This window comes from Podarcis bocagei (genome assembly GCF_964188305.1).
Source record: "Podarcis bocagei genome assembly, chromosome: 3".
Taxonomy (NCBI): Eukaryota; Metazoa; Chordata; class Lepidosauria; order Squamata; family Lacertidae; genus Podarcis; species Podarcis bocagei.
The window spans coordinates 3,732,768-3,876,946 of NC_138127.1; the positions used below are offsets into that span (position 1 = coordinate 3,732,768).

At 43.1% G+C, this 144,179-nt stretch overlaps 2 long non-coding RNA genes across 2 annotated transcripts; one reads left to right on the forward strand and one right to left on the reverse strand.

Moving 5' to 3' along the window:
- Positions 1-43,623: 43,623 nt before the first annotated feature.
- Positions 43,624-98,952, reverse strand: LOC308584515. Its single transcript, XR_014006873.1, has 3 exons — positions 98,545-98,952; positions 44,528-44,595; positions 43,624-43,822 (listed from the first exon to the last, which is right to left on the reverse strand). It is a non-coding gene; the product is annotated as an uncharacterized lncRNA (long non-coding RNA).
- On the forward strand, positions 88,701-90,315 carry LOC308584309. The gene is made up of 2 exons (XR_014006764.1): positions 88,701-88,913; positions 90,099-90,315. It is a non-coding gene; the product is annotated as an uncharacterized lncRNA (long non-coding RNA).
- Positions 98,953-144,179: the final 45,227 nt, after the last annotated feature.

The following is a 144,179-nucleotide window of genomic DNA, read 5'->3' on the forward strand; positions in this document are numbered from 1 at the left end:
GCAAGAGAGAGGGACCCATAAAGCAGCAAATCAACAAATAATTAAAAATAACAGAATTTAACATGGCAGGCTATACACCAATATAAGCAGCTGATGAACTTTTAACAGCTGCTGGAAACTAATCTTTGGGACCCGTTTCTTTGTTCTTTCATAATATTTGGGGCTTTACATCCGTTATTTTTTCAAATATTTTCACAGTTTTAACTTTCCTTTACTTGTTGAAAATAGCCACAGCTGCCTGATGCTCCCACCTCAAACTTGCAGGCTAAATTCTGAATAGGCGACATATCAGATGTAGTGGATGCATTTTAAACATGGCATGGATAAGCGTCAAGTTCACCAAAAAGTAGAGCTCAAGGGCATTTCATTGATTGATTGATTGATTGATTGATTGATTGTATTCCTGTGTCACTTTCCATTCAGATTAATCCCAAAGTGGCTTACAAACAATAAATATCAATAACGTATAGAACATCACAAGCACAGCACAACTCATATAATTAGCAAATCACCAGTAACACAATTACAATCTATGAAACACTATTAACAAGCCAGCAACTGAAAAATAACCTAAACATCACAATTACAGCATGTCATACGATTAACAAATCAACGAGGCATTTATCATCTGTAAAACAAATATTAGCAAAATAGCAACTAATAAATGAGTTGAACACTATTGACTTCAAACAAACACTCTTCCCCCTTCTAATGACTAATAATCTTATGCACTATTCAGTACAGTACTTTAAAATACACATACACATTATGATCTAACAGAAATACAACTTTAACCTATTAATTATTAAGTTAAACTGGTGGCAAGAAATGTTCAAGGCTGTTACCAGCAACAGCACAAATATAGCAATTTTTAAAAAAACCAAAAACCCTCCATGTCCTTGGGCTTCTTCAACTGGCCACGCTGAATGAAGAGAAGTAGAAAGTGAGCCAGAAGAGAAGGTGGATGCTGGAGGAGACCCTGGGCAGAATCAGGTCCTGCAGGTGGTGGGATTGGTTGGGAAGAGCATTTTGTAGCTGGCAAAGTCCAGGCAGGTCTGTGGGGGGCTGGAATTTGAGGGGTGTGGGGGACAATGAGGTTATGGGGTTCAAGGGTGGGTGCTGCAGCTAGCTGGGCTTTGGGGTGGGGGCTACCTGTATCATGAAAAAGTGCCCCACCATGACAGTGATAGGTAAAGGTAAAGGGACCCCTGACCATTAGGTCCAGTCGTGACCAACTCTGGGGTTGCAGCGCTCATCTCACTTTATTGGCTGAGGGAGCCGGCGTACAGCTTCCGGGTCATGTGGCCAGCATGACTAAGCCACTTCTGGTGAACCAGAGCAGCGCATGGAAACGCCGTTTACCTTCCCGCCAGAGCGGTACCTATTTATCTACTTACACTTTGACGTGCTTTCGAACTGCTAGGTTGGCAGAAGCAGGGACCGAGCAACAGGAGCTCACCCTGTCATGGGGATTTGAACCGCCGACCTTCTGATCAGCAACTCCTAGGCTCTGTGGTTTAACCCACAGCGCCACCCGCATCCCTTGACATTGATACTGAATATGAATTGATACTGAACATGAATAAAATATGGGGGGGCAGGTATGCCCTACACCACATAATCAATGACAGGATTACATAATCGATGACACACAGCATTTGAATAGCAATGCCCATCAACTTTGGGGGAAGGGAGGCCCCACAAATATTTTATTGGGACCTTGGCCCTAGGAGTTGGCTACTACGCTAGAAACCGAACAGTTGCTGTATGCCAGTCCCCAGTCCTTGGTTTATATTTATTTGTGGCCGTTCCAGATTTGAGGAGGCTCTCAGCACAGTTGTCTCTCATGGGCCCACTACTGCCCATCCCTGGGAGGCTTATGTGGTGGCATCCTGCCGCCATTTTGTTTCCCCACAGTGCTCTGACTTAGCATCGTTCCAGGACATTGTGAGAAATCAAAATGGCTGACAACAGGCCTGATGACAACGAACGTCAAAGCACTAAGAGGAAGTGAATGAGGACGGCACTGGAACAACCTGGCAACTATTTCCGAGCAGCAGAAATGGGGCCCATTTTGCGGCGGCCTGTGTGAACACTTCTGCCCACTCCTTCTTCCACTCTCTGTTTGCTCTGTAGTTATCTGAGCTGCTCTGGCTTGAGGAGGTGGGCGTACCATTTGCAGCTGTAGGATTGCATCTTGAGATTGCAAACAACAGCTGGAAAACCTGCCTCCAGTGCCTCCGAAAACCGAAACTAAAAATAACAGCACAGTTATTATTTTAATCTCATCACTGGGCAATGAGTCATGGTTTCTGGATGCTGATTGATGAGTAACTTTGCTGCTTTGAAAGTGAGCTTTGCAGATCCCCGTCAGAATAAAATGCAGGTTGCTGAGTCCCAACCTCTTATGGGTCGTCCTGGGGGCAACTTTCCTCACATATCTGCTATTCTGGGTGGCAGCAGTTGCCATGCTTCTTTAGGATACTAAGCACATGTACAGTGTTAGAATAAAGCTTACATTTATACATGAATATGGTACATAGGGATGGGATGGCGCTGTGGGTTAAACTACAGAGCCTAGGACTTGCTGATCAGAAGGTCGGCAGTTCGAATCCCCGCGACGGGGTGAGCTCCCGTTGCTCGGTCCCTGCTCCTGCCAACCTAGCAGTTCGAAAGCACGCCAGTGCAAGTAGATAAATAGGTACCGCTGTGGTGGGAAGTTAAATGGCATTTCCGTGTGCTCTGGCTTCTGTCGCAGTGTTCTGTTGCACCAGAAGCAGTTTATTCATGCTAAAGCAATATCTTTCATGTGAAGTGGCTTTTGACCCTTAAGAGTGCATGCTTTTGTGAGAGTCGTAGGCTACTCATCAATACTGGCTGGCCCACTGAAAATTGGCCAGAACTTCTGTTCTAAAATGTAAATCCATAGAGATCCTATAAATTTCCTTGAGCAGGTTATTTGTCTGGCAGGTGCAAGTTAAGAGCCTCAAGTAACTGCTAAGATCTATGGATTCATTGCTTTAAAATGCTGTTATTGAGCATGGCTCTGAATCAATCAATGTAAACAATAAATGCAACTGAAAGGGGTTGGATTAATCCTGGCAGATGGAGCTGAGTCTGTGTCTAAGCAGTAGGGATGGGGTTCCGTCTGTGACATATTGGGATAGCTACCAAACTGGTAAGGGTAGCATCCTAAAAGCCATTCAAACTTTCAGGAAGCCTAAAAAGTCGTGTAAGATTCCAGATTTCAATTCTCCCCTCCACAGCAATACTACATAAGGCTACACCAAGCTTTGAGAAACAGCTTGTTTCTGAATGAGTTAAAGTCCAGATTGCCAGTTAGCAAGCCATTGTTTTCCCACTCCTCTCTGTGTGAAAACAGAAATATTGTACATAAGAAGCCTATCGGGAGAAACGTGTTTTTTCCCCCAGCAGTGACCAGATGGCACACAGATTTTTGTGCATCATTTGTAAATTATTTCAAAGTATATTTGTCTATTCCGAGGAGATTGCTGGAATCTACATCTGCATTTTAATATAATTGTTTCCATGTCACATGTACGAGACATGGGAGGATTATGAAGGAATGATGAGCACCTATAATGTTGCAGGATCACAGCTGCATGAACTGAAGGGCAGCCCTTCTGCCTACTAATCCTACCCTGCCCCCCCCGCCCCCGCATCTTGCTGTTTTTGAAACATTTTTGCCACAAGGATCGAGGCCTTGTGGGCAGGTTATAACTTAAATTCACTTTCACCGACAAATTATGTGAGGAAAGTAAAAGTTTGAAGGCAAAACTTGGTAAATGAAAACAAAAACTGAGGGCTTCTCCAGACAATCTGCTTATTCAACATGAGTTCTGATTTCCTCGCATGAAGCTTATGTGATTGTTTACACTGGTATCTGGTCTTCACTTGTTTAAGTGGTTTTTATACGTCTTTCCAGTTAACTCTTTGTTCATCCTACACTTTCCAGTGCCTTTCGCTGTCAGCCGCAAATATATTTTATTTTAAGTGGATTTGGGTGAATGCAGGCTGTCCTTATTTCACAGGAGGGATTCAAGAGCACACTGGAACTTTAGGTTTATGCAATTAACGTGAGTAAAATGTCTCTGGTGCATCCACTAAAAAAAAGAAACTTTTTGTGGTCTGGAAAGTTACAGGGAACTGCATTGAAAAGTGTGAGATGTATGAACGGCTAACACCCACTAAGGAAGTCAGGATGAATGTTGAATAAGAACCGGATATAATCTAACCTCTGCATAAGCTTTGTACAAGCAAATCAGGATGAATGCTCAGTAAATAGGGCATCTGGAGATGGTGGCATAGCTAGGGGCCCCTGCTTGTCTTGCTACTTTCCCCCAGGAAAACTCTCACCTTACCACTGAATCGAATAGCAGTTGGGTTTTCCATGGAAGATGGCAGGTTGAGCGAAAATTACTTGGACCCATGCTTCCTAGGCACAGGCAGAAGTGTGGACAAGCTCTAAGGTAGTGCAAATGTTGTCCAAACACTGTGAGCAAGATGTGGCACATGTGCAAGATTGCTCGCTTCTGATGGAGTGCAGCTTACAATCAAATTTCAGAAATTTCGTCCATATCCAAGAAGACAGCCAAATGTGTTGGGGGGGGGGGGATGTTATTGTTGGGCTGTTCTTGTTTTTATTTTGATTACGTATTCTGTGTTTTTATATTGTGATTTTATCTGGTGAACTTCCCTGAGACCTGCGGGTTTAGGGTGGTGTAAAAAGGTAAAGTTAAAGGTAAAGGGACCCCTGACTGTTATGTCCAGTTGTGGACGACTCTGGGGTTGCTGCACTCATCTCACTTTACTGGCCGAGGGAGCCGGCATGTGTCCGCAGACAGCTATCGGGTCATGTGGCCAGCATTACTAAGCCACTTCTGGCGAACCAGAGTAGCTCACAGACTTAATAAATAATAATAAATAATTTTCATATTTACTTCATTATGTAAAAAAATAGCTATGCGTTAAGCAATATAGCCATTATAAACAGTGACTAATTATTTTATTAATCCCCACATGAATACTTTTGATTCTTTTTGATAACACGATAAATATAAAAAAAAATCATCTTTAAATGCACGAAGCTTCTTCAGTCATAATGATTTTAGTTCAAATCTACCATTGATTAATAAATTACATGAATGTCATTCCATGAGGGTGAAATATTAATTAAGACTGAACTAACCTGCTTTCCTGAAACAATAGTTGGGTAAATTTAATTCTCACTCTAAATCTGTGGTTCTAATTTAAATAGGTATAGATAGCAATAGATATAGAGGGAGGGGGAATATGATATATGGTTTATTCCCGGAGTTGTATTCCAAAACATCTGAAAAGCACTGGGATTGGGAAAGCTGACCCAAGCTATTTTGTTTCCTGCAATGAAAGGCAAAATAGTGCATTTCCCATTCCAAATTCTGAAGATGGCCAGACTGCTAGCAACACCAGGAAGAAGACAGCATCCTCCAGCACATTTGAGGGCAGTAAGCTTGCTTTGGGGGTCCACAGTGCCAACATTTTGGTCCCACTCTTCACCATCTGCCACTGACTGCTTGAAGCCGACCTCACTCTTCTCAATGGCAGGGCCAACCCATTGATCTCCATAGATTTTACTGTCTGTGAGCATACCAAGATCTTCCTGCTTCTCAATATTAAACATCACGTTGTGTCCATACTGCCTCTGAAGCAATGATGTGTCATGCCGCATGCCTTCTTTCCAAACGTTCTGGGTAAACTAGGTTAGACAACACACTGTGCTAAATTTCAACAGAAGAAATTGTCATTACTGCTCCTGCAGCCGGGTTCCACCCAACATAGTTGCAGGGTCTGAACAATTTGCTTTAATAGCTACACAAACTGCCTTATTTCGAGCTGTTTCCTGCATTCACTTTTTTCCCCATTTGGGACATGCTTGCAGCCCTGCACATTCACAGCCCTGCCCCTCTTTTCATTAGTGAAACGTTGAGGGAAATGAACTCCTCTCCTTGCCCTTCCTGCCTCCCTCCATCGCCCAGGCTTGAGCTACAAGGTTCCTTTTCCAGGCTGACTAGAAAGCTGGTTGCAATAACAACAGGCAAAAGTTTATAAGGCGCTAACACAGGCAAGAACATCAGAATATTTGCCACACGGCTTCAATTCGTGCCTCTGTCATGGGCACCCTGCTCCCACATAGTTTCCACACGGGGACACACAGTCTCCTGATGGCAAGCCGAAAACTCATTAAGAGAATCCCCATTGATTTCAGATGCTGTGCTTTATTTATATAGAAACCTATTAAAGTTTTAAAAGCTACTACTGTATTAACTCTTCCTGCGGTGATTGGATGCTAAAGGCAAATGCACATTTCTTCCATTAAGCGGAGACCCTGGGACTAAGGTTTGTAGGGCAGCAGTTGAAGAAGGAGCAAAAAGGGTTTTCTTGTGTGTGTGTGTTTCTTGTGGCTGATTAGCTGTTTTCCCTGTGTAAAGGTCAGAGGGGCAGGGTTTCTGTTGAGGCAGGGGATTAGCTGTGGGAGGAGCTTCTCAGAGTTTGTAGGGCAGCAGTTGAAGAAGGAGCAAAAAGGGTTTTCTTGTGTGTGTGTGTGTTTCTTGTGGCTGATTAGCTGTTTTCCCTGTGTAAAGGTCAGAGGGGGCAGGGTTTCTGTTGAGGCAGGGGATTAGCTGTGGGAGGAGCTTATCAGAGTTTGTAGGGCAGCAGTTGAAGAAGGAGCAAAAAGGGTTTTCTTGTGTGTGTGTGTTTCTTGTGGCTGATTAGCTGTTTTCCCTGTGTAAAGGTCAGAGGGGGCAGGGTTTCTGTTGAGGCAGGGGATTAGCTGTGGGAGGAGCTTCTTAGAGTTTGTAGGGCAGCGGCGCGCGCCTAGCGGCGCGCGCAGTTATATCCATCTTTTAGATTTAGGGGAGCTAGTCTCAAACGTTTGTTGGGTGAGACCTAGGTTTTTTTTTTGTGGGCGAAGTTATTTGTCCTGTCTTCAAGCTTTTTATGATGGAGGACCTCTGTAGCCACCCCCAACAACACGATCTCAAGATGGAAGGGGAGGGAACAGCTGCAGTCGCCTGTGATTCCTGCGCAATGTTTGCCATCTTGCCAAAGGTTGCAGGCAGCTTCACCTGCAGCAATTGCATGTTGATTGCCCTTTTAAAAGACAAAGTCCAGCAACTGGAGGAACGTGTAGCTACGCTCCAAAGAATTAGAGAGCTGGAGCTCTTCTTGGAAGCAACAGAGCACACCGTCCCCACCAAGGAGGAGACAGGGGACTCCCCTGAGAAGGAGGCTAGTTCATCAACACAGGAGCCAGATATATGGAGAAACGTGACTCAAAGAAGTAGGAGGCCCAGGGTTCACTCTGATTGTTTAGAAATACACAATCGCTTTGAGGTCCTCTCCCCTAGCATGGAAGACGAAGAGCAGACTCCATTTGAGGATCTCTCCCTCATTACAGTCGATCAGGTATATGAAGACGAGCAGCAAAGTCAGTCCTCAGGGAATGTGCAGGCGACCTTGGAACGGACAGCTCACGGAAGAACCCCGACCAAACCCAAGAGGAGGCGTGTAGTGGTGATAGGGGATTCCCTACTGAGGGGAACAGAAGCAGTGATCTGTGGGCCTGACAAGATGTCTCGGGAAGTGTGCTGTCTCCCCGGGGCTAAGATCCAAGATGTAACTGAACGACTGCAAGGAATCATAAAACCCACTGACAAATACCCCTTCCTCTTGGTTCATGTGGGAACCAATGACACTGCAAGCAATAGCCTCCAGAAGATCAAAAGAGACTACGAGGCTCTCGGCAGGAAATTGAAGCAACTAAATGCACAAATTGTCATCTCGTCTGTCCTCCCAGTTGAACGACGTGGCCCAGGGAGAGAGGGGAAAATAGTGGAAGTGAACAGCTGGCTTCGCAAATGGTGTAAACAGGAACGGTTTGGATTCTTAGATCACGGACTGCAGTTTCTTGAAGATGGACTTCTGGCAAGTGATGGGCTGCACCTCACAACGGTTGGGAGGAATGTTTTTGCCAAAAATCTCAGAAACCTCATCAGGAGGGCTTTAAACTGACTAATGTGGGGGAGGGAGACAGTGCTCCTGAAGGTAGGAGTCTATCAATTAATGAAGATGATCATCCAAATGTCATAGACCAAATGGAGCAAACAGCACGCGGACCTAGTGGTGGGAGGAAAAAATCCTTAAATAAGAGACACGGGGGAATGATTAATGGACTTCAATGTCTGTACACTAATGCGCAAAGCATGGGAAATAAACAAGATGAGCTTGAGCTCTTGGTACAGCAAACTAAATATGACATAATAGGCATCACTGAAACCTGGTGGGATAAGTCCCACGATTGGAATGTAATAATGGGGGGATACAATCTATTTCAGAGAAACAGACCAGACAAGAAAGGAGGAGGAGTGGCGTTATATGTCAGGGATGTGTATACCTGTGAAGAGATCCAAGATTTAGAACCTCAAAGCCAATGTGAGAGCATTTGGGTCAAAATTAAGGGAGAGAAGAATAACAGAGACCTCATTGTGGGAGTTTACTATAGACCCCCAAGCCAAACGGAGGACATAGATGATGCCTTCCTGGAACAGATGGCCAAGCATGCAAAAGGAAGGGAGATAGTAGTAATGGGGGACTTCAATTACCCGGATATTTGTTGGACGTCAAACTCAGCCAAGAGCATAAGGTCAAACAGATTCCTCACTGGCCTTGCAGACAACTTCATTGTCCAGAAAGTGGGAGAAGCAACAAGAGGAACAGCCATTTTAGATCTGGTCCTAACCAATGTTGATGACCTGGTTAGTGGGGTAGAAGTGGAAGGATCATTAGGCGCGAGTGATCATGCTCTTCTGAAGTTTACTATACAGCGGAAAGGAGCAGCCAAGCATACTAGGACTCAATTTCTTGACTTTAAGAAAGCCGACTTCATAAAACTTAGGGAAGTGCTGGGTGAGATCCCATGGACAGCAATACTAAAAGGAAAGGGAGTTCATGATGGCTGGGAGTTTGTTAAGAGGGAGATAGTAAAAGCACAACGTCAGGCAATACCAATGAGACGGAAACATGGAAGGTGCCTAAAGAAGCCAGGGTGGCTATCTAAAGAACTTTTAACTGAATTAAGATTAAAAAAGGATGTGTACAAAAAATGGAAAAGGGGGGAAACCACCAAAGAGGAATTCAAACAAATAGCCAGCACGTGTAGACACAAAGTCAGAAAAGCTAAAGCACAGAATGAACTCAGGCTTGCTAGAGAGGTTAAAAGCAACAAAAAAGGCTTTTATGGGTATGTTCGTAGCAAAAGGAAGAACAAAGAAACAGTGGGGTCACTCAGAGGAGAAGATGGTGAAATGCAAACAGGGGACACAGAAAGGGCTGAACTCCTCAATGCCTTCTTTGCCTCAGTCTTCTCCGATAAAGAAAACAATGCCCGACCTGAAGAATTTGGAGCAAATGATTCAGCAAAGGAAACACAGCCCAGAATAACTAAGGAGACAGTACAAGAATATTTGGCTAGTTTAGATGTATTCAAGTCTCCAGGGCCAGATGAACTGCATCCAAGAGTATTAAAAGAACTGGCAGATGTGATCTCAGAACCACTGGCAGTCATCTTCGAGAAATCCTGGAGAACAGGCGAAGTCCCGGCAGACTGGAGGAGGGCAAATGTTGTCCCTATTTTCAAAAAGGGGAAAAGAGAGGACCCAAATAATTACCGCCCAGTCAGTCTGACATCAATAGCAGGGAAGATTCTGGAGCAGATCATTAAGCAAACAGTCTGTGAGCACCTAGAAAGGAATGCTGTGATCACCAATAGTCAGCATGGATTTCTGAAAAATAAGTCATGTCAGACTAACCTGATCTCATTTTTTGACAGAATTACAAGCCTGGTAGATGAAGGGAACTCAGTGGATATAGCCTACCTTGATTTCAGTAAGGCATTTGACAAGGTGCCCCATGATATTCTTGTAAAGAAGCTGGTAAAATGCGGTCTTGACTCTGCTACCACTCAGTGGATTTGTAACTGGCTGACTGACCGAACCCAAAGGGTGCTCATCAATGGTTCCTCTTCATCCTGGAGAAGAGTGACTAGTGGGGTGCCACAGGGTTCTGTCTTGGGCCCGGTCTTATTTAACATCTTTATCAACGACTTGGATGATGGACTCAAGGGCATCCTGATCAAATTTGCAGATGACACCAAACTGGGAGGGGTGGCTAACACCCCAGAGGACAGGATCACACTTCAAAACGACCTTGACAGATTAGAGAACTGGGCAAAAACAAACAAAATGAATTTTAACAGGGAGAAATGTAAAGTATTGCACTTGGGCAAAAAAAATGAGAGGCACAAATACAAGATGGGTGACACCTGGCTTGAGAGCAGTACATGTGAAAAGGATCTAGGAGTCTTGGTTGACCACAAACTTGACATGAGCCAACAGTGTGACGCGGCAGCTAAAAAAGCCAATGCAATTCTGGGCTGCATCAATAGGAGTATAGCATCTAGATCAAGGGAAGTAATAGTGCCACTGTATTCTGCTCTGGTCAGACCACACCTGGAGTACTGTGTCCAGTTCTGGGCACCACAATTCAAGAAGGACACTGACAAACTGGAACGTGTCCAGAGGAGGGCAACCAAAATGGTCAAAGGTCTGGAAACGATGCCTTATGAGGAACGGCTAAGGGAGCTGGGCATGTTTAGCCTGGAGAAGAGGAGGTTAAGGGGTGATATGATAGCCATGTTCAAATATATAAAAGGATGTCACATAGAGGAGGGAGAAAGGTTGTTTTCTGCTGCTCCAGAGAAGCGAACACGGAGCAATGGATCCAAACTACAAGAAAGAAGATTCCACCTAAACATTAGGAAGAACTTCCTGACAGTAAGAGCTGTTCGACAGTGGAATTTGCTGCCAAGGAGTGTGGTGGAGTCTCCTTCTTTGGAGGTCTTTAAGCAGAGGCTTGACAACCATATGTCAGGAGTGCTCTGATGGTGTTTCCTGCTTGGCAGGGGGTTGGACTCGATGGCCCTTGTGGTCTCTTCCAACTCTATGATTCTATGATTCTATGATTCTATTCTAAGGTTTCAGATGGATAATATATTATTCCACCACTCTTTCAGGGCCTTCGTTTGCTACAGGCACATGACCATTAGTAATGGGAGAACCGTTTCTGGGGGTAATTTAATGGCTTGGATTTGCTTGTGAGAGAAAGAAAGAACATGTGGCCAACACAGAAGCCTATAATGTTGGTTTTCAAGGCTTGACTGCACTTGATGCATGGCTTTCTGCACAGTAGGACTGAGGGGTAGTTTAGAACTCTGCACGAACATACTAGCTGGCAGGAGAGTGGAGATTTAGTGTAGTCTTCTAAATAGCCTATTTGTATAGTGTTTTGTTTTTTAAGGAAGAGAGCAGAAAATGTTGGTCATGAAACAGGAACAGTTGAAGAGTTAGATGTCTGCAGAGTCCAAGACAATCAGATTAACCAAAACCAGTGCGGTCTGGGAAGTGAGGTGGATTTCAGCTCTCCCTTCTCCTGAGACAGCTGCCACCCGCATGCTGTGATCATGTAGCAAGGCCCCAAGAAAATTCCTCCCCCCCCCCCCGCCTCACTACGCACTCCTTGGGTATATGAACCTGACATGCGCACCAAGGCCCCATTGGCCAACATTCTCCCCACAGCTCCTTACAGACCCAATACACCACTCCAAATTTAGTTGGATATTTTCCAAAATCCACTCACCCAAACTGTTAAGTTGTGAGTGAACATATCAGGCAACACAGCGATTCTTCAAACAGCTTTTGTTTATTCACAGGCCAGAACAGAACTGAACTGAAGGGTTCAGCCAGCCTGCATATATAGAGCTCAGCTACAACGCAACTGTAACAACTTTCTATAGCTATCCAATCACTGAACGTCACTTTCAATCCTTTATTTGCATATGTGGACCTGAGTGAAAACTATCTACAGTATCCCCCTGCTGGCCCAGGGTGAGAACCTCAGTACAGAACACAAACCAAATGCCAATTAGCCAAATTCTAACAAAACACCACTCCAGTCACACAGACAAAACTCAACAGTGTGAAGTAGGTAAAAAATACATGACACAGGCCAATTTGTGTCGCCCCCAAAGATTCCGACTCAGCAGCCCCCTCCCTCAAAGAAGGCAACTAGCAGAGCCCACACTGGGAAAGGGGGGCAGGACAGTGGGTGTCTCAATGAGAAGGGGGCAGAGAGCAGAGTGGAGTGGGCTTAAATTGCCTGATCTCTATTTCTCCCCTATAGGGCAAATTGCCTCTTATGGTAGCCTTCATTACCACTGTGGGAGAGTATGTCTCCCCTTCTTGCAGGGGAGAAGGCTGTGGCCAATGCGTTCCTCCCCTATACGGGGAAAAGAACGGAATAGACAGCATCAGATAAGTAGATGGCTGCAATCCTGCGCACACTTTTCTAGATACAAACCCCACTGAATGCAGTGCAACATTCGTCCGAGTAAATATGCATATGATTGCACTGATGGTTTCTCTGGCCAGAAACCATGCAAGCCATTAAAACCAAACAGCAGCAGCTAGCCAGACGCAGCTGTGTTAGGGAATGCTGTACAGTACTGAATACATTTAAGGTAAATGAAATGTGTCTTTGATAGAAATCATATGTCAAGCCTGCATCAATGGCACAGTGCTATTTCCCATGGTTCGCGCTAATAAAAAGCACACCTTGCATCTTTTCAGGGAAACAGCGTTGTTCTTTTGCAGCAAAGTGGGTGTTTTTCCTCCACATTTTCAAGAATCTATAAAAACCTATCTCCACCTTTTATTCATTATGGCTGCAATCCAATACCGACTCAATTGGACTGACTTCTGAGTAGACATTGATCTGCAAAGAGGGCCCTTCCTCTCATTTATAGCTGACTGTATGCTTGCCGCTATTAAGCCTTCAAGGTACAGATACCACCTGCACCTCAGCAATATGGTGCCAGAGAGTATTTGCTAAGCAACTGAGTTTAGAACCAAACATTGTGTTCATCATTAACACACAAGACAGTCATAGGCAAGCCATTATTGGGGTGGGGGGGGCAAGACCTGCCCACCCCAAAAATAGGGGTAATAATACCAGCCTACATTAAAGGGATGTTTCAGAGCTGATTTTTTTAAAAAATTGCCATTTTCCATTGAAAACAAAATAATAAATAGGGCTGTTGTTTTTAAGTACTGTACCCTGAAAGCCCTGTACCCTAAAAAGCAGAGACATTACCTTGCCAACAAAGGTCCGTATAGTTAAAGCTATGGTTTTCCCAGTAGTGATGTATGGAAGTGAGAGCTGGACCATCAAGAAGACTGATCGCCGAAGAATTGATGCTTTTCAATTATGGTGCTAGAGGAGACTCTTGAGAGTCCCATGGGCTGCAAGAAGATCAAACCTATCCATTCTGAAGGAAATCAGCCCTGAGTGCTCACTGGAAGGACAGATCCTGAAGCTGAGGCTCCAATACTTTGGCCACCTCATGAGAAGAGTAGACTCCCTGGAAAAGACCCTGATGTTGGGAAAGATGGAGGGCACAAGGAGAAGGGGATGACAGAGGACGAGATGATTGCACAGCGTTTTCGAAGCTACCAGCATGAGTTTAACCAAACTGCGGGAGGCAGTGGAAGACAGGAGTGCCTGGCATGCTCTGGTCCATGGGGTCACGAAGAGTCGGACACAACTAAACGACTAAACACCCTGAAAGCCAGAAATGCAAATACCTTTATCTCTTTGAATGGTACGAAAAAGTATCTTAAAGAAAAAATGCGGCAGAAAATTAAAGGACGTCCTTGTCAGCTCTTTTGTGCAAAATTTGGCAGGTGATAATGTTTCATACCTTGCAACGGAGGGCTTCACCTGCTGGTTTCTGAACATTGCACAGGTTTTGAAGGTGCAAGGAAATATAAGGCTTATTTTTTTGCCTTATAGGTTAGCTGGCAACCCTAGTATCAGTCCTACTGAAAAGCGTGATTTTTCCCCCAAAGCACTTTGAGGACTAAAGTCAATAGCTTTCTTTTTTCTTAATAGACATGCCAAGCCACTATAACCTAGGGCCTGATGTTTGCAATCTTGAATTTGGAATAGGCAGGAACTGGTTGTTCAGTAGTATATTTGACCACTTGAATGATTTTACATGCTGTAATTCGGTTTTCTATGACCCCAGGCCCTGCACTATGGCAATGTCAAATAGAAAGTGGTTCTAAAGCATGTCCAAGAAAACATTTCATTTCACTTTTTATTTCTGTACTGCCTTTCTATATTATTATATTCAAGGCGTTTTGCAAGCTGAAGAAACCACAAAGATCCCACACCTTATTAACATTCTGATCCAATACAAAAATGTCATAATAGCCAGAAAGTGTTAAAGAAGGATAGAACGTTTTTTATGTATGCAACAACAGCAGCAAGAATACTCATCGCAAAGCACTGGAAGACACAAGATTTGCCCACACTGGAAGAATGGCAGACGCAATTGATGGACTATATGGAATTGGCCGAAATGACTGGCAGAATCCGAGACTTGGGAGAAGAGACAATGGAGGAGGACTGGGAAAAATTCAAGGACTATTTACAAAAACATTATAAGTTATATGAATGTTAAGAATTTGCATGATTTGGAAAATCTAGCTTCTGCAATAAGATTTGGGATATTGGAAACTAAGTTATAATTATGAAAGGACTAAAGTTTAAAATAACATTATATTTATTTTAGGGCAAAAGTAAACTAATTAATAAGTATTTTAAACCCAAAATATAATTATTTGAAAGTACAAATAACACATGAAACAAGGTATTAATTTGCTGATATTTTTATTGAAAAGAATGCAGGGTGAGGGAGACGTGGGGAAGTCCGGTTGGTCATGAAAAAATGTATTGGAAAGATGGATTTCTTTTGTTCTTCTTTTCTTCTTTCTTTTTTTGTTATTTCGTTTTATATCTGACTTTACATCTGTATCTGGAAAAAAAGTAATAAAAATATTTTTTAAAAAACAAAAATGTCATAATAAGAAACATAACTTTAATATCAAATAAAATAATATGCAATAATCCATTAGAATATAATCGTACACAATTGTACACAAAGCAAGGCTTTGCATGGGCTTCTCCTTACCTCATAAAGACTTGCCATTCCACTGGCAAGCTCCCTTCCTACCCAATGCCTCTTCTGTTTCTGCCGCCCGAGGCAACTGCTTCATCCCGCCTCATGGGTGGGCCAGCCCTGGTGTTTTGGTTCTCAAATTGTTCTGGAAAGTGGGAATCGGATAGATTCAGCTTTAAATGAAAATTGAATCAAATTTCTCCTCCATCCATAGTCAGGACCCCCGAATATGTCAGGGACTGAATTTGACCCCTTCTGCATGCCATGCAAATTGTCGTCTTCTGAGCTGTGGCCTTTCTCCCCCATGCAATGCCACCATTCCTATCACCTTCAAATCCTTTGCTCCCTTCAGATCTCCCATTCTGCAATGTCTTGAAGGAGATGAGGAACAGGATTGGAAGTATCAGGAAGTATCAGGACTCATGCCTGAAACCTATTATATATTCTATTGTAAACTGAAAAGATGACTGCAGATGTAAACATTCCTAATTTCTTGGTGCTGGACAAATTGGCGATAATAAAAAGTAAATAAAGAGATGGGCTGTAACTGCAGGTTGCCTTATGATCCATGTATGAACTGTTCAGAGCAGACTGATCACATGGGTCATCTTCCATTTACTACTCAACTGAGACTATCAAGCCCCCATTCATAAACTGAGAGACGAGAACATATTTGTATCCAAGCTTCTGTAACTTCCATTTCACATCACCAAGAGCTCCAGTGCAAATGTAAAGAATTATTCCCTGAGGATGTCCTCTTTTTTCCCCTTCCTTTTTAGGATATGGCTGTTTTAGATGTTTCAGTATTTTTCTTTTCTTGTTAAAGAGAAAAAAAACTAGACTCCCTTTTCTCAGGGAAACCAACTAGTTTATTACACTTTACACCCAGGTGTTTGCTGTAGAATTTGATACACAACTGTATCCCGGAAAACTATAAAGCAGTATAATTTATAGAAATGAACCGAGAATCATTATTTTTTATGGGTACCACTTAGTGTGCAGAAAATGCACGCTTTCCAAAAACATGGAATAAACGTTCTGTTAGCCTTATTGGGTCCAAATGTTAGAGTTTAAATTATTTTACTATGCAAACTTTCTTTCATATCTTGGCAGTGGTGATTTCCATTTTTATTCCTTCGGCATCCATAATCTTATTAGAATCAAAAACATATGCTTTGAGATCATTGGGCAGCTTCCCTGCTGCCCCGAACCCTCCCCAGCCTAAAAAGAAAAGAAAGAATGATCCCCAAGTCTGATATTGTAGTACCAAAAATAACAGGGCCAGTACAGGAGAAAATTATGTGGCTTGTCGGGGTTGAATGGGAAAGTGGTTCAAAAGGTGCAGTGAGTTTCATGCTTTTGATTTGCAAGTCATTAAGCCGCAAGAATCTCGGAGTCTCCTGCTGGCAGCTGTTCAAAATCCAGTTTTCCATCCATAACAGAAGAAGCTTGCACAAGGATCTCAGATTTATTATATAAAGAGAGCTCAGGGGATTTGGAGCTTTATAACCCTTAAGAGGATGTTACACTTCCTGAAACCCATACGCACCTATCAGGGGACTAATATGGAAGATCATTGCTGCAGCTTGATGGCTACCCCTTGCTATCATCAGAGCTTGGAGTAATTTCTCATCTCCTGAGCCCACCGGCTCAGTGGCATCTACAGGGATAGCGTCTCTCAGGCTAGGTGCAGATGATAGCTTTAAAGAGACCTGGAGGAGAAATGGGAGAGCCTGTCGTTGCCTGTGGTATGCACATTCATTTCGCGGCCCTATAATGGATCACTCTTCAAAGTGATTTTGCAGGTTCCTGAAGTGCTTCTAGCAAAATCTGAGAGGAGCTGGGAGTAGCTCCAACGAGTGTATTCTGCACTGCAGCATCAGATGTGTGAGTCTTTTGATGCGATTTCTGTAACCACATACTTGCTGTAACAAATAGCTCGTTCCGCTGCCTCCAATGCCCAGAATAGTTTAGAAACAATACACACTTGTAATGTGTGCTGAGCAGTAATTCTCATTCAGTTCAATGGGCCTTTTTCCCAGATAGGGATGGATTAACCTGTCAGCTTCTGGATCTCTCAATTTTATCGTTTTTCCAATCTTGGGTTCTGTTCTCAGCATCTGCAGCGATTTGCAATTGTTGGGGTGTTCGTTTGTTTTTTAAAAAATCCTTATGAAAATTCTTCAGTGAAGATTTCTCCTAATGAACACATTTGTATACACAGTTTTGACAAATATGCACATGTTTGCCAGCAATTCTCCCCAAATATAGTGTGCTTTTGTATGTAATGATAATCTGCATATGCACTCTTCATACACTGTCGCATGTGAGGTTTCAGTCATTTTCAACCTGTTTATGGTCATATCTTTTAGACTTGTATGTGAATGTGAGGTGAGAGAGACTTTGTGCTGGCCATCAGGCAATGGTGTTTTCTACCTGCCTTGTCCCACTGTCCAGCCCTAGGAGCCTTTCCCAGAAGGACTTTAGGAACAGCAAAAGCAACTGAGAAGAGGAGTTCAGGAATATTTTTGTTTAATAACATTAGAAGTTGCGTGTCTTTGCTTCTCAGTTTGTATTGTGTTATTTTATGCACTGTGAGTTGCTGTTATTTTTAATTGATTATAGCTCATAAATTATCTATTGTAACCGTTAAGAGTGAATTTATGTTTAATTATTATTTGCTGATATTTAATTTTATTGTGTACTATTACTATTACTCAGTCCACCCTTGAGAAACACAGCAGTGCTTTGAAATTTGCACTTATCTGAATTTAGTGATGCACTTTCCCACCCAAACAGTGTTACAAAAATTCATATATATGGGGATTGCTCACATCATTTCCCCCGGAACCTGCTTTCCATCCCATATAAACAGGCACATTTATTTTTACATGCATGGCATATATACACCCCCAATTTTTGGGGACTCCAATTAAGAAAACACCCCTCAGCACTGCCCATGTATAAGATGACCCCCAATTTTTAACCTGATTTTTTGGTAAAAAACAACAACCCTTGTCTTATATACGGGAAAATACGGTATATCTGCCATGCACATAACACTAAATGTGCCTAAGTTTAATGAGTGTAAGTTGTGGGCTTACTATTAGGAAAATTGCTTGCAGGAATGTATGAACTAGTCAAAGACTACATGTTTATTTAGAGTAATTTAGAAAAATGAGAAACTAAGAGAACTGAAAGTGACAGGTCCTTCCATCCCTACTCCTGGTTGAAATCCAGTAGAGCCACAAGCAGTCGGTTCAAACATTGCTGACCTAGATGGACCAATGGGTCCAAGGCAGCTTCTTAGGTGTTTTGGGAAATGTTAAAAAGGCCCACCCATCTCTGTTCCTTTTCCTCAAGTGAAAAGTAAAATTTCTTCCCAGTACCCCAATTGCTCCCAACTGATGCTTCCTCAGGTGCAGAACAGAACTTACCTGGGCTTTGGGCTCAGCTGGTAGACAATGAGACTCTTAATCTCAGGGTGGTTTGTTCAAGCTCCATTTTGGACAAAATATTCTTGAATTGTAGGGGGTTGGACTAGATCAGGCATGTTCAACCAGTTGATTGATATCCACTGGTCGATCGTGGGGAGTCCCTGGTGGATCCTGGCTGATCGCGTAGTCCTGATTGATTGCCCTAAAAAACAACAACCCCAAAAACCAACTTTGGGTCCTCCCCCCCAAAAAAAACTCAACAACTTTGGTGAAGACTCCCCACAAAAAGCTCAGCAACTTTGGTCAATCCAATTGGTAGATCACTGCCAGTTTTTTTATAGTGGGAGTAGATCGCAGTCTCTTGGGAGTTGGACATGCCTGGATTAGATCATCCTAGTCTTCCCTTCCAACTCTACAATTCTATGATTCTATGTTTCTAGAGGGGTTTTTTTTTTGGATTTGATATCCCGCTTTATCACTACCCAAAGGCGTCTCAAAGCGGCTAACAATCTCCTTTCCCTTCCTTCCCCACAACAAACACTCTGTGAGGTGAGTGGGGCTGAGAGACTTCAGAGAAGTGTGACTAGCCCAAGGTCACCCAGCAGCTGCATGTGGAGGAGTGGGGAATCGAACCCAGTTCACCAGATCACGAGCCCACCACTCTTAACCACTACACCACCCTGGCTCTCATCTACATCTTTATCTCTGATAATGGCAGCCCCTCTTGTGGCCTAGCCAACCTTGACAGCATCCGATCCACACGGCAGAATATAATGGCCTGTTGTGGTGGGCAGAATTGAGTGTCACAAGGGTATAAGAAAGGGACAGCACATTTTCCCAGTACAAATAAGACAACCCAGGGGTGTCAGAGCTGATAGAAGTCAGTTTAAGATTATGTAAATGTAGCTTTAAAAAACCTGAGGCATTATCTCCCTTAGGTGAGCCCATGTCATTGTGGCTGGCTTCTGCCTTTCATATACAGTAGTACCTCAGGTTACATACATTTCAGGTTACAGACTCTGCTAACCCAGAAATAGTGCTTCAGGTTAAGAACTTTGCTTCAGGATGAGAACAGAAATCGGGCTCCGGTGGCACAGCGGCAGTGGGAGGCTCCATTAGCTAAAGTGGTGCTTCAGGTTAAGAACAGTTTCAGGTTAAGAACGGACCTCCGGAACGAATTAAGTACTTAACCTGAGGTACCACTGTATACATTTATGGGTTCCACATATACAAATTTTCAATTCATCTCCCTGGAACAAAAGGGAGACACAATGTTTTAAATGTCGAATAACTGCTCCAGCAAAGGAGGGGGAACATTAGTGAAGTCGCCTGTTGTATCTTCACAGCTGTGATGAGCACAAAACCAGTTTTCTCTGAGCTCAGTCCAAAAGAGAAGATGGCAGTCTGAATAAAATGAACGCATTTCCTTTCACAGTGTGCTCAGTGCTGAAATTATGTGCATCTGCATTCACCCTTAGAATTGAAACAAGCACTTGCATATCATAGAAACAAAACATTTAGTGCTGAAGCACCCAGATTGGAATAGAACCAAGGGTAGGATGTGCATTCTGCAAACAATTATGGCTTTATATAAAGCATTTTTTGTATTATATACAGATCATAACACTATCACTTAAGGCTTTTGATTAAATCTTCTGATTCTCCAAGGAAAGGCTTGCTGTAGATTTTGGACATGGGCTGAGATGGTTGTTTGATATGATGAACTAGTCAACCCTTCACCATGTCAACCTCACTGTCAATATAAAGCACTCCAAAAATCTCCAGTGATAGATCAGTGGTATATCAAGCAGAGATTTGAGTCGTCAAGGCAAGAAAGTTGTGGTTTGAATTTGCAGTTATTTATTTATGTTGCCTTGGAAGTCTGAGAATCCCCCAAATATTAAGATTTATAAATGGATAGAGCTGTGTGCACACATACACCCTTGACCTAAAGATCTGAGCTAGTTCTGAACTTGGTCCCAAATCAGTTGGGATGTGGGTGTTTAATTAGGGCTTTTAATTTAATTTTAATATATGGTCAGGAGGGAGATAGGTGAAGGAGGAGCTGCGTCTCCCCTCTCCTAAGTGCTGGGTGCTGCTTCATCAGTGTGTTCCCTAAGGGAAACATGCGGGAGAAATAGATTCCGGCAGCAAACAGGACTGCACTCCCTATTCACCATCTGGTGAGTGGAGGGTTTGGTTCTGCTCAGTTTGCCTGCATGCTTGTGTATGTTCCCCTGCTGGGAACAAGTACACATGGTCAAAGTGTGTTGCAGAGCTGTTTAAAAGCCCTCTTGCAAACAGCTTGGGGCTGCCTGTCTCTCCTTCTTCCTGCTAAGCACTCCACCCTCTGACAACTCTGGATTCCTCCAGGCAGCTAGACCCAGGATGAAGTTGATCAAAGCCCAAACCTGCCCGAATCAGCTTGATTTGGTTTGGGCTTTGGCAAAATCCAGTGGATACCTCTGTTAGCTGCATGACAAATTTGATTGAAGTCACTGCAGTTTTGAATGGTTCAGCCCACTATCGTGATTCAAAATGGTGTCCAAATGTATCCAAATACAGACCAAAGCATCTCAGTTCCAGGAGCCATTGTGCCAGATTGGGTGATATTATCTTCAGAGGTGTCCAAATCACAGAATTACAGTGGCACCTCGGGTTACAGACGCTTCAGGTTACAGACTCCGCTAACCCAGAAATAGTGCTTCAGGTTAAGAACTTTGCTTCAGGATGAGAACAGAAATCGTGCTCTGGCGGTGCAGCAGCAGCGGAAGGCCCCATTAGTTAAAGTGGTACCTCAGGTTAAGAACAGTTTCAGGTTAAGAACGGACCTCCAGAACGAATTAAGTTCTTAACCTGAGGTACCACTGTACTTCACACAGTTCTGTGATTCTATGAATTACATCTCTGTTCAACAGGATGGGCAGTATTCCAAATCCCCGCAAAACTTGTATGGTCAGAAGAAACAATGGGATAAAAGAAAAAAGCGTGTTGAAAAAGGAGTGACACCACTTTCAGGCCCCATTTAGCTAAAACTGTTGTCCATCTGCAGCACTAGTGAAGAGAGTAGTAAGTTCATGGGCCCATTTTTCCAATGTAGCCTTCTTTTCAATAAAAGTCGGGAATTAAAAGCAAGTTGACCTAAAAACAAACAAACCTCAGGTGTACATAAAACCAGCAGTTAAAACTATACATTAAAAGGAAAATGGCCTATTAAAATGCTTGTCAATCTTATTTTTTTAAGAATCTGTTCTTTAAAATTTGCATACCTCTTTATTGTCAAAACCTTCTTATCCTTAGCCCTTTCCTCTCTTCTTCAAACGAATTTCCTTTGGAAGGTACCTTTCATAAGAGTCTGTATGCAATATATATATATCTGACAAGGTTAAGGTTTGCTGAAATAACCTCTAAGTTTTCTGCCATGGGTTGGTGTTGCTGTCAAAAAACAGTATCCCTTTAAAGAGTAGCAGATATGCTGGAAGGGCACCAAGGGAACATTATATAGTTCGGGTGAACAGCGTCTTTCAAAGCAGAAGCAAGGCTGCAACACTCACGGGAATCAGGAGAGCCATTTACTCTTCTGCAGCAAAAGCAACAACAACAAAAGAGCTCTTAATTCCTGCCTTTGCTGGAGTTACCAGCGGTCGTCGGTCGTTGTTGGTTGAAAACTAAAAATGTATACTTTTACATTCTTCACACTAGTGGAGGCTGCCAGCTGGCTAGGATGGCTTTGCGTTGCAACCTAGGGGGCTCGCAGGATCTCAACATCTGCAAAATTACACTTTGATTTCTGGCAACAGCAGCCCTCGAGGGACGGAAACTGAAGCAATCAACAGCCAGAACTCACATTTTGACATGTTAAGCAAGAGACTGCTCCTCAGTGTGTTTGCCATTTGGAGGAGAGGAGCAAGCAATATACTTGAAGAGAAGAAAAAGAAGAAAGGGGGGGCATGCGGGGAGAGAAATAGAGTAGCCGACACAGACATCAATGCTACAGTATTTCTGCTACCAGGGAAAGTGGCTATTGGAACCAGTGCAAAGGAACAAATTATGAGAGGGATGGGAATGGAAGGAAATTGGCAAGCGCCAACCCCTAATGCTTATTTTTCAGTTCCACCGTGTTCATTATGTTCATTGCAGAAGTCTAAAAAGTGTAATTACTTAATGTTTGGGCTGATGGAGAAAGAAAGAAAAATATGATGAATCCTACACTGGGGAAAACTGCCATTTCTTTTCCTTCTCCGAGTTTTTACTCAAGCAACCTGGGATCCTTTTGAAAGTTTTGATAGCTGTGTAAACAAACTAGCTAAAATCATCTCGATCCATATTAAATTAGACAAGCATATGCAGAATTGAAAGGGGTGGGGAGGCAGGTAATCTTGCTATGGGACTCGTTGCTTATCAAAGCTTGCAAAGGAAGAAGAAGAGCACAGCACAGGGCAGCCTTTCCCAACCTGGTGCCCTCCGGACACTGTTGGACTCCAAAGCCCATAAACTCCAGCCAGGATGGCCGGTGGGTCAGGGATGATGGGAGTTATAGTCCAACAACATCTGAAGGGCACCAGGTTAGCTAAGGTAGGCACTGCCGACATGCAGAGGGCTGGGAGGCCAGCTGGCAAGCCCAGCTCAGACGTCTCCATTCATCGGCCTCTGCTCCGACGTAAATCAGCTACCCGGACTTCAGAAGCCAGGGCACGCAATTAGCAGAGTGTACTGCACACACAGAAGTAGGCGTGAGACATGTGAAGTCATGCTACAGCTACAGATTTATTAAACATAAATCAGAACAAAGAAACATGTTGTCTCTCTCTCATGTCATCACGGAGAGAACAGAAAAAGCAAAAGCTATACACAAACGGAAGTTCCCAGAAAGCTGTGCTGGAATGTAAACAGACATGTGACATGCAACAATCTCATGCCTGTTCCTTAAGGTGGAATGGAAATGTCAACAGGCACAGGGAGATGTGCAACGCCATTTCTTCCTGTGCTGCTTGCCTTCAAGAACAAAACATTAATGATCATTTCACCTATTAAACAGGGGAAACCCTGGTTATCTGTCAAGGCAGTCAATATTAGCTCCCTGGCGAATGTACCTGCATGATAAAATGTATATGCAATGCTATATGTTGCTTCTGTTTTGACATGGGCACTGAAAAATGCAATGGGTGGGTTCTTCAATATGGGGTTATCAGTTGCCCTTCATTATAATTTATGGGGTGATGGATCTAAAGCCATTTTGATGGATCATCTTCCCCCAAACCCTGTGATATAGATGACCTGATGGATGCCTGAGGATGATCAGCTGATTCACTGCAATCAGTTTATTTTGGGCTCAACAACTGAGGAAACAGACACTGTTTACCACGGAGCCTTTCGTGGCCAGGATTGCTACCACAAGGTAGCACATATCCTGAAAGTGCTACTCTGTCAGATTCAGCACCTGCAGTTTTGCATGTAACCCTAACCATGGGCTGGATCTTCCCTAGTCCCAACACCTAATAATGGAATAGAGTTCACACAACCTCTTCTGGATTTGAGTTGCCCTTTGCTGCTGGCAGAACACCAATATGTTCTGAGCACATAGGAAGAACATCTATGTGTATACATGTGTAGGTTTGTGGAACTCCTACTCACATACCTGAACTTCAGGAGCCTGACCATGGGGTCCAGTGAGGGCAGACATTCAGTTCTCCCTTCCACACCTGCCTTCAATGCATGTGTGTGTGAACCCCTTTAAGCTCTCCTTGGATCAAGAGCTTGTCCACATTAAAGATCATGCCAAACTACCGTATTTTTCGCTCTATAACACGCACCCTACCATAACACGCACGTAGTTTTTAGAGGAGGAAAATCCGTAGGCATGCCACCCGTAGGCATTCCCTCCATAACACAGAGAGACATTTCCCCTTACTTTCTAGGAGGAAAAAAGTGAGTGTTATGGTGCAAAAAATACGGTATATTTAAAAGCCCACATTCCTTTTGGAGCCTGCAAACACACAGCACAGCTTCATGTTGCTCCACTTTTTGTTTCCCATCTGCACTGGGCTCAGCTTCCTCAGTTCCAAAATTCATTCCCTTCACTACGGTGCAACAGCCTCTTGAGGTGGCACAATGACTACAGCGGTGTGTGCCAAGGCCCCGCGACCCTCAGTTCCTCAGTAGAAAATAAACACACGTACACAAGTATTTTGGTTTATGAGTTCAAATAGGCCACAACTTTATTGGTTACAGATGTGAGTGGTTTGGCTTAGGCATTCGATGAAGCCAGGCTATATCTTGGCTCCTGCCCAACTACAGGGAGTCCAACTAAGGGTAAACCACCAATAGGGGGAGCCCTATGACTTACATCAAATAGGGGCACCCCGAGGGGACCCCACTGGGGTCGTGGCATGGCCCTAGCCCATGTCTGGACAATGGACAGAATCCTAGAAACCCTAACTAAAGAATGATGGCAAGAAAAATTGATGGACTATGCAGAACTGGCAAAACTGACATACAAGCTATGGGACAAGGATAACTGTGACTTTAAAGATGAATGGGAACCCTTTAAAAAGTATTTGAAGACGCAACAAAGCAAACTGGACTCCTTGGCTGGCTTTGAATAAACATTCACAAACTTTTTATTGATAATAATCAGCTAAATAGTTTGAGGATCAATACAATTTGTAACATGCAGAAAACAGCATTCTCAGAGAAATCAAAGACTGGAACTGAGGAAAGGTGGGGGTGGGGTGGGTGGGTTTTGTGTGGGAGGGTGGGGGGAGGGAGGAAAAATGGGGGGAAATAAGGATGATATGTTTCTGGATAATATGTTTTGTTTTAATTTTGAATATTTTTTTAAAAAAGACAATGGACAGAATCTACATGTGGAACAATGACCACAGTGGTGCTTGTGAATCCAGATGCAACAGTGAAGCAGCTGGCATTGGTTCAGAATTTTTTTAAAAAATACATTTGATGTCTGAACGGAGTCACACTGTTCATTTTGTGGTGCAAACACTAAGACTGAGCCACAACACTCTTTCTCTTTCACTGGAATAAGGTGGGGGGTGAAACTCACTATGTGGCTATGGTTCTTCTGCTGTTGCAGCCTTTGTCAGATAGCTGCAACCTCTTTCCTCTTGGAACATTGCTACTTGATAATGAGATGGCGGTCCTTTGCTATTCACAGCAGAAGAATGAGAGAGAGAGAGAGAGAGAGAGAGAGAGAGAGAGAGAGAGAGAGAGAGAGAGATGCATTCTTCTGTTGTGAATAGAAAAAGGACCACCATATCTCTCTCTCTCTCTCTCTCTCTCTCTCTCTCTCTCTCTCTCTCTCTCTTGTCTGAGTATCTATATAATGAATTTTCACAGACAAGACATGACCCAGTACAAAGCCACACACAGTGACAACAGCACACATCTGTATCTTGTTCTTCCTCCAGAGGGCTGAGCGTATTTTTATTTATTTCAAACAATTTATATACCACTTCACGCCTAAGTGGCGTACAGTAAGATTAAGAAGACACGGCAAAACTAAAACCAGTTCAAACTAGCCATAAAAATCAGAACATTTACTTAAAATGCCTGCTGAAAGAGAACGGTCTTAATAAGCCATTGGAAGTTTGACAGGGATAGGACTATTTGATCTCAGCAGAAAGAGAGAGTTCCACAGAGTTGGACCCACAATATTAAACACACAGCTCTCCGTGGATACAAGCCACACACCTGAGCTACAGGTGACCACTAACAGCTACTCATCTGAAGACTTCAATGATGGAGCAGTGATATGAAGAATCAAGCAGTCCTTAAGGCATCCTGAACCCAAGTTGTGAAGTGTGTTGTAAATTAATGTAAGAACCTTGAGCTTAGTCTGCCGGCATTTGCGTGTTGAGTCCCAAAATGCCACCTCCCCAAAATATTCACACATCACACATCAATTTTTGTTTAAGGTTTTTGGCATAATTTTGGCCACAACTTTATTCAAAATACAAAATATGTGAGTGGTTGCTTAGGCATTGGTTATGACTATCTGTCCTTGCCCCCAGGGACAGAACTGGCTTCTGGATTCCAACGGAAGCCAGCGTAGGAAACAAGTATTGGGTGAGAAAATGAAGCTGGGCATCAGTCCCTCACTTCTCACCCTCATGTTCCTGTGGGGCTTGCACGGCCCAAGTCCGATGCCAGGGACAAGGACAAAAAGAATGGCAAGCCCCTGGATTCCTTTAACGGAATTCCCTTTCCGCACCACCATTGGAGGGGTAGGCACTTACCCCTCCAACAACCAATTTTAACCAATGCCTAACCGCCAACCTTACAAGTTGTGACGATTTGCTACGCAGTAGGCAAAAACCAAATGGCACCAGCCAATCAGCCAGATGGCAAAATTCCTACCAGGCCCCTGCTCCAAGGCAGACGACCCCATGACAGGCACAGCAAGGTCAAGCGATCAAGAAACGCCCCCTATTAAAGGGAGGGTGGGTGGGTGATCCGGTGCAAAACGGCCAAGAGGACGCCCAGTGTCGGGTGTCCTGTATTTAAAGACTCTGACCCCTCCTCCAAATTGGCAACAATCAAAACTCCCCAGCAACCCAATTTTAACCACTTAGGGTTTGGGTTCGACCCCAATCTGCCCAGCAACAGCAGGGTGGCTTGTATCCCCCAAACGCAACATGTGCTCTCTGTTAGGGAGAACACGCTTTGTCCTTACAACAACTCTCTTAAGTAGGTTAGTCAAAAAATAACTTACAGCCCAGTGGCTATAACCATGTAGAGATCTGAACCTGACCTTCCTACATCCAACTGTATCTCTTATTCAGTGTTCAACACCACCTTCCTAACTCAGAGGTGGTGAACCTGTGGCCTTCCAGTTGTTGCTGGACTACTGCTCCCATCATCTCTGATCATGGGCCATGCTGAGCTGGGGCTGCTGGGAGTCTAACAAAGGCTGAAGAGCCACAGATTCCTCACTCCTGTCCTAAAATAGTTTCTCGAGGTATTTTCTCCTTAACTGGCCTTCAGCCTGTGGGAACAGAAGATCTGAACTCATGGCAGACAGCGAAGTACTCTGCATGAACACACCACAGCTCAAAGCCACAGTTTCCTGGCTCTGCTACTGGTTAAAAGACGGAGTTGTGAACATGGCCCAAATCTACATCTCTTCAGCTCTAGTCACAGTAGTTTTGCCAACTGTTCCCTTCATTCTATTATGTTCATTCTTTCCTCCAAGAATCATGTTTCCTCCACAGTTGAAAATTTATTTAGCTTCTCTACAAGAAGGCCAAGAACTTCTGCCTAGCAGCTGAGGCAAAAATCGAGGATTGCCATTTCAGATGAAGTTGTTCCAAGTTACGTTTTTTGTTTTGTTGCTACAGACATGCACAATATCAATATATATCATCCCTGACCAATGGTCATGCTGGTGGGGGCTGACAGGAATTCAAAATAGAGGAGGATGTCAGATTAGGGGAAGCTATTCTACAAAATATATGGAGGGAACCAGATTGGGGAAGGTTTTTCTACAGGAATCCTAGCATAACAAGCACAGCTGGTTTCAACTGGAGTGTCAGGAAGGCAGAAAAATATCATAACAGAGATTGATCCAAACTAATATGTTGAAGGTGCTTGCCCTAGTCTTTAAAAAGGTACCATATTTTTGTTCTTATTTACTCAGAAATAAGTCTCAGTGATATAATTTGGACTTACTACTAGGGCTGTACATGGACCCCCAATCCAATTTGTAAATCTGGATCAGACCCAATCCAATCTGAAACTTAATCCAGACTGTGTCAAATCTCCAGAAAATCCATCTTTTTGCATTAAAGAATGGAAACAGACATCATATTCTTGGATTTTTGCACAGGTCATGAAATCAGGAGACATGGTAGCCCCGACTCGTTATGAGTGTCCACAGTTGATCTTATGGATCTTCCAATGGGAAAGAGAAGAATTTAACATCTACCCATCATAAGTAGCATATGAAAACTCTGCCTGCTTCCTTTCAAAGAGTAACTTTAAAGTAGGAACACTGAAACATAAAAGCTAGCCCTCCAGTTGACACCCCCTTAGGGGATAGGCCAGGGATACAGGTTGGGAAAATAATACAACAAGCAGCATTAGCAGTGAATAATCAGACTTTTGCAATATGCATCTCCTCCTACAGAACAACCCTTAAGGCAATGGATGTAGCAAATGTGGCTGTATTAGAGGGAGCATATAGAAGTACAGTGGTGCCCCGCAAGACGAATGCCTCGCAAGATGGAAAACTCGCTAGACGAAAGGGTTTTCCGTTTTTGAGCTGCTTCGCAAGACGAATTTCCCTATGGGCTTGCTTCACAAGACGAAAACGTCTTGCAAGTTTGTTTCCTTTTTCTTAACACCGTTAATACAGTTGTGACTTGACTTCGAGGAGCAATTCATAGAACACAGTGTACATAGTAGCCTTTTTTGAGGTTTTTAAAGACTTTGGTGATTTTTGAAGCTTTTCCAAAACTTCTTTTACAGCCATTTGGTAAGTTAAGCTTTTAAAACTTTTTTTTGGGGGGTTGGATTTTGGGTTGGGGTGTTTTGAATTCAAGGACTTGGTGTTGGGAAGGGGTTTGCAAGAATCTGGAAGCTTGTGGGTTTTTTTCTGCATTTTTATGATTTTCTGTGACCATTGGGCCACTCTGCTGTTTTTTTAAAAAAATTCTGGGTTTGAATTTTGAAATGCTCTTTACAGCATGTGTGACTTTAAAGAGCACTTAATAAACTCTTGTTGTACCAAATTTGGCTTTGTTTGGACTTTTTTTTTTACCATAGGAATGCATTAATTGATTTTCAATGCATTCCTATGGGAAACCGTGCTTCGCAAGACGAAAAATTCGCTAGACGAAAAAATTCATGGAACGAATTAATTTCGTCTTGCGAGGCACCACTGTACAAATTCAGTAGGTATTGAATGATTGAGAAATCTTGGGTCAGACCAGCACCTGATTATTGCCCCTGAATGGAACAACAACTATACATGCATGCTAATGTCACTTACATAACCACGCTGGGAATGATTCAGACTTTGTTCACTCACCTATTTACTTTGGGGATTAAGAGAGAGCAACAAGATTTCAGGGAGGCAGTGGGTGGGGCAGAGAGCTATGGGGAACATTTACAGGTGCAACATTGTTTGTAATGCTAAGCTTAGGGAGTATGGACCCATAAGCAGGGAGGGGGGGATTGTGAGGACCCAGGGTAGTTTGCCCCCAACTCTCTGCATCCATGAGCAAAGCATTGCCATATTGCCAACACCCCACCACCACCCCATTCTGGGAATTTGGCAAAGCACAGGTCATTGTGGGGGCATAGCCAACAGATGCGTGACTCCCCACATGGTGAGCAGCCATTATGGGACTTTTTTAAGTGGACCCGTGCAGTAAGTGGGTTGTCTGTTTTCACTGCCTTCTAATTTAAGGTGAATCAAAAGGAACCAGATTAAAACTGCAAACATTTCAGCTAAGAATTCTGATTGAAGAGTTCCAGAGTTTGTAGTCCAGTGGAATGGGGCCAATGAGAGAGAAATATAAAGCTTTCATGCCCGTGATGTTAAATCCTCCCTTTCATTTATCTGGGGAAGCTTCCCCATTAATATTTTTGCCTGAAACCAGAACTGACTTTTTAACACCAGAAGAGTATGACAAATGTTGCTGGTTACATCTTGTCCCCAAACTCCCATTTACACGAGACTTCTCGGATAACACAGCAGTAAAGGCAAGAGGTCTATGAAGCCATGGTGTGAAGTGGAACGTTAGCTACAAATCACGCAAGTTGCTTATTCAAGATTAAAACTGATTGAGGTGACAGATACTTAAAAGAACAAAAAGAGAAGATGTTGGGATCAGTGAGAGATTTGAGAATATTATGTGGCCTCCATGTAGTTTCCAATGATGGCACATTTGAGGAAGGAAGTAATTCACCTGCAGGGAACTCACTTAAAAGACAACTACAAATACAGCAGTATTACAAACCCACCCTGAATTTAAAGTTATATTGTTCACAGCATCAGAACAGGTTCAGATATTTTGTGCAATGATAAGCTCCTGTTTAGGGAATGGTATGGACCTCAGGAATGCACACATTTACCACCCTGATGAAAATGTCATGAGCCACAGGTACAAATGTACTTCTCTCTTAGGGGATGGGCACATCGTGTAAATTGTGGCTCATATGATGCCATTCATACAGTGACTGGCATACCAGAAACCTATTCAGGAAGTTCAGAGGATTTGATGTTGAGTTCATTCACAGATACCTAACTATGGTCTAGCGGCCAGTGTGTTGGACCTAGATTTAAGAGACCAGGTCCTAAATTGCATTTCAACTATGAATTCTTTAGGGTGCCTTCATCCATTTGTTCATCAATCTTAATTCCCCCAATTTGCAAAATAACTTGCTTTGCAGGGTTGCTTTTTTAGGCAAGGTCAAAGAATACAGTGGTACCTTAGGTTAAGAACTTAATTCGTTCCGGAGGTCTGTTCTTAACCTGAAACTGTTCTTAACCTGAAGCACCACTTTAGCTAATGGGGCCTCCCACTGCCGCCGCGCCACCGGAGCACGATTTCTGTTCTCATGCTGAAGCAAAGTTCTCAACCCGAGGTACTATTTCTGGGTTAGTGGAGTCTGTAACCTGAAGCATCTGTAACCTGAAGCGTCTGTAACCTGAAGCGTCTGTAACCTGAGGTACCACTGTACAAGGATGGAAAAGCACTAAAGAGGTACCATAGAGTTAACTTGCAATAGGAATAAAGTCATATCTTTATTGTTCTGTCAACCATTTTGTGTTGGTTAAAAAAAAACTTGTACAATGATTGCTTTTTAAAGCTTAAAAGGCTTCTGTGCAAGGGAAGGCAAAAGATTCACAAGAAAGTATAAAAGGGTGGGGTTTTTTGTTTTTTGTTTTGCTCAGGACATTCTGCATAAGTGGGCTTATGGTTCATCTGAGGAACTTGGAGATGAAAGGGGTGAAAGAAAGCCAACCAAGCCTCCACTGTCCTTCAGACTTGTTAAAAAGTTGAAAGGGGTGGTGGTGAGAATATTGTATATAAATCAAGTTAGAAAATAGAGTAGTTAGTCAGGAGGTTGTGGAGTCAGAATCTTGAGCAGCTGAAGTTCAGGAGATGAAGTTGAAGAGCTGAAGGAGAGAGAAAGAGATGAAACACTGGGAAGAGTTCAAGGGCACAGTTGGGCACTGCAGTAAGAAGGAACCTGAAGAAGTCCACAAAATGTTCCAGAAGTTGAAATGAGCAATGCAAAGTGATAAGTATTGATTTGGTTAGGGAAAGAATCCAGAATAGATATACAGTGGTACCTCAGGTTACAGACGCTTCAGGTTTACAGACACTTCAGATTACAGACTCCGCTAACACAGAAATAGTACCTTGGGTTAAGAACTTTACCTCAGGATGAGAACAGAAATCGCACGGGGGCCATGTGGCGGCCGTGGGAGGCCTCATTAGCTAAAGTGGTACCTCAGGTTAAGAATAGTTTCAGGTTAAGAACGGACCTCCAGAACGAATTAAGTTCTTAACCCGAGGTACCACTGTAGCTGAATGTGTTTAACGTCTGATGTTGTTGTTGTCTCTCATAGGTTAGCTGCTCAAATTGCACAACTGGCATTTTTTAAAAAAATCATTTTTCTTAAAAATTGTTTAATTTGCTGCCTTACAAAAGCTTTAAGTATAATATCTTGGGGGGGGGGGGAGAGAGAGATTGTCAGAGGCCTTGTTGTTTACCCCATGTCTAGGTGCCACACTGCTCTAACCAGTATTGGGAATAAGTTGGGCTAGTTAAGGCTCAGGAGGTTGAAGGGCTCTTTAGTGGAGGCAGAGAAAAATAAAAAATATCCACTTGGTGGCAGTAGTGATGTCAACTAGAAGAGGCTAGTTTGCTGGTTTATTTGCCTCCCTTCCATCTTACCGTTATATATGCATTGTCTAATAAAGTAGCTATGTGGATACATATATAAACAGGTTTTGATTCATGAAGTCTTGAAAGCTTTGAACATTAGTGTTCAAAATGTCTACATTCAAGGAACCTTCCTTTCGTAGCAGTCAGACCCTCCAAATGTCCCTATTTTCCAGGGACAGTCCCAGATTTACAGAAACTATCCTGGTTTCTGTTTTGATCCTGGAATGTCCTGCCTTTTGATAGGACGTCCCTATTTTCATCTAAGAAATGTTGGAGGGTATGGAGTTATGTGACCCCTGAGAAGACCTCTGAAGGCAGCCTTGTATACGGAAGGTTTTTTAATGTTTAATGCTTTATTCTTCTTCTTATGTGTTGGAAGTCTCCCAGAGTGTCTGGGGCAACCCAGTCAAATGGGCGTGGTAGCAGTAATAAAATTGTTGTTGCTGTTGTTGTTGTTGTTAAATAGGACACCCCTAATTTTCACTGGAGAAATGTTGGAGGGTATGAGTGTCTGTCAGGAAACTTGGGCACACTACAGAGAATTCTGGGTAGGAGAAGTCCTAAGCTGTACACTCAGGCCATATGGAATAGTCAGGCTCATTAGATTTCACCCTACAATTCTACAAGAGAATGCATTCAATATTCCTCTGTGGCTGTGCATTGGGAGGATAGATCAGTGGTGAGTTGCAAGCTACCTTTTAGACAGCCCTGTTCATCATTCTCTTACCTTCTCAATGAGGAACCTCTGGTAAGCTCCCAAAAAACCACAGGGTTCTACAAACACTACTTACAAATCACAGCTTTAGGAGCAAGCACCAAAGGGACCTAAGAAGAATTCAAAATATCACATTAAAAAGAAACCCCAGATATGACACAATTAATGTAGAACTCATTTCATGCCAACAATGTGATAAGTTGTCAAGCTTTAGTTAGCCTGACATCATATATTAACAATGTTCTACAACCAGCAATTAAAATTCCATTTTTGCAAGACAGAGTGAAGACTACTTAGCCACGGTGACATTTCTTTAACCTCCACAGCAAGTCTCACACCTATTTCTTATCACTCACAATATGTCACTCTGTTATATGATCCCATAATAAAAGACAGCCTCCCTCCCGCTCCATCATAAAATGTAATATGCACAGTGGGGGTAGAATTAAGTTTACCAAGGGAGCCTTAAATTTGAATTTCCTGGCTCTTGTGAGTTTAAGCCTCAGACCGATCACTGTATTAACATAGTTCTAATTGAGAGAAAGTTGAAGAAGGAAACAAAGTGTGCATGAAATGTCTTTATTAGAGGATTGGATTTGCCAATGAACAGATTTTTTTTCCCCTGAGCACTTTTCATTCCACATTTCCTATGCAGTTCAGAACTAATCCTCCATTTCTCCCAAGAAGTTCCCTACACTTAAAAACTACTCATCTCTCTAGCCTGGTGGAACAATATCAGGGGTTAAGAAATGATAAAATGTTCAGCTGTACTGTGTAGAGCAGAATACCAATTCCTCTTAAACACCTGACCTTCCAAGAACAGGCTCAGGCTGTGTTCAGAACACATACACACATACACACACACCATTGTCCCAACCACATTTACTACTTTTCAGTAGCCATCATTCTAAAACCATTGTATCAGATAGTTACATTTTTACTCTTTTAAAATAATAGTTATGTTTCAAGTTTTTTTAAAAAAATAATAATAATGTTGGATACAATTTTGTTTGCGTATCAATAATTGGCTTCTTTATTATGATTGTAGATGACTGCTAAAGAAGGAACTCGTGTTCCAAAATTGCAGTGAACTGCAGTAAATCTCTTGACACTTCTGAGAACAAGTTTCCCCTTCTTGCATTCTTTCTGGTTTATGTGGCTCCTTCCTGGCTTGTGTACAGGCATGAGTTGTGAATCTGGAAGTTCCTGGTTAAAGTTTCACTTCAGCCTCAGGTGGCCATGTACCCTACTTTACTGAAGACAGTCCTCTGTTCGAAAGGCTGTTGTAAGTCCATGCCCAGCTTAAAGATAGAGAGCCATAAGAAGGGAAAGCACAAGGGACTTTGAAGATGCCCACCAACAGTTAAGAGCCACTGGACAGTACCAGTCACAGTCTTTCTCATTACGGTGAGATGTGTTGTGTTTCTGTTTAAATTTTAGCATTTTTGTTGAAATGTGTCTATACATTTTTTAAAAATAGTGTATGTAAATATACACCCTCTCTTGTTTGGGTTTTGTGTTTTTTAGGGGTGGGGTGGGAAGGGTGATGTATTTCCTGTTTTGTGAGAATATATCACCCTACTTTAGCCATAAAGTCACCAATTTAAGCAAGTCACAAATCTTTGTGGGGGTTTTTTTAAGTCATAATTTGGGGGGGATCATAATAACTCATAAAGAAAACAGTTTATAAGAAGTAAATAAGGAGGCCATGTACAGGATAAAGGAAGTCTTTTATTTTGTCATTTGTTTTATTTTATGTTATGTTCATGTCTAATGGTGGTGGGTTAATTTATTTGATTTGGGGTGGATTTATGTTGTAAATAAAATTAATAATAATAAAATTAATAATAATAATAATAATAATAATAATAATAATAATAATAATAATAATAATAATAATAAATGAGCAAGTCACAAATCTTTTAGCCACACCTCTCCACCCCACCCCTAGTTTCCCTCGGAAGGGGGACATAATACTGGGCCACTTTACAAATGTAGGAATGACTGGAAATACATCTGAAATATCTGCTATATTGGATGTGAGGAACTGTTTCCAGACAGCAAGTCACATCCTGGTTCTCCCATTGCCACCAGTCAGTCACCTGACATCACCATGATGTCAGGTGAGACATCTGTCCTTTGTAGCATGGCTAGAGTTCAAGGCATGCTTCAAAGGAAGATCCAAGCAGATTCAAACGATGCTTGAAGTCAGTCCTGATACAGCAGTGCTTTCAGCAGTGGTTGGTTGCATGAGAGAGATCCCAATGGGGAACTCCATTGTGCAGTGGATCCCAGTGGGCTTTCTGTCATCACCAATCAGCTGGTCAGCAGGGCTGAAGGCAGAAGCAGATCTCCATTGTCAATGAAGATGACCCTTTATTCAAGGAAACGAACGTACCTCGCCCTAGTAGTCTCAGCAACACTTCCCAGTAGATCTTGCACACATGGAGCAGTTTCTAGGACTGAAGGTCCCTGCCTTCCAAACCTCCTCTCTTGGATATTTCCCAAGCAGTCTTCAACCATGTCCATCTACCTCTGACCTGCTCTTCTCATTCCTCTGTGAGCTCTTGGAGACCAGGGGAGCTTGTTGCAGCAGGAGAGGAAGACTATGGATTCTTCAGCAGTCCTTTGACACACTGCCCCAGCTTCAGCTATCTTAAAATAGCTGAAAGACCATCTTGCAGAAGATGGAGATGAAGACTTGTTCTCTGCTGCTCTAGAGGGCAAGACTATAAGTAATGGGTGTGTTGTAAACAAAATCTGCCCTTCTTCCCTTATGGGGTATCCAAGAGCCCGTATAGAGTCCTTAAGTGGATTCCCTATCGGTAGGAGAAAATAACAGAGGCCGACCAGAGAATATTGAGAAGCAAAGCAGCTGGTAAGCCTGATCTTTATCAAAGCTGTTGCAATAGGGTACTCCCCTCACACGCAGGAGGATGGAGGAGGACCCAGAACAAAGGTGTGCCTGCCTTGGAGTCCAAGATCACCCTTCCATACATCATACATACATCACAGCAGGGGTGTAGCCCAAGAACACCCCCAGATACATCATACCTACATCACAGAAAAGGCGGTCTACAACAGAAATTTGAATGTTGTTGTTCCTGTCTGCCAGGTTATCTGATAATGCCTTATCTGATTGCCTTTCTGGCCATTCCTTTGAGATGGTGATTACCCAATTCCTGAGACAATGGGAAGGTTCCCTCACCCCCCTCCCTCCTTGCAGAGAAAACATTTGGTCAGTTTGGGAGTCAAAATGGTTTCAGGACGATCTTCCTGTGCTGCTCCAGACATTTGGTCCACATATCTATGTACGTGCTTGGTTGGTACATTTATGAACATTTATTATATATAGAAGACCTTATTTTTTTATTACAGGTGGAAATGGCAGTGGAGCAGATGTCGGTTAAATAACAGGAGAAACTTTCTGATGGTCAGAGCAATTAGATAGTGGGACAGTGGGTGGTCTTTCACTGGAGCTATTCAAGTAGAATGAAGAGTACCACCCGTTCGGGTTGCTCTCATGTCCTCCTGCACTGTAGATGCTTTATTCCCAAGGGGGTTGAACGAGTCAACCTCCAATGTCCCTATGATTCTATGATATTTAAGCATCTTTTGATTGTTGTTAGCCGCCCTGAGCCCAGCTTCGGCTGGGGAGGGCGGGATATAAATAAAATTTATTATTATTATTATTTATCTTCTTCACAGCCAGTATAGACAGAACACCCCACTTATTTTACAGGGGAGACATTACCCAGCTGGCCCTTTGACCCAGCTTTCAATGCTAGTTTTACAAAGCCAGGGGGATTAGAAGACTGAATACCACTTTTCATGCAATATGAATGAACGAAGCTTCACTGTTCAGATGCAAAGTCACTGCTGGCAAGCAGGTAAGGGCTCGAAGGACGACCGCTGTGTGTACTTTCAACTGCGAAATCAGTACATCACCCCTATTTGCGCAGAGATACGTACATCTCTCCCAACACAAACCCTATTGAGAAAGGAATAACCACAAAGTTTGTTGTTATTCATTAAAAGATTGGTGTGTTAAGTCTTTGGCAGTGGTGTAAACAAAGCCCTTTAACTATACTCCGCTGCACCGAGGAGGGGGAGCCAGCATGTCACCGAGAGGCTGAAAAGAAAAACAGTTTCAGTACAAGTCTATTTTATCTGATTATTTGGTTAAAGGATTAGAAACCGAACCGTTTACTTTTCCAGAGTCCCAGAAAAGTCACAGCTGCAAGACAAGGAAGCTTCCTCGTGCTGCCCTTCCTACGACCTCAGCGCTGACCTGCAAGGACCACCCTTATTAGAGGTGAGAGGTAATTCAGCCTCGACCCTCGCTTTGTCTGGGCCTCCCCTCAGCAGAAACCGTTGGCGTTTTATGAGGGGGATCGCATGTCAGGGAAGCACAGACCAGCGGCCTCCACATGAATTTTGACACAAAGATAGAAGGCCTGGATTTTCTCCTGTGCCACCCAAGCCCTCTGTTCCATGCCCTTTTATAGAGGGGAAAACTACCACAATTTCTCTTCACTTTCACCTGGGATCGGGAAAACCAGTGAAGAAAGAAGCAAACATTAGGGTTGCCATATTTCAAAAGTGGTTGAGCCTTTTCTTTTCTTTTTGGAGGGGGCAAAGTTGTTGAGTCATTTTTGGCAAAATCTCCCAAAAAGAAGATTTTTTTGAGCTATTTTAGAGGAAATTCACCCCAAAATCAACATGTCCGACAAAGGTTGCCATATGCCCGGGCATTTTTACCAACTTTCGGAAATTCCACCCAGACGCTATTTCTGACGGACGAATCTCGGTAATGTCCTGGAAATCCCAGACGTGTGGCAGCCCTAGTTTCTGTAAATTTACCACAACAATTTTGCTTTCACGGAATTTACCAGTGTGCCCATGCTGGCAGCCATCTTACCACACTTTTACCCACACGCCACCACTAAGTGTGGCCGCTTATGCATCATCGTGGCTGCACATGCAATTTGCAAATTTGCAAATATGTATATGTACAGCTGCAAATTTAGAGGGGGAAAAACACTAAAATTTAAATAAAATTGCATAGTGTGGAAGGCTGTGACCAGTTGGCTCATGTGCTTATTCGGTTAGCTGCCAATGGACAATTTCAATGTTCCTTGCTCATGTTTCTTATGACCCTTCAAACAGAGGGCTGTCCTTTGTAAAATAGGCCACCCTATCTGTACCAACCTACTACTACTACTATTACTACTACTACTACTACTAATAATAATAATAATTTATTTATACCCCGCCCACTCTGGGCGGCTTCCTACAGAATATTAAAAGCGCAATAAGACATCAAACATTAAAAACTTCCCTAAACAGGGTTGCCTTCAGATGTCTTCTAAAAGTCTGATAGTTATTTATTTCTTTGACATCTGATGGGAGGGCGTTCCATAGGGCAGGCACCACTACCAAGAAGGCCCCTCACTTCTCACAGGGAGGGAACCACCAGGAGGCCCTCAGAGGAGGACCTCAGTGTCTGGGTAGAACGATGGAGGTGGAGACGCTGCTTCAGGTATACTGGAACCGAGGCCGTTTAGGGCTTTAAAGGTCAACACCAACACTTTGAATTGTGCTCGGAAATGTACTGGGAGCCAATGTAGTTCTTTCAGGACCGGTGTTATATGGTCTCGGCAGCCACTCCCAGGCACCAGTCTAGCTGCCGCATTCTGGATTACATAATGAAATCCACCTGGGCAGGATGACACAGGTGACCAAGGATGAGGGGTTGTTTTTTTTACTCCTACAGTAGTATGGCGGTCTAGATGGGCTCAATGTATATATTTAAGGTTGCCTTTGATTTAATGCCTATTGCATGGTAGTCTGCACCTCAACAGCAAAATCCCTTCAGATATAGCATCAGCTCCTGCGCTCTTTGGAAAATCTAAGCCTTTTTAGGAGCTGGTTCGTTTTTAAGGTCTTAGAAAGTCCTGCAGGGTTGCTTTAAACAGCAATGAAAGGCTGATTCAAGCTGTTAAATTTTATGTTGTGTGTAACGTTGTAATTGATGTCAAGCCTTTTGCATATTCTTAACACTGGCACTAGGCAGCATCTAGAACTGAAGGCACTTGGTTTCAGGATTAGGTTGCAGAATCACAGGCCGGGTGGCAGAGTGGGAGTTTATTACCAAGATATGAAGTTAAAACACAGAATGATTAAGGAGTCGCCAAATATAGCCAATTTCCTTCCCATCCGTTTATTTTGGTGGCTTTCGGTATTTTGCTTCACACCGCTTCTCCCGTAAATGGATATAAAACTTTATTGCCCTTGTAAAAGGCAAGCTGTGTGAGTTCGGATGCTTCTGTGTGTTTGGGAGTACATAATTGTTCCTTTTTCGCAAAACTACACTCACCTGGGCCTTAGTAGAATGAGCAAAACAACTGCTCCACAAAAGGAGCCCGCCAGGGACGCATTGCGTGTTAACATAATGGAGCACTGTCAGAGCGTGTTGAATTTGTCAACTTTCAAATTCCAGAAAAATGAGCGGTGCTAAAAGTTGTAACATGACTTTGGAATTCAAATTTTTTTTTTACTCAAATTAATATAATTTAGCTTTTCTTGGTAAGTGAAATGTGTGTAAAACTACAGAGAAATCATTAAAAATGACTGTCAAGTACTTGAAATTATATTATATATGGATGTCGATATTATTGTTGTTACTATTACTATTATTTACTTCTGACATTTTCAGAGGGCAAAATTAAAATTCTTTGGTTTTCCAAAAGGAGTTTATGTGCTTTTTCATCAAATGTAGACTTACCGAGCTCGGATATAAGATCACCAGGTTAATGTGCCAGACTAATGGGATAAAAAGGAGTGACAATCCCGGGACCGGGGGAGGGGACGCTGGAAGAAGATTGGATTGTTTTTATTCTCTTTTTTATCATCAGAAATGTTTTATGAACGTTGCAAAAATGTTGAAATGAAATTACTTGGCTCTTGTAAGAATGTTTAAAGAACTAGGTAAAAAGGTAATGGTTATGAGAAGCTGGTAAAAATAAGATTTAAGTTTTAAGTTTTAAGGTTTTTTATAAGATAAGATGAAAATAGAGCAAGGTAATGTAATGACAGAATATTATGAATTATGGAAAGGATTTGCTGTGACAATTATTAATCACGATACAAGAGATGGGAGGAGGAGGTCATGGAAAGAAGGTAATGAAAGTGGAGAAATTGAAAATGATGGTTTTTTTTGTTGTTTTTTTCTGTTTTTGTCTTTTTTCTCTGTAATTTTGTCTTTTTTTTTCCTTTGTAATTTTAAAAAATTCTTTTTTCAATAAGTATCATTATAAAAATAAATGTTGTCCAATCAAAAAATAATCGCAGAATTGAGTTCCTCACACCCAAAGACGTATTTTTAAGACCCCTCGCTGAAGAAATTTGCAAAACCCCTAAAAAGACAAGCCCTAAATTGGAGCAGAAAACCCCCAAATTAACATAGGCCTCTCAGTTTCCCTTTCTCTAATAGACTGCCATTTGTTTATAAAGCAGCATCTATGCAAATGACGCTTTACAAAGCTTTGTATGTAGCTCTCCTCACCCCCTGTACAGACTTGTAAACATCTCAGGAATGAAATAATTTCCTAACTACGTTTACAAATGTAGTATTATTCTAACTACAGTATTTTGAAAGAGGCTCTTGCTCATTCTCTGGTCATTTCTCATCCAGACTACAGCAATTCCTCCTTGCCAGTCTCCCTTCCTGCTATTTCCCCCCTCTTCAGTTACATCAGAGTGAATCTAAGTTTGCAATCCTATCTGCACCCTTATTGGGGAACAAGCACCTTTGAACATAGCAGGATTTGTTTCGAAGTAAATATGCATAGGATTGCCCTGTAAAGGTGTAGCTACACATTACACATAAACACATGTCGTTGAGCCTCAGGCTAATGTTGCTGTTCCCAGCTTTCGAACTCCTTGCCCCTTGGAAAGGGCTGGTGCCCACATTTAGGCATCAGGTAGAATCACATTTTTTAAAAAAACAACAACAATTATTTATCATTTATTATTTATTTTAGAGCATTTCTAAACTGCTTAATATTTTTCCCCTTAAATCTCTACATGGTGTACCCTATCTCCAATATAAAAACGGTACCCATTAAAACTGAAATATACGTGTTTTTAAATTGTTTTTGTTGGTTTTTGCTTTGTTTTGTTAGTCCATGTAGCGTTTTTGTATTGTATTTGTATTTGTATTGTTTTTTTTCTTTTCTTTTTTGTTTGTAGTGTTGTGTTGAAAATGTTGAAAAAGTAATAAATATCATTTTTTTAAAAACAACAACACTGAAATATACGCTAAAACTAATATTTATAACAATATTTAAAACCCATTTAAAAAGGGTAAAGGACCCCTGACAGTTAAGTCCAGTTGTGAACGCTCATCTCGCTTTACTGGCCGAGGGAGCTGACGTTTGTCCACAGACAGTTTTTCTGGGTCATGTGGCCAGCATGACTAAGCCGCTTCTGGCGAAACCAGAGCAAGTAATTTCGTTGTCCCCGAGAGGGGGCAATGACAATAAAGATATTATTATTATTATTTCACAGAAATGGCATTTACCTTCCTGCTGGAGCGGTACCTATTTATCTACTTGCACTTTGATGTGCTTTCAAACTGCTAGGTTGACAGAAGCTGGGACAGAGCAAGGGGAGCTCACCCCATTGTGGGGATTCGAACCCCCGACCTTCTGATCAGCAAGCCCTAGGCTTTGTGGTTTAGACCACAGCACCACCCACATCCTATAATAGTATATAAAACCCATAGTAGTATATAAAAGCAAATAAAACAAAGGATTCACATGTAAGCTTCTGATGATTGCCAGTGCTACTGTGAGATGGTACATGTGTTATAGTTTTCAAGTATTTTTTATTAAGTGTAATTAGGCTCTTGTATATGCTCCCCCTCCTTCACTTAAAATTACCTTCAGTTCTAACATTCTTATACTGGCTCCTTGTCAATATCAATTTCATTAACTCTGTTCTGATTCAAATCATGCATTCACTGAATGCAGAGGTTGGTTGGAGGAGACCTCTTTCTGACCTCCATGTGCCCAGCTGAAGGTTAGTATAGAGTCTATCTATGCAGAACTGACCACATGACATATAGGGTTCCTAATTGTGTGGAGAGACCACAAAAAAACCCTGTCCCCAGTGAATGTGTGAAGAGGACGCTTGTCACTAATTTTAAGACTCTCTCCTTCTCGTCTATAAGTTTACAGCTTTTTCATTGGGTGAGTTGGAAGACTGAATGGCATGTGCTCCTTCAAACATTCCCTGCTGATCATTCCTTCCTTTCCAAATGAGCCACCACAAAGCTACTTTTTTCTCCTTCAGGGAAAAAGCAGCTTGGGGAAAACGATTTTGAGAGGAAAAAACAAGTGATAGGGAAAGAATTAAGCATCCCCTCTCCATCCACCTCCACTCCTCTCCTAACTGTAGTCTCCCAAAGCTGCCTTTCATTAAGAAAATGTAGAGAATTGCATGGAAAACCCAGCATAACATGTATTTTTAACACAAACTGCCACAGTCATAAATGAAGATACACTGGAAATTTTTGTTCTGCAAAAAAGAGACTTCTTGAGCAAGATGGTTTCTAAGAATGCAGTCCTATGGGAATAAGTTTCATTGACTAAAATAAAATAAAATAGGATGCATGTCTGAATAACTATACAGCTATAAGTGGTAACTCCAATGAACTTTCACATAGTATTGTTTTGTTGTTGTCACTCATTTTAAAAAATCTGGCAATTCCTTGTGGAGTGATCTGAGTGGCATTTCCGATTCTTTCATGCATTCTGGAGAATTACTAGCTTTGCATAGAAAAATGTAGTTCCCCTTGCCTGGGTCATAGCATCTTAAAATATCAAAAGCAGCAGGAGGGACGTCCCACTGCAAACTAAATTGCTATCACACACAGTGGGAAGTGTGAAAAATGGGGAGGAGAAGGCCATATGGATGAAAGCAATCAACTAATGTAGGATCAAAGATTTTTTTTTCTTTTTCAAATGGCAAAACTAGGAACAACAGAAATGTCACACAAAAATGTAACTATAGTTAAAAAAAACTTCATTGTATCAAGACCTTTAAAAAACAAACAAACCCCAGACCAGACCACACATAGGGCAATTGCATTCAAAATATGTGTCTCTTTTCCTATCCAAAGCACTATTGGGTTACCAAATCCATAACCTAGCGTTTTGTCCATGAAATACAGCATATAGTATCTTCAGTCTTATGATGTGAAGGTTGATCCAATCAAAGCTACTCCTGTGTATAAATATTTCTGAATTCTGCTCCTATCAGAATTCTATAAACCAGAAGTGGGGAATCCCTGACGGAAAACCATCGGGGGGCACATTTCACTAGCAGGAAAAGACAGATCCAAAAGTGGGTGGGGCCAGACCTACATAGAATCATACCCATGTACAGTATACACAATCAAATGTGTATTTACCATGTGCTCAGAAGCATAATTTAATTCTTAGAAATTCCAGTCAAGTTTCACCTTCCATTTTCTCCATAGATGACTTCTTCTTCTCTTACAAGTTGATGATGCTGAGGAACTCTCCAGCACTACTGTATCTTTCCTGACTGAGCAAAAAGCAGAATATAAAGAATGTCAACTGTCCAACAAGCCATTCAAAGCCTCAAATTTCAAAATGCAATCAAATTCCCTCCAAAATTGCATGCATGCAATTCCAAAAGTCACTAATATCAATAGAACATACTTGGAATCAAGTATTTATAGGACTGTAGCAACAGTCTTTGCAAAATATCAAGAGGATTTGAGTGTGTGCTGCAGGCTACAGAAATGGCCTTTGTCTTCACTTAATGAACAGAATCTGTGGTGTCCAGTTGCCTATTACCAGAACTGAAGAAATGCATAACCACAGAAGAGGACAAGATTTGAACAAAAATTGCATGGGCTGATTCATATGTACAGGTGCAAATTTAGAATTAATTATTATCATTTAAATACAAATACATCTCACTGTAGGGGGAAGACCAGGTGACCTATGTGTTTGCTCATTCGAGGTAGTAACTGTTGATGGGTAACTTCAAGGCCCCTGCTCTCCTTTCTTGTAAGTTCTTTCTCTTTAGTAGCCCCTCAAATACTTGACAGTCTTCGATAAAGAGGACACATAGCTATCTTAACAGAACCCCATTGTTTCAGGAAGACTTCCGTGCAATGTTGTGCTAGCTATTAAGTGAGGGGGTGAATAAATTGGATAAAATACTCTGAGCAACTGACAGGTCTTATTCTTCGTACCTAAGGTAGCCACATGTTCCACTTACTTTGGTTTTCTTGCGAATTCCTTCATGTAAACAAACTTTGTGTCCTTTTGCTGTATGCTTCAAAAGACCTGCAATTACAATTTTATAGCTCAGTGTTACAAGATGATGGTATCTCAAGAGAAGGTGACAGTAAGTTAACAGATAGGTCCCCAAGGGCGACTGGCCCAGACCTACAGACTCCCTTCTCCAAACAGAAAAGCAGGCACAATTAGCAACTTTCAAAATGATAAATTTCTTTGTTTCACCAACCCAGCCTAATGCAATTGGATGGAATCCCTTTGCATCCACATTTTGTGCTAATTAACTCCTAGTGTTAGGACTGGTCAGGTAAGAGCTGCCAGCTCATTTAGAGGGCATTCCCTACAACGGCATGTAATAGTGATAAGTATAAAGAATTCAAAAATGAACCTATTATGAAAGGAATAAGCTTGAAATTAAAACGCAAGACTGTTTTTTTAATCAAAAGTTTATTTCCTTCAGCAATGTCTGTTGATATTAACTAAATCCCAATAGCAAACAAAGCCATGTATTGTATACATTTGATTAAAAAAAATTGTACGCCTATTTCCTAAGCAAGGATAACTGGAATGTTTGGATAACAATACTGTATGAGAAAGGTGGCTCAATTAGTGTGAGAAAGGTAATCTATGAAAATAGAGCCCATTATATGCTTTTGTTTTCCATATACTTATGGTTTAGATGCACAGTAATTTTGCGAGGGTTCACATGATTCAATGCTTCCCCATTAAGGGGAAAAATTATGCACATAGAAACCTAGAACTTCAAGGAGAAGTTTAGTCTAGAACTCTTCCTTCTTGACACACTACCTTTCTGTTTGCAAGGAATCTTTTGGTATGGTGGAACATTCACTCATGTAGCCCAGACAGGGGTTTACCACTCTGTCTGCTATTAATGAGAACCAGGCCTTACAACCTTGACTGGTAGCAATTCAGGCTAAAAATAATTCTATGTAAATAGAATACAGGGAAGAGTTTGCTCTTCCAGAGTCCTTTGATGACATTCCAGTTGGGAGTTCTAAAATATGATTTGCCATCCCTTTTAACATTTTTTTAAAGGATGTTCTATTCATCTCCTTTCCCACAAGGTGCTAATTTTAATTTGAATAAACTTAAAATGCATACACGCCCTGTTTTAAGGAGTAACCATAGCCCTATTCACCTGAATGCAGGTGGGCTTAAAGTGTGGAGGGGGGAGGAACACACAGAGAAGCCCTACACTGAATTTCCTGGCACATGCTAGCTCTGCTTCAGATCTTCTCATCTTGAGAGGGAAGATTTGAATTCTAAACCCTTTCAGGTAAGCACCATTAGAATCCCAATTGCATTGGGGTCCCTGATACAGGCTCAGGTTCTTTATTATGAGGAGGATGCTGAACATATTCAGATGAAATAAAAAAATTCCTTCCAGTAGCACCTTAAAGACCAACTAAGTTAGTTCTTGGTATGAGCTTTCGTGTGCATGCACACTTCTTCAGATACACTGAAACAGAAGTTGCCAGATCCTTCTATATAGTGAGAAGGTGGGGAGGGGTATTACTCAGAAGGGTGGTGGGAATGGGAGATTGGCAGGTAGCTGAGATGAGCCTGTTGACGACTCTTAACAACTGTAATAGGTCTTACAGGAAAAGGCAAGGGGTGAGAAGGTGAGAAATGGCTTAGTCATGTATAATGAGATAAGAATCCAATGTCTTTGTTCAGACCAGGTCTCTCCATGGTTTTAAGTTTGGTAATGAGTTGCAATTCAGCAGCTTCTCTTTCCAGTCTATTTCTGAAATTCCTTTGTTTGAAATTCCTTTCTTTGAAGGGAGATGAATTAGCTCACAATCTCCCTTCAGGCCTCCCCTCTTAATTTAGGAAAGAATGGAGTTAGGCCAGCATATTCAGTGATACCGGGGGTGGGGTTTGCATGTAATAATAATAATAATAATAATAATAATAATAATAATAATAATAATAATTTATTTATGCCCCACCTACTCTGGGCGGCTCCCAACAGAATATTAAAAACACAATAAAACATCAAACATAAAAAACTTCCCTAAACAGAGCTGCCTTCAGATGACTTCTAAAAGTCAGATAGTTGTTTGTTTGAATGAATGAATGAATCTTTATTTGCATCAGCCATCGGCCATAGCAATAAAACAACAATACAATATACAAAGTATAGAACTAAAAAGGCAATTATATAAAATACATTTTAGGGTTTTGAATCAGTAGTCAAATAGTGGATCTTATTCCAATTGCCCCAGCTAAAAACCTGGCAACCTTTGCTGTCACCTGCTCATCTTGATCTGCCAAGAGAAAAGACACTGTGGCAGTGGTTGGGTGACCCGGAATGGACAATAAAAGAGGGGTGATAATCTCATTCCTCAAGTCTTTATAAAGAGTGCAAGCCAGAAGGGCATGTGCCACTGATTCAGTACTGCCATCTCCACAGGGGAATAAGCGTTTTTCGTGTGGAATCTGTTGGAATCATCCCTCAAGTACAGCCAAGGGCACTACATTCAATCTTGCAAGAGTAAAAGTGTATGTTTTAGAATTGCTAGGTTACGCAGATAGGGCGCCAGAGAGTCGAAATGGGAAGGTGGAAAATAGTCATAGCATGGGCAAAATTTCCCTATTGTGGCCAAGTTGTTCTGATGCTCGATATCATTGAGGCGCTGACAAATTAAACTGTTTGCTTTACCAAAACCCAAAGTGAGTAGCTGTTGTGATAAACCACAAGAGTGAAGTTTTTGATAGACAATTTTAGTCCAGGTGCTCTTGGGACAATCTTGCAGCACTAGGGATATTAGACTGGGGGGATTTGAGTTTAGGCGAAGCCAATAGTTAAGTGTCCTACGCCAGATCCGTAATTCTACCGATGGAAGATTAGCCTCTAGGCGCAATGATGCATTTGGGACACAGGGTGGTACAGAGAAAATTTGCCTTAAGAACTTTGATTGGACAGCTTCCATCGATCCAAGGTGAGTGCCTGTCCAAATCTGAGCCCCATATAATAACTGTGCTAGGGGCTTAGCTTGGAATCAGATAGTTGTTTAGTACCTTGACATCTGATGGGAGGGCATTCTACAGAGCGGGTGCCACTACCAAGGAGACCCTCTGCCTGATTTCCTGTAACCTCACTTCTCACAGTAAGGGAACCACCAGAAGGCCCTTGGAGCTGGACCTCAGTGTCCGGGCAGAACGATAGGGGTGGAGACGCTCCTTCAGGTATACTGCACCTGCCCTCTCTGCACATTTGGCAAAACACCAGAACAGGGCTAATGTCAAGTCAGCTTCAACATAAGACATGAATTGCATTCAGACATCACATTTCTGATCCTCCTACCCATGATCCTTCAACCCATTTCCTCCTTTCTTCGTGTACATGGAGAAGTTTGGGGTTTGATCAAACCATAATATCCTGTTACATCCATACTGGCAAGCTATGGTTTGAATAAGCCCTTCAGACTAAGATTGTAAACTACAGCTGAGTGCGGACTTGCAGCCCTGGCTTGGAAGACTCATCATCTTCTCCTCCAATACATGGTGGGAAGAGCACCATGCCAAGAGATAATAAGCCATAATGCATTGGCAAAGCTGCTTATCTTGTTTGCACACCACTTATGTTGACCCCATCCAAGAAGGATCTGTTGTGTTCCTTTGCAGTATACTACAGCAGGAAGTCTAGCTGAAGTAATGAGATGCCATTTGGCTGAAAAGCCAGACAAAATCAAGAAGGTTGGCAGCATGTGCCCAATTTACATTAAAGTTTTATTTTATTTTTTAAACCCAGAGAGAGCAAGAAAGAGCAGACCACCTTGTTTAGAAATTGGCCGAATGGCAACTCTAATTCTCCTTGATCACACTTTTTTTGCCTTTACTTAGTAACATAATGCTCTGTTTAGCAAATGTATATATATAGAAGAGGTAGCACATATGAAACAGAAAAATGTTCTACTGAATGCTTAAGTCACATTTTGACGAAGTAGTCACATTGAGTGAAAGTGAGCTGAAATTAAGTTTCAGAACAAGTCCTACTAATTCAGCATTGCACCACCGACTTCTCTCCAAAATGAAATTAGAGAACCCTAAAGTGAGACTGGTAGCTCTTGGTCGTAAAGAGATCATGCTTGGCCCATCTTACATTTGCAAAAGAGCAAGAAATAAGCACAAATTCAGTTTAAGGGGCACAGAATGTGGCAAGTAATAAATGCTACTTCAAATGAACACTGATGAGAACGGCATTGATAATGGCAACGTTTGTGATTTTTCCAGTTTTATTTTATTTTATTTTATTCCCCCCCCCAAATTTTTTTATTAAATTTTCCACAATTATAATGCTTATGACCAAACAAAGAACAAAAAGAAAGGACAAAAAAAGAAAACATATCAAATAAGAAAAAACAGTACAAAACATTACCAGAAAGACATAACCAGCACCAATCTAATCTCTCAGTATGGATTTCTTATCTTCCCTATTACATTTCAAACTCATAACCAATAGCTCTATCTTTTTCTACTTTGTAACACTTCGTATATTTCTCCTTACAAAACATCTTGTAGACCTACTAGCATAATTTGTTGATTACAGTTGCTCTTCAAATAATTCATATACTTATTCTAATCTTCTGTAAATCTCTGGTCCCGCAGGTTTCAAATCCTTCCTGTCATTTTGTCCAATTCTGCATAGTCCATTAATTTTGTCTGCCATTCTTCTTTCGTCAGAATTTCTTCTTGTTTCCATTTCTGGGCTAACAATACTCTTGCCGCAGTTGTTGCATATAAAAACAATTTAACATCTTGCTTATTAATGTCCTGAACTATAACACCAAGTAAAATGCTTCTGTTTTTTTTTTTAATGTATATTTCAACATTTTTATTTTTAGTTTGAAATATACATTGAAAAATTCCACACAAAATAATGTTGATGCAGTCATGTGATCATGCACCTAGGTGGCCAGATTTTTAAAAGAGATGGGCAAACCAAAAACTGCAGCATAATGTACTTGTTCGGCAGTTTGAATGAAACATGGAAATCAAAAGTAGGGGACTGGCAATTCACAAACTCCGGTCATTGGGAACCTGAAAATCTAGAGCCAAATGTGTACAGAGAGAATCTCATATGAATTCCTGTACATCAGGCTTCTCTCAAAGAATCCTGGGAACTGTAGGTTAGTGAGGATGCTGAGAATGAGAAATAATTGGTTCCCTTCAAAATATTTCAGTTCCCAAGGTTCCTGGGGCGGCGGGGGGGTGACTATTAAAACTGATTTAAATCTACATCCTTAAGGCATACAGTCCAACTTTATTCTCTTCACTCTAAGAAGAGGTCAAATGAAGCTGAAATTCATAGCATTTGCAGTTCTGTTACTGGCCTGTTTGTGACATTATAGCCTTAAGAATGCTTTCCTGAAAACCAATGATACAAAAATTCTCTTTTTCAGTCTGGAATTCAAAAATTATACTGGATTTTTATATAACACAATACACTATGTTCTCTATATTCTGCAGCTGTTAAAACTATGCAGAACTTACAGTCCTGCCGTAACTAAGGCAAAAATTCATCCACTTGAAGTTACAAGCTATGAAGTTATGAAAGCTGCTGACTCCTGTGAGTCTATTCTATATTTGAACTTGAACTCTTGACTCATTCTTAGCCCTTCTTCATCCACCCGAGTGACGATGACACCACTACCAGCACACAGAAGTCCTGACTGTGTAGATCTTGGTGATTTTCCAAATGACAAACTTGCACAAAAAGATGCATCTCAAAATAGTTAGTGCTCAGTCATTTAATACTAAATATTGAAGCTATGTATCTCCAAGTAAACATCTGCAAAGTATTTTCAATGGCCAGAATAAATTCTTATATGTTTCTGAGCCAATTAGTGATTTAAAAAAGCCAAAAGGGCCCCAGGAAGTTTTTGTAATAGTGATTTAAACAAACGCACACAAGGAAGCATGCATACACACCAGGATTGTGGTTGGGCATGAGAGAAAGAAATGAAGGGAGCAGTGAGACTCTACACCAGGGGTCAGCAACCTTTTTCAGCCATGGGGCAGTCCACCGTCCCTCAGACCATGTCGTGGTCCAGGCTATATTTTTTTTTGGGGGGGGGGAATGAACGAATTCCTATGCCCCACAAATAACCCAGACATGCATTTTAAATAAAAGGGCACATTCTATTCATGTAAAAACACGCTGATTCCCAGACCGTCCGCACGCCAGATTGAGAAGGCGATTGGGCCGCATCCAGCCCACGAGCCTTAGGTTGCCTACCCCTGCTCTACACCCTGAATCAGGAAAGAATCTGTCTGTGGAAATGTCTCACTTCTGGATTTTCTTGCACACCAGCAATAAGTTGTTTGGTTTTTAAAAGCTGTTGCTGATGAACTGTTGTTAGTCAAGGTTCAGGGTCTGGGTCTTTTTTCAGCTAATTGTTTCTAAATATTTACAGATTGCAGTTTCATAAAAATATAGTAACATACAAAATGACAATAAAAGTGCCATAAAAAAAATCAGTAAATAAATGAGGAAGGCCAATTTTGGCCGCAAGAGTGGTCTGTAAAATATGCCATACATAAAATAGCCAAATAACATATTCAGGGCCTACATTTAGGATAGTTTTACACACACAGTATCCTCAGATAGCTCCAGTACCGCAAAGCCACTCCCGATCTCGAGAGGGGGTGGGGTTGCGGGCTCACGACCCCATCAACAATCTCGCGGGGCTAGCGTCAGCCCGCGAGAAGCAGGGATTCCCCCAGCTCATCAATATTCACCGCCCACAGCTGCAGCCAATCGGGAATGCCATCACCTCCCCCAAAGATTGAAGGGTAGTTCGTTAAAGGACTCCGGGGGGCGTCGCCTCGTCCGAAACCTACGGAGGCTAGGGCCTAAAGCGCGCCCCCAAGCGGTGACCCCCTGGGGGGCGCCCAGGGATGTGCATCTCGGGGGCTCCCCCGGTTGGTGCTTAACCCTTCCCGGTTAGACCGGATAGTCTGGTAGGGCCAATGCCTAAAGCCAATTCCGCTCTTTCCTGTAATCAATAAAGTTGTGGCCATTTTCGCCCATTAACCTAAATTTGGTGTCCGGTGTCTTTATTTACTTCATCTTGGGGATGGGGTGGGAATTGCCACGCAAAAACAAACAAAGCTAAAACAGTAACACCTCCCTGATTGACAAAGCAATAGAAACTTCAGAGTGAAGTTTCACTGCATTGACTTGTGTGAAGAATATATCCTCTACATGGACTGCTGCTTCATTTTGAAACTGCAAAAGTACTGTAGGGCGCACGCAGAAATGTCCGCTGAAAATATTCGGAGAAGGACAGGGCAGCGTCAAGCTGTCCTTGAAGCACACGTGTGCACACAAGACAAGAGACGGGTGAAGGCTGGGTGCATTGTCAAAGCTGTTTTCTTAACCTCTGCAACTCAGGTCTCAGATATGCTTGCCTCTACCCTCACCCCTCCAACGTCTCCCAGTGTGCTGTGCAGTGTCAGCCAAAACACCCAAAAGCCTGAGTAAAAACAGCTCTCTGTTGAAGGAGGGAGCGGGGTGGGGCAGAGAATCTGGCTTCTATGCAATTTTTTCTTGTCGCATTCCAACAAAGTCAGTGACAACAGTTAGCGTGCGCAGCCAAGGAAACGTAATCCGAACCGTTGCTTATCAATTAAGATCTAAACCCCGAGTCCTGGATCCTTTGAAAGTTGTTACTGTTGGATGCTGTTATCTAGCTGTTCGGTGGCTTTGGGGAGACCAGTTGATGCCCTCCGTCTGGATCCTGACAGACAACAATGCAAGCTATCGCTCCATATGGTCTTAATTAGTTGTCTAAACAAAAGCGTATGTACAACATTGTTACGAGGGGCAGGCTCGCTTCTCAGGGTGCAATCCGCCTACAGTAAGGTCAATGAACATTTCGTCACTGAGTTTAATGGAAGGTGGATCCCACCCTCAGTATTCTGGCTTGCTCCTTTTATTCCTGGCCAGAATCATAAGATGACACAATGTCAAGTTTTTTTCTTGTGTTGGGCTAAATAAAGGGATTAGCTGCTAACCGGATGACAGGTTTGTTAATTTAGTTTCATCTCACCTTCATTGATGCTCTTATACAGGGGAGAAATAATAAAAATAATATAATAATCGTTTATTATTTATACCCCGCCCATCTGGCTGGGTTTCCCCAGCCACTCTGGGCGGCTCCCAACAGAATATTAAAAACACGATAAAACATCAAACATTAAAAACTTCCCTAAACAGGGCTGCCTTCAGATGTCTTCCAAAAGTCAGATAGTTGTTTATTTCCTTGACATCTGGTGGGAGGGTGTTCCACAGGGCAGGCACCACTACCGAGAAGGCCCTCTGCCTTAAATAAATAACACTTCCGTGTGATCACTAAAATCAAGCTAGCCAAGATCTAGTTCTCTTACCACTCAGATAACCCATTATTGTTGGATGGGTATGAAGGTAGCTTTGCTACAGGGAATGGGCTCAGATCATCTGCAGGTAACATAGCTGCTTGCTATGTTTCTTTCCTAAAGGTGAAGTACACTCCAGTGTTGGGAAATGGAGCATACATCTTAAATTTAAAGGGGGGGGGTTGTGAAATTATAGGTGGTTGCTGCAGCAGAGGGGAATTTACTGGTGAACTTTATTCCAAATTAGACAGATGATAGATAGATAGATAGATAGATAGATAGATAGATAGATAGATAGATAGATAGATGATATAGATGATAGATTAGACAGACAGACAGACAGACAGACAGACAGACAGACAGACAGACAGACAGATAGATGATAGATGAATGAGTCCTTGCTCAGTCATAAAAAATGTAAAATAAAAAGGTTAATTGAAAGACAGGTTTCATAATGTTGGGAAGCATTTATTAGTTGTCACCACTAGTGAAATGTTTCTAGGGAATGGCCCACAGTGTGGAGTGAAGGCACATGAGGTGACTACCTTGCTGAAGCTAAGCAGGTCTGGGTCTGGTTAGTCCTCGGATGGGTGACCACTTGGGAATCATATGTATGGTGCCTTGGGAAGAAAGGTGGAATATAAATGTAAGAAAATGTTCAAGACCCAGCCTATGTTTCATGATTGCATTTTCATGATTGTTTGTTTTTTAAACTGTCTTTAATGTTGTATTTTAAATTGCTGCAACCCACACTGGGTCAACAACAACAACAACAAACAACAACAACACATAACTACAAACTACAGTTGAGTGAGCTGTGAGAGTTTTGGCACGCTTCTCTTAGAAAATGTGGCTACCCACACATCCCAGCAAAAATATACAAATATGGGGAGTGTTGTTAACACACAACAATACTTTGTACCCACTTCAATTCCCCACATGAAAAATGCACCTTCTGGAACGTTCCTTATCACTTACTGAAACAATCTGAAGAAAAGAGTGAATTATAGCACTTGAGGCTCCTTACACATACAAGAGAGAGGAACAAAATTAATGGCATATTAAATATTTGCTTAGAAATGGAACCAATGTAATTTCCCCTCTCATTTTCACAGTACGTTTTGGAGTTCTCACATAGATAAATGGCTGCTGGAAGAAATCCCACGGCATAGAATCAATCTTCATTCTTAGGCTTTCTTTGGGTTGGCTGCTCTGATAGGAGCGGCAGCAAGATAAATGTTCCACTAAAACATTCTTGCCATAGGAACAATGTAGCACAAGCAATATCAAGTCCGTCAGCAGTAGTGAACTTGCCTTCCTGAATAGCCTGCGACGAGACAGTTCAGAGGAAGGAAAAATTCATTTCGACAGAGCAGTAGCTCTCTTCATATTTTCTTATAACTGCCATGTGAAATTAAGCTGTTACGGTGAGCAGGGGTGCAAAAGGGGGTTCTGGCTGCAGTACGCTACATGTATATCAGGCACTGTGCCCCATCCACAATAGAGGAAACAATTTTGCATAAAATCTACACATGTGAAATTTGTGGGTACAAATGTGTAAGTAATTTCTAAGCCAATTACCCCTTGGGGAATCTTAAAAGGCTTATAGTATTTATTAAGGAAAATCTTGTAATTATAATTAATGCAAAATAAGAATGGTTATGAATGTAATATTGCTTATCAGTGTGTAACAGGGAAAGGTGAAAGTTTCAGCTCTAGGCAAATCCTAATTATTAATTTGCATGAATCATAGAATCATAGAATCATAGAGTTGGAAGAGACCACAAGGGCCATCGAGTCCAACCCCCTGCCAAGCAGGAAACACCATCAGAGCACTCCTGACATATGGTTGTCAAGCCTCTGCTTAAAGACCTCCAAAGAAGGAGACTCCACCACACTCCTTGGCAGCAAATTCCACTGTCAAACAGCTCTTACTGTCAGGAAGTTCTTCCTAATGTTTAGGTGGAATCTTCTTTCTTGTAGTTTGGATCCATTGCTCCGTGTCCGCTTCTCTGGAGCAGCAGAAAACAACCTTTCTCCCTCCTCTATGTGACATCCTTTTATATATTTGAACATGGCTATCATATCACCCCTTAACCTCCTCTTCTCCAGGCTAAACATGCCCAGCTCCCTTAGCCGTTCCTCATAAGGCATCATTTCCAGGCCTTTGACCATTTTGGTTGCCCTCCTCTGGACACGTTCCAGTTTGTCAGTGTCCTTCTTGAATTGTGGTGCCCAGAACTGGACACAGTAGTTTGCTCATTGTCAGTTGAGTCTTAGTGGTTCACAGTTAGACCAATCAGTTTGTGTTCCAGAAAGGAGGATTCAAAAGGTCAAGTTTTGATAGGCTATTTAATGAATATTCTAGTGACTTTTATTATTCCATAGCTATAGGCCACTGGGCTGGCAGATATGGAGATAATTGAAAGTCATTGGTCAGAAGGGTTCTGAGAAACTGCATATAACTGCAGTCATAGCATTGTCAGTATGGTCTGGTGGTTAGCAGAGACAGCAGAAAAACAGCCTAGGAAGAAGCTGAAGAAGATCAGAATTGTGCAACGAACTCACATTTCATTAACTGTAAACCAGTTCTGTTGCTGCCTTTCATCAATTGTTCTTAAGCTGGCAATAGGACATTCAGGAAAAGGCTGGCAGTGATCCTTCAGAAGGGTGCGTGGAAAAAAAATCTAAGATTTACAATCACCAAGGCCCATGCTTAGATAAATTCAGAATTAAATTGTTGAAAGCAAGCACTGTATTCAGTGCTTATGTAAAGCCTGTATCGTTTATATCTCATAATAACTTTAGCAATTTTACCAAACAGGTCAAACAGCTATTCTTCCCCACTCACCTTTGGGGGGGGGGAGTGCAAAAGATTTTAGCCTTTGACATGGTTATACCGATTTAAGCCACCCACAAGAGACCTGCTATTTTTTCCCTCATGGGTACAAAAGCAATTAATTGACCCCTTTCCCCACAATATTGCCACAGGCAACAGCTCTCTAAATTGCATTTCCCTAAAAGAAAAAGAAAAAAGAAAAAGCCCAGTATGGATAGCAATATTGTACATGTACATCAGCCCTTAGGACAGTCAATAGTGGATGGTGACACTTTGCTAATCTCCTGGCAGGTGAGTCACTGCTGCTTATTGAGAGGGAGAGGGAGGGAGGCAAGGAAGTAGGAAGTTCAGCATTGTGCAAACGCACCAGTGGAGCTAATATGATGTTCCTGCCAGTGTGTTTACACTGCACCAACTTTCCTGCCTCCTTACACCTCCTGCTCACTTCTGGGAGGTCAGCCAAGAACTGCCGCCCCACAGTCCTGTACTGGACAAACTTTGAGTCACTCACTTATGACTTCTCTGCTGGGGATTATCGTTGTGGCAATCTTTATAAATTGGAAATTTGTAAGCATTTTTGTTAAAGAGTCCCAGTAGGCCCTCGATTCAATATTAAAGATATGTGCCCTGTTTATAGGAAGATTTCACACTGATTCATCTCTGAGTCATTTGGTCTTATTTCTGTCAGAATCCCCTGACTGATTGTATGTTTATATTTCGTGTTTATTGCTTAGAAAAGCCCCAAACACGCTTCTTCTTTTCCATTTCTGAGAACAAATTTCAGCAGCTATCAACGCATCAGGCACACTCCTGCCTTTTATAACGGGTCGAAGCTGTAGAACCCTATGACTCATTGGTTTTAATGGAGTGCATGTTTCAACATTGTAATCCAAATCCATACAAGGTCCTCTGGATTAATGTCAGCAAAATAAATCTTCCTACAAAGATTTATGCCAAATGTTCGCTTTCACTCAATAGTCCCTCAGGCTTGTTGGCCTGTCAAATGTGTGACCCTAGAAATATAATTGAGCGTTAAAGGTCCCATGTCAGTTCTGCTAGTACCATCTATAGGACAGAAACTGTCGCCCTCAGCACATTCAGAATAGGGCATGGAGCCATACATTCCAGGTATGGAAGCTCATGCCTTTAGTCTTAAGTGCACAAACAGAAAACCTTTGATAAGGGCATTGCATCAAGTGATCGCTTTCTGGCAGACAGATTGTAGAGCAATATTGCCAGACTAACAATCTGAGTCAGCACTGGCCTAATTGTTTCATTTGAGATCCAGTCATCATAGCTGCGTGGACACGGTTCAATAACGGAGGTGAATTGAGGGACATAAATGAATTTTCTTCAAAAAAATCCTCTAACATTATGTGCAACAAATTGAGATGAGCTGTTCCTACCCAGTAACCCAGTTAAGAATATCTAGGTTCCTCATTATTAGTGAGTGAGCTTTGCTTATGGTTTAGCCAAACTTATGGTTTAGCCATAAGTTTGGCTAAACCATAAGCAAGCATCTTTTTAAATTTATTTCCACTCTATGTTATTTTGCACCTTACATTAGTGAGAAGTGAGGCCTGGCCTAAGTGTGTAACAGCACAGTCCTGTAGTATTAGGATAACATACAATGCTTCAGGTTGAAGGAAGGAGGAGTGGGGATTGGGCGATAGTGTTGAATTTTTTAAAAAACAAACATACTACCAGTACCAAGAGGTTAGCCATATTAGTTGGCTGCCACAAAAAGAGCAGCGAGTCTTGTAGTATCTTAAAGGCTAACAATTTCAATGTGCCGTACGTTTTGGTGGGCCACAGTCCACTGCATCAGAAGCATGGTCTATCCTTAGTTAGGAGCAGGAGGAGAGGAGAAATTTGATTCCATTTGTGCATTTAAAGGCAATTCACACTTTCGGGGGGGGGGGGGAATATGCAAACCAAAACCCATCCTTCAAAATTCGCACATTTCTGAATTTTGCAATTTGTACATATGTTTTCTAGACAAGTAACATATACAGAAATGCATGTACCTGGGCAAAGGGGGCATAAAGATATGACTATTAGTGAAAATGACACAGGGAATTTATTTATTTATTTGTGTGCGTGTGTGTAGTTCATTAAATTTATATTTATTTATTTATTTATTTATTTGTTTGTTTGTTAAGTTTGCAGCATAAAAGCACAAAACAACATAGTAACAAACAAAACAATACACCCCACAAAGTTTAAAAGGCCATAGATTGTTTTGTCAAATATCTGGAAGAAGAGGAAAGTCTTCGCCTGCATCTAAATACCTGTAATGAAGGTGACAGGACAGCCTTTCCTTTGCAAAATGCATATATAATAGGCAAATGGCATACAAAAAATGTGTATATTATGAGAAATTCACACTGAAATGCTTGTATGCTATTTTCTTGAATAAAAAAGTTGACTTTACTTTGAGTTTCTGAGTCTCTGTTCTGACCTGCCTATGACCCAGCCCTGACACACACCATCCCACAGAAGCCTGTATGTGATGTCCTTTTTTGAGAGTAGTTCTGCAAATGCAAGCCACTTTTCAAATGAATTAGTTCTGGCTATTTAAATTGTAACAGGTAAAGCCAATATACAGAGTCTCAATTGCAAATAGTTTTAATGTCACATATAAAAACTATAATTAAATAGTAAATAGATTTATAATTTTAGATAACCAGATTGGTTTCTCTTCAACGCAGAGTTTTTAAAAGCTTCGAGCCTTTAAATCTAGCAATCTTAATGCAGAACATCAATTTTCAGGAACTGATAGGTAACACAATATTTTTCATATTTTCAGCAGAACAAAGACTGGTGAGATCCTGCTCTGAAGCGCTATTGTCTTTGCTTCATCACATGCCCTTAACTCTTATTGGCAAAGTTCTGTTTTTCTGGGCTTGCGATAAATTGACTATCTTTTCTCTCCTGTTCTGATAACATGATTTTTGATCTGAGCGAAACATTTGCTTTGATATTGTTGGACTAGCTGTTGGTTATAAAATAAAAATAACCAAAAGGCATATCTTTCTTGGAATGGTACTAGGATATTCGCTGGAGCGACTTCTTTTATGGAATCTTCTGCCATTGTTATCCCTCCTCTGAAATCAGTTCAGCAATAAAAAGTGATGATTAGCTGCACTAACCTTTGTATTCTCCTTCTCCCTGATGAGAGCTATAGATGTCTTTTTTTGGTTGATTTTTCTAACACCGCTTTGAAAGCACATTTGAGGCTACAATGTTAACAAGGAGGCTCTCAAGCCAATCTCATAAATCATGTGTTGCTGAACACCTGTGTGTGTGTGTGTGTGTGTGTGTGTGTGTGAAACCATGATTTAAAATACATTTCTCCTTCAACACCTCCCTCCCCAAATTATTCTATCAACATGACTGCCAAAACACACCTCTATTTTATAGCGATTCTACAATTATCACAGAGAAGGAGTTAAGAGTGTATTTTTTTTCCCAACAGCAACAGCTATATGGTCACCATGGACCAATGGAAGAACAGTGATTATTTTAGTTGTTCTGATGTCACCGAGGGCCTATGCAGGGGACGCAAGGCAGTTGAATGCTGGAAGAGACCAGAGATACCTTAGAACGTGTGGTGTAGTGGTTAAGAGCGATAGACTCGTAATCTGGTGAACCGGGTTCGCTTCCCCGCTCCTCCACATGCAGCTGCTGGGTGACCTTGAGCTAGTCACACTTCTTTGAAGTCTCTCAGCCCCACTCACCTCACAGAGTGTTTGTTGTGGGGGAGGAAGGGAAAGGAGGTTGTTAGCCGCTTTGAGACTCCTTTGGGTAGTGATAAAGCAGGATATCAAATCCAAACTCTTCTTCTTCTTTTTGTACCCTCCAAATGTTTTGGACTATGATTCCTATCGTCCATGACCATTTCTGCCTTAGGTTTGAAGATCTACGAACATTTGGTAAATGGAAATCTGCATATTGCTTGCAAGCCCTGATGTCTTTCAGGTTACAATTTGCTTAGCCAGTTACAGAGCCTTTTTGAGAAAAGCAGGTGGGGAGATTGAATTTACTGCTTTTTATGAGATTTCCTGGTTTCTCGTGACAATCGAGTTGTTTTATCATAGTTCTGTATTTTTAAATTTCTTGTAAAGTTTTTCACCCTAACATTTCATCACATTGAAATTCACAATCCAATGTCTCACTCTTCAGCTTGTTGGAGGGAAAATCCAGCCCCCCGCATTCTTGGGGTTCTCCTGGTCATCCAGAGTAAATTCAGGTGAGGTGTGGTGGGCACATGGAGGGAGGAAATAGAGCCCCATTGTGTGTCACCAGTGGGCATTCCAGAAGGATTTTTCATGTTTTTGCCCCAAAGTGATCTTAAGAGTTTCATGGTAAATATCAGAGTAATACCCCTATACAGGTTTGTCATTGTGTCTTCTAGTGACCTTTCTTTTGGAAACTCTTAAGATATTTATAAAAAGGCATTGGTGGAGGGGAGACATTTTCAGCTATTTTTGTGAAGATTGACCATTAATATAGCTTATAATGCGGTCTGCATTCGCAATCCCTACTATCAATGGGCCTCATTAAAGCAAAGAGTCTAATAGGCCAGCGCCTGAAAGACATTGAACGGCAAAACAACCTGACTATTTTAAAGAAAATGTGCCCATGGTATACTTACTTTCCCCCTTCCCACTTTGATTTCCCAGCTTCATATCTGTTTAAACTAACCATCCCAAAATACAGACGCGCCTTTACATTGGCTAGATGGGATGTTCTTCCCTCAGCTGCACTCGAAGGTCGTTACCAAAAGACTCCATTTGAAAAACGACTCTGCCCATGTAGAGATGGCAACACGGAAACAGTGTCCCACGTCCTCCTATCCTGCCCCCTTTATAAAGACCTAAGGAATGAGATTATTACTCCACTCATTCTCCCCAACCCCGGCCGTCCACAAGATATTATGCTGTTCTTTCTCTTATCTGATACGGATAGTCAGACAACAGAGAAGGTCGCAAGGTACATCGAGAGAGCTGTGAAACTGAGGGCCACCATCTGAGTGACAGACTTGTTCATCTGACGGACCTCCTTTTGTTTGTTTCTATCCCCTTTTCATGTTTATCCTATTTTATTTTTAATTCTTGTATAGCTGTGGCCTGTTGGCTTTGCTAATAAAGTTCTGATCTGATCTAGCTTATAATGAATGCAGTAGAAAATGTAGGGCCAATTACATGAGAGATGCATACATTAAATGAAGTATCCCCCTGGGGTCTTCTATAAGAAACAGAATATGTTCTCTTTTTGCTAGTTGCCAATCCTGCTCATCCATTTGACTTGCACTTGACCTGAAAACAGGCTATATTTCAACATGCAGCCGGAAATTGCTCCTTAATCACTCTGGGATCTTTCCTGATATTTAAGATTACATCAATAGCAGGTTATTCTGGTCTCCTCTTCCCCGGCTTCCTCTCTTTAGGACAATTGGTGATCATATTTGAGAATAATTAGGTATGTTGGCCTTTATGATTAAGCACCTTGGCCTGATTTCATACATTACATACACCCTGCAGCCGCATAACACTAATTTCAGATAAGAGGTCCAAAGAGATATCACAGAACCTCTTATGAACGATACATATAGGGAAAATTCCCAAGGAACATGGCATAACAAAGCTTCCTTGAATGCCTTGGCTATTGTTGCTGCCATCGTGAATCACTGCAATCCATTATTCCTGGTAGCCAGAGTAGATAGATAGATAAACTTTTTTTGCATTAGCCAACGGCCATAGCAACACAAAACAAGCAATATATACAATTAAAAAGACAACAATGGGTAACAAGGACAATCAGATGACAAAGATAATCGTTCAGATAGTGGCCTTTAATCTCACTGCACCCTCGATAAACAGGGCAACCTTTGCTGTCATTTTGATCTGATAAAAGAAAGAACAATGTGGCTGCAGATGGGCGGCCTGGGATGGTAAGTAAGAGTGATCTTATTCCTCAGATCTTTATAAAGGGGACAGGACAGGAGAACATGAGCCAATGTTTCCAGATTGCCATCTCCACATGGGCAGAGTCGTTTCTCAGTTGGAATCTTTTGGTATCTGCAGTCAAGTACGGCAGAGGGCATCACATCCAATCTGGCCAGTGTGAAGGCACGTCTGTATTTTGGGATAGTTAATTTATACAAATATGGTGCCAGGGAATCAAACTGAGAAGGGGGGGGGGGAGGCATACCAAGGACAGAGTTTCTTTATAATGGCCAGATTGTTCTGTTGCTCTAAGTCCTTCAGACGCTGTCCAATTGGTAGCCAGAGTAAGTGCACTAAAAACTCCAAGTAAGGGCACAAGTATCAGGACCAGCCAGAACATTTTACTACCCGAGGTAGAGCAAAAATGATGCTTCTCCTCCCCCTGACAACTCACAAGACCAAGTTATTTTGAATGCCTGAGGCAGGGAATCCCAAAATTGTCTCCATACCTACCTGGCAGTAGGGATGGATAATAAATTCATTCAGTCTGCATTTTAAAGCAAACTGGCCAAATCTGCCATCCTCAAACTTATATGCAAATGGAAACGCAGCTATCAAGTGGATTATAAATTTCCTCAAATTTTTCAATGCCATTTCAGTTCAAAAAATTTGCAGAGGAATCCATATTTTTTGGGGGAAATATGTACAAAAATAATATGGACAAAATGCATATTTTAGAGTCACAAACTTTTTTTAAGTTTCCCCTTTTAAAAAAAAATCCTCAAAAATGGGACAGAATGGACTCGTGGTGAATGAGTAAATGTGAAACTGGCATGGAACAGAAATAAATAAATGAAGTTAAATTATAAATTACATTTGCTTTCTTTTCATAACTCCTGCCTGCCTAAACATAGTAGAAGGTTTCATCACAATTTTTGATATGGTCTGCTCTCAATTTCCCAAACCTTTCTGTACGGTGGTCAGTAGAAATTCAAAGTAAGAAACCAAGAAAAGCAGAACAGCTACAAACCAATGGCATGCTATTATTCAAAAGGGGAACAAATGTAGGACTACTTGATAGATAATACTTGAGGTCAATGCAGAGCCGAGACAGTTCTAAAATTATGTACCCCGGAAAAAACCCAAAGACTTATAAGAATACAGAGCACACTGACAAAATCATGGTGTTTGGTTGAAAAATACTAGCTACAGTTGAACATTATTTTAACATTAGGATTACTAAGGGAGGGCAGAGAAACCAAAGAGGAAAAAATACAACGTTTACTGGCCTTGTTGGAAAGATTCCTATTCAGTTTCATAAAGCTCTAAGGTGATTGCAGACCATTTAGCAGAGATGGTTTTCTGCTCATTGCTTATATTGAACATTTTTTTAAAAGAGGCAGTATATTTTTATAACATATTCATATACAATTTTGTCGTCGTCTTCTTCTTCTTCTTCTTCTTCTTCTTCTTCTTCTTCTTCTTCTTCTTCTTCTTCTTCTTATCTCTTCTCACAAATGCTGGTGCTGATGTGACAACATATCTCCTAACTAATAAGCCAGGAATGAGACCTCAGACCAAACCCCATTTTTGCAATACAAGGTTCTCATATATCAGCTAAGACAAGTGATATATTATTGTTGGGTGGCTCTGACAGAGGATTAGACAAATTCATGGAGGACTCCATCAGGCTCTTCCTTGAAGACATTCCATGTTCCAAGAAGGGTTGCCTCACCCTCACCCTTCCAGATTCCATTCTAAGTCATCATTCTGACGTACGATTTTCCTCCATATGACCAAGCTTGTTCTGCTCCCAAACTGTCAAAGCTTCATAGATCCTTAGGGATGCTTCAGGAATTTGATCTTAGCACACTTCCAGGACAAACTGACTTGATTTTCATCTTCCAGGACAATCCACCAACTGAAATTCAGTTACCCACTGGGATTTATGGTGTTATGAGCCCCTGCGATCGGGACAAAAGAGTCAAGGGATCAAGAGGACCAGGTGTCAGAGCTGACTGCAGAAGACAGGGAGACCATTTTGCCTGAGGGGATTGGACAAGAACCAGAGCAACCTCCCAGACCAACAGTGCCCATAGCAGCAGAGCCTGAGCTACCATAGATACCTTTCCCTAAGCCTTGAGAACTAGATGCCTCTCACTCCACATCACCAGTCTGGGAGTGCTAGGAACTCACCAGGAGGGAGGCTAAGGAATGAAGGAGTGTCCATCTTCAGTTCTGTGTCCAGTTCTGGGCACCACAATTCAAGAAGGACACTGACAAACTGGAACGTGTCCAGAGGAGGGCAACCAAAATGGTCAAAGGCCTGGAAACGATGCCTTATGAGGAACGGCTAAGGGAGCTGGGCATGTTTAGCCTGGAGAAGAGGAGGTTAAGGGGTGATATGATAGCCATGTTCAAATATATAAAAGGATGTCACATAGAGGAGGGAGAAAGGTTGTTTTCTGCTGCTCCAGAGAAGCGGACACGGAGCAATGGATCCAAACTACAAGAAAGAAGATTCCACCTAAACATTAGGAAGAACTTCCTGACAGTAAGAGCTGTTCGACAGTGGAATTTGCTGCCAAGGAGTGTGGTGGCGTCTCCTTCTTTGGAGGTCTTTAAGCAGAGGCTTGACAACCATATGTCAGGAGTGCTCTGATGGTGTTTCCTGCTTGGCGGGGGGTTGGACTCGATGGCCCTTGTGGTCTCTTCCAACTCTATGATTCTATGATTCTATGATTCTAGGTCAGAGCTGTCCATGGTCCCACAGTCTTGCCACTTTCCCTGTGGGTTCTGGCATCAGACCAGAACACAACATGCACTTCCTGAATGTTTCAGCAGAATGATGGCTCAACATCCATTAAAAGAACTAAAAGGGGAAAACAATATTGAACAGCTTTTGAAGCATATTTTGAGAGAAAGTATGTTCAGATATCTATTTAAATGTCAATTGCCACGTGGAACTTTCTGATGCAGATTGATGTGGAAACAGGGCAGAATGGATTTATGGGTGAACATGTGCAAAAGTGACACAGGTTGAAAATAGAATGATTTGCCCATCCCATCCACCGACTTGGCATTTTTTCCAAGACAATTCAAGCAATGGCTGGACCAATTAAAATTTGAATCACTCCATGGACTGGTTGTTACAAATGAAACCCTGTTCAGGCTTCCCCATTGCTGGACATGGTTGGATTGGTCTTTGCCACATACAAGTCTATTGAGCACCATGGAAAATCTCCGTATCAGTGGCGCCACAGCACATGTCCCTGGTGACAGCTAGTGCTGGCGTGAAAATGTTCCCACACAATTGGGCTGACTCATATGGTATACCCAAAACAAATACACAAGCATTTTTAATAGACTCCATGTGGGGTGACTAATACTTGAATTGGCTCACAGCCTGGGTTGGTAATGTAAAAAGTGGAAGGATGAGCCAGGGAATTGCACACTGGCCTCTGTATCAGGGCAGATAGCTGAGCAAATAATAGATAGCAGAACAATTATAATAGACCAGCGAATGATCTTGAGGGAAATGATTTCTGGCCGCCAGCGTGTCTTTATTAGGAGTAAACCATCTCAGGCCAACTGCTCAGGCTTCTCCGTGAGTCTTTATCTAATCCCCACATGACTTTTTCTAAAAAGACTAATGAAACATGGTTCTTAGAACGAAAGAGCCATACTAGATCAGGGCCATAGACCTATCTAGTCCAGCAACCTGGTCTCACAGAATCCCTAAAGTGGCACTCTCAACCATCCCATCAGGGAAGATGGAAACTGTAGTATGGCAATAGCTGGAGGGCACAATCTTAGCCACAAATGACATAGAAGAGCAGGAAATAAATGTGATGAATTAATATTATAAAAAAAGAAAATGGTGGGGTACCCAAGACACTTAGGATTCCAGAAGAAGTGATGGAACACGTTGTTGTTGTTGTTGTTGTTGTTGTTGTTGTTGTTGTTGTTGTTGTTGTTGTTAAACAGGATGCCAAGGTGGCTCCAGAATATCCATTCTTAGAGAGTTTAAGGGAAGAAGTAGAACAAGCAATTACCTGGGATGTTTTAGGCATGAGACATCGTGCCTTAGGGTGGGCAATTGGACTAGATAATCTACTAGTACCTTTCAAATTCAAATAGTCTATGAACTCCCAGAACAGAAGGTCATTGCTCCTTGGAAGATTTCCAAGTAAAGCTATTTTGTATTTATAGGTAGGGAGAGGAGGCTAAACCAAAACCACACAGAACCAGAGTCAGCTGGAAAACACACAAAAGGAGCGGTGTGAGGCCCTACAAACCTGATTGATTGCCAGTTGGCCTAGGGAAACAATGTAAACCCAGGAGGACAATAATTTAAAGAAGGTATATAGCATATATTTACTCTCTATATAATATATAATAATACGAGACCGCCCAAAAGGCACAGCACTTAACATTAATCAAAGGCAAGGCTTTCTTTGCACCAAGAAATTGCCCCCTTTGTCATGAGATACTAAGGCCAGCAGTTTTATAGGCAAGCTTTAGGAAACTGGTTTATGATGTCTAACTACATGCGGGAATATAAGGTACAGAAGGTCTCTGCTATTTTAACACTCTGAATTTCGTCTCGTGGCTTTGTCTGCAGGATGCAACACACACACACACACACACACACACACCAGGTTCGCTCAGGACAAGAGACACACTGAAACATAAGATACTAATGAAAGTAGCTGTGGATGGAATTTATTTACACACCGGCAGAGACCTACCTGCTAAATTACCAGAGATCTGGTTGGACGTCAGCACCCAATGCTGTCGAGTAATTATTAGGGAAAGCAACATGCCACATTGGGAGAAGTGCCCCAAACAAATCCATTTTGGAGGGAATTAATGGATGACATCATCCTTGTGAGTATGACACAGTATCCAGCAATGTTAATCTGATTACCTCGCCTGTGTTGTGGACAGTCCACCCTGCACTCCACAATATTTTAGTTTGCCATAAATCTATGGGGAGAGAGAGATGAAAACAACCTTCCATCTGGTCTTGGTTCCTCTCCAACATCAGCTGGGCTGCTGCTTCTCTGCATTCTCTCCTGTCCCCATCCCACATATTCCTTTACATAAATTATTGCAAAGGGCCAGGTTTCAAAGTGAGGAGGGGGAGAAATATTCATTGAAGATTAGCGCCGATTATTAATGGCTTGGCTCGAAAAGTTCATTTTGAAATTTCAGCATGGAGGGTTCCCCTCCTCAGATCTGCTGGCAACGTATCAGGTTTGCGTTTGGTCCTTCGGATTCACATTGTATCACTTCCCCAGATTTGTATCCTGCAACAACAGCCATCTATGTTCATAATATCAACAAATCAAAATGTGCATTGATTAGCACATTTTTGTTTGCCAAGTTCTCCTTTGAGAAGTTCTCCTTCTGCAGGGGGTGGGGACTTTACTACATGCCAAATGAGCTCTTTTTGCCCAGTGAATGCCCATGAGAACTTCCTTTGCAGCTGCGGGGCACAGAAGGAGGGGACATTACATCTGGATTAGGGTCACTGGGAGGCAGGTTAAATCAACAGACACTAACTTCCTTTCATATTCAGTTCAATTCATGAAAGTGTGTTTGGCCATCTCCACACCATCTCCATTAAAAGGTTGCTCCTCACCCTTGACTGTGTGGAGACTTATCTAAATGCTCGACCATGCCTTTCAAAGTAGGGGAATAGAAGGCTATTCTTTCATGTAGTTTTTCAAACCTACTTAATTTTTGCTCTTTTGAAAAAAGGTTGAAACAAAAGGGTAGACAATGCTTTACCGAGTCATTCTTCTAGAAAATATTGAAACTGAGAGAAGTGAAATATTACTATGAAAGGTCAGTAAGTGGAGACCCAGTGGCCAAATCTGATCCAAGCAGAGACATCCCACTGGCCTTCTAGTTGGCAGCTGAATGGCAAATGAGATGTGAGGAAAAATAGCAGCTGTGGCAACAGAATTTGCTCACAGAACATGCCAGCCCTCCAGGAAAAGTATTTGTTTGTTTAGTATTTTCCATCTTTCCTACAAGGAGCCATTTCCCCATTTCCCCAAGTGATGCAGGTGGTGCTGTGGTCTAAGCCACCAAGCCTCTTGGGCTTGCCGATCATAAGGTTGGCAGATCGAATCTGCATGAAGGTGTGAGCTCCCTCACTCTGTCCCAGCTCCTGCCAACCTAGCAGTTCAAAAGCATACCAGTGCAAGTAGATAAATAGGTACCGCTGTGGTGGGAAGGTACCGCTCTGGCTTCTGTCACGGTGTTCCGTTGTGCCAGAAGTGGTTTAGTCATGCTGGCCACATGACCTTGAAAGCTGTCTGCAGACAAATGCCAGCTTCCTCAGCCTGAAAGCAAGATGAGCACCGCACCCCATAGCCAAGTTTGACTGGACTTAACTGTCCAGGGTTCCTTTCCCACCTTTCTTTCTTCACAGCACAGGAAGGTTAGGGCAGGAGATAAAGTAATGTTCTTCCCAACATTACCCAATGAGTTCTGTGGCTATGTGGGGCAGCTTTCTAAACCAAGTCTCCTCTTGTGTCCCACTTGGACTACTGCAATGCACTCTATGTGACTCAGAAACTACAACTGAAGGTGACTCAGAAACTGCAACTAACCCAGAATGCAGCAGTTAAACTGGTGACTGGGAGCAGCCACCAGGACCATATAACACTGTACCTAAATAACTACATTGGTTCCCTGTACGTTTCTGAGCACAATGCAGCTTCAGCCATGTATACCAGAAGGAGCACCTCCACCTCCATCGTCCAGCCCAGACACTGGGATTCAGCTCCGAGAGCCTTCTGGTGGTTCCCTCATTGTGCGAACTGAGGCTACAAGGGAACTAAGCAGAGGGCCTTTTTGGTAGTCGCACCTGCCCCATGGACCGCTCTCCCATCAGATGTCAAACAGTTAAACAGCTATGTGATTTTTAAAATACATCTGAAGGCAGAGAAGTTTTTAGTGTTTGCTGCTGCATTGTGTTTTTATCCAGAGTGGTTGGGGCAACTCAGTCAGATGAGCAGCATATAAATAATAAATTATGTTGTTGTTGTTGATGATGATAATGATTCAACACGTTAAACCTTGGTGCTCTTCAGTTATTCCTGTATAACTCCTATTATTTGGCCTTCTGTCATGGATCCTTAATTGAGATTCCTGCATTGAAGGAAGTTGGACTAAGTCCCTTCCTGCTCTACAGTTCAGTGATGCTATGATCCCTGATCCATGTCCATGCTGACTGGGACTGATGGGAGTTGGAGTCCATTAACATCTGGAAAGCACTGCCTGGGATACCCACAGTCCAACACAACAAACCAGGAAAGCAACTGTTAACCAGTGCGATTAAGTAAGTGCTTCAATAATTAGTGGACTCGACAGACATTTCTTTTCCATCTTTGTTTTTAATAGGGTCCATAGGCATCTGCCTAGAGAGTTCTTTTCAGGGCAGGGGCCATAAAAATGTGAAGCTAAAAAAAAGAGAGAGAGAAAGAAATATCATTGTTAGTCATCATCATTGTTATGACATGTTTTGGGGTTCTCTCATTGGGGAGAGTCCCTGAAAACAAAGCAACGAGGAGAAAACACAGAAGGTTAGGGATGTAACGAGACCTATGAAGTCATGTCATGTCTCCTTCTGCCAAAGCCCGTCTTGCTGCACAGAGCACACGTCGGAACCATTGGAAAGACGAGGAGATGGCAGCCAGTACAACAGCAGCAGATGTGACCCAGCCATCAAGACTCGGCAGTAGTAGAGATGGCTCCCAAGAGGAATCCCAGGCAGCAGCCCTTGCTGAAAAGAGAGCCTTGGAACCTCTGAGAACAGCAATTATTTATAAAGTAGATTACTATGTACTCTTTAGCTGATCTACAGTTTTACAGTATATTTATTTTGTCAGTCTCTTTCCCCCTTTGGGAGGAGCACTGTGGTGTTAGCTTGTTCCAGTTTCTGATACATATCTCCACTCCGGAGTGCATGCCCTCGCTCCAGCCGTCCATCTAGTCAAGAGACGCTCCTCAAGGATTCTGCACTCCAGCCTTTCAGCAGCCATTCCAGTGAACGGTGTAATATTTCACTAACCGCTAAAGATCAACTCCCCTGAACTTCAACGGGACTGTTCAGATATCAACAGGTCCCTCCACACAGCTGTGATTGGAGAGTGGTAGCCTATGTCACTCTGTTTAGCACCAGACCTGAAGAGAAACACATTGCAGTAAACTGCTGGTGAGTCACCATTTTGTGTCTTATAGGAGAACCGCACCTTTGGCATGCCTGCCACAGGCACATTTGTATTCCTCTTTGCCCATGAGTCAAAGGAACAGCCTGCTTGCCTCAGACTTGCAAGCAGCTTTGCAGCTGGTGTAAGGAAAATGTGGTGTTCGGCCTCCAACATTTCTCGGATGAAAAGAGGGACATTCTATTCTACAACAGGAAGCTTCTCCCAGGTTTGATCTCACCAGACACATATACGTCATATACACCTATACACCTATAGCTACCATCCCAAACATACCAAACAGTCCATTGTATATAGCCAGGCACTACGTTACAGCCGCATCTGTTCCAATTCTACAGACAAAGACTCTCACCTAAGAGATCTACAGCAAACCTTCTCAGAACTAAAATACCCAGCAGATGAAGTTAGACAACAGATCAACAGAGCCAGACTGATACCCAGAGAGAACTTGCTGCAAGACAGACCCAAAAAAGAAAATAACAGAACACCTCTAGTCATCACATACAGCTCCCCAGTTAAAACAGTACAACGCATCATCAGAGATCTACAACCTCTCCTGGACAATGACAGTTCTCTTTCTCAAGCTCTGGGAGGAAGACCTTTCATTGCGTACAGACAGCCACCCAATCTTAAACAACTCCTAACCCACAATAATACTACAACCAGACTTAACACGGACACTGGCACCAGAGCCTGCAACAAACCCAGATGCCAACTTTGCTGCCACATACACCCGGACAACACCATTACTGGCCCCAACAACATCACACATACCATCTCGGGACTATTTAATTGCTCATCGTCTAACATTGTGTATGCCATCAAATGCCAACAGTGTCCTTCAGCTCTCTATATTGGACAAACAGGCCAAACCTTACGCCAAAGAATAAATGGACATAAATCTGACATCAAGAATCACAAAACAGAGAAACCAGTAGGAGAACACTTCAATCTCCCAGGACATTCTATACAAGATCTCAAAGTAGCTGTTTTACTACAAAGGAATTTCAGAAATAGACTGGAAAGAGAAGCTGCTGAATTGCAACTCATTACCAAACTTAAAACCATGGAGAGACCTGGTCTGAACAAAGACATTGGATTCTTATCTCATTATACATGACTAAGCCATTTCTCACCTTCTCACCCCTTGCCTTTTCCTGTAAGACCTATTACAGTCGTTAAGAGTCGTCAACAGGCTCATCTCAGCTATCTGCTAATCTCCCATTCCCACCATCCTTCTGAGTAATACCCCTCCCCACCTTCTCACTATATAGAAGGGTCCAGCAACTTCTGTTTCAGTGTATCTGAAGAAGTGTGCATGCACACGAAAGCTCATACCAAGAACTAACTTAGTTGGTCTTTAAGGTGCTACAGGAAGGAATTTTTTTATTTTACCTATACATCTGTCACCTTGAGTGAATTACAACCTCACTGTCAGGGACTGGGCAGAGGAGGAATGGTGGAGACTGCTTCCCCAGCCTGACCCTTCCAGAGAAGAAGAAGACAGTTCAGAAGTACAACAGGGGTTTGAGGGAAGTCACAGCTCAGAAGTAGATGAGGGGGAAAGCTGGGAAATAATGGGAGAGGAGGAGGAGGAGGAGGAGGAGGAGGAGGAGGAGGAGGAAGAAGAAGAAGAAGAAGAAGAAGAAGAAGAAGAAGAAGAAGAGGCAGCAGCAGCAGCAGCTGATGGACACAGTGTCCTTAGAAAGCATTCCAGACACCCCCTCCCAGAACCCGGCGAGCCTTGAAAGTAGTAGAGCAAAGAGCTCAGAGGTAGAGGGCACTTCTCAGCACTTGTGGTGATGACACATAATGGGGGAGAGGGAGGGGGTGGAGATTGACTCGGGGCAACGCCATTAATCCCAGAGGCTGCATTTCCAAGCCACTGTCTGTGAATACTGAATAAAAAGCAGTTGGTAAGAACGTTTCCTTGTCTTATCCAATCCTGGCGTCCTGCCATGGGGGGGTTGGATCCTCGGTAGTCTGACACTCACGTACCTCACAGGATTGTTGTAAAGAAGAAAAAAGTGTGAGGGAAGGGATCATGTGCAACACCTTCAACATATAAATGGAATGAAATAAGCTGCCTTGAGTCCTTGACAGGGAAAAAGCTGGGATATAACAACAACATGTATTACTGTATTTTAATATTTGGTTGGAAGCCGCCCAGAGTGGCTGAGGAAGCCCAGCCAGATGGGCGGGGTATAAATAATTTATTATTATTATTATTATTATTATTATTATTATTATTATTATTATTATTACAACAACAACAACAGAAATTGTGAGAATGATCAGGAACATACCAGAGAGTAATTCCTATTGAATTCAGTGGGACTTAGTTCTGAATAAAAATGCTTTGGTTCCCCACTGTCTCTTTCTACAAAAGCCCAGAACTTAACATAGAGCTAAACTAGACATGAAACTAAATACATCCCATACTGCTGCTATTTTTAACTGTTAACAGCCACCAAAGGTTTTTCACAAGTTTCACTTGGGACACATGTAAGTTTTTTCCTGGTCCCAGTGAAAATCACCTGCTGCCCAGCTAAACTGCTCATAGCAATGCTTTTTATATATGTATACACACTTTACTATAACAAACAAGTAACATTTTAAGTTTTATATTTTGGGATCATGCCTGAAGGTGATTTTTACATCAAGAAACATAAGCCAGGTAGTACCAGAAAGACACACTCTGTCTACTCTCCACACCTGAAAGAGAATCTGATGGGCATGGCATGACAGAGCGTCAGACCCTGGGGATCTCTAAATAATCACCTTAAAAATCAAGATATCCAAGGAATAGCAGAGATACTCACAGGACCAAGGGGAAATTAGGGCAAGAAAAGTTGGGATCTTTTAAAATATGCAGAAGCTACTGCTGGGTGATACAGCTCTAGGAGGACTGCATGAAACATTCATACATGAAATATGTACTCCAGTTTTCTTCAGAAACATGTGCATAACACAGTCACTTATGTAGCATCATACTTGCAAGGGTATAAATATGCAGGGGAAACCCACATGGGTGACTTAAAGACCTGCTGTGCAATCATATGAATGTTAACTGCACAGTAAGTCCCCCTGTAGGGACGTGGGTGGCACTGTCTGTTAAACCACAAAGCCTAGGACTTGCCGATCAGAAGGTTGGTGGTTCGAATCCCTGCAACGGGGTGAGCTCCCATTGCTTGGTCCCTGCTCCTGCCAACCTAGCAGTTCGAAAGTACGTCAAAGTGCAAGTAGATAAATAGGTACCGCTCCGGCGGGAAGGTAAACGGCCTTTCCATGCACTTCTCTGGTTCGCCAGAAGCGGCTTAGTCATGCTGGCCACATGACCCAGAAGCTGTACGCCGGCTCCCTCGGCCAATAAAGCGAGATGAGCGCCGCAACCCAGAGCCGGTCACGACTGGACCTAATGGTCAGGGGTCCCTTTACCTTTACCTTTAAGTCTCCCTGTGTTCCATGGCGCTTGCCACTTTGGATTAGTCTTAGCCTCCAATCCTATAGACATGCTCCTGAGAGTAAAGGCCACTGAATACAGTGAAAAATACACCTCTGAAAACTTGTGTACCATGGCATCGTTAGCTACTTATTTAAGCACAAAGTTATTTCCTTAAGCTGGAAGGAGAGATTCGTGCTTGACGTATGTACAGAAAGACAGTATAACCATTAAGGAAGCTATTTTTGTGGTAAAAGGACATTATTATGGTGTCCGTTCACCATTTCTGTACATTCATCGTTTCTGTGATTTCTAGTCACCTGTGCAAAGTCAGTTGTGAGTCATTTACTTCCTTGATAGAATGGAGGCCCCAAGAGCTACAGAGAGCCAGCATGTTAACTGAGGCAATTTTCTACTATCTGTTTGAAAATATTGCACTTTGCACTGACTATGCTTGTAGGGTTACAAGAAGTTTTGTAAGCAGAACTATATGAAATGTTACAGGAAACATTGGCCGAGGGAGCCGGTGTACAGCTTCTGGGTCATGTGGTCAGAATAACTAAGGCACTTCTGGCGAACCAGAGCAGTGCACAGAAACGCCATTTACCTTCCCGCCGGAGCGGTACCTATTTATCTACTTGCACTTTGACGTGCTTTTGACCTGCTAGGTTGGCAGGAGCAGGGACCGAGCAACAGGAGCTCACCCCATCGCGGGGATTCGAACCACCGACCTTCTGATTGGCAAGTCCTAGGCTCTGTGGTTTAACCCATATCCCGACTAACCCGAGGTACCACTGTATTAAGTTGTGAACTATTTGGTGCTGAAATCTTGTCCACACAGAAATAAGCGACAGTCACTCCTGTGATTATAGGAGACCGGTTTTTATCCACTAAACAAAGGAAGATGAATCACCAAAAAAATGCTGTTTTGCAAAAATTGTTGGAAGTTGATTGTACTTTTCACCTGGTCCCTAATCTCTATTAGAAACTGCTTCCAGGAGGAAGCAATATTTTAACTATTATATATTGTAATAAAAAGGCATAACTCAAGAGTCTTAAAAAGCATGCATTTTTCTTCTTTCTTTCACACAACCTCCCTAAGCTGCTGGCTTATTTGCTCTTGGCTCCAAGTTTTCGCTGTCTTATCTCTTACAATCCTGGCACACAACAGAGTCCAGTGGGATTTTTTTAAAGAACTGGAACTAACCATGTTTTCTTTTCCTAACAATGTACTTAGGGAGGAGACGGGAGCTAAGACAATGATGGTGTTGCCTTCTTGGGCAAGTTATCTCTATGGATCAGAGTGACCCCCCCCCCAGACATGCAGGGGCTAATGGCAGTGGTGTAGCGTGGGGGTGCAGGGGGGGCCGGCCACACCGGGCGCAACATCTGGGGGTTAGGGGGTTCAAATCCACGGGTTAGGGGGCGCAAATCCACAGGTTAGGGGCGCAAATTACTTGCCTTGCCCCGGGTGCTGACAACCCACACTATGCCACTGGCTAATGGGAACTGAAATTCAACATCACCTGGGGGGTTGTAGGTTGCACAGCCTTGCTATAGATTTATTTATTTTTAAATCCTACATGTTCGCCCAATACAGTGGTACCTTGGGTTACATACACTTCAGGTTTCATACGCTTCAGGTTACAGACTCCGCTAACCCAGAAATAGTACCTCGGGTTAAGAACTTTGCTTCAGGATGAGAACAGAAATCGTGCTCCGGCGGCACAGCGGCAGCGGGAGGTCCCGTTAGCTAAAGTGGTGCTTCAGGTTAAGAACAGTTTCAGGTTAAGAATGGACCTCCAGAACGAATTAAGAACTTAACCCGAGGTACCACTGTACAGGACTGGATTCAGTGCTGAAAAATGTATCCCACCTTGCTACCTGCCGCCATTGCAAGAGGAGCCCCATGGCTCTGTCTTCTACATGGGTGAAATTTTGTATTTAATCGTATGTAGCCAGCCAACATATTTAAAGGAGGCTTCAGTGACTGCAGCTGTTTTGTGCAGTTTGGCAAGAAAACAATATATTTGTTTAAGAAAAGTAACATCCAGGACCTCTTTGGGATATTTAAACCATTTTAGAAATGGCACAGGCTCCAGTTTGTTTTAAAAGTTTTGCAACCAGCAAATAAAAAATAATTTTATTACAGCTGTTGCTTAAATTATAGCCTTTCAGAATGACACACCAGAGGAGAAGAAAAGCACAAGAGAGTGAGGAGATCTTACGTGAGCACATGGTAACTGAAAGAAACATTTTGACCCAAACGTGATTATAAAGTATACTTTTCTGTTCCCCTCTGTGAACTTGGCTGCAGGGCGAGCTATACCCTCCTGGTGAGAAAGGCACAGTAAAATGTTTCTCTATGTCAAAAGTAATATGCATATTAACTAGTGACCAATTCTATTTATCCTTCAGACTCAGGGGTTGTTCTTAGCGCTGCTCCCTCTTCCCAACCTCCATCTTATGTCAGTTTATTAACAATTCAACTATGCAAAACATGTGGTAGGTACAATAGGAATACTTCCAAGACTAAGGTACTTGGACTCATAGGGAGGAATTTGATATTGTGTTTTTATGATCATTCTATTACTGCAAGAATTTCTGATCTCCTTTTTCTTCCTGATGTGCTGTTCTGGGTGTTCTCCTGGACCCTCCTGAGATAATTGGGTGGGGGGGTGCCATGGAGGCAAAGCAGGGGAAAGACCCACTGTGTTAGCATACCCAGTGGCGTAGCGTGGGTTGTCAGCACCCGGGGCAAGGCAAGTAATTTGCGCACCCTAACCCGTGGATTTGCGCACCCTAACCCTAACCCCCAGATGTTGCGCCCGGTGCGGCTGGCCCCCCCTGCACCCCCCACGCTACGCCACTGAGCATACCACCCAACATTTCTCTGTTGAAAATAGGGGCACCCTATTCCATATCCTCCAACTTTTCTCTGATGAAAATAGGGACATCCTACCATACCCTCTGAGGGACGTGGGTGGCGCTGTGGGTTAAACCACAGAGCCTAGGACTTGTCAATCAGAAGGTCGCAGTTTGAATCCCCGCGATGGGGTGAGCTCCCTTTACCTTTACCTTTACCATACCCTCTAACATTTCTCCGATGAAAAATGTTGTTGTTGTTTAGTAGTTTAGTCACGCCCAACTCTTCATGGCCCCATGGACCAGAGCACGCCAGGCACTCCTGTCTTCCCGATGCCCTAAGGGAAAGCAGGACAGTCTGGGATCAAATCAGAAACTGGGACGACTTCTGTAAATCCGGGACTGTCCCTGGAAAATAGGGACACTTGGAGGGTCTGTGTCAGTAGGACTGATTGTGCTGGCTCCTGGATGGATCTGGTCTATGGTGTTCCATGGTGTCAGGAGTGTGTGCAGGAGCCAGGCCCTGTGACCAGTAGGGCTTTGCAGGACTGGGGCCTTCCTCAGTTTGTTCTGGAGAGGCAAGGCACGGCTGCACAGGTGAGGCTGCTTGGTAACTCACAGCACCTGGTGGCAAGAGCCGGGAAGGGATATAAGGTCAGCATTTTGCTTCAGCTCTTTGCCACAGCAACATGTTTCCTGCCTTGCTGCGTGTGACTTTTTGCTTCCTGATCCTCGGGCCTCAGCTTCCTGACTCCCTGCTTCTTGATCCTTGGACCCTTGACTTTGTGACTCCTTGCTTCTTGACCCTTGGACCCCTGACTTCTGGACTCTCATTCCTGCTCCCACCCTGCCATCTTGCCCCTGGTCCCGATGTCAGTGACGTATCGTGGGTTGTCAGCACCCGGGGCAAGGCAAGTAATTTGCGCCCCCTAACCCGTGGATTTGTGCCCCCTAACCCTAACCCCCAGATGTTGCGCCCGGTGCGGCTGGCCCCCCTGCACCCCCCACTCTACGCCACTGCCCGATGTCCTCAGCCGGGATGTCGATCGCCCGTAGACCGGGCCGTGATACATGGTGTGAACACAATTGAGCAAGAGCCACAGGGGAAAAGAGCAACCACAGTCCCTGTATCTTTCTGCAGGAAGATACAAATCTACAGACACTCAGTCATTCAAATTAAGTAGCCACACGTCCACAGGCTACTGAACAAATTAAAGTATTATATTTCATGTGCCATATCACATTAATCATACGCACAAAACAGAGCAAACAGAATAAAAGCGAGAAAGCGTCCCTGCTCCAATAAAAGCATTGGCATGCAGAAGGATTTCACCCACCCATCACCCCTGGCCTGGGAGGAAGAGAACAAAGTGAAGAAAGACCAGAGAGATTTCAAAAAGTTGGGCTGATACAAAATTGCTCAGAAAACAATTTCCTGACAATTTTTGATATTCTTCATTTCTTTCTTTCTTTTTTCTGGCTCTGCCTGAACTGTTGGAAGAATTTCATTCTTCCCCCCAGAGAAGATTTGGCAAAATGGTCCTGTCAATGTCACCAACTTTGGCTGGCATTCAACTGGGTTTTATACAAAGAAGTTCCATTAAAATTAATGAGCATGACTAAGTTAGGTCCATTAATTTCAGGTAGTTTACGCTGAGTAAAAATTTAGTGCAACCAATAGAGACCTTTGTATTGAAACGTATTTGGATTATGTTGGAATTTGACCTAGTAAGGATTTACTATTGGGGTACTTGGAGATACGCTAATGGTTTCACTGTAATTTTTTTTTTAATCTGCAATTTTTTCATACTTTATTTTTCCTTGACCCTGTTTCTGGTTGTGCGAATTTTGGGAAGTGCATTATCTTTTTTCTTTTGAATATTTGTTGAATTTTATAACAATTAATGATACAGATCTCATTCATCATGTTATTTACAAATAACTTGGGAAGTGCATTATCCAGTAGTCCTAAATAAAAGCACGCCAAAGCTTGTCTGTTGAACCTTCCCACCCCCGCTTTTCTTCTGGCTTGGTTGGATGTTCTCCCCCAGCCCCAGAGGTAGCAGAAATAGGTTTACACGTCACGGGTCATAACCTAGGTGGGGTTCTTGCTTGTTTATTTCTTCGCAAGCAAGTTTCATGGGAGTTGGCTACGAAGGAGGAAGAAAAACTGTTTTAAGCTGCAACGGTGGCTCCCACAATCCCATAGTTAATTATGGCATTTGAGTGCAAGTCGGGTGGGGTAAAAGCAAGTGTTGAAGGATTATGCAGCAGCGGGGAATTGGCTAGATCCCTTAACTGCTCATTTGCAGACATTTTCGCATGAATCTGCTTGCAGATGTATAGTAAACCTTGGTGAAGAAAACTTACTTTATTGTCACGGAAAGGATGAAGAAGGGAACAAAGTTGTTCTAAAGTTCCCGTTAAAATACATGTTTTGTAGAAGGGCGAACATTATTTGTGAAGGCTCAAAGCAAGAAATAGGAAGCGTTTATTTCATGTTGGGGCAGATGACTGTTGTTTCTGATTGTATAAATGCTGCCGTGGGTCATTTTCTCCTCAAGCCCAAGCCTCATTACTCAACCCCCACCATCCGGTCTCTAGAAGAATAGCTCTCTTGGTGACGGATTTATTCCAGCCAAAAATGTATATAAACACAAACTTGCTTTACAAGTGTTCTGCAGTCATGTTTGGTACATTTTCCATCCTCTGCATGACAGAAAAACCTTCCACTATCATATTTGGCTGAAATATTATATTGCAATTTTTTTTGTTTCATGACCTCCAAAGCCTACAGACATTTGGATGTTTAAATACTTAATTGGTGCTGCCTCTACTAGAGTCGCTTACTGAATGCAACCACATACTCCATTTGTTAAGTCATAGACAACTACAAGAAGGGTTGTTAAATAATAGCTTGGATGAGAGCAAACTTGAAATCAAGCTCCCTTTGGATTTCATCCTGACATAAGATGACATACAAATCAAAACCATTTATAGACACATCATAAAGCTTGTTCTTCTTGACATTCAGGTCAAACACTTTGTATGCACTTCATTTTTAAGAAAGTACTTGTAGAGGCCCAACCAACAGAAGTTTTAATCAGCTTTTCAGAATTCCTTGTATAGTATATTGTTATAGATTGGGGGGGAACCCCCAAGCCTAGAAATTAATAAATGATAGGATTTTTATTATTTGGGATGTGAAGGCAGAAATGCAAACTGAAGAAGAATTCCTGGGCTAGCCTATGCAAAACGACCTGGCCAAGCTAGGACCATTAAGAAACAATACAGGAGCCACTGAGAACCATTTTTAATGCAAGAGAACTATCCTCCCTGCTTACCCTGGGGTATTACCAGAGACTGGGGGTTTGGAAGGTTGCCAGGGGAACTGGATGTGAGGTTACAAGAAAAGAGAGTTTTTAGCAACGTGTTCTGGAAGGCAGAAGGGGTTGAAGAAAGTGGGATCCATCTTGGGCTGGCTGGCTGAAGGCTGGCTGGGAGAGATGCCTTGGACTCCAGAACTGCACTGCTATGGGGAACAAACCCTTCTTAAAATGTCCATGCTGCAAGAGCTGAACTCTCTCCATGCAGACTAAATATGTAAATAGGTGAATAAACCATATTTCTTAAAGCTACAACAGTCGCCGCCATGTCTCAATTCTTCAAAGGACCACAGACTCCATGGGCTCTTGCCACCGCTCAGTAGAGAGAGGGGGAGACACCAGAATTTTGCAACAATATTTATATACTGTGGTGAAGCACATGTTAAGAGTACAGTGGTACCTCGGGTTACAAATGCTTCAGGTTACAGACTCCACTAACCCAGAAATAGTACCTCGGGTTAAGAACTTTTCTTCAGGATGAGAACAGAAATCGTGCTCCGGCGGCGTGGCAGCAGCGGGAGGCCCATTAGCTAAAGTGGTACTTCAGGTTAAGAACAGTTTCAGGTTAAGAACGGACCTCCGGAACGAATTAAGTTCTTAACCTGAGGTACCACTGTAGTTCTATGACCCTTTACCATTAAAACACCATTATGGAGAGCAGCTACACGTGGCTTCGTATTGCTCAGAATATAGTGGAAAAAGTAAGAAACGGCTATTTAAGCCAGCCATTTCTCCTGCTCAAAATCACCCTTCACCCATTGACTCATCTCCTAATAAATGAAACATAAAACAAGTAATGTTTTGCGTGAAACTAACATTAGTAAGTCAAACTCGAAGGGAATGTGATCCCCTAAGGTGAGAGCTTTCATTCCATTGTCCAGACACCAAATGGAGGAATCTGACCCCAATCAAGACTTATCAATGCACACTAGCTGAAGATATCACTCCAGACAATCGCTGAGTTGTACTTCCATCTAGGATTGTGATTTTACGTGAAAAACCGCAGTGCGCAAGCAGTACAGAGAGAGAATCCAAGAACAAAGCAGAATCCCACATCAACCAACATTCACGCAGCAAAGAAGTGCAGACGTCAAGAAATGTTGGAGAAATATTTCCTCACCCAGCCCATTCCCAACGTGCTCATTCTTAACTGAGGGGGATGACCCTATGAGAACTGTCTTCTTGGAATGTTTTGGTTTGTAGCCTGATTGAATCTTGGACAAGATACCCCGCGAAAAATAGCAGCTTACCAATCATAGTTGTTGATTTCAGATTTATCACCACCCTCCGAAAAGGAATATTCCCCGATGTTGTAGCTTCCCAGCCTAAGAAAAGCAGCCAGAGGTGAAGTAATATGAAGCATGATTGGGCCCTGGGAGCCCATCTGCTCTCTTCTCTTCATTTCCCGCGTACGAATATGTCAGTGGCGGATAATAGTATCTCTTCTTACATTTTCTCGCACTCATCAACTTATACCTGCTTAGAGACATGACATTTAAAACGCTGGAGCCATGCTGTTCACGGAATGACAGACCTTAAATCAAACTTTATCTGAGCGCATGTCTTTCTGTCAATGTTAAGCGGTAGTAGCTATTCCAGTTAGCGAGAACCAGAAGCTGTGTTTTACTTGTTGCCCAAATTCTCGCTCGCTTCGATAGATGCATCCCTAATTTTGGGATTGCGAGAGCTACAGGCTGCCGCCTTCAGTTTCAACATCTGGGAGGGAAATAACGGTGTGAGGACCCTTAATATTTGATCCCTAAATGTTTTAAAGGGTCTGATTCCAAGGCTCATTGCAATAAAGTAAGCACTGCACGTGAAACTTAAGCCAACTGGAATAACCGCTTCTGGTGTGGCAGCCGCTGTGGTAGTTGTCTGGCTGCCAGTGGCACACACACAGAGAGCGGGCAAATAGATTGGTTTACTCCACGTTGCAGCAAGACTCAAAGAGCCACCAGAGGGGGTTATATGACTCAATCTCTCACATGCTCTTTTTACCACCTCTCACAGCAGCCATTAAAACACACTGCAGGAAAACTCCCCGAGTCCACCTTGGCTGCATACCGTGGTTCCCCCACCTCCCTCTAGCATCGCCGGTGCTAGAGGATTAATCACAAGCTACTGTTTCAAAAGAAGAAGAAAACGGGCAGCTGGCTGCCAAATTTCTCCTTAAACCAGAGCTTTTGTTTTTGCAGTCACACCTTCTCACTAGGCCATCGGCAAAGGCGAGAGCAGCTCTCCCCGTGCCAAGTGAGGTAAACAAAAATAGAAATGCGCACAGAATTATGAGGCCGATTGACTGTGGCAGGTGGGGTTTGGCAGTCTGGTTCCGATTTTCAAGCAGGGGATTAAAGCCAAAACCAAGGCATTGCCACAGTAAATTAACCATATTCCAACAGTTATGTGGCTCATTTCTTTTCACTTCTACTTTCATTTTACATTAGCGACATTTGGCACGTCTGACTTTAAAAGCCATCATTTCTATTTCAGAAGCAATGCAGAGAAAGGTTTATTCCCCTGTGTTATGCTACAGCCCCTTTTGGTTTGAGCAACAATTTTCTGGGGACGGAGTGAAAAACGAGCATGCTCATTGTCCTATACAAAATGTTGTAAACTGACCAGGACATGCCTGGAGGGGTAATAGGTTTGCAGATCACATCAGCCAAAAATATCTCATATCTTCTCCCCCTTCCCCTCATCATGTGCTTGCTAGCTTGATATATTTAACCAAATTCCTGGAAATCTATGGATTTTAAATTGTAAACCTTCCAGAATTATATTATTAGTAGTAGTAGTATTAGTATTATTAATAATAATAATTTCAAATTTCAGACCTATCTTCCTCTACAGAGAGAGCCCAGGCTGGCTCACAATAGTACAATGACATTTGTACAATGACACACCCAACAATCGGAGATTGTTTTTTAAAATTGTGTTTTAATGTTGTAGCCTGCCCTGGGACCTTCAGCTCAAGGGTGGGCTATTCAACATCATCATCAATTTAAAACAAGCTGATAACATACTGCAGGTAGCAGATGAAACCAGCAGTGTAAAAACGTCATAAAACAATTGGCCCAAAAGCTGGATAAGTAAGGAAGTCTTCACATGTTTATTCATGCATGTAAAGAGGAGAACAGTCTGATTTCTCTTGAGAGGGAGTAATATAGCCAGGGTGCCACCACTGAGAAAGTCCTATCTGTGCTTTTTGGTGTGGTGAAGGGAACTGTTGACACGGAAATAATTCCCTTGGGAATAGGTAAAGACCTACGCTGTGAATTCTGTTTAGATTCAACAATCATTCAATGAAAGCTTACACTATGTTTGAAGAAGAAAGATAAAGGATGCTGCAATGTTTAGGCAAATGGTCAGATTAGTGCTAATTTCCATGCTATTTCCTTCCAGTTATTCTACCTTTCCCCCTTTAATTATTACAGAACTTGAAAGCTCAGTTTTTTTGCCAAATTTTCATTTATTTCCCCTCCCATTCTGTTGCTGCTGGGTTTTGAGTCCTTCCCCAATATTTCACATGGCATATTCTCACAAATACAGTTGCATATGTCGTTTGTTCTTTTTGTTGGGAGGCATTTTGTGTGTGTTTATTAATAAAAACACAGCAATACCTATTTGTACTTCTGAATTTTTACCCACCATGTTATTAATCTGCAGCCAACTCTTTTGCCTCTGCGCATCCACTAGATACAGAAATGACTTCCAACCTTTATCCTATACTTTCCAGTATTTATACTCTAAGCAGAGACAGGTTTAGGGGAGCGTGACTGGTTTGCTGCAGGAGGAGCTTCGACAATGACTTAGGGGAGAGGCGGTGGCGTTGCAGGGGGTGCTGCTGAAATTTGAAACCCCAAGGTCCCCCACTGCTCTAGGTTTTTCTTATTGCTATGGGCTACCTTACCTTCAGGGATGCTGTTGGCGCTGTGGGTTAAACCACAGAGCATAGGGCTTGCCAATCAGAAGGTTGGTGGTTCGAATCCCCGCAACGGGGTGAGCTCCCGTTGCTCGGTCCCTGCTCCTGCCAACCTAGCAGTTCGAAAGCATGTCAAAGTGCAAGTAGATCAATACGTACCGCTCTGGTGGGAAGGTAACCAGCATTTCCGTGCGCTGCTCTGGTTTGCCAGAAGCGGCTTAGTCATGCTGGCCACATGACCTGGAAGCTGTATGCCGGCTCCCTCGGCCAATAAAGCGAGATGAGCGCCGCAACCCCAGAGTCGGTCACGACTGGACCTAATGGTCAGGGGTCCCTTTACCTTTACACCTTACCTTCATAAGTAGCTTATTGGCATGCATGGGGGCGCTGCATTGGGGAGAAGATGCAGGAAATCCCCCTTGCATTGTCGCATGTTGAGTGTGCTGGATACAACATCAGCAGTTTAAAGGTACAGGATATAGTTCTCTTACTGAAGAGAACTTGTCTACAATTCTAAACTGCCTGAATGGGAGAATGCCTTGGGGATTGTTACAGAAATTAAAGGAGGGGGGGCACATCTTTAAAGTTGTTAAATGTTACAAATATTATGCATAAATGTATCCTTTCGACTTGACAACTCAGGGAAGTTACCTAGCTTTAACAATAGTATAAAATCAACTCCTTTGCCAGTTTCCTCCATTTCAAAACTATTTTGCCCTTGGAAAAATGACTCTTTTTCCTGCCACCTCCCCAAGCGTGAGGACAGGTATACACACCTCCTACCCCAGGAAGTGCCCAGAGGTGACAATTGCTGAGCTGATTGTTGGCCAAGGAAAGCCTAATCCCATCACCAGACTTGCCAAGGGGTCCAGACATGCAAAGGAAGTTCTGTTGTACTTTGGGTGGTGGGACTTCAGAGGTGTTTGCCTATGCTAATGTTATACCTGGCTCTTGCCCTGAGATGTCTGCTTATGCTAGGTAAAGGTAAAGGTAAAGGTAAAGGTAAAGGTAAAGGGACCCCTGACCATTAGGTCCAGTCGTGGCCAACTCTGGGGTTGAGGTGCTCATCTCGCTTTATTGGCTGAGGGAGCCGGTGTACAGCTTCCGTGTCATGTGGCCAGCATGACTAAGCCACTTCTGGCAAACCAGAGCAGCACACAGAAACGCCGTTTACCTTCCTGCTGGAGCGGTACCTATTTATCTACTTGCACTTTGACGTGCTTTCAAACTGCTAGGTGGGCAGGAGCTGGGACCGAGCAACGGGAGCTCACCCCGTCGCGGGGATTCGAACCGCCAACCTTCTGATTGGCAAGTCCTAGGCTCTGTGGTCTTGTACCAAAGACTCGTCTGGACATGTTTGCCAAGGTTAAACTAGTGTAACCCCTGTCTACCCCTCCCCTTTTGTGACATGTCAGTGATGTATCAATGATGCTGTACGAACTGTATTCTGGGATATGGTAGGAAAGTTTTAAAAGTTGGTAGGCTGTATGAATTGTGTATTGATTTGTAATGATTTGTTGAGTCTCTGGACCGTAGTAAAGATATATATATTAAAAGTCATTGTCACCCCATCCTCGGGTTCAAAATTCCTCTTTGAACCTGTTGCTCAATAAACTTTAGTCTACAGCTATTTGCTCCGGTTGGTGGCTGGACTTCTTCCTTTATTCCGTGGGGACTCGCGGGCTCTGCCTGACGAGCTGGGTGACTGAGCAGCCTCGCACCTAGATTTTTCCATAACAGGGACCATATGGAGGAACTTAAATGCTTTGGTGGAAGAACAGGATAGAAGGCAAAGAATATACACTGCGTTGAGCAACGCTGCATTTCTTTGCTATGAAAGCTGCACAATGGTATCTTTAAATACAGTACATCCAGTTCTCGTTTTTCCTCAATTCAGCCAAACCAACTGAAATTAGAATATTATTTTCTAGGCCACAATTTACAGCAGTAATTAATCCATTGCATATAAATTTATGTCCCATGTAATATGTTTAAACCAGGCTCCTAGCAAAACAAAATAATTTATACTTAAAAGCTATGGTTTTTATGGAAATTTGAATCCCAGTTATTAACAGCCATTGATCAAGAAACTAATAATAACAACAAAAGCGGATGTATTCTAAGCTGGTATAAATCAGCTGGGTAATAAGACTAGCATTATATAATTAAAAATAAAGCCCTGCTATTCCATTTGCAGCCCTACCTATAAAATATAAAGATCTGAAAGAGTTAATGGGCTTCAATAGCTCATATAATAAGCCAAGCTATTTTAGTGGAAACAATGAACTTTGTTCACCTGCAATTTGATTTTTAAAAATGGAAAGAAAAAAAGTCAATGCCTAAATTTAAATCCCGTCTACAGTCTGGAAAGATTGTTTTGTGAGACCAGTACATTTGTGTCCTTTTTTAAAAAAAAAAAAACATTTCCTGAAGATGACTTTGAGTGAGTGCTGCTGAATTTGCATCCTTAATATAATCAGCCTTTAGGGAGTTCAAGGAATGATTTTAATATCCATAAAGAAATTGAGTATTATTCAGCTATCTGTTAAAAGTGCACTTCAAGAGCATTTCCTTCTGTATGGGATGGTCCTACACAGTGCTATTTTTCTAGAAAAAGAGGTGCCAGAACTCACCCTGAACACCTCCCTTGTTCTCTTAAAATGGCAATAGCACACACTTGCTTGCCAGAATTGAGTTTCAGTGAGTTTTGGCTGAAAAAAGCTCTGGTCCTACACACTCTGACCAAGCACCAATAATGTTATGTCCCAGAGATAGGAAGCCTATGGCTTTCCAGCTATTGTTGGACTACAGATCGCATCACACACACACACACACACACACGCCAGTCAACCTCATTTCTGTGGAGCAGAAACAACTGGATGCAAAACTACTATGTGTGATAGTTCACTTTTCGAAGAATGCTGGCTACATTGCATAGCAACCAGCTTCCAGAACCAACTGGCATTTTCTTATTGGTAGTAGTAATTTTAGCTATACCCTGCCCATCTGGACGGGCTGCCCAGGTTTCTTTGGGTGGCTTCTAACACAGGAAAACGGAAAGAAAATTTAAAGATTTATTGCAATATATCTCCTTTTACTGAAGAATAGACATTAGAATTGTGTTGAATATACAGTACCCAAGAAAATGTAAAAATGCTTGGACACAGCATTTTGTATCTAATAATAATAATAATAATAATAATAATAATAATAATAATAATTTCAACATACAGATGTTCTATGTTTAATTATAAGAACATTTCAAATCCTGAACAGTTATGACAATGAAAAAAATGGTTCATCTTATGCACCTCTTTGTCTTTAAACTTTTTCTATCTTCTTTCAAGCATATTCAACTTTGGTTGTGCCTCCCTGACCCACATATAACTTGTTCATTTCTTCATCATCATCATCATTTATTGTATGAAATAAAAATTGTTTGTTTTCTCTGCTTATAAACACATTTCATGTAGGCGAATAGACGTGCCTTGAAAACCCTTATTTTTGTGAAATTTTGGCTGGCTTTTATTTGTGACACTTCAGTTGGCCTGGTAAAAGTATTACCCTACTTTGGATTTTGGACGTTTTTTAGGAGGCAGCACAGCTACCTTTAATTCTTCGTGTAACCTGGAAATATATTTTAAGATGAAGAGCAAGTAGTAACCTCTACTATCCCATTAATAATTTTTTACTATCCTTGACCATTAAAGTGACATATTGACAACATAAGGGTGCCTCCAGTCAGTCAGTATTTTGCATTTACCCAAAATGGCACTATCAACACACAAGAAGACAGAAGACTTGCAGGGCCCCCAAAGTTGGCAGAAGTACAAAAAAATTTTTTTAGGGGAAATACCCTAAGGCGGGGGGACCCCAAAACAGCCTTCTGGAATCTGCTCAGTGGTTCCATGGGATGTTTGCTGACAGATGTAATGCAACAACTGGAATCCTGACTGGGTGCTACTCCACACTGTCACATTTTGTTGCAGGCCCCACTTGTCCAATGTGTTAAAGGTAAAGATAAAGGGACCCCTGACCATTAGGTCCAGTCGTGACCGACTCTGGGGTTGCAGCGCTCATCTCGCTTTATTGGCCGAGGGAGCCTGCGTACAGCTTCCGGGTCATGTGGACAGCATGACTAAGCTGCTTCTGGCGAACCAGAGCAGCGCACGGAAATGCCGTTTACCTTCCCGCTGGAGCGGTACCTATTGATCTACTTGCACTTTGACATGCTTTCAAACTGCTAGGTTGGCAGGAGCAGGGACCGAGCAATGGGAGCTCACCCCATTGCAGGAATTTGAACCACCAACCTTCTGATTGGCAAGCCCTATGCTCTGTGGTTTAACCCACAGCGCCACCCACGTCCCTTGCTGTTCTTTAGGACCTCCCTATTTTAAATGTTCACTAAGACTGTCATGGAGCATTAGCAGCACAGAATGCAGATGCTAATGAGAAAGTCTACTTACATCTACATCCACTTTCTCTCTCACTTGCTGAATGATCAAACCAAAGGAGATGGCTATGCCTCTAGAGCCCTAGTGACCAAGGAGCCAGCAGAGGGAGGTGTCACAATGAAGGGCGTGTCACAAGGACCTCCGCAACCTAGCAACCACCAGCACTGAACTGACACTACTCTCAACTGACACTCCTAAGTTTGCTTATCTGGCTTTTAATCCATGTTCAGCCCCAACACATTTTAAAAGGGAATGGGATGTAAATCAGATCACCCAAAGGCCTGGTTAAAAAGGAATTCTTTTGCCTGGTGCCTAAAAGTGTATAATGAAGGTGCCAGGCAAACTTTCCTGGGAAGAGCATTCAAAAGATGGGGAGTCACTGCAGAGAAGGCCCATCGAAAGGTGAGAAATGGGACTCACAGTACTAGGCTCTGTGGTTTAACACACAGCGCCACCCACATCCAGTGTGTTATACGGTGTTAAATACCATTGGTCTAATCATTTAATACAGTTCCATCTTGCTGAAAGGTAGCAGGCTGGGGGCTGGGCTGGTCAGTGCTTGAATGGGAGGTTGTACAGTGCGTTGGGTTCAGTGTTGAGAGAGAGGATGTAAATGTACTAAATTCAGTGGGAAATCAAGTGGCTCACTTTTATTCTTCAGAGCATGCAAACTTACAATTCCATCCACTTTGTATGAAAAGCAAGCAATTATTGTTGTTTTCATGTGGCTATTGCCTTGCTATTCATCATCCTGGCCAGTGGTTAGCATCCTCTCTATTTGAGTGGGAACAGATTTCTTTCAGCACATTTTCCTCAGTTTTCAAGCTCTGCAGCATGGAGTCAAATGCAAAGCAGGTAAGCTCCCACTCAGCATCAGTTCTAGCAGAAACCTACCTACACACACACACACACACACACACACACACACACCATACCAGCATAATACAGGACTGTGGCGATCACACAGGGTCCCCGGATGTTTGACGGTCTATTGATCCCTGTGCCACCACTATGATCGCTTCCCCGCTGCCACCAACCCGTTTCTCTCAGGTACACACTGAGTCAGTTGTTAACATTAAACCAAATAAACAAGTTTATTTTATAATTAACAAGTTTATGGTTTCAGATAATTTTTCATGTCAGTTTCTTAACCTTAGTTTCTTTACCAGCCTGTACCTTCCTAATACCTTCTAACTGATTATCCCAACTGTTTAACTGACTCCTCTTAACAGAGTCTCTTACTCTCTCACATCAAACTAGCCCAACCCACAGACTTATCCTCCTCCTTCTCTAACTCCAGACTCACTTCTTAACAACTCTAATTCTAACTCTAACTCCTCCCCTTGGGTTCCTATTGGTTAAACATTTTACACTTAGTTAACCCTTTCCTTATAACCCAGTATGATGTCACACACCTAGGGGGGCAAACACCACAAGGACATTTCAAGAGCACAGAGGGTTGGGTTGAGGGGCTGGTGATCCACTAGATCCTGAGCTGGGTCTCACTGCTTTCTTGAGACAACATTGGATCCAGTCAATGTAACAGCCCAGGGTTGGTGCAATTATTGGCCTGGATTGATCCCTAAAATCCTGCCCCATTTTTACCATGGCAGGGCTGCAGATGGGGTAAGGCAGGGAAGCTAAGATTGTGCCCTAAACTGGCAAAAGCTAGTGCCTCTGTTAGCATGCTGGGTTTCTGCTGCGGAGACCTGGATTCACATCCCTGTTCAACTGAGAAGTTTAAGAGTCCTTCACTGTCTGAACCCTGCCTTCCTCACCTGGTTATCTTTACGAGGATAAAGTGAGGTGTGTCACAGTCATGTATATCATCTTCAGTTCAGGCACTCCATTAGATGACATATTTGTTCCTTGATGATGCACCTCCCAAGAATCTCCCTCTGTTACATCACTGCCTACCCTGCTCTTGTAACCTCAGCTTTTCTGTTTCCCGTCAAAACTTTACATGAGTCAGGGAAACACACAACAACAACAACCATGGCCGGTTTTCAAACTCAGATTAAGTACTTATTTTTATCACAGGCTTGAGCTAATTTCCTTAAACCATCGTCACAAAATCACAGTGCCCAGGGGGATACTGTCTTGAACGCAGTCCTTTCTGACAGATGGAAGATTCCTTCCTTACAGCTTGTAAGCTCAAGGCTGACAAGAGACCTTTGGGGAACAATACTATTTCTTTCTAAGGCAGTACCAGCTACAGGTCAATTGTCATACTAACTAAAAACAAACAAAGAAAACAGCCATATTCCTGTTGCCTTGTCTGGGCTGCTTCATTTTCATCCGAAGGGAGCATACAAGCAATACCGCAAATTAGGAAAACTGCGTGTTATTTTTGCAGATGAGCATTTTGACCTCATTCGCCGTTGTCCGGCCTTCCTTTGATAGAAATATTTGTGTTCCTTGCTCTCGGCCATTTCCCCTCCTCCCTCAGAGCTCTTAACCATGCATTAAAGAAGAAAACTGGTAACCTTCAGTGATGCAGCTACTTACCTCCTAAACCACAATAATTAATCCCCAGTGGGTAACAAATACTACACAATTTATTCTTATTTGGCTGCAGCTCGAAGGGACCTGGACTCTGAATTAGCAAACGCTTTGCGTTCAATCTGGAAAGCATATGTTTCCCTTCCATCATTCAATCCATCAAAATGCCAACCAGCTCTGGCTGCCGGCCCCCCTCCCCATCCAAAAGAGGGGAAAAAGAAAAGAAAAGAAAGAAAAGGTCTGGGAATGGCACTTTTTGATATTACTCATTAACATTAATGTCCTGGTATAAAGATATGTTTTATTTGCAGGTAACCAACAGCCTCATGGGCATCTGGGAACACTTTGAATGATTGCCAAAAGTCAGGGAGGAGGAGGGAAGAAAGAAAGAAACGTGGGTCAACTAATGATCAACATCCCCTTTTAATCAGATGAAGCTGCTGCAATGTGTCAATCCTCTAGGGGAACAAGGACCTTTCACCTCACCAAAGCCTGCAGTAGCATTTACCTATCCTTTTGCTTTGTGAGAAGACCAGTGGGTGAGGGCACGTTCGGGCATGCATATGATGCATTGCATGTAGCTGTTGAATCTGATGAGTTTAGACAAAGGGTGTCAGAGTCCAGCACAGGGGGTTGCAAAACTCATCACAGCAAACATGATTTACAGTATTTTTTGCTCTACAGTCATACCTCGGGTTACATACGCTTCAGGTTACATACGCTTCAGGTTACAGACTCCGGTAACCCAGAAATAGTACCTTGGGTTAAGAACTTTGCTTCAGGATGAGAACAGAAATCATGCTCCAGCGCGGCGGCAGCAGGAGGCCCCATCAGCTAAAGTGGTGCTTCAGGTTAAGAACAGTTTCAGGTTAAGAACGGACCTCCAGAACGAATTAAGTACTTAACCCGAGGTACCACTGTATAAGTCTCACTTTTCCCCTCCTAAAAAGTAAGGGGAAATGTGTGTACGTCTTATGGAGCGAATGCAAGCTGCGCAGCTATCCCAGAAGCCAGAACAGCAAGAGGGATTGCTGCTTTCACTGCGCAGCGATCCCTCTGGTTCTGGCTTCTGGGATACAGAATATTTTTTTTCTTGTTTTCCTCCTTCAAAAACTAGGTGCGTCTTATGGTCTGGCACATCTTATAAAGCGAAAAATACGGTAGTTTTAAACCAGGGCTGAGTCACACATGAAGGTGCATGCCCGAGTCATCGTCTCCTGGTGACAAAGATGTGAACTGGCTCCTGGTATAGTTCAGCATATGTTCAGAAGTTCCAAAACTTTGCACAAGAGCATAGAGAGGAATTAGGATCGTGGCAGCAAGCCTAACCTCAGATTCCATCTCTTGGGAGGCTGTATGCACTGTCTGCAGGGTATCATATTGTGCAAAGAGAGACTTCACGTGTGCCGGTTGTACAGGCCAAACGTAGCCTCTCCGCGTGCTGAACTCATCAATGCATGGAGGTCGGGGCCAAAGGCCCAAAGCGTTTTATATTTTGTTTTGTTTTGTTTATATACTGATTAATTTATAAGATGGTTTCTAAGAGGTTTGCAAGCATAAAACCAATTACAAAAAACGAAACACCCACAATTCAAACACACAATTGCACAATTTCATAAAAAATGTTAAAAATAAACATCCACAAATGAAAGGTATAATAAAACAAGTGGCATTTAAAAAAAAACAGAACAGCAATGAAAACAATTAAAAGAGGGAGCTCTGCTTCTTGGCCTCTCTCCTCTCCAGCCTCTGCTTCTGCCTCTGATTCCGGACTGCTCTCTGTCACAGCTACTTCTTGCTCACCAGACCCTTCTAAACTCAGCTTCTTCTTTTTTTTTGGTAAGAATTTTTATTAAATTTTTCCTTTTACAAATTCACCATCTCAAACAATATTCACAAATTTCAACTTTTTGGACTTCCACCAGCTTCTCCACCAATCATCCATATTTTCTATTTTTACATATTCTCTATATTTAATTTTTTTTGGGGGGGGGGGAGAAAAACACTCACACGCATTATAAATGCTTCCTATGGCACACGGAGCACAAACAACATACAGAGCTTTTGTGGGGCATTGCCCAGAGTTTTTGGGGAAGTTGCCAAGACTTGCAGAGCTTTTTTGGGGGGGGGCTTGGGCACAGTTGTTTTTTTGAGGGGGAGAAAAACACACACACACACATTATAAACTCTTCCTATGGCACGTGGAGCAGAGCAACACATAGTCTCAAGGATCGCAGGCAGCAACCAATCAACGAAAACCCTTGACAAAGTCACCAATCACACAAACTACAGCCTGCTGGCTGCAAAAAAAAAATCCCACCAATCGCCGGGGGCGTGGGGAGGCAGGAATACAGCTGCTTTGCAGAGATAAACTGCCTAAAAGCTGCTGCTAGAGGGGTGGAAGTGGTTTACTCACAAGGAGGCGTGGGGGGAAGCTGCTGCCCAATTTGAAAACCCCAAACAACGGCACTGCTGGTGTGATGGCACGTGCCAACAGAGAGGGCTCTGCATGCCCACTCTGGCACCCACTCTGGCACACTGAGGTCCAGCACCGAGGGCCTTCTGGCGGTTCCCTCACTGCGAGAAGCCAAGTTACAGGGAACCAGGCAGAGGGCCTTCTCGGTAGTGGCGCCCTCCCTGTGGAACGCCCTCCCACCAGATGTCAAAGAGAACAACAACTACCAGACTTTTAGAAGTCATCTGAAGGCAGCCCTGTTTAGGGAAGCTTTTAATGTTTGATGTATCATAGTATTTTAATATTCTTTTGGAAGCCGCCCAGAATGGCTGGGGAAACCCAGCCAGATGGGCGGGGTATAAATAATAAATTATTATTATTATTATTATTATTATTATTATTATTATTATTATTATTATGGCACCCGTGCCATAGGTTCGCCGCCACTGGACTAGGCCTTCACCCCCTTGTCATTGTCTTTGTTCAGCAGCTGTATTTTATCAGTTCTCCATGTGGAAGCCACTAACACTCCTATGTCCTTCACCAGTGCCTTGCACGTTGCCAGAATGAATTGATGTTAAACAGCATCAGTGATGCACTCCTCAAACCCTGAAGATACAAGGCAAATATATTTTCAGATACGTGCCGATATTTCTGAACTGAGGTTCATTTGGTCACCCACAGAATGCCAGCTCATAATAATAATAATAATAATAATAATAATAATAATAATAATAATAATAATTTATTATTTATATCCCGCCCATCTGGCTGGGCTTCCCCAGCCACTCTGGGCGGCTTCCAAAAAATATATATTAAAATACTGTACTATACTAAAATACAGATAGACATTTACAATGGTGAGGGGAGAAGGGGGAAAGGATGTTTCTGAGCAAAGTCTGTTTTAAAGCTCAGGCAGTCCTATGCTAATGACTATGGTCTTTCTGCTGAGCCTGTGGCAACTAAGTAGAGGAAATAATAATGGAGATTGAAAGGCATGCTGAAGTTGACCTTTCATAACCCATCCATTCTTTAGTAGAACATGATAGGTAATGGACACATCTGCTCTCAATACCAAATGCTAACAAGGAACCTGTGACTTTAACGTCTGCAAGGGAAAGCAAGATTTGAAGAAAGGCCAAAAATGAACAGGTATTCACAGAACAGCATCAGGGCATCATTATGAAATGTTAAACAAACACGCATAATCAAGCAATGGGTCCACTATTGACCCTCCTGAATGACGGCAAATTCTGGATTTTGTACAGGTGCAGTACCTCTGGGAGACTATGTTTGCCCTGAAAGGCTGCTTCAAAGGTGCAGGCATGGGGGGGGGGGTGTAAGAAGAATGAGAAGCTGTTGTTTCCTTCCATTTGCAGAAGGGCAAGCTAGATCTATTCCATAGGATATGGACTTCTCTCAGTACATAATGTAAGAGGTACACTTGATGTGTGCATGGAGTGTAAGTGGTAGATTCCATAACAGTCCTTTCCCAATTCATCCACCCTGCTCCCCCACATCACATTCTTCAGCCCTATTTTGCTTTTGTCCACGGATCCTGTCTATCTCCTTTATGTGTTCCTCCCAACCCCACCCCACTCCATCCTCCAGAAACACGACTCCTGTTTTTTGTGTTGTGTTTTGGGGTATCATTAGATAACCATTTTCATGGGTCATGAGATGAGGGCCAGAAAGTGGATAATTGAAACAAGGAAACTGTAGAATATGAGGCCATCGCTTCGCCAAAGCTAAGTGGGTCTGTGTCTTTTCATCACCTGGGCAGAAGACCTTCTGGGAACAAAGGCTGGTGACATGTTGGGTCAGCCCTAACATTATCATGTGGCTATGAAATAGCAGTTAGAGGTGAAGGAGAAATTCAATTCACATTTTAATGTGAACCTGCTTAACTCCAAGTTCCCAAAGCAATGCACAATACACTATCCTTTGAAATTCACTTTTCTCCAAGTTCTGTGATTGAGTTCCCAAACCAGACTTTGTGTGCAAAACTGCATATATTAAGAGAAAGCTTTATTATCCATTGGCAATTCACAAAATCTTACCCCTAATCTATAAAGAACCAGTATTCCTCTTTGCTGCATCTGGAATTGAATTGGCCGGATCCTGCAAAAGCGAGGAGGATCCTCGACGGTGCAGGTGACAAAATTTTGGGAATTGCTTTGTCTGAAAAACTAACCCAATATAGAAGAGTGGTCAGGATACAGAGAAGCATGAGAAGTTAGATTTAGCATTGTTTCCCTTTCTCAGCTATGTATGTGGAAAGGTATGCTTCTCTTTCTCCCTCTGTTTGCCCCTGGGTCTCTTTATGGAGGGCGAATATATAGAGGCACACTCATTTGGATAGCTTTTATTTGGGAACTCTTTATGACAGTGCTGCAACAGTACTGTTTATACTCCACACTTTGTTGTAACTTTCAGGTGATGTTCCTTTTCCTGAAACCATCGAAACTTTATTTTAAATGTAGATTACAGGAAATTTCTTGGGGGAAAAGATCTGTAAATAAGAGTGCAAACTTGGAGAAACGTGCCCTAAACTGCTGAAGAATTTTCGTGAGGATTAAAAACAGACATGCAAAGTGATTTTAGGAATGTGGAGAACTGAACGTAAGACTGGAAAAATAAGAAAGTGAGATGAAAATGAAATTGACAGATTTGTCCGTTCCTATTCTAAGTCTCCCGGATCAGACAGCTCCAGCGTGGTTGTTGAGGTCTCTCCAAACCACTAGCCTGTGGTTCCTCAGCACCAAGCCCAAGTTCACTTACATGAACTCAGGCTTTGTTGGACAACAAAATGATCAGTACACAAAGATCAAGTACCCCAGATCTATTCCAACTGCCTGGCTGGCTCTAGCTAAAAATGTTGAAAACTGTAGCTGAACTGTTGTTGTTTAGTCATTTAGTCGTGTCCGACTCTTCGTGACCCCATGGACCAGAGCATGCCAGGCACTCCTGTCTTCCACTGCCTCCCGCAGTTTGGTCACTCATGTTTGTAGCTTTGAGAACACTGTCCAACCATCTCGTCCTCTGTCGTCCCCTTCTCCTTGTGCCCTCCATCTTTCCCAACATCAGGGTCTTTTCCAGAGAGTCTTCTCTCCTCATGAGGTGGCCAAAGTATTGGAGCCTCAGCTTCACGATCTGTCCTTCCAGTGAGCACTCAGGGCTGATTTCCTTCAGAATGGATAGGTTTGTTCTTCTTGCAGTCCATGGGACTCCCAAGAGTCTCCTCCAGCACCATAATTCAAAAGCAGCTGAACTAGAAACACTCAAAACTGTGACTTAACTGCACAAGGATCCTGGAGAAGAAGAAGGAATTCTTATGGGCTTCTGCAACTCTCATTCCCAAGCATCAAGCTCATGTTGATGCAGCTCTGAGAACCCAGGTGGACACAGGTAAGAGAAGACAACTCCTGCCACACCATCAACAACAACAAAATCTCTTATTTATCTGGTGGGAAAACATGGGTGGAGGAGAGTTCATCTCCCTTGCCATCTCTGAACTTTGAATTGCACCCCTTCATGACGCTTTATAACAGTTCAGAAGTAGACTCTGCATACAAGGCTGTCTGCATAGATAGTTTTGGGCTAGATTAGTCTTCTCCAATCTGGTGCCTTCCAGCTGCTGTTGAATTCCCAACTTCCATCTGGCTATCATGGCCAATAGATGGTAGGAGTTGTAGTCTGACGTATCGGATGGACACCATGTTGGGGAAGTTTGGGTTAAATGGATTCATGGCATGAATCAGTAGTCTACACTGCTCTATATGTTTCTACACCTTCCACCTCTCCCCATGTAGTTTCAATCTTGTCCAATCTGTAGCAGGCACCGTGAACTATTTGTTCCCCCTTTTCTGTTTGACATCCTCTTAAATATTTGAACACTGTCAGTGTTCCCAGTGGTGGTGTGGAAGAGAGTATTAGTTTCCATTATATGGCACAGGACCGAATCTATGCCTCATGTAAGTACCAGCTATTTGTTTTGCTGTAAATGACCATTTAATGAAGAAATATGGCGTTTCACATTTAGCTAACTATAAACAGCAGCCTGCCGGTAACTTAAAACTTTCAAAAGGACAAAGCTGGGAAAGGAAAAAACAGTCTTCAGAAAGTATTTCCTGTGTACCTTCGAGAGTCTTATCAGACCTGCATCTTTCACTCATATTTACTTTTTGTCTTCTTTAAGAACACTTGTGGAACTGACAAAGCCATCAATAAGAGCACACATGAAAGGAGGGATGAAAAATAAGCTGTCTAAAGAGCACTACACGGCAGGAAACTTATTAGCATTTATTGCATGGTTTCAGGTTACAAGTGGCTGCTTTGAAAGAATAGGATTTATATGAGTGGTGTATGTCAGAGCACTACAGAAGTTAGGCTAGGGATATCTGCTGAGAGTACCTTCTGCAAAAATCTTCTGGATAGCTAGAAAGGTAGTATAACCTTGCTAAACTATATCACTTTTAAGAAGAGTTCTATCACCTTTCTAAAAGCTGTTTTTAATACTCCGGTGCAAGGAAACACCATGAAATCTGTGCGATACACATTGAGAGGAATGCTGGTCTTTATCCCATCTGTAGATGGGTGCAGCGATGCACCCTATATCCCACTTCTTGCAAAAAACAACAAAAAACACAGCAGCAGCAGCAACAACAACAACAACAACAACCACAGAACACCCCTACATCTCACGAAGAGGGCCACAGCTTTCCAAAAGTGTCTCGGCACAACTGGAAGGGTTCTGAGCTAGGTTGCTGGCCAAGTCACAAACCTCACTCCCACATCAATAGAATCAGATTGCTACTAGAAGGGGGAAATTAGTGAACATCTTCTTTGTTTCCCCACTTGCAGTTCCAAAAAGACATGGGTTTGCTGCAGCTCCTAAGCAAAGCGTTCAATTAACTGAGGTTGAATTGGCAGGTTTTTCATTCTCTCTGGATATATACAAGGTCATCACCTAAGCTTCAGTGAAACACTACAGGCCACCCCATAATTTGTTTGTAATTACTTCATACTCCTTGTGTATATCGCTCCATAACGTATGCAAAGCATTTGCTGCTAAAAGGTTAGCTTGGCTCACAGGGAGTCTTATATGTGCTTGCATATGAAACGTTAAACATTTAAAAACTTCCCTATAGAGGGCTGCCTTCAGATGTCTTCTAAAGGTTGTCCAGTTACTTATCTCCTTGGCTTGGAGGTCGCATAACTCCATACCCTCCAGCATTTCTCTAATGAAAATAAGGAAGTCCTAAGGAAAAGCAGGACATTCCGGGATCACATCAGAAACTGGGACAGCTTCTGTAAATCCAGGGCTGTCCCTGGAAAATAGGGACACTTGGAGGGTCTGCTGTGATGCTTAGTCCTAGTAAACTCTGACCAAGGAGATCTGCCCTTTTAAAATCTGGTTGGGCCCATAGCTTGTGGGGTCCGGAGCCAAAATGCCCCCTGAAATTGATCTCTCCCGGGGCTCACCTGCCCCCTAACCCCCTCAAAACAACACCCCACCGTTTCTTCTACCTCTTTATGTTGAAAGCCAGCATGTGTTGTATAGCACTTCATCCCGAGGCCTGTCTTGTTCTTTAATCCTCAAAGACATGGATTACAAGCCATATAAGCAAACTTGGTAGTGTCAGTTGAGAGTAGTGTCAGTTGAGTGCTGGTGGTTGCTAGGTTGCGGAGGTCCTTGTGACACGCCCTTCATTGTGACACCTCCCTCTGCTGGCTCCTTGGTCGCTAGAGCTCTAGAGGCATAGCCATCTCCTTTGGTTTGATCATTCAGCGAGTGAGAGAGAAAGTGGATGGAGATGTAAGTAGACTTTCTCATCAGCATCTGTATTCTGTGCTGGTAATGCTCCCTGGCAGTCTTAGGGAACATTTAAAATAGGGAGGTCCTCATGAGAAGAGAAGACTCCCTGGAAAAGACCCTGATGTTGGAAAAGATTGAGGGCACAAGGAGAAGGGGATGACACAGGACGAGATGGTTTGACAGTGTTCTCGAAGCTACCACAGTGGCGTAGCGTAGGTTGTCAGCACCCGGGGCAAGGCAAGTAATTTGCGCCCCCTAACCCGTGGATTTGCGCCCCCTAACCCGTGGATTTGCGCCCCCTAACCCTAACCCCCAGATGTTGCGCCCGGTGCGGCCCGCCCCCCTGCACCCCCCACACTACGCCACTGAGCTACCATCATGAGTTTGACCCAACTGTGGGAGGCAGTGGAAGACAGGAGTGCCTGGCGTGCTCTGGTCCATGGGGTCACGAAGAGTCGGACACGACTAAACTACTAAACAACAACAACAAGGAAAAGCAGGACATTCTGGGATCAAATCAGACACTGGGACAGCTTCTGTAAATCTGGGACTGTCCCTGAGAAATAGGGACACATAGAGGCATTTGGAGATAGGGGGATTTGGAGGGCCTGCAGAAGTGTAAGAGTATACAAACATTATGTATGGAAAGTGTGCGATCATGTAGTTTTGTCCACTCAGACTGAAGCCTTTTGCTCTGTTGTGACTGATAGAAATGTACCAAAGAAAGGTCAATGGCCTGGGGGGGGGGAGTTATTTTCCAAAGCCACTGGGATACTTCCTGTCAGTTTGCCTAATTAAGTATTACAGTATTTAAGTTACAAAACTGTAGATTATTTTTACAGGTGCCATTTTAAATAGAATATGAAATTTCTTGACATTACATCAGCCAAACCCGCAAAGCCCAGCTGCACTCGGTCTTGCACATGTGATGCACATGGCTGAAATCTTGTACTATGACATCATGGGCTACAAAAGCACACATAATATAAATAGACGATGTAATAGTCGAGAAAGCGCTGCAGAACTGGCTTCTCCTTAAAGCTGCCCATGAGAGATCTAACAGGAACATGGAAATGTAAACTCTTAAAAGAGTTCAGATGGAGAATCCAAAGAAAGGTCATTCATAAGAGCAGGTGGAGGTCATATGAGCAGTGCTATATTGCCCTCCAGTGGGCAATGACTGTCTATATAACTAGTGATCAATGCAAAACAGTTGTGAAGCTAAACTACTCCGACAGCTGTAGAGAGGGGGGGGTGAATTGTTCACAATGGCAATATGCTAAAGACGTCAGATCAATTAAGTAGCACCTCTCTTTTAATATTAGATTGGTGTTCTCTGTGCAAATCAGCAAAACATCCTTTAAAGTGGTGACTTTTGGAAGAGTTTTTAAAGCATAATATTATTCAGTTATTTCATTGTTATGGTTTTCCAACAGATAGTGGCCACATTATTGCTGTTGCAAAGACACGGACAACTATTAGAAACTATTTTTAAAAGCACCTTTGGGTCAGTTGTGCATTCCTTGAACTAAGAGACTTGTTTTGATGCTGGTTTTTCAGTGCAAATTCCTTTCCTTTTCGCATTTAAACATGTCTAACCTCCAGATTCTGGAAGAGGGGGAAATGTCAAGGAATATGGAAATCCAAACTGTCTGGAATTATTAGGTTCAGGACTATTCGTTTCACAATTTGGAACCTCTAACAGGCAACAACACCATGTGTCTGGAACCGAAGTCTCCAAATGTTGGCGGTTCCACTGCATAATTTCTGAAATCTCAAAAATAGGTTGAAATATGTAATTGAGTGGTTAATGCACCAGCTTTCTTCATTTGATTCTTGTAGAATGTGCAGCTGTCTAAGGGAAACACTTGATCCTTCAGAACTAGCAGTGTAGGTTTAAAATATGGAAAATGTAACTCATGTGTAAACAATTAAAAACATAACTTTGTGCTAACAAGGGGGTAAGGCTTGGTGACCAAAGCACTACAACTGAGTGACCTGCACTCCGGAGTCATAGACTGTAACTACACACATAAGCCACTCTCCCAAGGTCAGTCCCGTGTCTCTAAGTAAACTGTAGGCATCACAAACATGGAGCTTCAGCTAGGTTATTCTCTCCCCCCCCACACACACACGGTAGAATTCTAAGCTGTCACCATCCTTCTTTCGTTTCGTCTTTACAAGTGTTTTGCCACTGTCAGAGGAAATAAAAAGGGCAAAGGGGTTTAGTGGCTATGGGGCTCAATGCAGTCTTTACAAAAACACACAAATAATGGATAGAATTCACTGCCGCAAGATGTGGCAATGGCTGGCTTAGATGGCATTTAAAGACAGATAACTTTGTGGAGGGACGTGGGTGGCGCTGTGGGTTAAACCACAGAGCCTAGGACTTGCTGATCAGAAGGTTGGCAGTTCGAATCCCCACGACGGGGTGAGCTCCTGTTGCTCGGTCCCTGCTCCTGCCAACCCAGCAGTTCGAAAGCGCGTCAAAGTGCAAGCAGATAAATAGGTACCGCTCTGGCGGGAAGGTAAACGGCGTTTCCGTGCACTGCTCTGGTTCGCCAGAAGCAGCTTAGTCATGCTGGCTACATGACCCGGAAGCTGTACACCGGCTCCCTCGGCCAATAAAGTGAGATGAGCGCCACAACCCCAGAGTCGGTCACGACTGGACCTAATGGTCAGGGGTCCCTTTACCTTTAACTCTGTGGAGGTTAGATGCATCATTGGCTATTTGTAATGATGGCTGCCTGTCTCCTTCAGAGGCATTATTCCCTGAAGGCTGCTTTGTGTTGTTGTTGTTTAGTCGTGTCCGACTCTTCGTGACCCCATGGACCAGCGCATGCCAGGCACTTCTGTCTTCCACTGCCTCACGCAGTTTGCTTCGTGTTACACACACATATATGTACACATGATAATACCAGGCTGAGCATTTCCTCTGCATCAACCCTCCTCCCCATTTTCTCATCAATTAACAACCAGAGAGAGAACAATTTGGGGAAATTCTTATGATGGGGTGTGTTTCTCTTCTGTGTGTACATTACTTTCAAGGTGACTGAGGGATTATGGCAGTGCCTTGTCTTTTACTATACAAATCATTTTTCTAGTGGTCTGCTTTCTGCAGCCTTCTCAGATGCGTGAAAGCCTCGTGACATCTCCGGCTGGGCTTTCCTATGAGTGAGGGGAAGTGGGGAATTTATCTAAGTTTTTTAAAAAAAGGTAAACGACCCCTGGACCAGTTGGTTCTTTGGCATGACCAGGTAATTGTTATAGGTAAAGGTAAAGGCCCCCTGGATGGTTATGTCCAGTCAAAGGCGACTATGGGGTTGTGGCACTCATCTCGCTTTCAGGCTGAGGGAGCCAGCGTTTGTCCATAGACAGCTTTCCGGGTCATGCGGCCAGCATGACTAAACCGCTTCAGGCACAACGGAGCACCGTGACAGAAGCCGGAGCGCACGGAAACGCCATTTACCTTCCCGCCACAGTGGTACCTATTTATCTACTTGCACTGGCATGCTTTCAAACTGCTAGGTGGGCAGGAACTGAGACAGAGCAATGGAAGCTCACTCCGTCATAGGGATTAGAACTGCCGACCTTCTGATCGGCAAGCCCAAGAAGCTCAGTGGTTTGGACCACAGTGCCACCCGCGTCCCTAGAGAAGTTATCTACTGTTCTCATGACAGAAGTTTATTGGTTGTCCCCATGAACTGTTTGTTTGTTTGTTTGTTAAGGAAAAGGAGGAGCTTCCCTTAAAAACAAAATCAGCCAGTGCACCAATCTCAGGTGTATGGTAGCTGGGGTCATCCAGAGCCATAGCGTGGGGCAGCACGGGGGCCAGAGCCCTGGGCACAAAAAAATTAGAGGGCTTATCCAGGTGCCCCCATGAAGGGATCCCTGTCCTGCCTTGCTTGCTACCGGGGGTCTCTGAACCCCAGAGCATGGCCTGGCTTTACCCCTATGGCCCCAGCTCCCTCACTGAATGGCTGCCTGCAGTGTCGGGGAGATTTGCCCTCCAACAGCTTGGCACCAGTGCTGAGCTCCATGAACCCTCAACACTATGTGCAGCTGGCAGCATTGATGGCAAAGGCTGGCATGGTGGGTTGTGTTGTCCCCTGCCCAGTATGCACACAAACCCTGGGCACTAAAAAAGGATGCAATACCCTGGTGCCACCAGCTTCTTGCACTTCTGTTAAAGCCCTGGGGGAAGAGGTGATGGCGTTTCCAAACCAGGAAGTGCAGCCAGCCAGCGAAGCAGCAGAGCACTGGAGAAATATTAATGGAAACCCACCACCCTTTGCCACCTCACAATGATTAGCTTCTGTCCCAACTTCATATTTAGCTGAATGTGGCTTTAGTGCTGTAAATGATTTGCTACTGAAGAAAATAAATCAACTGGATATCACTAAACAAGGAGACTTGAGACTGAAGCTGACTAAGTTGGTACCTAATACAAAATCTCTCTGCAGCAGGCATGAAGCACAAGGATCTACTTTAATCTACTTATCTTGAGGTGAGCTCGAATTGTATTCTGAATTTGTTAGGTACCTTTATTTTATTATATAGCAATTAAAATGACCAAAGTAGGAATATTTGCATCCCAAAACGAAGTCGGAACCAGTTGAGATGTAAGCCTGCAAAGAAGGCGTTAGTTCCTATTTTATCACTAGTACAAACCTTTTGACCCCCGTGCTCTCAACTTTTTCCCATGTACAACTAAAAACATACCTGTTTATCTGAGCCTTTAGAAAGAGGTGGCCGGGGCCACTGTTATATTACTTCTGCTTACTGGAATGTACCGGTTTTGTTGTTTTATTGCAGATTTAATACGAGTGTTATAAACATTTTATTCTGTTATTATGTTGGAATTCTATGCGTGTCGCCCTGGGCTCCTTGGGGAAGGGCGGGGTAAAAATGCAACTTACCAATGAATACGTATAATAAATGTTTTGCAGCCTCGTTTAGCTGCACCACGCAAGGTGGTGTCTCTTAGTTTTGTCTCTTAGCATCCTTGCAGGTAAGTTGTGGTGTCTCATCCTCGCTCTGTAAACATGTGGGTATCCTAAGTGACCTATCAAGTCGCTTTGCACAGTCCTTTCGGCCACGCTGAGAAAGGAACGTGTTGAAAATCTGCTCTTTCTACAGGATTTCACTCCAGGGACGACTTCTTTTTTTTTTTTTTAATAACTTCAAATCAGAAAAATCAAAGCTTTAACAAACGAAAATAAAATGCTGGGGATATGACCCCCACCGTGGCCTGAAACCAAAGCAAATGTTTGCAGGAACTCCTGAGAAATGAAACTGCTGAGCTCACAACATTCTAATTATAACATTCGAAATTTTTTTTTGGGGGGGGGAAGGTTCATAAAAGGGGTAGAAGTTGTGGAAGTGAACACACACAAAGGCTTTGCCTTAGGAAAGCTGACTGAGAAAGGAATGCCGAATGCCCCCGAGGAATTTGGACTAGAATTCTACAACGTAAAAGAAATCTACTTGCGGGGTTGGGGGGGGTGGAGTGGGAGCTACTTAAAAGCCAGATGGAGAGATCATAACTGAAATTCATTCTGGTTAAATATAAACAAGCCGGGGGGGGGGGGTTGGGGGGCAGCAGCAGAGGCTGGTGTGGTCACACAGGGACGTAAAAGCCTCATATATAGTGTATGCAATAAGCCGAAAAGAGAGCTTTTAAAATATAACTAGGACTGGGAATTGCATTTTTTTAAAAAAAAATAGGCAGTAGCTAGTTAAAATGAGTAATTAGAGGGGCAAAGGGAAGTAATGAACATTAAACGTCAGCTGACCATAGAATGGCGACAGGGATATATAGAGAAAACTAGCTACTTAAAAAGAATGTTTCTTAGAATGATGAAGTTGGGGAAATAGCTCAAATCTAGTTATCGCGAATACCAAGGGAAATATTCCTGATCCATCCCGCCCCAGTATAAGGATCTGGCCCATATGATTGTTCCCTTATAAATAGCTATTTTCAGAGCTCAAGGATGTTTCCTTACTTAAAAAAAAAAAAATGAAGGCAACCACCAAAATGATGGTAAGCAAAAAATTATTATTATTATTTTGTCACACTCTTTCGACTTTCCCTGAATGATGAGAAGATGAGAGAGAAAACACTATAGGGTTTGGTTACCTTTAGATGATGGCATTTCATGATTCTAAATGTATATTGTACCAGTGTTTTATGTGTTTGATTTCAATTCCACCTTAGAATCTTAAGGGAAGTTACGTGCAAAATTCGTAAAATGTGCATTGAATATATAAAACTTCCATTGAGACTGCTGAGATGTCATCAACAGCCATCAACTATAGCAGGGCTTGTTACCTTGACCTGCACAATTACAGGAGTCCTGTGAGTCCAATTTATCCAGTTTATTAGATTATCCCCATATTGTGTAAATTCGAATTTACAGGGGCATAGCATCAAGGCTGGTGTTATTTGCAGGTCACGTCATATGGACTACAGAGATTTGATGGGAATGCAAGCAGCTGCAAACACGCAGTAAAGACCTGTGTGGAGAATCCCAAAGTCACTTGGGAGCTGGTGGTGGGTGGAGCTAGTGGTGGGTGGGGCCATAACCCAAGGTGGGTGGAGTTTGCAACACTGTAGAAAGGTAAAAGGTAAAGGACTGCTGGATGGTTAAGTCGAGTCAAAGGCGACTATGGGTTGCAGCGCTCATCTCGCTTTCAGGCTGAGGGAGCAGGCATTTGTCCACAGACAACTTTCCAGATCATGTGGCCAGCATGACTCAACTGCTTCTGGCACAACAGAACACCATGACGGAAACCAGAGCCCACGGAAACACCATTTACCTTCCCGTCACAGTGATACCTATTGATCTACTTGCACTGATGTGCTTTTGAACTGCTAGGTTGGCAGGAGCTGGGACAGAGCAATGGGACCTCACCCCATAGGGGGGATTCGATCCACCGACCTTCTGATCACCAAGTCTAAGAGGCTCAGTGGTTTAGGGTGTGAGTGGTGGTCCTGAAAGAGAAAGAAAGAGATCCTAAGAGCAAGGCAGAGAGTAGAAGGTAGAAAGAGAGAGAGGGAGGGGGAGAGAGAGGGAGGGTATTCTGCTCTACATTTTTCCCTACTCTCCCCATTTCTATCTCTATGCACACACCCCAACACATCAGCTGGGTAGCTCCAATGGTTAGAGCATGGTGCTGATAAGCTTGCAGGTTCAATCCCAGCTGCATATTCCTGCATTGCAGGGGTTGGACTAGATGACCCTCCGGGTCCCTTCTACCTCTCGGATTCTATGAACACATACCTCCTTCACTGCCAAGTATTCCTTTTTTAAGGGACAAAGGAGGAGTGTTTGAGAGAAGCAACAGAGGGTCCTCCTTTGCTCTCTCAGAAGCAGCTTCTGAGGTGCCATTTCATTTCCTTTGACGTCCTTTTCTTCCTCAGCTCTGCCCCAGTATTTTCCATATCACCCACCCCCTTGAGAGTGACACATGTCCATCACATTCCCATCACTCCCAGGGAAACCAGTTATATTTGCACCCAAAGCACACACAGGGAAGGAGCCCCACGCACAAGCTGTGGGTGGCCGGATAACCTATAGTGGTACCTCAGGTTAAGTACTTAATTTGTTCCGGAGGTCCGTTCTTAACCTGAAACTGTTCTTAACCTGAAGCACCACTTTAGCTAATGGGGCCTCCTGCAGCTGCCGCGCCGCTGCGCAATTTCTGTTCTCATCCTGAAGCAAAGTTCTTAACCCGAGGTACTATTTCTGGGTTAGCGGAGTCTGTAACCTGAAGCATCTGTAACCTGAAGCGTCTGTAACCCGAGGTACCACTGTATGTTTAAAAGTTTAAATATCTATATTAGGGGTACAGAGGCAGTTCTGCAGCCCTCAGACTGGTTCATAAAGGGATCTGCAGGACAGTGAATTCTGAAGCAGAATCATGACTCTATCCAGGTCAGGGGTCAGGAACGAATCCTGTTAGTGAGGAGTGTTTACTGGCCTCTCCAGCAAAAAGAGCTGTGAAAGAATCTATACAGGCATTTTGTTGTTTAGTCATTTAGTCATGTCCAACTCTTCGTGACCGCATGCACCAGAGCACTCCAGGCACTCCTGTCTTCCACTGCTTCCCGCACTTTGGTCAAACTCTTGTTGGTAGCTTTGAGAACACTGTCCAACCATCTCGTCCTCTGTCATCCCCTTCTCCTTGTGCCCTCCATCTTTCCCAACATCAGAGTCTTTTGTAGGGAGTCTTCTCTTCTCATGAGGACCTCCCTATTTTAAATGTTCCCTAAAACTGTCAGAGAGCATTATCAGCACAAAATGCAGATGCTGATGAGAAAGTCTACTTACATCTCCATCCACTTCTCTCTCACTCGCTGAATGATCAAACCAAAGGAGATGGCTATGCCTCTAGAGCCCTAGTGACCAAGGAGGCAGCAGAGGGAGGTGTCACAATGAAGGGCGTGTCACAAGGACCTCCGCAACCTAGCAACCACCAGCACTGAACTGACACTACTCTCAACTGACACTACTAAGTTTGCTTATATGGCTTTTAATCCACGTTCAGCTTTTTACAAGTATGTAAAATGAAATTTATCCCTTTATATTCAAGCTTCCATTGTTCTTGCACCTACTGAGCATTAGCTATCTAATCTACCTCTCTGCCTCTTTCGTCCTATATTGCTGAACAGTGGAAAACCAGAAATTTTATCCCTCTCCTTCACTAGCAGGACCAGGGCAAGTTACAGCCATCTAAAATTGTTGTTGTTGTTAATTAAATATGTATACCACGCTATACCCACTGGTTTCAGGGCAGTTCACAGGATAAGATCACAATATAAAAATACAAAATACATAATAAAAACAAAAACATCCCAATAACCCCCCCCCCAATGCAAAAGGGCATTGGGTGTCAACAGGTCCTCTGTTGTCCCCTTCTCATTTTGCCCTCATTTTTTCCCAACATCAGGATCTTTTCCAGGGAGTCTTCTCTTCCCATGAGGTGGCCAAAGTTTTGGAACCTCAGCTTCATGATCTGTCCTTCCAGTGAGCACTCAGGGCTGATTCCCTTAAGAATGGAGAGGTTTGATCTTCTTGCAGTCCATGCGACTCTCAAGAGTCTCCTCCAGCACCATAATTCAAAAGCATCAATTTTTCGGTGATCAGCCTTCTTTATGGTCCAGCTCTCACTTCCATACATTACTACAGGGAAAACCATAGCTTTAACTATACAGACCTTTGTTGGCAAGGTGATGTCTCTGCTTTTTAAGATGCTGCCTAGGTTTGTCATCGCTTTTCTCCCAAGCAGCAGACGTCTTTTAATTTCATTACTGCTGTCACCATCTGCAGTGATCATATCTACAATATTTGCTTGGCGACGAAGAATGGTGTTAGCATTAAAATGCAACATTTTTCCCCCAGATATTTAGAACACAAAATCAACAACCGATAAAATAATTAAATGCAATGTGAAAAAGTGTCCATAGCATCATAATAAAATACCCTCGACACTAAAAAAAAAATATCATTTCTTAGTCCTCTAGCTGCTGTAATTAAGAAATGAGTCCACAGGTTGCCCACTTGTGAAGGGGAGGCAAGGAGGACGCAAGCATTCTATAAATAGAGACTCAACTACAAAGTTCCTGAGAGCACAAATTCTCAAACAACTGAGTTCCCCAGCTACAATATCCAGCAGAATAAAATTCTCTTTGTAAAACCAGCCTTTTCAACCTGCAAGCCTTGTCCTGTTACGTTCTGGAATTGCAGTTGTATGAGAAACTTTTTAAGAAGTTTTTTAAGGTGCTTCACACAATTATTTTTTTAACTGGTATTTAAAAAGATTGCTTAAAACAGTCATTAATCAGGGCTATGGCTAAAACATCTCAGAAATGGAATATCACTTAACAAGCCAGCAATTAGCAGATTAACAGTTCTGTTGCTTTTGAATGTTTTCCCATTCTATGACCTAAGAAAATACCAAGGCGCTCTCAGAAAAACACTCGGCTGCTCAAGAAAGAGGATTGTGGACTTTCGCAGCAAAATCAAGCTCTGCTAGAAGTCACAGTGCATTTAGCAGCACGGAGCTAAAATGCATTTGATGTTCTGTCCCTATCAATTTGGAAGGAATGCTATGGCAAGGGTTCCCTATCGATGGAGACAGCAGATGAGAAGACACGAGGCTGGAAAAGCTCCAGTGTTTAAGCACAGTATATAGTACTTAAGCAACTGGTACCTGGATACAGCAGAACAAAGGAAATACAATGTCAATCTTATGCAAACCTTTCCCCCCACTTTGGTTTAAAACAAGAGTGAAACCGGTGGAATGTACAGGTGCCATTGTCCAACCAGCTCCAAAACACTTCAAGACCTCAATATTTTCATTCTGTTTAATTCGTTGGTGTGTTCCCCCCCCCCTTAACTACCACTGAAAATGAGAGGGGAAGTGTGATCAGCCATAATAAAAAGTTGGGCAAGAATGGTCAAAGGTCAAATGCAATATATTGGTCACTTGTCTCCTTCAATCACAATCAGCAGTGCCTCTTCTCAGCCCAAATTCTTCCCATCATTAGAAGGAGAGCACAAGGATATTGAAATAATAATGAAAAAAGCTGTACAGCTATTGTCTTCATCCTTTCCAATGTAAATGGAAATTGTCCGTAAAATTGTTTTCTTCTTTTATCCAAAAAGCTGACTTGATGGTCTAGGCATCATGTCTGAATATCTTTTATAGCTGTAATGTAACCTCGCAAAAACGAGGTTTCTTAGAATTCATTCTCTGCAAAACATTGCATTAATAAGTGGGGTTTTTTTTAAGGTCTACTTTTAAGAATGTTTTTTTTTTAATGTTCACTTTTCAAATCCAAATATGTAACCTCAAAATCCTGAATGTAAATTAACTGGATACAGCCAGCACACAAAAAAGAAAGGAAAAGGAAAAGTCTACTTTAGTTGATGAACTTATTTTGGTTATGAGAAATGCAGCCAGAAAAAACTAACAAGGGGAAATTAGCTTAGAGTTCTTCCATCTTGGTAATTTTCAGGTGAGAACGTTTGCTGACCCAAAGTCTACTTCGCTCAAAGCAAATGAAGATACTGTGAAGTGGGAGGCGCGGGGTTTTGTTTTGATCATGAATCAAATCTTTGCCTTCTTTCTTGCTAGAAATTCCCCATGAGTTTGAGTCCAAAGGACATCAGTCCCAGACTGTGTATACACTAGACCAGGGTTCAGCAACCTTTTTCAGCCGTGAGCCGGTCCACCGTCCCTCAAACCATGTGGTGGGCCAGACTATATTTTGAAGAAAAAAATGAACGAATTCTTATGCCCCACAAATAACCCAGAGATGCATTTTAAATAAAAGCACACGTTCTACTCATGTAAAAACACCAGGCAGGCCCCACAAATAACCCAGAGATGCATTTTAAATAAAAGGACGCATTCTACTCATGTAAAAACATGCTGATTCCCGGACCATCCATGGGCCGGATTGAGAAGGCAACTGGGCCGCATCCTGCCCACGGACCTTACTTAGGTTGCCTACCCCTGCACTAAACCTTTAAAGCACATTCTTTCCCTCAAAGAATTCTGGGCACTGTAGATTGCTAAGTTGCTGTGAATTGCAACTCTGTGAGGGGTAAGCTACAGTGCCCAGAATTCTTTGAGGGAAAGGAAGAAACCCATTTTCAAAAGTTTCTCATACAACTACAATTCCAGCATTTCTAACAAATACAGTGGTGCCTCGCAAGACGAAAAGAATCCGTTCCGCGAGTCTCTTCGTCTTGCGGTTTTTTCGTCTTGCGAAGCAAGCGCATTAGCGGCTTAGCGGATTAGCGCTATTAGCGGCTTAGCGGGCTTAGCGGATCAGCTGATAAGCGGCTTAGCGGCTTAGCGGATCAGCTGATAAGCGGCTTAGCGGCTTAGCAGATCAGCTGTTAAGCGGCTTAGCGGATCAGCTGATAAGCAGCTTAGCGGATCAGCTGTTAAGCTGCTTAGCGGCTTAGCGGATCAGCTGTTAAGCGGCTTAGGGGATCAGCTGATAAGCGTCTTAGCGGATCAGCTGTTAAGCGGCTTAGCGGCTTAGGATCAGCTGATAAGCGGCTTAGCGGCTTGGGAAAAAGGGGGGGGAGGAAAAAAACCCTGCAGGAACTCGCAAGACATTTTCGTCTTGCGAAGCAAGCCCATAGGAAATTCGTTTTGCGAAGCACCTCCAAAACGGAAAACCCTTTCGTCTAGCGGGTTTTCCGTCTTACGGAAAACCCTTTCGTCTAGCGGGTTTTCCGTCTTGCGAGGCATTCGTCTTGCGGGGCACCACTGTAATGTTTTTGGAACATAACAGGACAAGCCCTGCAGGTTGAAAGGTTGGCTTTAGAATGAGAAGTTCATTCTGTTGGATAATTGTAGTCAAGGAACTCAATTGTTTTTGAATTTGTGCTATACTTTGTTTAAATACTGAAGACCAAGCAAGCTTCTTTCTTTTGTCTGTATTCCATGAGAAACTCTGAATATTCAAATGGGTAAAAAATTCTGTGGTCTTTTATTTTTAGTTTTTTTAAAAAAAATGGTCCACACACAAACAAACACATACGTTCCAGCTTGTTCATATGAATAGTTATTTATAAAAAGTCAATTGGCATATACAGATTAGAGAACTAATCATGAAAGGCTTTCCTGGGACGGGGGCTTTCAAAGTGCCCTTGAAAGCACAATGGGAGAGAGAGGCCATGCCAAACGTCTCCGGTGATGGGATTCCATAGCCATGGTGCCACTGCAGAAAAGACCCTGCCCGTGGTGCTTGGGTAATAGGTCTGGTTTGAAGAGAAAGCAGAAAACAGAGCCTTAGTGGAGCAATGCTGACTTTTGACACTAGATGCCACTGTTTGTTGTTCGTGTTTGTGTTGTGCTCTGTAATGCTCTGTCTCAGCCAGAAGCTCCTTGTTTTGCCATTGAGAGAGGTGAAGCTGGACCTGCAACATAACATTGCCATGGGACATTCTTCTCTTGTTCAGAGTCTTAACCAGCTAGCCATGCCTTGAAAGATACTCTATTCCATCCCATCCCCTCTAGCTTTCCAGTTGTCCCCTACCCAAAAAACCTGTGCAAACATTCCTAATCCACAGACCTCACATTGCATTTTGGGGTCCGCTCCCTTCATATTATATTTTGGAGTTTCCCTGTCCCTGCTGATAACCTCTCTCTTGCCCACAGATGGTGCTGTTTGGGCTACATAAGAATCCACAATATCAGCATAAATGATACTTTGATGCTTGAAACTTAAAAAAACAACAACCAGGATTCTGAATCTACTTCTCCCACAATTCAGGCAACCAATCACTGAAAGATAAGCAAACACTCACCCTGTCACTACTGCCTGAAAGTTATGACTAGGAAGGGCCAAATGAGATTTCAGTGGCAGATTGGAACATGGGAACACTGGTAAACAGAGGCAGGGGTCAGAAGAAGGTGCTTAAACTTTTCAGATACATGCCCGCCTGCCAGTCATTGAGCTCAGTCTTAAAATGAGGATCACAAAGGAGGTCTGGATTATAATCTCCATACAACCATAACCAGGCAGAAGGCCTTCCCTCTGTTTAGGGAAGTTTCAGTGACTGATGTTTTAATGTATTTTTAATTGTTTGTTGGAAGCTGCCCAGAGTGGCTGGGGAAACCCAGCCAGATGGGCAGGGTATAAATAATAAATTATTATTAGTAGTAGTGGTGGTGGTGGTGCCCACCCTGTAGAAAACCCTCCCATCAGATGTCAAGGAAATAAACAACTATCTGACATCTGAAGGCAGCCCGGTATCGGGAAGTTTTTAATGTTTGATGTTTTATTGTGTTTTTAATATTCTGTTCGGAGCCGCCTAGAGTGGCTGGGGAAACCCAGCCAGATGGGCTAGGTATAAATATGTTGTTGTTGTTGTTGTTGTTGTTGTTGTTGTTGTTGTTGTTGTTGTTGTTGTTGTTGTTGTTGTATTAGCTGTGATTTCTGCACTGGACTAGTTGACCCTTGGTGTCCCTTCCAACCCTACAATTCTGTGACCCGTGTGCAATAGACAAAATGAGGATTCACAAGACACATATGTTAGTCCAAAGAACAGGACAACCTGAAGTTGGAAGTGTTCAAGTGAACATTGTTGTAAATTTCCTTAGACAATTATGTGCTGTGGCATGCATCTCACATTTGAACCTCTTTTTAAAAAATTGCATCCAATATAATATCCAAAATGTCATATTTTTTTGGAAGCAATCAGCTTTCAAATTTCAGAATACTGGAGCGATTGCGAGCAAAATGTTTAGGGAAGAAAGATAGTCTGACAGTTTTCGAATATTTATTATCTCAAAGAAAGAGGGAGCCAATTGCCTGACTTTTCAAATGGATGACGTGGAGGTTTATCCGCAGAAAGATGTCATGTCCTTCCTACAGCAAACCTAAAAATAGAAGCAGTACTTATTGTATAATCCTTTCTTGGAAGTGTGTTGTGCTGCTATTGCCTTTTTAAAAGCCTTGATAGGCAAGAATATATTTCATCTGAGCCGTCCTGCTTCAGGAAAGGAAGCTCAAACAGATTTGGGAATCCTTTCTATTCTTGTACTGTATTGTTATTCTATGGCTCTGTTCTCAAAAGAGCGCTGATGAAATACGATTATTGCTTGAATGCACGAGAGTGCCATTGCAGATAAAATATGGCAGGTGAGAAATTTCACAGCATCTTGGCCACAATACTAGGGTTGCTGTATTTCAAGAAGTGAATATCAGGACATAAAAGTTGTTGAGCTTTCCCCCCCCCCCAAGCTATTTTTAACTAAATTCAGACATTTCTGTGATTTCCTCCCAGACACTGCTTATGTGAAGGTACATTCTTTCACCTTTGGTGGACATGCCCAAGGATTAAGGCTTTCTGGGAAATGATTTATAATGAAATGAAAAGGGTGTTTAAATATACCTTTCTGAAGAAACCAGAGGCCTTTCTCCTGGGCACGGTCGGCCAAATGGTGCCAAAGAAGGACAGAACTTTTTTTATGTACGCCACAACAGCAGCAAGAATACTTATTGCAAAGTATTGGAAGACACAAGATCTACCCACTCTGGAAGAATGGCAGATGAAGGTGATGGACTACATGGAATTGGCGGAAATGACTGGCAGAATCCGAGACCAGGGAGAAGAGTCAGTGGAAGAAGATTGGAAGAAATTTAAAGACTCTTTACAGAAATATTGCAAAATTAATGAATGTTAGAATGATGTCAGAATGAAGTTAAGTGGTCTAAGCAGCAATGTTATAAAGGTGTATGTAAAAATGGACTGTTAACAGGTGAGAATCCAAAGTTATAATATATTATGTTAAAGGACTAAGATAAAAACAAAGAGGGAAAGAAATTGCTGAATTAATTAACTGAATTGGAATACAAAAAAGGGAGGCGTGAGGAGGTCAGGGAAACAAGGAAATGAATGTAAGATATGGAAAGACTGATGTATTTTTTAAAGTGTTTTTTTATCTTTTTTTGTATTTTGCATTTTCTCATTTATTTTTATTTTTGTCTTTCTTTTTCTTCTTTTTTTTAATTCATGTAATTTTTTTTTCTTTGAAACCTTAGGAGCAGAGGCAAGGGCAAGGGAGGAAACAGAGAGCGAGGGGGAGGAGGCAGAAGAAAAGATGAGTGATGACGACGACCCGAGATCTCCGAGTCTTTCCAGTGAATCGGAAGATTCACAGAAAGGAGCACCAGTGGCCAGGGCAAGGGGGGAGCCTAGGGGGACACCCCAGCAAGATAGAGCCAGAGGGGACTCAGAGGAGAGCAGTTGGAAATCGGGACCAGCGTCACCGCCAGAGAGCAGGGAAGAGGAAGGGAGCCAGGGATTAAGCGCTGGCAGCTCACAACAGGGGGGAGGGCATGAGTCAGGAGTGGCCACACCTCCATCGGGGAGCGAAGAAATGGTCAGACGGAAAGTGGAAGGTTGGGCGCGCGCGCCAAGTTCAAATGCACAGGAAAGTGACGCAGTAGGCAGCCCTGAAAGAGAGCCAGGTCCTAAAGCCCGGCGCAAGGAGACAGGGAGTTCCGGGGGGTCGGCGTCAGAAGAATCCCGGAAGGAAGAGACCCCGGGGGGCAGAGGGACCCAGAGGAGAGCAGTCAGGCGGAAAAGGTGGAGCAGGGCTAGGATATTAAGTTGGTGCACAAAGGGCGGAGACTCAGACGGAGCTTCGCCGATCTAGCCACTAGACGTAGAGTTGCACGCAGTAGCTTGAGAATGGAAACTGTAACTCAATAAAGACTTTTACTTAATGATCGCTGGCTAGCGTGATCCTCTGTGAGCTAGGATCTGGAAGCAACTCTGACAAATATCATTTAAAAAAAGATTTCCTCCCAGACACTGCTTATGACTGCAGTATTCCAGACGTGTGGAAACCCTACACAATACTGTTGCACACATCACAAGGGCGAGAGACTCCAGGCATTCCGGCTGTCACTCAGGGTTCTGTTTCCATGCCCAGTAATACTTTCAATGAGTGGAAGTGCCCACTTCATGCATTATTTCAACCAGAGGTTTAGGAGTTCTCCTCTGACTGTATCAACCTCTAACACAGCAGTTCTCAACCTGTGGGTCCCCAGATGTTGTTGCACTACAATTCCCATCATCCCTGAGCTCTGGCCTTGCTAGCTAGGGGTGATGGGAGTTGTAGTTCAACAACATCTGGGGACCCACAAGTTGAGAAAGGCTGCTCTAAGACATGGGTAGGCAAACTAAGGCCCAGGGGCCGGATCCAGCCCAATCACCTCCTCAATCCGGCCTGTGGTCGGTCCAGGAATCAGCATGTTTTTACATGAGTAGAATGTGTGCTTTTATTTAAAATGCATCTCTGGGTTATTTGTCGGGCATAGGAATTCATTCATTACTATTTTTTCAAAATATAGTCCTGCCCCCCACAAGGTTTGAGGGACAGTGGACCGGCCCCCTGCTGAAAAAGTTTGCTGACCCCTGCTCTAAGAGTTCCTATCCACAAGCATCGTAAACAGTGGGTGTGGCAAGACCATTACCCTCTTCAGGCTTCCCTGGAGGAGAATAACCCCAGCAATATATTTGTCTACAAATACCCAAATACAGACAGTCATTCACCCTTGCTAGATTCAACATGCTGCCATCTGCCTTATTGCAGGGCAGATTCAAGGGTAAACCACACGCGGAACGAGTCTGTCCCTGCGGCTTGATGGAGGTAGAAACTGTCTCTCATGCCTTGTTATGCTGCTGCTTCTACGGGGATTTATGCTCGGCATTAATCACCCCTGCTATGCAAAAATCTTCAAATGGGTCCGAACTCCAATGTTTAAAATCTCTGGTAGAGGGAAAAGATTCAGAGATCACGTTAAAGGTGGCCAAATTCTGTGTGATTGCCATAAAACTTAGGGCACAAGCTGTGATATCATCATGATTAAGGTTTTAAATGACACTTCAGGTTATATTTTAGTGAGTAAAGATCTAATTCATATATTTCAACGGCTGCTATATCTGTACTGTCCCTGTTACACCCAACTGCTAATTTAAATGTATCCCTATTGTGTTTCATGAATTCCCTGATTTTGTATGTGAGCTGCAACTGGTCTGTGACCAAAATAATAAATTCATCCTAAACAGGGAGTGTGGCAAGAGGGGTGGACCACCACCTTCTTCAGGTTTCCCTGGAGAAGAATAAAGGAAAGATGTCACAATACCATTCCTACAATAGCCCATCCTTAGCAGGTACAATCCCATCTGCTTCTCACTTGCCTAGGATTTCTAAAAATGAAGATGCACTCACGCACGTGATCTCCCACTGATGACCTACATTGTTACCTAATTTGACCGAATACCAGCCTCCTGTGTCATTCTTGTGACCCTAACTTCAGCCGCCATGGCCATTATGCACCTGTACCGCCAATTGGCCGTTGAGCATGATACTTGTTAAATTTGGCAGGCCTACTCATTGTCAAATGCCTTCCCAGGGCCCCCTCCAAGCATTCTCTTTATCAACCCTTCCTGGTGATTTGTGCTCATGGTGGGTAGTTATACACAACCACACTTTAAACACTGTTTGTGCCTGCAAAAGCTTTGGGGTAGATGTTCCTCTTTGCTTTCCATCAGTGAATGCCTGTAAACTTCCTGCTAAAATCAAGCAACCTTTTATATCCTTTTTTGTTGTGCTGGTGACAGCAGTCATGAAATTAAAAGACACCTGCTTCTTGGGAGAAAGGCAATGACAAACCTAGACAGCATCTTAAAAAGCAAAGACATCACCTTGCCAACAAAGGTCCGTATAGTTAAAGCTATGGTTTTCGCAGTAGTGATGTATGGAAGTGAGAGCTGGACCATAAAGAAGGCTGATCATTGAAGAATTGATGCTTTTTAATTATGGTGCTGGAGGAGACTCTTGAAAGTCCCATGGACTGCAAGAAGATCAAACCGATCCATTCTGAGGGAAATCAGCCCTGAGTGCTCTTTGGAAGCACAGATCCTGAAGCTGAGGCTCCAATACTTTGGCCACCTCATGAGAAGAGAAGACTCCCTGGGAAAGACCCTGATGCTGGGAAAGATTGAGGGCACAAGGAGAAGGCGACGACAGACAAGATGGTTGGACAGTGTTCTCGAAGTTATTAACATGAGCTTGACCAAACTGCGGGAGGCAGTGGAAGACAGGAGTGCCTGGCATGTTCTGGTCCATGAGGTCATGAATAGTCAGACACAACTAAACGACTAAACAACAACAAATAATAATAACAATAACAATAATTTTATTATTTATACCCCATCCATCTGGCTGGGTTTCCCTTGCCTCTCTGGGAGGCTTACAAAATATCTAAAACATCAAAAAGCACCAAACATTAACTTCCCGATAAAGGGCTGCCTTCAGATGTTTTGTAAAAGTTGTATGGTTCACTATCTCCTTGACATCCACAGGGTGGGTGCCACTACCGAGTAGGCCCTCTGCCTGGTTCCCTGTAACCTCACTTCTCGCAGTGAGGGAACCGCCAGAAGGCCCTCAGAGGAAGACCTCGGTGTCTGGGCTGGATGATGGGGGTGAAGATGCTCCTTCAGGTATACAGGCCGAGGCCGTTTAGGGCTTTAAAGGTCAGCACCTGCAGTGCAAGAGTGCCCCTCCAGAGTGCAATAATGTGGTAATGTTGAAGAAGCATTGCAGAATAACTAGCAAAGTGGAATTATGTGTGGACAGCCCAGTATAAATGCAACATGTATCAACAGCATGTTGCAGAATACACCTGCAAAAAACACCGGGCTCTTTAATTTGTTACATACATCAGAATAATTCTGGAAATACTTGTTTGACAAAATAATATGTTTTTCTGCACTAAGCATGGTGCAGAAAACATTCATTATTCCTGATCATGTACTGCACTCCCAATTACTACTGGTAAGTTTCAGCTACATTCATGAAACTGAACCTCACAAGTGCTCCACGCTCTTTCATAAAAGCAATGAAGTACCTCTTCCTTTTCCTCACTCCAGACTGTGAAACAGGCCCCTTTCCCATACGAGAAATATTAGAAATTGTGCACAGAGGCCAGGGGAATCTATAACATAGTGATGTTTTTAAAAGCGAGAGAGCAAGCAAGCAAGCAAGAAATCTTGATGTATTTTATGCAAGGTGAATTATCTTGATCTGGAACTCTGCAACTCTAACTGATTACTAATTGGGAAGGAGTTGAAAGTAAAACATAAAGAGTTCAAGGTGAAGATGAAATATTCCTTCTGGACCTTTCCATTTGTCAAAGGAAATGCCTACCAGCAAAACCTAAACTCTGGAGGCTGATTAGTATCTGTTTTAGTAATTCGTGCTGCAGCCGTGTGCCGACATTCTGTTATTCGTGGCTTAAGGGAGGGGGAAAAGCAGGCCTCTTTGATTGCAGTTGATCTCCGTACACAGGTAACTTGCAACTTGCAGGGGCAATGTTCCTGGCCATCACATATATAAGCAAAACTGCAGAAAGCCGGAACAGACCCACCAAGAAAACTGTAGTAGTAGTAGTAGTAGTAGTAGTAGTAGTAGTAGTAGTAGTAATAAATTTTATTTATACCCCGCCCTCACCAGCCAGGACCAGGCTCAGAGCTGCTGACACCAGGTATAAAAACGATTGAAATACAACTTAAAAACAAGATTAAAATATGACATTAAAACATTAAAATGCAGCCGCATTTCAGTAGGAACTCAAATCAAAAACTTTTGGGGGGTGAAAACATCAAGTCTTCACTAAGGCCAACTATCTAGACTGGTCCTATATGGGCCAGAAAAAAGCCAGGGAAGTCCCCAAATAGGAGTTCCATCACGGAAAGAGGGGGAGGGGATCAAGTTGATTCCAAGCCAAAGGCCAGGCGGAACAACTCTGTCTTACAGGCCCTGTGGAAAGAAATCAGATCTGCAGGGCCCTGGTCTCATGAGGCAGAGCGATCCACCAGGCTAGAGCCATCACTGAGAAGACCCTGGCTCTGGTTGAGGCTAATCTGACTTCCTAAAAAAAAAACCTCAGAAAATTGTAAAATAAATAAGTTAATGCACAATGTCCTCCACCTCAGCACAATGCTTAGAAATCCCATGAAATCAAGCACACATTCCTTCTTACAAACGTCCCGCCAGCATACATTCACTGTTTCACCCATGGTTGGTTGCACCCAGTGCCTGTTTGATGTCGGTGATGCAATGAGCAATGCTGAAAGACTTCCAGCATGCCGTGAGGTCAAGAACTGGATGGGAATCCATCGTGTTGATAAGTCGGGAGAAGGTGAGTTTCAGGTGTGCAACCTTGAAGCAGCGAATCACACCTTGATCCAGAGGATGGATGAGGGAGGTTGTATTGCGGGAGAGGAAGACAACCTCAACCTCGCCGTGTACAAAGGAGTCACTTGGGATGCCCAGGAGCATAGGTACGAACTCTGGGGGGCCTTGAGGGTCCAAGCACATCTGCGGCCACAGTAGGCCCCAACAGATGCCCTGAAGCAGAGGCAGGGGTCCCAGCCCAGTTGCCACTGCCACGGTGCCAGAGAGCCAGCAGAGGCAAGGTAGCAGGTGACAATATGGCATCATGACACGTCATATACAAGTAATGGCGCAAGTGATGTCATGATGTCATGTCACTCACGCGCCGCTGGGCACTCACAATATGGGGCCCAAGTCAGCACCACAGCCCGGGAGTATTGTCTATAAGAGGAACTTAGGCCTTTCATACTGTGGGCCTAATTCTGATAAAATTATCATTAACAACAGTGTGCTCGATGAGAGAAGAGAAGGCTTCCATCTAGCTATAGCTCATCCATCATAGACCAAGAGCCTTTGGGCTCTGTTGGTTCTCCCTCCCATATTTCCAGCAAGACTATTTTCTCTGGCTCACATCCATAAAACGAAAATATAACAAAGGATAGAGTCAAGGATGAATAATAGCTCTGAGAAGATTTAATGACAAACACATTAGCATTTTCTTTTTTATTTTACATTTCTGATTTTACCCATTTCATGTCTGCACTGCGCTAGGAGACACAATTGATTTTATATGGAGCAATAGCCCAAACCAATGACGTCTTCTGAAAACACACGCAACATCCCCAAAGGTGCATCTTTTCAACAAACAACCCTGGTGGACTGGCTGTTTGTAAATTTTCAGAAGAGATCTAACCTTGAAGCAATCTTCTCTAACTACCTCTATTTTATTTCATTTTATTTTTAATTCTCATTTGCTCTGGCAAACCAGGAAAAAAGTTATCAGAAATACTGGCTCCTATGGGTACTCGTTGCTTTTTCCCTTGGGCAGGAGAAATTTTGATCTGGGAAATGGAGCAGGAAAATGAGATTAATATCCGACTCTCCCAGGGCTGTGGCTCAGATCTGATTTGAGGGCCCCTGTATTCACTTTTAAACTTATTTAGATCTCTTGCTATCTTATCTAGTTCCATCCTTAGGTTTTTCAGCCTAGGAAATCATGCAAGACTACAGACGGAAAACTTTGTTTTCTTTCCGTGTCGAACCAGGAAGAGGACAAGCAGAATACTAAGAGCCCAAAGTGGCTTTGGCTAAATTCTGAAGGATATCAAGATCAGATGTGTGTTTGCAGGGCGAAGAGATATTGTCCCAGTTCTCACCCAAGCTGGGATAGATTAAAGGGAGCTTTCAATCAACCTCGAATTCCCAGGAGTTTATTAGTTTGAGGTCGGGGTGACAAGTGTTAAGCAATTTCCTCTCAGATTAATTATTCCATAATTTCCTATTTATATTCTTTCACATTCCAGTGAAACATACAATCCCACCTACTCCCAACGACATGACACAGTATTTGTGTATCTTAGAAAGGGCTAAGTGGCTGAGATGTTTTGCCGCAGTTGCGAATTTGTCCTGGGCCCTTTGCTTTCTAGGTTGCGCGCGCGCTCTCTCTCTCTCTCTCTCTCTATATATATATATATATATATTCTGGTGGTGCTGAAATCATGCTGAAAAGATCTTACATGGTTTCAACGCTAGGAGATTATAACGTAAACCATTGCTACATACCATGTCTGGCAACACTTTAATATAATAGCCCAGTTAATTAATGATTAACTACAGAGAATGTTCTTATACAAGCAGAGATGACAGTCTCATTAATGCCAAGTGAGTTCATCATGATTAGTGCTATTACAATAAACACTAGAAAAGGGGCTACCTGAGATCAAATAAACTCAGAGCTCCACAATTATGTTCTTTCTCGTGCAAGAAAATCTGCTTTGGAAGTACAAATAGACCTTAAACAGATAGGGTCTGGAAAAGCAAAGTAGAATATCATTTCCTCATATACTGCTTATGCTCATATTTGCATTTAGCCACTCTGCTGCATGTCTCAGTAACTACTTAGTATGAATACTTGATGACCAGGTAGGTATGACCAGGACTATACCACAGACATTTGACACACCAAGAAATTAACTCGTAATTCAAGTTGCTTCACAATGTTATTGAGCATTCTGCAGCATTAGTTTTGGTTCACATAATGGTGATGGCAGAGGTGCAACCCAGAATGCTCTGCAGTGTTGCAAGTGAGCCTGGAATCCCCACTGACCTTCTCTCATCACTGGGTCATCTGCATATTTGACAGCTCTGAATTGTGAAAGCTCCAATGGAAATGACTAGGCCTTTGGCAGGGAAGAGCCATGTGTTTAGGTAAGGTATCGAACAGGCATACTGTGAAGAAGAAGAAGAAGAAGAAGAAGAAGAAGAAGAAGAAGAAGAAGAAGAAGAAGAAGAAGAAGAAGAAGAAGAAGAAGAAGAAGAATTTATTATTTATACCCTGCCCATCTGGCTGGGTTTCCCCAGCCATTCTGGGCGGCTTCCAACAGAATATTAAAATACAATAGTCTATTAAACATTAAAAGCTTCCCTAAACAGGGCTGCCTTCAGATGTCTTCTAAAAGTCTGATAGTTGTTTTTCTCTTTGACATCTGGTGAGAGGGTGTTCCACAGGGCAGGTGCCACTACCGAGAAGGCCCTCTGCCTGGTTCTGTGTAACTTGGCTTCTCACAGCGAGGGAACCACCAGAAGGCCCTCAGAGCTGGACCTCAGTGTCCGGGCAGAACGATGGGGGTGGAGACGCTCCTTCAGGTATACTGGACCGAGGCTGTTTAGGGCTTTAAAGGTCAGCACCAACACTTTGAATTGTGCTCGGAAACATGCTGGGAGCCAATGTAGATCTTTCAAGACTGGTGTTATGTGGCCTCGGCGGCCGCTCACAGTCATACCTCAAACACATATTGCTAAAATATGCAGCTACATTTGTGAGCAGGATACAATTGTTTGCAGCTCACTGTTAACTGGTCAGCAAATAGACATCTTTATGAAGGAGTCTGGGACTAGCCGTCACCTATATATAAAGCCCCCTTTGCTTAGATGGGGAGAACAGAATAGAGGAAGGAGACTTGTCTCTGCAGTGACACCCCCAAATTTGAATGGACTGGAGGGTAAACATTCTGACTTGTAGGGTGCAACAACATCACACCCTCCAAGTATCTCTATTTTCCAGGGACAGTCTTGGATTTACATAAAATGTCCCGGTGTCTGATTTGATCTTGGAATGTCCTGTTTTTCCTTAGAACAGGCATGGCCAAACTCGGCCCTCCAGATGTTTTGGGACTAAACTCCCATCATCCCTAGCTGACAGGACCAGTGGTCAGGGATGATGGGAGTTGTAGTCCCAAAACATCTGGAGGGCCAAGTTTGGCCATGCCTGCCTTAGAGCATACCTATTTTCATTAGAGAAATGTTGGAAGGTATGGATTTATGTGACCCCCAAGCCAATGAGATAAGTAAATTGCAACCTTTAGAAGACATCTGAAGACAGCCCTGTATAAGGAAGTTTTTTTTAATGTTTAATGTTTCATTATGTTTTTATATATATTGTAAGCTGCTCAGAGTGACTAGGGCAACCCAGTCAGGTGGGATATTATTATTATTATTATTATTATTATTATTATTATTATTATTACTATTACTATTAAATAAGACATCACTCTTTTCGTCAGAGAAATCTTGCAGGGCATGCTACAGCCCCAATACCACTTATGGTTCCAGCCTGAGGATTTTCACAGAGTTAATTAAACAGAAATATAAGTAAAGTAAAGTAAAAGTAAATAAAGAAAGTAAAAGAAAGTAAAGTAAAGTAAAAATAAGTAAAGTAAAAATAAATGCAAAACATTTATTTATTGAAGTTCTATGAACTTATATAAAACACAAGAGCATATGTTTGATGCTGTGAATCCTCCTCTAAATAGCTGATGGAACACTGTCTGACCTAGTTAAAGCAAGTTCTCTGAACCTTTTTGGTTTCCTAAACAAGGAAGTGTCCCTACGTCATAGCAGGCAATAGCCCCAGCTGTCATTATTTAATCAATATCCAAGCGATATTTCAGACTGTAACGATCTGGCTTATCCAATCATGGCACATCATTCCTATGGGCGTGCGCACACACACAGAACAACATGTCCAAATGATGCCTTGTGCGCATAAAATCATACACACTCAAAACTGTGTGGTGAATTCCTGGATTTTAGCTGGGAGGTGACAGAACAATTTTGGCCTGTGCGTGGTGAATTTTATGAGCCTTTGGTCATCAATTGGTTGTGCTGATCCTCACATGAACAGCAGAGGCAGAAATGGAAACCCATTCACACCTCCCACCATATGTTGGCCAGATTGGTATTGTTCAAAACAGCCCCGTGGATTCTGGTGACAGAGAGAAGTTGAGAAAGAATTCTCTGTTTTATCTGTGAGTTTGTTTTTAAACAGAATTGCTCAATATGTACTGAAAAAGTTTCTGTCAGTCTAGCGCAACATCTCTAAGGCAACAACCAATTTACCTCCCATTGAGCAGCCTCACCCTTTAATTTAGGTTTATGATTCTTGCTTTCTTCAAAGAGACTTACTGCTGGCTTTTGAGCAGCTGAGACTGTGGTCCTGCCTTGTGGCATCTGGTAACATTTTCACTTGCTAGGGCCGAAATTTTTATGTTTGCTGTTTTCATCACAATCGTACAGTACTTATTTAGGAAGATGTGACTTTACGTATGTGCAGAGTGCCATTGTCTCCTCTCTAAAGAAAAGCAATAATTTTCTGGGCACTTATATGGACAGGGAAAGCAATTTCGCGTAAGAGGGCCCAATTTTCAGACAAGATTGACTCCATACCTCTTTACACAGAAATTAAGCTATACTACATGACACAAGTTTCTGAATCCATGCACATCTGTTGCCCAAAACTACACACACACACACACAAACTTTTAAAATGTGAGGGAGATTTGCTTCCAGCTGCACACAGTTTTTAGCAGGGGCAATTAGAATAAGATCTATTATTTGATTATTGATGTAAATCTCCAGAATGTATTTTGTATGGTTAAGTTTTTTACCTCTATCTTCAGTACATTGGATTTTATTTTATTGCTGTGGCTAGTGGCTGGTGCAAATAAAGATTCTTCTGATTCCAATTCTGCCTCTCAGTAAATATATTGTTGCTGAATTCAGCACAAGGGATCCCAAGACAGGGCAGCAGACCATTTGGATACCGGGCACCATCTTGAATCAAGATGGTTGACAAAAGCATCACTTTGGCATGACCTCTCCCATTTGGGGGCATATATTTGGCCAACTCTCGACATATTGGTGCCAAATTTGGCAGAAAGGTTCCCGAGGTTTTCCCCACTTAAACACACATCCGAGGGATTATTTGGATTTAGAATTGGGTGAGTGCTGCAGAAAGCTGATTGGCCAGCAAACAGGAGATTGGCATAATTGCCTCTGCAAGTTCAAGGAACTATAAAAGGGTTTCCCGTTAGAACAGCCTCCAGTGGAACTGTCTACCTCCTGCTGGGAATGGATGTATCAGTCTATTTCCATTCCATATCACAGCATCCCCCAACACCTCTCCCTAGTACAGAATAGCCCCCAGTGCTAATAAATGACATTTCTCTGTTCTGAAGCTTATATCCACACTAAAGAAATCTTCTTTAACCCTCAGTAGGAAATCCAGAAAAAAACCAACAGGAAGACACATGCATGTTTTATATGACACCCCCTTTCCAGTTTATTACACCCATGAAGTTCAGAGCACAGCTGAATATTGTTTTTGGACAAAAGAGAAAGGCTGAACTATTTTTCTGGCCTTTCTACATTTATTGCTTTATTACACATATTTTTAGTACTGTTCATCTCTGCACCCCCCCCCCCGATTTTCCAACTTTATCTCAGCCAGTTTATAAAATCAGATCCATCCAAGAGAAAATGGCCCGAAGTTCAATTGGAATGAGTTTTAAATAAAAAAAAGATTGCGGAAAGCAGGAATTAATTCTGACACATCCTATCAGCAATTTGTGTCATCATTTGTCTCTCATTCCCCGGACAATTGAAATCAACAAAAGATAATCACTTTCAAAACTACAAAATTTCAACTGGAAAGAATTTTCTTTGCTCCTCGAGCTTTTGTTATTTTTTTTGCGGGGGGGGTGGACCATTGTAGCATCTTTAATCTTTTCACTCGTCTGCACAGTATGCGATACAGATGGGGCAGAAAAGGAAATACTTGGCTACTTTCCACTTCTGATTCAAGAAATGAGAAACAAAAGAAAATTGAAAGCAAACCCACCAAACATGCAAGACTCAAATGAAAAGGAACATTTTTATTACATGGCGGCTGGCTTGTGCATTTGGTGTTATTTGTACAATGGTAAGGAGGGCTATAAGCCAGAACCTGTTAGGCATTATCCGTAGATTTGAAAGAGGAAAGACCCCAAAATTGAACAAAGCAAAAGCTATAAGACACAATTAATTTAAGCTGCCATACACTGTACACAAACTGATTTTATCCTAACCAGAGGCCCGCCGCCAAAAATGTGGCTGGTTGTTTCAAATAAATATGTGACCTTCAGACTTCTTCACTTCTGCAGGTCCTGACCATATGCATGTCTCCAGTCTAACCCTCATTTCTCATGGTTTTGCTTTTCCTCTATATGGAAGAGACTGTATGCGATTGCGGGCATGGGCTGGTCTCCTATGACCTGGAAAGGAGGTGTTTGCTGAGTGGCAGAGCATGCAGAAGGTTCCTGAATCGATTCCTTGGTGGCGGCAGCCCCTCCTCCCCCTCGCCTGCTCTCCAGCAGGTGCTACAAGCTGTCCAAGGGAGGAGGCTGGCAGCAGCTGCCATGGAGAGGCCATAGAGACACTGGCGGAGGAACAGGAGTGTGGAGGTAGTAGACTGCCCCCAGCACCACTATTCTGGTAGGCTGCCATCATGGCGGACCCCCAAGACACACCCCACACACCATGCCCCCACAGGTGGCACGTCACGCCCCCAGAACACACGCCACCCCCCTGCGGGTGGCGTACCGCACCTCCGGGATGCGCACCACGCCCCCAGGGGGCACCAGCCATGCTCGCGCCTGCTCTCTGCCCCCGGAAGCAGAGCATGAAGCTTCGCCACTGCATAGAGATGCAACAGGGTGCTGCTTTGCAGCTTCTGCAGTGACTCAGGACAAGGGCTGGCTAATCCCCTCCACCACTCGATATCAGGCAGCAGAAGATCCCACCCCCATGGCAGGTTGCCAGGAACAGATAAGACAAGGAAAAATTCTTACCAACTGCTTTTTATTCAATACAGTGGTACTGTGGTGCGAACGGGATCCAGAATGGGATGTAAGAAGCGACAGCACATCTGCACGTGCACAGGTCACGTTTTGCTGCTTCCATGCTTCCACGCATGCGCGTGATGTCATTTTGAGCGTCTGCACATGCGCGAGCAGTGAAACCGGGAAGGAACGGGCTCCGTTACTTCCAGGTTGCTGCAGAGCACAACCCGAAAGCGCTCAACCTGAAGCACATTCAACTCGAGGTATTCAGAGAGAGAGGCTTGGAAATGCAGCCTTTAGGGATAATGGTGGTGCTCAGAGTGAGACTCCACCCTGTCCCTCTCTCCGTTCATCACTATGGGTGCTGAGAAGTGCCCTCTGCCTCTGAGCTCTTTGCTCTCCTACTTTCAAGGCTTGCCAGCTTCTGGGACAGGGGTGGGGTCTGGAATGCTTTCTAAAGACACTGTGCCCATCAGCTGTTCCCCCTCTGGTGGTGCTTCTTCTCCCTCCTCTCCCATTATTTCCCAGCTTTTCCCTTCATCTCCCTCAAATCCCTGTTGTAATTCTGAACTGTCTTCTTCTTCTCTGGAAGGGTCAAGCTCTGCCCAGTCCCTGACGTCCGAGCTCGGCAGCGTGGGCACTGGCAGGGGAAACAGGGACATTCTAGGATCAAATCAGAAGCCTGGGTGGCTTTCAAAATTCTGGAACTGTCCCTGAAAAATTGGGATACTTGAGGGGTATGGAATGGTGTAAAGCTAAAATCTGAAATAGCAAGATTTTTTTAAAAAGAAGAGAGAGGAGGGGGGAGGAAAGGAAAGGAAAGGAGAAAGGAAGGATAATTGCAGTTTACTGCTTTCTATTCAGCCTTGGTGTTTTCAAGGAGAGATGGGATACAAATGCTTTAAACCAAGGGTAGGCAAACTAAGGCCTGGGGGCCGGATCCGGCCCAATCGCCTTCTAAATCCGGCCCATGGATGGTCCGGGAATCAGCCTGTTTTTACATGAGTAGAATGTGTCCTTTTATTTAAAATGCATCTCTGGGTTATTTGTGGGGCCTGCCTGGTGTTTTTACTTGAGTAGAATGTGTGCTTTTATTTAAAATGCATCTCTGGGTTATTTGTGGGGCATAGGAATTCGTTCATTTCCCCCCCAAAAAATATAGTTTGGCCCTCCCACAAGGTTTGAGGGACAGTGGACGGGCCCCCTGCTGAAAAAGTTTGCTGACCCCTGCTTTGAACGAAAAGATTTGTTATCTGATGACCACACAATATATCATTGAAACTGAGGAAATTAATTGCTGTACAACAGAAGTAGCCAGCAGGATGCCCTCCACATAAGGATTTGTTTGAATGAAAAGCGGTACAGAAATATAATAAATCAAATCAAATAAGACTCCAGGACCCATCAGCCACAGCCGGTGTAGCGAATGGTCGGGGATGGTGGGAGTTGGAGTCCAACAAACATATGTGTGATGGCCTGGGATTCAGACTCGGAGGCTGAACCTGAGGAATCCCAGCCTGCACAGGAGTCCCCGCCTCCAGAACCATCTGGGCCGGGGCTGGGGCTTGAGCCTGAAGGGTCCTCACCTGTGCTGGATCCTCAGGTGCAGGCACCAGCTGAGTCTGCTCTGGCTCCTGAGGGGGTGGAGGACCCATTGCCTGCAGGTGCTCCACTCTCAGCCCCGTCAGGGGAAGCTGAGGTTGCCTCTGGGTCCGGTAACCCTCCAGCTTCTCCTGAGCTGCAGAGGCTCAGGGCAGAGAGATGGAGGGAACTAAGTTCCTGCAGGAGGAGTGCTCGCCTCCAGGCCAGGAGGGGCGAGTCACCTGAGGATCGGGGCCGTCCTGTGCCTCGGGGCAGATAAAAGCCAGCCAGCCCTAGTCCCAAGTTGTGGGAGCAACTTTGTTGGTTGTCAGTTCCTGCCTGAACCCTGTCCTGCTGGAGCTCCTGTCCTCACCCGACTACCTGTCCTGCATCCAGCTTCAACTTCTTTGGACTGCCTCCATACTGCACCTTCGACCTCGGACTGGACTCGGACCTCGCCTCTCGGTTAGCCCATGGGACCAGCATAATATGGGGGGCATTCCCACTGGCAACCCCTGTCATAAAATATGGCAATGGCCCATTGCTAGAGCTTTGGGGGGGGGATTAGACAAGTTCACAGTTTAGTAATAGTGGTTGTGATTATTAGCCAGGATAATGGAACTTACATGCAAAGGGGATGGTTGTATACACACTATATATGTAAGCCTGTATTTGTTAAGATTGCTGGAAATTGTAGTTCATTGAGGGGAAAACTACAGTTCCCATGATTATTTGGGGGAAGTAATGTGCTTTAACTGTATGATGTGTATTCTTTGCCATACAAGATGATGGAGACAAAAAACCCAGGAGATCAGCGTTGACTTTATTCTCTGCTTGTGAGTTTCCAGAGGCATTTCATCACAGCTGGAAACAGAACGCAGGCCTGCATGAACCTTGGTCTGATCCAAATCTTACATACTTAGGAAGATTTTAAAAACCAACTGGCATGGCAGAGGATAAATTTAGTTTCTGCATATTTGGTATTGGCAAGCCTGAATTGTCATGGATTCTGCGTCTTTCTAGCGTAATTGACAATCTGATATAGTTTCAGCAATTATCCAATACAAATATTTCCTTTAAAAAAGGGGGTGGGACCTCAAGACCTATATCTTGTTTATTAGAACAAAAGCAGCTGAAAAAGCATTCTCCCGCATTTTTTCCCCTTAGAGTAACACTTAAATTGCTATTGAAATGGCTGGGAACAAACGCTGCAAAATCTCCAAGGCATACACTTTCCTAACCCTTGCCATCTTCCCTTTCAGAAAAGGCTTAAATGCTTTAAAACGCTGTAGCTTAGGGAGAAAAGAGCTCTCAGGGAAGGGAGATTTACAAAAACTGTGCAAAATGTGGAGAGAGTAGACGGAAAGAAACCACTCTCTCTTCATCTGCTTCCCTGCCTCCCAAACCACTTGAAATACGAGACACTTTTTAAAAAAAGGTTGAATTGGGGCAGCTTTTGGACAAACAAGCAGAAGTTGTTCTTCGATATGATTAACTTACAGAAATAATCCCTCTTTGTGCCTTCAGAATAATGTGTGTGGGGACAACGTGTGCAGGGCAATCGGGACCATCACCCATAAACAGAGCGCATTTTGTTGTTGTTTAGTTGTTTAGTCGTGTCCAACTCTTCGTGACCCCATGGACCAGAGCACGCCAGGCACTTCTGTCTTCCACTGCCTCCCACAGTTTGGTCAAACTCATGTTAATAACTTCGAGAACACTGTCCAACCATCTTGTCCTCTGTCGTCCCCTTCTCCTTGTGCCCTCCATCTTTCCCAGCATCAGGGTCTTTTCCAGGGAGTCTTCTCTTCTCATGAGGTGGCCAAAGTATTGGAGCCTCAGCTTCAGGATCTGTCCTTCCAGTGAGCACTCAGGGCTGATTTCTTTGAGAATGGAGAGGTTTGTTCTTCTTGCAGTCCATGGGACTCTCAAGAGTCTCCTCCAGCACCATAATTCAAAAGCATCAATTCTTCGGCGATCAGCCTTCTTTATGGTTCATCTCTCACTTCCATACATCACTACTGGGAAAACCATAGCTTTAACTATACGGACCTTTGTCGGCAAGGTGATGTCTCTGCTTTTTAAGATGCAGAGTGCATAACTCCACCCAAAACCTACCCACATCTTTGTATGGGAAGCTCTGAAGGGGGCATCTCACACATATTCGGTCAAATGCACACTGAGAGGGCTCCTCATCCTCAGGAACCATGATAATACAGTGGCTCTGAATGTGGGGAACTTTCCAAACTTGTTGATCTGAACACACTTAGACATCATGTTCAGATTTTCCGGCTCAATGAAGGAAGGCTGGGGGGCGGGGAGGTTGTAGAGCTGGCGTGGACAGGAATGTTTTGGGTGGGGATGGTCCCACTGCATGCTTTGGGTGGTATTCAACCACATTTTGCTCAGAGTAAAGGTAAAGGGACCCCTGACCATTAAGTCCAGTCCCAGACAACTCTGGGGTTGCGGCGCTCATCTTGCTTTATTGGCCGAGGGAGCCGGTGTACAGCTTGTGGCCAGCATGACTAAGCCGTGTCTGGTGAACCAGAGCAGCCCACGGAATCGCCATTTACCTTCCCGCCGGAGTGGTACCTATTTATCTACTTGCACTTTGACATGCTTTCGAACTGCTAGGTTGGCAGGAGCAGGGACCAAGCTACGGGAGCTTACCCAGTCGCGGGGATTCGAACCGCCGACCTTCTGATCGGCAAGTCCCAGGCTCTGTGGTTTAACCCACAGCGTCACCCACGTCCCTTTTTGCTCAGAGTAGGTGCACCAAAATTAACACACCTAGCTTAGCCATGTTCAATCATTTTAATGGGCCTGCTCAGAGTAAGAAGTAGTTGAATGACCCCTGTTATGTTCACGCCCATTCAAAGAATGCATAAGTGGGGCTTCTGTTGCCACAATAATGAGTACTAGCTTTCAGGGAAAGAGTAAGCAATCCCTTTCTGTTTTGCTTCTGCTGCAACAAACACAGGAGGTGTTTGCTTGTGTTAACAAATAAGAACTTTGGCCAAACAAATACTGTTTAGAGTTCACAGGGATCTTTCACAAACACAACAAATAAGAAAGGTAAAGGTAAAGGACGCCTGGACAGTTAAGTCCAGACAAAGGCGACTGTGGGGTATGGCGCTCATCTCGCTTTCAGGCCAAGGGAGCCATTGTTTGTCCACAGACAGCTTTCCGGGTCATGACTAGAAGACTGACAAGAAGAAGAAGAGGAGTTTGGATTTGATATCCTGCTTTATCACTACCCTAAGGAGTTTCAAAGCAGCTAACAATCTCCTTTCCCTTCCTCCCCCACAACAAACACTCTGTGAGGTGAGTGAGGCTGAGAGACTTCAGAGAAGTGTGACTAGCCCAAGGTCACCCAGCAGCTGCATGTGGAGGAGCAGAGATGCAAACCCGGTTCACCAGATTACGAGTCTACTGCTCTTAACCACTACACCACACTGGCTCTCCGCCTTCTGGTTGACTAAACCACTTCTGGTGCAACGGGACACCGCCATGAGTGCTAAAATGCTGTTTAGCTTCCCGCTGCAGAGGTTCCTATTTATCTACTTGCACTGGTGTGCTTTCAAACTGCTAGGTTGTCAGGAGCTGGGACAGAGCAATGGGAGCTCACCCCATCGTGGAGATTCGAACTGCTGACCATCTGATCAGCAAGCCCAGGAGGCTCAGTGGTTTAGGCCACAATGCCACCAACAAATACTGCTGCCCTCGCTGTGCCAAATTGCTGATTATTGGTAGGGGAAGAGGCTCCCAGGTACCATACAGGGTGTCCCTTCTTCCCTCACCTCTGTGACGCAGGACATACTGCAAGTCACTTTAGCCATATTCCTTGAGTTGCAACTAACCTAGGCATTAAAATTCTGGGCAGATGGGAATCCTGAGCACGAACTGCTGACTTTTTCTTATTATTTGAAAACCAAAATGCTTGAGGCTTGGAATTTGGGGTTGCCTAGCATCTATAAACTCTCCTCATTTGTGCTTTCCAGCCTAGCTTTTTAATGCACATCGTTGTTCTTTCAGGCACAATGACGACTGGGCTCTGAAAGCAGCGGAAACAGAAATGTACACATCAAGCGAGATAGTTATACACAAGAAACAGTCATCGGACTCCAGCATTTATAATACTTGTTGTTTTAGAAGCTCACTTGGCAAGGAGGGAGCTGGGGAGGGAGGTATAGGGGGAACTACCTAGATTTTTGACAGCCTCTTAATTTAGAAAGCCCAAAAGTCTCCACCATTTCACAAACCAGGGAGTAATTTTCATAATTACTGTTGTACACAGAAACATGCATATAGATGTGGTGGCTCTTTACAACCAACTTGCGGGGGCTCCACTTACATTGCCTACGTCCCCTTGCAGTGAACCAGGCCAAAAAAGGAGTGATGAGGAATGCTTTTGCTACCAAAGCTGATTATCTCAGCAGATAATACTGCCAAACTGCCATCATTAGCAGGAGAAAAATGCCACTTATTGCTTCTTATATGGTTTCCAGAAGTAACTATGCTCCCAAGCTTATTAATATTTCTTTTGCTAAGAGTTTATGATATTCTCAACAGCGGGGGGTTCTGTGAATGTGAATTTTTGGCAACCCTGTCAGTCCTGCAGAAACTCATATATCCATACACGTTACCCCTATTTTATCCCACAATGCACTTTGTCCAGAAAATGCAAAGCCATTTAAGTCCTTGGACTTCAGGCTCTCTGTGATCACTCAGTGTCTGCCTCGTCCATTCACTTTCAGGCAGGCCAACTGGATTAAAAAAGGACAGTTTACCCCAGATTCCTTTCATTCCCGGACATATCTTCTGGAGGTCTTTTCACCTCTGCATCTGTTACATCTTCCTGCCTCTGAGTGTTTGTGTGACTTTGTTGTAGAGAAGGATTTTAGTCTTTCCCTAATCCAATCTTCTACTGAGTTCCCACCAGCTGTAATTCACTGTGGTCTTGTCTGCAACGTGAGCCCAAAGAGAAACAGTGGTGTGCTATACTGAGCAATTATTTCCTTCAGAACGGCATACTGTCTTATACCTCCCGTTGCTCGGTCCTTGCTCCTGCCAACCTAGCAGTTCGAAAGCATGTCAAAGTGCAAGTAGATAAATAGGTACCACTCTGGTGGGAAGGTAAACGGAGTTTCCGTGCGCTGCTCTGGTTCGCCAGAAGCGGCTTGGTCATGCTGGCCACATGACCCGGAAGCTATACACCGGCTCCCTCGGCCAATAAAGCGACATGAGCGCCACAACCCCATAGTCGGCCACGACTGGACCTAATGGTCAGGGGTCCCTTTACCTTTACCTTTTACCTGGCTACCCAACCTTCCTCCTCTGCTTATTCCCTACCTGCTGCTTCTTGTGTGTATGTCATGTCATCAAGCCTTTGTTCCCCTCTGTCTACCTGAGAAGCTCAGCCTGTGTGGAACCTAAGCCGTTTGCTCCAAGTTAGACACATGGCTTTTATAAGCCATTCTTGTCACAGAATCATAGGGTTGGACGGGCCCACGAGGTTCATCTAGTCCAAACTTTGCGATGTAGGAATCTTTTGCCCAACGCAGGTCTCAAAGCCATAAAACTGAGATTAAGAGTCTCATGCTCTACTGACTCAGCTATCCATAGTTCCTAAACCAGCAATTTAGGAACTTTATCCACTATAACTAAGCCAAGTTTTACTGCCTATGCAACTTTTTTTATTGATGTATGGAAAAGCACATGAACCTAACCTTTGAAGTGTTTGTGAGTAAACCCATTTTTTAACCTACCATACATGTGGTCTTTTCGTGTCCTGGGGAAAGTTTTGGAACTTGCAAGGGCATATTTTAAAGGTCTAATAGCCTATATTTTCATGTTTTACTTTGATGGATATTTTGTGGTTTTAAATCTCTGCTGGAGTTCTCTCACCAGTGAGTATTTGCCCCTAATCTGGATCTTGGCAACTAGGAATTCTCCTTTCCACATATTTATTTATTCCCTTGCACCAACAAAGAGACAGTGATGGAACAATGTAAAGAAAAGGGGGTGCTACTCCACAGGTGGTCAGGATGTTAAAAAGCATCTGCAATGGGTCTGCTAAGCCTGGCCCAATTCTGGACTTTCATTATGCAATATTACCTGCATGCACACAGGGCGTGCCAAATTAACAGGATGTGACCTGGAACATCTTTAGTTCCCCACTTCAATTTGCTAAATCAAAGCCTTGTATTCGAAAGACCATAATACTGCTACAAAGTCAGATCTGACTCCAGAACTGACAGCATTTTGACTGGGCAAAGATAACTAGATTCACTGTAATCACAAGTTCCCTCTGTTAATGTGGATTTATGACGGATAGAAGAATTAATCCTTTCCAAATTGGATAAGGCCATTTTGAAATCTGTTTCTAGTAAAATCAAATGTGTCTCTCTGCATGAAAAGATATTTAAAAGAAAAAGGGAAAAAAGAAACATGGAAACAGAACTCATTGCAATGCACTGTTGGCTGACCTTTAGATACTTCTTCTATTCTTTGCCCCAAAAGGCATTATACGCATGTAATTTCCAATATGGGAACAATTTGAGTTGTAATTAGGCAAATCTCAGATGGTTCCGCCACTGATTTGTTCATTCTTTCAATATTATTCTATGGGACACACCAAAAACATTAGGTTGGGTTCAAGAAAGGGACAATTAGGAAAACTTTAATCTTCTTACAAGGGGTATGTAAACACATCATCACTTCGTAATGGTGTTCATGCACTTGACATACTAGGCATATGAATCATATTTTTGCCCTGGCATTCAGAACAGGAGAGCCACTCTGTCTGCCGACCAATTGCATGGCACTCTGCTCATAACAACGCAAGGTCTTGCCTTGCTAGATCTGAGCAAGGTCCGTCCAGTTCACCATTAATTTTCTCCCAGCAGCAGCTAGACTTACACAAAGGACAGCCAATGCTTGCAAAGCCTCAGGAACATGGGAAGATGACTCACACCGAGCCAATCTTCATTGATATAGCCCAGTGTTATCTATTGTGACTGGCAGCTCCCCAGGGGTTCTGAAAGGTCCTTCTGATTGCTAGCTATCTTCTCCTTTTAAGTTGAGATATTAGGGATTGAATTGCAGACTTTGCACATGAAAAACATATGCTCTGCCTCTGAGGGATGGCCCAGAATTAGACAGCCCCTATCAAATAATTTATCAACAATAACCTATCCTTATTGTTAAGAACTGAGGTTGCTATTGCATATTCTCTACAGTTTAAACCTGGTTTAATCGTCATGTCCTGAGGCCTCTGGGCCTCCGGAGATATGGCAGGATAGGTGATGAAGAGTGCACTGCAGCAGCTATGGGGTCACTGTGGGATTCACATTGATAAATATGGAAACAAATACCATATTAGCCTGAATATAAGCCTCACTTTTTCCCCAAATTCCGACTTTGAAAAGTTAAAGTGTGGCTTAAATTCGCAACCTTATGGTATGCTGCCAGGAGCGAGGGGCAAACAGCGCAAGGAGCACGCCAAAGCAGTGCCTGACCTGTGCGTAGTCCCCCATCCTCTCCCCCAAGGCCAGGAAGAGAGGGAGCAAGGAAGGAGGAGAAGAAGAAGAGGTTGGGTTTGATATCCCGCTTTATCACTACCCGAAGGAGTCTCAAAGCGGCTAACATTCTCCTTTCCCTTCCTCCCCCACAACAAACACTCTGTGAGGTGAGTGGGGCTGAGAGACTTCAGAGACCCTCCCTCACCCAGTATACAGCTAGGAGCAGCGAGGAATTGGGTGGCTTATATTTGGGTATTTTTTTCCTCCCTCCCCCTCCCATTTTAAAGGTGTGGCTTATATTTGGGCCAATACAGTACATTCATACCTCATGTTACATCCGCTTCATGTTACGTTCTTTCAGTACCGGAAAGGGTTACTTCTGGGTTTTGCTGCTCATGCATGCGCAAAAGCACAAAATGACGTCACGCACATGCACAGAAGCGGCGGATTGCAACCCACGCGTGCGCCGACGCGCTGCTGTGGGTTGCGTTCTTTTCATGTTGTGAACGGGCCTCCGGAACAGATCCCGTTCGCAACCAGAGGTACCACTGTACTATGAAGATGAAAGATCTTTTTTTGTCACCATAGGTGGGTGGTATATAGTAATGAAATGAATGGCAAGGCCATATTCTGGGTATTGGATGGAAGCATGGTAACCCCTGAATGGCATTGTTAGTTTCACTGTATGACAGAAGATTCCCCCAACTACACACCCTCAAGTGGCTTGTAAATTCAAAACTGAATCTAAGTGCTACTACTGGACAGTACCATTTTCTACCAGGGAGCGGGTAGCGCTGTGGTCTAAACCACTGAGCTTCTTGGGCTTGCAGATCAGAAGGTTGGCAGTTTGAATCCCAGGGACGGGGTGAGCTCCCGTTGCTCTGTCCCAGCTCCTGCCAGCCTAGCTGTTCAAAAGCACACCAGCACAAGTAGATAAATAGATACTGCCGTGGTGGGAAGGTAAATGGCATTTCTGTCCGCTCTGGTTTCCGTCACCGTGTCCCGTTGCACCAGAAGCGGTTTAGTCATGCTGGCTACATGACCCAGAAAGCTGTCTGTGGACAAACGCTGGCTCCGTAGGCCTGAATTGAGATAAGTGCCGTACCCCATAGTCACCTTTGACTTGACTTAACCATCTAGGGGTCCTTTACCTTTTACCATTTTCTACCACCCATGAGAAGAGTGGGTCCCACCTTCTACACCTAGCAAGTTAAAAGGAAAGAAATACAGTGGTACCTTGGGATAAGTACTTAATTCATTCTGGAGGTCCGTTCTTAACCTGAAACTGTTCTTAACCTGAAGCACCACTTTAGCTAATGGGGCCTCCTGCTGCTGCTGCGCCACTGTTCTCATCCTGAAGCAAAGTTCTTAACCTGAGGTATTATATCTGGGTTAGCAGAGTCTGTAACCTGAAGTGAATGTAACCCAAAGTGTATGTAACCCGAGGTACCACTGTAGAATGATCTGCAAAGCATTAGACCTACAATTTGAACTGTAGCTTTCTCCAGTTTTTTAACTGCCATGTCTATGGCTCCCAAGCCAGGGAATACCTAGAACTGTTGTTCTCCACATGTTGTTGGACCTCAGCTCCCATCATCATAGACCGCTGGCCATGCTGGCTGGGCCTGATGGGAGTTGGAGTCCAATATGTTTGGAGGGCTACAGGTTCCCCACAACTCCTCTAATGCATATTCATGTGCAGAACTATTATTTGCCTATCATAAGCACACAAACTCATGTGAAGTTTTCGTTAGAATGACGGGTCCTTTTTCAAAGGGCAATAAGCTCTATAAAGCAAAGGTATCTGTGCCCCAGCAGGTGGCTTAAAGAAAACAAACCACTTCTTCGACAAGCAGATCCTTTCACAAAAGCATGAACTCAGCTGTTTAAAAAATCACTTGGTTTTACAGCTGGGTTATTCTCACTGCAGTGAAGGAGATGCTCAAATCCTGCAACCTGAGCCCGCGTGTAATGGTGAGAATATAAAAATACAGAAGTGTGTTTCCCTACCAACCATCAATAAAACTGTTCTGCATTAGGCTGATTCTTGGTTCTCCATATTTATTTTCCTCTCTTTTCACTACTGAATGTTAATGTGAACTGACTGTCATGTACAATTACTCTTTACAGAAGTCTGACTGTGCCTTATGTTCTTGGGTAAAAAGATCTGGGCATGCAGAAAATACTCACCGGAGTGGATGACCAGCCTCTGAACCAGACTTGTGGCTTTGCACATTCCGCCTTTCATGTGGCTATGTAGATTCCACCACACACACCCCTGTTTCCAGCCAAAGAACTGAGTAAAAACCAAGTAAAAAGACAAAATTATTGGCAAGGGAGGAAACCCATTTCTGCTGGAAAGTCTGCCACCTATCGCCAGTTGCGCTGGACATTAAGTAGTGCCTGGAGAATTACCCTCTCAAGTGTGATTGGAAGAAGGGAAAGATGTGGGAGAGCAGCAATGGTACCCAGCATCTTAGCAGAGGGGTGGCATTGGGGAGTGGCACCAAAGAAAGTTGCTGGGGCCACAAAGGAAGAGACAGAGCTTGTTCTTGATATAGAAAAATAGGGTGGTTGGCTTTTGCTGCCCAACTCCCCAAAGGAATGAGTCCCCTAAGCCCATGAGATGAATGGATGGAGGCAGGATGCAGTGAAAGCAAGGCAGATCTTTATTTTTTCCATTTTCTGTTCTCCTAGCAAGAAGGCAAGAGAACCCAAAACCAAGAAGAAATATCTCTTTTAAGGGTATAACACTCTCATTCTTGTTCAAGGCTTCTGGTGCTTTTTGATTTATCTGCAAGCTGTTCCTTCCTCCTGGCTTTCGTAAATTTGCTAAAATAATAGAACTAGAGCGGCTATTGTGATTGCCTGACCTTGAATGCAGTGAAGGAGATGTGATTTGTAGGAGCAGATCAGAGCTTTCCAAGCTGTGTGTCGCGACATGTTAGTGTGTCGGCTTCAGTGTGTCGATGTGTCACCAACATGAAAAGTTTGGAAAGCTTTCCAAAAGTTTGGAAAGCCCTCCAGATGTTTTGGGACTACGACTCCCATTATCCCTGACCACTGGTCCTGTTAGCTAGGAATGATGGGAGTTGTAGTCCCAAAACATCTGGAAGGCCGAGTTTGGGGATGCCTGATCTAGACGTTATGAGAAAAGCTTCTACGTCTTATTAACAGTGCCATAAGTATTGTTGTTTGCATGCCAATGGAAATTGTTTTGAAGGGGGATGTAATCTAGGTCATCAACAGAGGTGCTGTTGCCCTCACTACTGATGGTTAAGAACGGGCTTCAAACAGAGTTTCTGAAAAGAGAAGAGATCTAATAGACAGGGTAGCCCTATATCAATTAGCATGGCTGGGGAAGACAGAAAAAGCCACAGCCAATATGAATAGATCAGCCTTCCCCAGGCTGGTGCACTCCAGATGTTATAGACTATAACTTCCATCGTCCCTGATCATTGGCCATACTGTTTGGGGTTGATGGGAGTTGTAGTCCCAACACCTGGAAAGCACAAGGTTGGGGAAGGCTGAGGTAGATAATACTAGGCTAGACAGTCCCACGGCTTGAGAATACACTTATGGATAGCATGCCCTAAATCAAAATAAATCAGGATCTGGACTATGTTTATTCAATAGTACTTATTCTTCCAAGTGGACGTATCCAAAATCTAAAATTATTTCTATACAATACTGTAACTCTATGCAACATGTGAATTCATGAATCTCTTCCAGAAATTAACATAATACCAAAGGGGATGTAGATGAGAATTAATGCTATAACAAAGGCCCATTAATCATTGCTTTCCATGAGCCAATTTAACTACAAAAGTTGATGCTGATAACATGACAGAAGTTAAACACAAAAACCTGCGAGAAGTATGTCAATAAATCCTTTGGAGGCTTTGGAGATTTTGCCCTTCATAAAATAAAAAGCTCTAGAAATTAAAAACAACAGCAAAAACGGTCTTACTTAGAGAAAACTATTTGTCAGCTTTTAGCAAGCAGAGTATTAGAAACAGAACATGAAACAGAAAACAGGGCTTGAACCTAAGAGAACGGAACAGTGTTTGTTAGGGTCTGACGGGGATAGAAGTTGCGAAGAAAAGAAAAGGATTTTTCATTTCCAATGAAAGTCCAATGGCTGCAGATGAGAACTTATTCGCAAACTTTTGATGCTTCTTCCAAATAGACAAAATTTAATAAGAAACACTTTTATCAGATGGAATCCATCCGTTCAACTCTCATCTTTAAAAGACTCCGTCAGACACAACATAGAGTGGTAGTTTCACACTCCAGAGGATTATTTTTTTCCCTGTAGAAGGACCCAGGTTACATCTGAAAAGGTAAAGGACCCCTGGATGGTTCAATCCAGTCAAAGGCGACTATGGGGTTGTGGCGCTCATCTTGCTTTCAGGCTGAGGGAGCTGGCATTTGTCCACAGACAGCATTCCGGGTCATGTAGCCAGCATGACTAAACTGCTTCTGGTGCAACAAGATACTGTGATGGAAATCAGAACACATGGAAATGCCATTTACCTTCCCACTGCAGTGATACCTATTTATTTACTTGCACCCTGTCGAACCACTGACCTTCTGATCGGCAAGCCCAAGAATGGCTCAGTAGTTTAGACCACAGCGCCATGGTACCCCTGGTCACAAGGAAGTGGCAAGGCAGGGCTTGTGTGGGGATGGACTGAGCAACTAATCTCATCCTGTGTCCGTCTCACTGGTGTTCAATCACAGAACCATTCCATTCTGTTTTGTGCAGACAAAAAGAATGCATTTAAACTGTAAGGACTTGTGAAAATATTTTAATTTTATTTTTTATTTTTAAAATTTCTATACCGCTTTATATTTTTAATAAAAATCTCACAGCGGTTTAAAATAAAGGGTAAAGGGACCCCTGACCATTAGGTCCAGTTGCAGATGACTCTGGGGTTGCAGCGCTCATCTCACTTTATTGGCCAAGGGAGCCGGCGTACAGCTTCCAGGTCATGTGGCCAGCATGACTAAGCCACTTCTGGTGAACCAGAGCAGTGCACGGAAACACCATTTACCTTCCCGCCAGAATGGTACCTATTTATCTGCTTGCACTCTGACATGCTTTCAAACTGCTAGGTTGGCAGGAGCAGGGACCGAGAAACAGGAGCTCACTCCGTCGTGGGTATTCGAACCGCCAACCTTCTGATTGGCAAGCCCTAGGCTCTGTGGTTTAACCCACAGCGCCACCCGCATCTGTAAAGCGGCTTACAACATATTAAATCAATAAAACAATAGCCGGACGATGTTCCTCCTGCCTCACGAGGAGCCGCATGTTAAACAAAAATGCACAATTTTCAATGCATTCATCCAAAAATACCACAGAATTTTGTAAGCGACTTTTATGCCCACTGAAACTGCATCGCAAAATCCAACGAAAGGCATTATCCAACTGCAAATCGTGTTCTGATGCTCAGGATGATCCACCACTGAAATCACCTCAATTCCTCCCAAATCCCTAATTTTATTGTAACAAAGAAACAAAGATGTTCCTGGAGTCAAATAGGGCTTTGGAGTTGTTTGGGACCCATTTCCATTTTGCAAGAACAATGTAAAATCTGGTGGGCTGAAAGGCTGGATACATATGCAAGAACAATAAAATAAAATTACTAACATATCCTGAACCAAGAACCAGCCGTCTTGTCAGGAACATTAGTACACAGCGGAGAGGATACCCATAAAAGAGATCACACAGTCTTCCAGTTATTTCCCAGTGTAGAAATCATTGCCCAAGAGATGGCTGTCTCATGCCTTACTCACAACTGGCAAAAAGCCCTCATAACATATTCTTCATAGTCAAGCGATAAATTTCATGCCTCAAAACTGGCTGGTGCACTCACACAAAGAAAGTGTGTTTTCAAGAGCTGAGCTGTGCCTGAGAACTTAGGCTCTGCATCTTTTTTCTGCTCTCTAGTACACAATGTATTGCAATATTTAAAGATCTGCATGGCTGTCCAGCTGTTTTCATTGTACAAGGATGTGGGAAGCTATAGGGAAAGCGGTAAAAAGAAAGTAACTGGCCCACAATGAGAGGAACCTGCAACTTGACACCTCTTTCCAATATTCTAGGGAAGTTTGTAAAATGCATTGAACCCAAACAAAAGTTCATTTATTATTTTAAAAGATGTATAATCCACTGGCATTATGAAATATGGAAGCATGGTGCAAAAAAAAACCTAAACTAAAGTATAAAATATACACTAAGAATAATAAAGTTAAAACAACAGTACAATAACAAAGGATGATCAGTGGACAATAATTTAAACTATCGGTCAGAAAAAGCTTGGGAAGCATAAATGCTCCTTATCCAAAGTGTTGCACATCTTCATTGTACTAATAGAACTATAGTGTTGGAAAGTACCCTGGCAGTCATCTTAGTCCTGCTCTGTGCTGAGTGCAGGATCCGCAATGCAGGATGCAACAACAACATCCCTGACAGATGACTGCCAAGCGTCTTCAACCAAAGGAGAGCACAGCACTTTGCAGCGCAGACTGTTCTATTGCAAGGGACTCCACTCTGGTGGGCAAACTTGGGCCCAGCAGCACACATAAGGGAACCAGCATATCCTTGCTGGCTGCAGCATGGTGTGGAGAGGCGTCACACAATTGAATGATGCCAGGACTAAGGTGCAAGGAGACCCATCACAGGGGAATGCGATGCTTGCGGTGGTGGTGGTAGCAAACAACCTTTCACAAGGCTGCACTTATGCACTGTTTTCATCTAGCTACCCTGATTTCTTAGCTGTTGTTTCCTGTAAACATTACACTCAAAGCGACGTGCCGGATAAAATCCACACAACCTAAGAAATCCAAAATAAAACAGATACAACCTGAAGACTTTTAAAAATTAAAAAAAAGACTGTTTCGGAATGTTGCTGTTCTTTGCATTTGGGAATTTAATTCACTTCATGTGCATGGTCTTAAAAATATAGCCATTCCCCATAATAACCAGTTCTAGGATTGTAGCCAAAGGTCACTAGTTTCTCCAAACCACTTCCCTCACTTTAAATGTATTGGACTACTCTGGGAGGAACTATTTGAGCTGAAAATCCGTTGTTGTAAGCTCTGTACAAAATTGCACTATAGCTAATGCCATAATGGGGTGTTTGTGCCAAGTCTGCTTTGGGTATGGACTGGTTCTCCATTTGCTTAAAAGCCATCCATGCTCCTAGCTGTTATCAATTACCATTACATCAGTGATTCCTCCCCCTCACTGCCCCCACGATAATAGTACCCCAATGTGATTTTTCCAAGAGAGAAAATAATATGTTGCAAATATCCTTTTGTTCAGCTTAATCAAGCGGTCATTAAAAACGACATCGCCGCACAAATGAAATAATGGAATGTTCCCATTCTCCCTGACACATTCGCATGGAGCCTGTCCAGTTGGCTATTCACCTTATTTTTAAGACAATGCCTATTACATGTTCAACTGAGCTCCAAGGTAAGCATCCCTACTCACTGCTAGAGTGGAAACAAAGCTTTTATTTACATTTGTCGGAACAAAGCTTGTTCTGCCATGAGGGGGCCTTTATTGACTGCAGTGTTTTGTATGGTGACAACGTTGACATTCCTCCAACACCATCAATGTGATTGTGGAGCACTGGGGTTTGCAATAACCTTTGCCCTCCTTCGCGATGGAAACCGAGATAGTGGAAGCCATGGCTGCTGGTAACCAAACAGTGCTGACCTGAATTAAATCGCGGTGTGCTGCACTTCCAAACTGCTTTCACTCCCATTTTTCTCCTGTTTTAGTCGATAGATTTGTAAGTTCAGCCGGACATCACTTCATTGGAAACAGTTGCTACTGGCTGTTGCCATGGGGACTTCTAACATGGTGCATAAGCATACAGGCATGTAGAAAGGGAGAGTGGAAGGGTAGTTATCTCTAAAGCCACCTTGAGATAGTTTTGTTCTTTTTAGCATGTGGTAACAAGCTACTTGTATTAGCATTGAACCTTATAATATTGATTGCAAACCAAAAGTATGCCATGAAATAATGCCTAGTATAACATGACTACTGTAATAATGGCCTTGGCCCTGTATACCTGAAGGCAAGTCTCTGTTAGGATAGAGTTCTGTTCCACCTTAAAAGGGACAGGCATG